The sequence below is a fragment of the Anopheles ziemanni genome, chromosome 3 (genome assembly GCF_943734765.1).
Source record: "Anopheles ziemanni chromosome 3, idAnoZiCoDA_A2_x.2, whole genome shotgun sequence".
NCBI classification, from domain to species: domain Eukaryota; kingdom Metazoa; phylum Arthropoda; class Insecta; order Diptera; family Culicidae; genus Anopheles; species Anopheles ziemanni.
The window spans coordinates 56,668,258-56,777,961 of record NC_080706.1 but is presented as its reverse complement, the minus strand read 5'-3'; the positions used below and the strand labels follow the sequence as shown (position 1 = coordinate 56,777,961).

Genomic DNA, 109,704 nt, shown 5'->3' with positions numbered 1-109,704 from the left:
TCTATTTATAAAAATAATATTCTTCAAAACTATTGGTATGTTATCTCACCTTCATATTTTGTTAGATCAATGCTATATCAGCAGATGACGGTGAATTTTCCACTTCTTAGCAATTTGATCACATCATCCCCCATGGCAAAAGTGAAAAACGTTCACACCGGCAGGTTGTGGTCCACCTCAATTTCTATTTAATTATTCCCTTTTCCATAAGGAGTTTGTTCCACATACAACGCTATATAGTCGTTGCCAAAATCAGTGGGCCCCAGGGTGTGGGTTAAACCCCATTAGATCTAGATGCGCCGGGAGTGGTGTAAATTGTCCGATAATTGGCACATTTGGCAGCGTCCAGCGTACGGGCCTAGCACGGGCCACTCCGAAGGCTGTGGAAACTTCCGACCGTAGCGCAATCATCCACCCGTGTGCACTTGGGTGGTGTGTTGGAGTCGAGGGACATCCTTGTTCATGTTGAGTGGCATATGCAACGCGGATCGAATGTTACGCTGGCATCGATTGCGTTAGGTGTGCTACAACATCCAGGGGTGTTGCCGGTGGGAATTGAGCCAGGGAAAAAATGATAAAACTCTAGCCAGGGCACTCATAATATCTGCCTAAAGGACGCAATTGGGATTTGATGACAAAGTGAACATCTGTTGACAGAACAGTGAAACAGTTGAGACAGTTAAAACAATAATGAAATGAATGATAAGCAGGTGTGCGATTTTGCGTACGCTAGAGCTGATTTGAGATTTAAAGTCGCAATTGAAAATTAACATTAGTGAGATGCTTCAAAATGACATCTCGGAAGCGACGACTTTCATTGTAGACAAATCTGCGCAATTATTAAATGCACAATAGTGAGAATAACAATTCTAACAATATAAACTATCGAATTTTAGAATATATTCTATTTCTAGTATGAGCCGAAAATCAACGCGCCTGCACTTTGGTTCGTATGTTCGATTTAGTTTTTTTAAACTCCACGTGCCTCTTAAAATACATGACGGAAATGGCCGAGCCTTGAATCAACCAAATTTATACTCCAAAACTAGTTTTTTACATCTGTACAATGACCTTGTTGGATTGGGATTTTAATGTCATATTTGAAATGTTGGTGATTTTTTATTGTATGGTAACCGATTTGAATTGCACCACGGTTGTTCACGGTGATGATATGAGGAAATTTTGAATTTCTGTACGATGCGGAACATTGCAGTCTTTTCTAATATGAAGCATTGGTGTTGGAGGTATCGTTGAATTAAACTAGTCAGGAAAGACGGATATCATTTGGCACACGATGTACTGTTTTGGGCTATTTAGAAAAAAAAAACATCTTAGGATTCAGGTCAAGAATAACGAAGATTGACATAACGCTCAAAAGGGCGATATAATTCGTTGTTATTTTCAATTAATTCCATGTCAATTTACAATAAAAATCACTGCAGATATCTTGCAAGTAACTCGGTACAATTCGAACAACCACTAACAGATGATCAACATATTATATGTTTATTATATCAGTTGTGAAAGAGTTACGATTATGAGGTTGACTTTGAAGACCAAAGCTCGTTCTTTAGCACAGAATCTAGGAGAGCATGTGGCAATGTAAGTCGTGAATGTTCGTATGGCTGCTGCATAGCAGGTAACTCGATGTAACGGACGATGTTGTTGGAAACCCCCGCCGTTCAATACCACGTGCATGGCTTCCGATCTACATGTTCAGTCACATGTAGGTAGAATGTCTCTGTTCACCCGTGGTGCGAACATGGGCTTGCCAATGATACTGTCGCGCCAGCACTTAGTCCATCGAACCGATGCACGTTCGTAAAAGTGCAAGGACTGCCGCCGCTGGACTGGACATGCAGGATGCAGCTACCAGCCGGTAGAAATGGTCCAACCTTACCATGCTAACTCACTCATTATTGCTTATCGCCCCTCGGTTTGGTCTCTCTGTGCTCAAGGAAACAGCATCTTCTGTGAGAATGCAGCGTGTGGCGTACCCGGGATCCCCGGTTTTTTAAAAAGGGTGTTTTTCGCGCGCTGCGGTTGACGGTTCAAGTGCTCCGAATGGGACCCGAACTTCCTGCTCGGTCCCAACCCGAATTGAGCTTGTGCGGAGCAAGGCTGGCGCGAAACGAAAGCGATACGGAGCGTCGGTTCGAGGGAGGAAAAAAATGATAGCAATACTGCATCGAGCCGGCGGCCTGGTTCAGTTTGGGTTGCTACGGAACATGCCGTTTTGGCTAGCGAGAGCCCGTGAGATAGGCCTTTGGGGAGAGTGTTGAGGTCGCATTGCGACCGGTTGAGTACAGCTGGGCAACCTTGCTAGTAGTAGACGGTTCTTATCTGCCTCATAGTCCTCTTCCCGGGATCGTACGCGTACGGATTTGTTCGGATGTTCGTGCGTTTACTCGCTAGGTGTTCGCTCGAGTGTCCCTCGCTCTTTTTCTTTCAACTCTTCGAACACTCTCCCATTCTCGCAAACACGCACGCGGGTGTGCTGGCGTCCTATGAGGATTCCAGGAGTAGGCATATCCCGTCTCGGTCTCTCGTGTCCGCTGCTAGACGATGCTATAAAAGCTGGCCTCTGTGCGGAACGGTTCCGTATTCGTTCTTTGGCTGGTGACTGGTTCGTACAGTTCAGCTCTTCATCAACTGATTCATAGCGTCGTCGAGTTCCTACTGGACAAACAGTGCCGATCTGGTATAGTACTGTTTTCGGTGCGTTTCGTGTCATACTGGTGTTTGCGTGCTCGTGGTTTCTAGCCCGTGGTGTTACAGTTTGTGCTATTATTTCCGGCTTTTCTTAACGTGTTACCAACTGTCGATCACTTTCCAGATCGTCAATCCATATCTCTTCTGTGATCGGATATTTGGAGCCTCAACAATAGTTGTACTTTTCAAGGTGCGTTACCATCACATTTTCCATTGTTAACCATTTACAAAAAAAAACAAACAGTTACAATAGCGTGAATTACCAACTATTTCTCTGAACGAAATGAAATTGGGATAGGAAAGTGATGAGGACGAGGTATGGTTTGTGGATATTGATGAACGTATTCCTCATGGTTAAAATAAGTTAGTCTATATGACCCCTTTACTTTAACGTGCGTGTTGAACACTCATCGATGGTATAGTCAACTAAAGATTTTTACAATGCCTACAATATGTCCTTAATTCGTTTAGATGAAATTTTATAAGGTGGTCGTGTTAAATAAGCGTATTTCAAAGTTAATTTTTTATTTTTTATTTTAAAAAGGTTGTGTATGCTATACCAAAACTAAAGTAAATGCGAGTGGATTATTCATGTTTTTAGTCATAATTTGCTCGTTGTAACGGGTATGACCTACAAAACAATGGAGCACATCAACACGATAAAGTACCAGGCGCCTCCATATCACTCCTTCGACTGTAATTTTCCTCCCATTGAAGCGTTTTGAGGATTCTTAAAGTTAGTTTCGATATTATTGTATTGTAAATAATGTAATAATAACTAACAATGAAAATTAATGATGGATTTCATTTTATTGTCTATTGATCCAATTAAGTTTTAAAAAACGTATTTGATAATAAAAACCAACCCACAGAAATTGATTGAAAATGATTTATCATAGAACAATTATAAACCCGTATACGGTTCGAAATGAAACAAACGTTAACTAAAAAATTAGTACTGAGAACCATGTTTCCGGTGGCAGGAACTCTTACAACTTGATTATAAAATGTGAACAATAGAAAGCTCTTAAAGTCGAGAATTCCATGGTTCGTAAGGAGCGATAACAGCGGGAACATGAAATGGAGAATATAGTAGAGAAGGTGTACGAAAAAAAGGCACCAACAAGCTAACATTCACGCTGTGATAGGAAAAAGTTGATGAAAATTGGGGAATACTATCTTTAATGCCAAAACCGTGGAATCAAGATGAAAAAAAAAGGTTTCGCGATTTCACAACACGATCACGAGCTACCGGCGATAATTTCTAATCCTTTCAAGCGCCACTGTCTTCGATGTTGCTACAGCTACGTTAAGGTAGGCGTTCGTGACTGAAAGCAGCATTTTTTTGCTATCGTGGTGCTGAAAAAGCAGAAAGATAGTACGAAGGCATTGGCAAGTCCATCGCATGGACCGAGCTTCATAGCCTTTCTGTGAACAGATTCGTTATGGTGAAGATGGAAGGTGAATAAGTTATGAAAGCAAAAAACGATTTATCGAGGGCCAACGGGAATGAGACATCTTTTGGGAGTTTGGTAACACTCTGAGCGTATATAAGACGGGGTGACCAACATGATAATGATGTAGCGAGAAAGATGTAAAATCTTCAACGTGTGACATCGCAAGGGAAATGGTAGTACCGATCAGAAGCCAAATTCTTAGCAGCAATAGCTGCGGGAGATCTCCGTTGGGAGTCTATGTTGTGCAATAGGTATCTGCAGCGAGACGACCCAACGTTTCCGAGATGACGGTGAGTCTAAATGTTATCATCAATCTTCTCTTGCCACTGCATCGTCATTCGTCAGGTCAGTTAGGCTCAGTACGCTCTGGGCCGATTTTCACCCATTAGCCATTGTGAGTAGGGCTGGGTTGTTCCACATTTTCCACGGCTCACCCACCTGATTGACATGAAATTTATTCATGTACACGCGAGGTGTCATCACTATTGTGTGAGTGAATGTATTTTTTCTGCGTTCTGCAAAAACTTTGCGATGGACAAAAAACTATTTTTCTGGGTTTTGGTTCTTTACCGAGCACCACAATCGTTGTCAGTGAATGAATTTGCCTAGGGACAGCATAGAGCAGGCCTTTACCTATCGGTCCTTGAATTCGATTCATATGTGGGCGTTTGATGAAGGTGTCAATCGATAGGTAATCGGCGTTGAAGGCTGGCCCAGGCAAAAGCTAATAGATCGAGCTACTTTAATATGAGATATCGATGAGTGCTCCATGAGTATGGTGCAAGCAACGGACGTGGACTTCAATATAATCAATCCTATTCTTTGCGTGTTGGCGGGATTAATGTACATGAAAAATATAGAAATTGTGCACAACTAATAAATATTAAAATAATACACAACTCACAAGAAAAATCCCTGACGAAGACAAACTAAAACATGAAGTTTTTCATAAAATTAATTTGATATGAAGTTTTTTGTAGACGCATTACTTCTAATCTATGCATTATTTCCAGAAATAAATATTTCACATTTGATGTTTTAATAAATGTTCCACATTATTCCAAAGAGCCACATATGCAAAACAAGTGTGTGCTATACATTAGAAAAACACCAACAATTACAATTTCCGGTAAAAATGTGGAGTAAATATGTTTCTTGATTTATTATTGTAATGAGCCTAAATCAAGCTTTGTGTGTGGTGGCATATTTTAGATTCTCTAAAAGTGTTTAAGGTTGTATGTGCTTTATTTATGAAATAAATAATTGTTTTTTTTTCAACGAATTTGCTACCGGATTTTCCATAATATTTCCTTAATTGGAAAACTATTTGCTTTATTAATATCAATCTTCAAGCGGAAGTATTTTCCTCTTGTATCCGTTGTGTTTTCAGTTCATTGAAGAAAATCGATGCGCATTCTTGAAGCTACACCGAAAGGCGGAACTGTGCAAGCATATACGAAGAAAATAATCGTCAAGATTGAACTGATAGCAGAGTGACGTTAAGTAGCAGCATTAGCGCTGGAAATTGCGAAAACCGTCGTCGTTTGTGCCCGATCCGTGTGGGTAATCTTTGGTTGTTTCTGTTTTGTTGAGAAAGGGAAAATCGTTCTTTAGGTATGTGCAAAGCACCCTTGAGCAAATTTCTATTGGCATGGGTTAACTAGCTTCTTTACGGTTCTGGTTATGTGCCAGTTATATTGTGCATGTTGTCGAAAATGGCTTCGATGGTTCTTGCATTTCGCATCATGTAGATAGAAATCGTGTGTATGTGAACATTAGAACAGTTGCCTTTAGCATATTCCTTCGAGATACCGTTTTTATAGTAATTATACTCACTATCTACCCATCAACTAGTCCGTAGTTCCTTGTGCCGTTCTATCAGGCCAAGCTTCAGAGTTGTCTTGAACAAGCATTAGATAAAGCAGAATGAACTAACAGAAGGCATTTTTAGCGACACTTTGGGATTGGTTGAGCTTATCTTTTCTAACTCGAGTCGAGGATAGGTCACTGTATTTCTTATGAGTGTTGAGGGTGAATTAGACTGGATGCACCTAATGGGAAATAAAACTCATTTAATGGGTTTAATTCTCGTTCCTTTGGCTATATTTGTTGGGGTTTAAATTCAAGTGTAGAAACACATCAGGCAGTTCCAGTTCATAGCTACACGGTTTAGATTTGTGGAAAAGATACTGGAAATTACGTTATGGTGTTTGGTAGGATATAGAGAGAGAGAGTTTAAAGAAAAGCCACATCTGCACGAAAGTGGTATCGTTTTGGATGCTGGTGTATTTTTTCTCTTTCTCTCTTTTTGGTTGAACACGAAAGCGAGGAGCACCTGAACAAGACATTGGTTCAGGTATGGTTTCCACAATAACACGTATGTTTTAGAATTAGGTAGTAGTCTGCCGCCATTAAATGGGCTCTTTAGGCAAGAACAGGATCTAGCACTCGCTTCACTAGCTTTGTAACAGACTTTCAAAGTACAAACAGATGTTGGAAGACATTTAAAACACAAAAATCGTTGATGTTGTGCATAGTTTAGCATTTTAACCCATTTTTATACTCAATCAATCAGCTGAAAATGTGTATTATTAACCTCAAGAGAAATATGAAGAAGGTTAAATTTGTTTTTCATGCGCAAATGAGTATTTATTTAGAATATAACAAAGTACGCCAAACAGAAAACAAGGGTGAACCCAGAAGCTTATATTCATACACCGGTTCACCTACGCACAGTGTAGCCCACTGATTATTGAATTGCCGTTGTGCGGGTTATTTGTTTTCGATTAGTTTTATTGGCAGTGGTTAAATAGCAATAAAATGGTTGTTTTATGATAGTTTGCAAAGGCGGACGTTCCGAAACCGATCATCATCTACAGTGTAGTGCACGTTTTCGCATAACAATCCATTGAAAAGCAGCGAGTTTTGAAGAGAAAGAGAAGAAGCGTAGGATCAACAGAAAGTATTAAAAACAAAAGTCGGTTGGAAGGCCAGCACGCTGTTGAAGTCTTACTCACCCATATTTGGTCTTGCGAAAGGACTTCTACTATTCCTCTACTGTTGGCTTTAGTCATGGTATAGGAGCGTTGCGATCCATGTAAAATTGTTTTCGTTAGGGTGAAACATTTTGCAAATCTGGTCGCCAATAGGAAAGGGCTTCAAAAGATGTCTATAGATAAAGGTTTGTCTAGTGGGTAGGTGGAACTAAAGAGTGGTAGTAGGTTGAGACTGACTCGACCACTGCATGTTAGTTTGTTCAGTAGGTACCGTAACTTCAAAGTATCTAAGAAGAAGGAAGTAGTTCAAGCTGCTTTTATGATTTAAAAAAAATAATAACGGTAGGCAGCGGCGACCAGAGAGGATGTTGTTCAAATGGCCACGCTTTGACAACGATGGGTCATACTTGAATTATGTCAGCGAATACAAACAGCAAGTATTTACGTTTACATAACTACATATGCTTTCGTCTGATTCAAAACGTTCATGTGGGTAGGGACATGAGAATTTATTACATTTTAAGGCGTAAGGTGTCTAGGAGAAAAAGCTACATCCGGGCCATATAAACCTACTCAATGTAAGCGTTACCAACATGCTTAATATGTTTTCTGTACTCTTTTTAACAGTGTCACGAAACTATAGCATGTGCTGCATGTTGCACTGAATTGCATGTAAATTTGTCAATAAATTATTGCTTGTTTCGTTTAATGATCAAATCCATTTTGTTAATAATCAAAAACGCTCGGCCCATGAGCGCCGGGGCCCATCACCCCGACGGCGTGGGTTCGAATCCCAAACGAGAATGGACCCTCTCCTGTACGAGAGAACTGACAATCCATGAACACAAAGGGAAAAAGTCTTGTAAGCCCTTAACGGGGCAGATATTACAAACAGTCGCTATGCCAAGAAGGAAAAGAATATCCAAAGTATATAGTCCCAATTGCAGGAGTCAATAACTTAGTTCTTAAGAGAAAGGTGAATGTGTAACTTTCGATTGAGAGTAGATCTATTTTGCAGCCAAGGGGCGAGAAATTTTTTTTTTAATGATATTTATGATGCCCCATTTTCCTTTACTTGCCCCGAATACGCGATAGGAAATGCGAGGATTCAAATAAATTCATACGATTTACAATTAGCAGACAGCGGTTGAATATTTGAATATGTTTCCCCTCGCTCAACCGAAACCACCAAAGTTTCGTAACTGGGTTGCGTTGAGCTGTGAATTTGGTATGCGTTAAAACACAATACTAAACCACAAATACGTTTTGTTAACGGTCTCACTACTGCACCTGTGTGGGTGAGAGACGATACGAGGGGTTAATATTTGAAATAAATTTTGCGGTGAAATGTAACCTATCTAGAAACTTTACTTGAAAACTGATTTAGAAATTAGGTGACCTTTAAATTATGGTGGAGTTGACTACAATACTACTACATTTCAAATAAGCATTAATTTTTTGTTTTTTCAATAATCTAAACTATTTGATCATAAAACGAGCTTATACAAATGCCATCTCATATTATTGCGGTTATTATTGATAGATCATTTGGTATAATTGCAAGCATGCACTTTCACTGGCTATTTGAATCTTTATGCTTGATAATATTATTTGTATTACGAGGAATTGGATAACCAGACATTCTTTCGGCTTTGTTGCTCTGAGATACCAAACAAGACAAGTTTGATTTTAAAATATACTCAGTGAATAATGCTGAAAAAACAACCCCTCCCTTTTCAGAAACAAAACCTTGATGATATTACGACTCAAATGAGGTTCCCCCAAACAACAATCAGCAAATGAAGTGTGTCAAAGGATGACTTTGATAAACATACAATTCAGGTTTCCCACTTCGTTATTGTACACTTATGACATCGTTGTCATGTGCTGAATATTTTGCTGTCGCTGTTTTTGGCTTTTGGCGAAGATTCGTTTATTCACACATTTATCGAAACATTCCTACTGCGACATTTCCACGAGTGGTATGGTGGATGGGGTTGATATGGTGGTTTGTTCTTTTTTCCAACTAGGCATGAATCTTCCAAATGGAACGATTTTTTGGGCGTCGAATCGTTTTCAGTGTGCTTAAATGGTATTCCAATGTAGAACATATTCTGCAAAATCTTGTGCCAGGCCAAAGATAACCGAGAAATGTACGAGGTCCCGAGTGTTTCGTAGAGGAAGTTTTTATTTGTCGTTGGAAATAAACAGACCGTGTGACTCCCAAAAATGCCAAGCCCTTACAGTCACAAGATAGATCATTGGCTGAAGTTGTTTGTTTTCGATTTTCTAAGTCCTTCGCTCTCTATTCTCTTTCTCAACTTCCCACGGGCAGAAGTAGTATCTCAATTTGTTTGTTTCGATATTGCTGCACCTACATCCAACATTCACCCAAGGTTCAGTTTATTGGATGGAAGGACTGACCTTCACGTGCCGCGTCCTGAACCGATGAGGATTGCAGCATTGAAATGGTACCACTAAGCATTGAAATAGTGGCACTAAGAGACACACTGAAGAAGTGAATAAATTTGCACTACTAACCACAGCCGTCCGTATCTTCCTAATCATTGTATAGCACAGCCTATATTATCAGCTGGGCATGATAATCAACGTTGCCGTCCCCAAGGGCACTGCTCCAATTAGACCATTTATGAAGGTCCTGATCATGGAATACATACAGCAGATTATCGGATTCATGCTTGGGGATGCAGTTTATGGATTCTGTAAACAGGGCGTCCAGCGCATGTACTGGCTTAGAATAATGTTTCATCCAGTAGAGAATCAACGCTTTGCGTGCGGCACGTTTTTGTCGTCTTGAAAGATGGATAGATTGATACGTGACCTTACGTTATAGGCCTTTGTCAAGTGCTTCAATGTCGTTTCACTCTTTCCAGGGAAAATTTATTCATCATCACTGAATGGACCAAGGCTAATCAGCGCACAAAAGGATTTTATCAAACTACTTTCTACTTCACAGTACGATTGGCACAAGAGAAAATAAGTACTTGCATGAAATTGGAGGTAGTTTGTACATCATCCAATTACCAACGTTGTATTTAAAAGAAACTTAAATAGTCGATTATGTGTTCTACTATGATGTTTTGGTCTACGAGTTGTTGGTATGTTCATGAAGAATGCTAGTATTTCAATAAAGCTAAATGGAGCTCAAAAGGTGTCAATAAAATTGGGTCAGGCTTCGAATTTCGCATTGAAGTTTTGCTCGCTAATGTATTTTAAATTCGTTTCTATTTTTAAATCGTTATGTTACCCTATCTTTAAAATGTTGGCATTCTGCCCGGGATGCTTAAAAGTACGCTGTTTGCATCACACTGTTATAATTATTCTAACATGTTTGGCGTCAACATTTGATTATTAAATCAGTGGTTTTCCCATCTTAGGAAAAGGAGAATAATATCGTAAAAAATAGCAAGTAAAACAATATTTAATGCTTATTTTCTTCTCCATTATGTCCGCATCAATTTTAAGATCCTCTAAGATCCTGTATAACGATGGTTCAATTATGAAACGTACAAACAAAGAAATTATTGCCTATTTCATCAACAAAATCAATTTCATATGATTTTATATTGCGGTGTCCATGGTTTTATTAAATTAATTTATGTTTGGTTAATAAACTAAAAAAACAGTTCAAAGGAAAAGAAAAGAAAAAGAAGACTTAAATTTCGTTTCAAAAAAGGCTTTTATGATTTGACAAGCTGACCCAACGAACTTCGCCTCGTCCCATACTAACGATACGCTAATATTGGAATAACAAAGTATTGAAACTCAAGGGAAGCCCCATAGATTCGGTTCATGAAGATGTCGACACATAACAATAACAGATCCATTCATATCGTCGCGGCATATCAGACAAAAATCCAAAGAATGTTTTAAAATTCCAGTGAACGGTTCACGGCTTCGTTTTCATTTTCAATACGATTAATCAATTTCGATCATATACGAATTTATATGAGCGCAATGGTCCAGCTGGAGTCATTAGCATAGGTTGTTTAAGCAGCTAAAATTGTACGTGCACTCAACCAATATTAGTTTCGATGCTATGGGACATCGTCATTTCATCAATCATTTTTAGTTAAAGCGAATTGTCAAATAGCGGGTTGCAAGCTCATGTTAATATTCACGAAACAGAACATTTTTAATTCGACGATTGGTGCTGGCATTTAAATTTTAGTCTTTAGAATGCTACTCATAAACAAACTCACATTTTCAAACAACACCAATGCTTAATGCACCAATGCAGATCATTAATTTTTTTGTTCAAAATTTCCCTTTCAAAAGCGATGTGGAATATCTTCGGCGATGTCATTTTTATACGTATTTCACAATCAACGGGACTTTTTATGGCTTCATCGAAATAATCTTTATGTTAAGTATAGGCACTTTAGTTATTGCAGTTCATTCATAGATTCCAGTGATTATTATGTTTCAGCAAGTGTAATTGTGTTCTCACAAAGTTGCACACCATACTCATTACTGTCCGCTATACCTCAAACAAATCGAAGGTATTCGTTTTCGATGGATTGTGTAGATTTGTTCTAAAGCGAAATGAAAACACACCGGTATCCATGTACCTGGCACCCTTGCTTTTGCATAATCATTTCTCCGATGCATTTAATTTATATGCAAAGTAACTGCGAATCAAGCAATAATCTCGGAATAGTATCGCTGCTGCAAGTTGGAATCTTGTTTCTTGTGTTTTTGTTTTTGCTTGCTGTACTCCTAACTCAAGAGTTCTTGGTGAATTTTTTAACCATTCTTCAACTTGTTTGATAGATTTCCCTGAACTTAAATACCCAACATCTATATGTGTTTAGCAACAAAACTCTTTTCTGCCACTAAACAAAATACATTCAACGCCTTTCAGAACCAAGTACACGTGATCTAGGCGATCGCTTGTTGATTAATCGAGATGAAATTATTCGATGATTTGTGAATTCGGACTCATGATTTGTCACAATTTTAATCGGCATAGGTATGAAGGAAAACAATCATCCCAGAACTTCGTTAAGATTGGCCAAGCGGTTTCGTAGTTTAAGTTATACATCGTATATTTGATTTGATTGAATGGAAAATGCAATTTTCACAAATCTTTCCTTTCTACGGCTTTTCTTTAGAAAATATTAAAGTTGTCTTTTCTTTAAACCTTCCATGAATAAAATTTGACAAATAATTTGATTACATCGTCAAGATTGACTCAGCCGATTTTGAGTTTTGGCGTTGAAAACAAACAAACACTCATTTTTATAAGTTTCAATTTTTTATGGAAAAAAGCATTTATCGAGTTTTCTGGGTTTCTGGTTTTTCCTAAGGATCTTTCTAAATTGCATTGTTTTTATTGGGCCAAAAGAAACAAAGCATCAGAAGACTTTGTTGGGATAAGTCCAACCGTTTTCTGTCTAGAATCTAAATTTTATTTTTTTATACGGAAAAAGCCGTTTTTACCGAATTTTCCCATTTTCCGGCTTTTCCTTTGGAATTTTCAAATTCTCGTTTTTCCTAAACCTTCCTTGGGTAAAAAGGAACAAATCATACGAAGACATCATCAAGATTGGTCCAGCCGACTTTGAGTTTTAGCATCACGAACATACACACATTCTTTTTTATAGATATAGAGAAGAAGAAGAAAAGAGATTGGCATTTGAATAAATTACAATTACCATGATTAATTAGTTTTGCTGAAAAACTTGCAAAACACACATGATACACAGTATATAACTGCTCAGATCACATGCGTGCCGCCTAATAGCCTTATGTTCGGCGGAGCTTCATTACTATCGTTGATACTTTAATTCGAAACCTGCTAGTTGCCCGATACTCTACTGCAGTGATGTCAAACTCGTTTGGCCTCGCGGGCCACATTTCGCCCAAAAATTGGCTCGCGGACCAAACGTAAAATTGATTGGATTGATGAAAATAAAAATTGGATTGATGAAAAAAAAGATTGATGAAAATATGTTCTTATCAGCGTGGTTTGATCCAACCAGTCAATCGTTTTTAACACCTTCAATTTTTTTAAATATTATGTTACTTTTTACAAAATTTACAATTTTCAGTAAAAGATAAACTTTCTTTAACACTATTGTGCATTTTGGTAAAGATTTAAAATAAGTAAATGTGCATTATTACTACAGCTAACTTATTGCTCCAAATCTGTTATTTTATTAAAAATGCTCTTGTAGTTCATGACGTTTGTTTTGTATGAACACTATTTATTCGCTTGTCTCGAAAATCTGTGTGAAATCTTTGCTCTTGTCAACCGCAATATATCGGCGTGATGTGGATCAAAGTTTTATATCACTTTCTTAAAGACATTCGTTCGTTCAGTTCTCTTGCAATTCATTCAATTCAACAAAAAACATTTTGCTATTCAAACAATAGCTAATACTCAAAGATCGAAACTTTTGATGTATTGCTTCAAAGGGGCCGGATTCGATGTGCTTGCGGGCCGCATGTGGCCCGCGGGCCGTATGTTTGACATCCCTGCTCTACTGGTTCAGAGAAAGAATAAGAGTTGTTCATAGCCTCGTTATTACGAGTCCGTCTTATCCATCTCTAGCCGCCTAGAATGCTCATACACATGTGAGCATCTCACAAATATGGAACAAAAGCTGGCGCTTAAACGTATGGTATTGGAAATATTATGTGGCACTTTACGGGAACGTTGTTTCAATGTAGGTAGACAAGGAAAACCCTTAGTGGTCCGCACCTTTTCATTAAGCAAAGTGCATCGTGTTAGCAAACTTCTCGAATGTGAAGAAAAACAAGGTATCAGATAATAGTTTTAATGAAACGTCGGATTTATTCATTCCTCTAGTAGTCACCTCCGTTCTATTAAAGCATGGAATGCATTGGAAGTCATGTCCATCTACTCACGTATTCTCTGAGTGTGATTGCTTTGTCAGGTAGAGCTATCTGGCCGAGTTGGCCATTTTGATTGTGACAAGCATAGACTCGTATGAAAATATGAAAGAAACAGATAGACGTGCGTGCTAAAGGCCCAAGTGACCTTCCAACACTAGTGCAAACATTGACAAATTTGAGAAACTGAAGATATATTTTAGTTAATTCAATCATCCTTTCAACATTACTGTATTTGAGTGAAGTAGATTTGAGCAACTTGTTATGGAACACGTAACAATCAGACAATGAGTTTAAGTTTTAATAAAACCATATTTATTCGCTATTTTCAATTTTTCATTCTATTTCATTTCACACGTTTCATTTAGGTTTTGAATGACCTTGATTATTTAATTCCTTTTGTTCATGTATGAAAACTTTTGAATGAAAAGAATTAAAAAAAATTATAACTCTATTTCCGACACGAAATCTACGCCATGTGGATATATTTGACTTGCGAGGCGACAACTGGTTTTCGCTTCTTAAGTTAAGAATACAATTAAAACTTTTTCCTGGTTTTTGGCAGCGATGCTTGTACCGAAGGCATCTCGCTGGACGTTGCGGAAATTTCAGAGATTGTATAGAAGTCTCGAGTGGATATGTCCGAAAGGAAATGGGTTTGAATCATTTGAGTCGTGCAAGCTTACGGGATGCTTAAAACTAGGCATGGACAATGACAAATAGCTATTCCTTCGTTATTTGCTGTGGCATGAATTTGGGTTCGCTTAATTAGCGCTGAAATAACCACCCCATTCTATACCACGAATGCTGTAAGGCTGGAGGCGCCTTCGGCACGCGACGTTGTGCATGGTGTTCCATGTTGTTGTATTGGGTCGCGGTTAGTCTAGTCAGGTAACACAGCGTGTATAGCTTGGACTACAGTTAATTATGATAGCCAGATACGCACACGAGCTTTAGTAGGGTAGTCTGGCACTCGTTCACTTTGCATTACATTTGCATCGGACCGAACCAGCTGCCTCAGCTGATGATGATGATGATGAAGTGCAATGGAGCGCAGCATATGCTCGCAAATCACACAGCTTGGGCTGATATTTTTGGGGTCGGCCGGAGGACGGCAAGTAGCAAAAAACAATAATTAAAACTGTTACTGCACCTGTTCTCGAAGCATCAAGGTGCAATGACGAACCAACACGTTCAGGCTGGCTCAGAAGTCTTATGAGCTTAAAATACGGGTTGTGGGGAACAAGCCACGTAACCTCTAGAAACGGTTGTCCAGCCACAGTAAAAAACGGACAAAAATATTCCTTGCTACCCATGCTCACCTTTGTTTCAATATGCTGTATCACGATACGTTTATGCAAATTACTGTAGCTCATTTTTGCATCCTTATATTTTTAACGATTACGCTTTAGTGAACTTAATGAGAAAAAGGGCAAAACCCATGAAAGCAGATAAATAATAGCCTTGAAAAACTTCCCTATGTATATTGGAGATTATAACAACCTGATATGTACAATGATTTGTGACATTGATCATTTGTAGTTGGCATAAAATTGTCGAAAATATATTAATTTTGATGAACGGTCAAATTTCAGACAGTGAAAACATATATGCATACCAGCCTGGGTTATGCCTCTTTTTACAAATTACAGTTTCTTCCAAATAATAATTATAATTTTAAATAATAGACCACATTAACGTGGTAGAATTTGTGCTACCACATTTTGACATCCTTAATTTTTTAGCCAACCCGTTTATCGGTTTTAAATTGTCAGAATAAAAAGTTGATTAAACAAGGAATTTATCCGGAGGATGCTACCATTCGGGGAAACCGATTCAATATTTTTGGTACAATCATGCGTATCAGCCAGAACGGCTCGGCTTTACCGTTTTTGGTACGTAATCTATCCCTGCCAAATTGGAAATAATGGTTTAACTGTACTGCCGATACTGCATTTAAACCCAAGGCTTCACACAAAAAGTTTTTAACACGATGTGTCATAGCATTGACCATTTTCATGGTTTGATTATGCTGTTGAGTTCTCCCATCAACTGCTTCGTCTGATGGCATTGTTTCAAATTTTTCTTGCGCATGTATATATGTGAACAAACCGAAGCAAAGTGTTAAATGTGTTCGATACACATAAATCAATTAAGCTTTAATCAGTCCGAGAATATGAATGCCGAATGAGAGCAAAAGTAGCAAACTGTATCTTTTTCCCTCTAGGGTTGCACATTATGATGACATTATGCATCAAGTGCTAACCAGTTGAGTAACGCATTGGATATTTCATTGAAGGCTTGCTTTATTGAAGTAATTAAAATTGGAAATTGAATTGCAGCCAATTAGCGTTGGTAGCCACCAACGGTTTGCTGTGCAAATGCGATGCTACGATGTACGATAGATGAACATATCTTTGAATAAACGATTGCATAATTTTGTATCAACAATAAATTTATAGTTGCTTCACTTGATAAATATTTTTTAAAATGACGATTTCATGTTGACCTGCAATATTCTCACTAGAATAGATCGAACGTTTAATTTATATAACATTATTTGTTGGCTAAGGAAGCACTTAAATAATCAGTCCTGGTTTTTTATGCTAGAGAGTCTGCTAGATTTTTAAAAATTCTAGGTTAAAATCAAAATTATGAATCCGTTTAGTTCGAGGTAAAGCTTAAACGAGTTTTACTCAATATTCTACGACTGCGAAAATTGAGCAAAGCAATATGTAGGAGGTTTTTTCTAGCTTTATTTCTAGAACATGCTGACACAATCGAATATTTCGTAAGCAGTAATGTCAGAAAATTGGATCGGAAGTGCGATGCAATGCAAAAATAAAAAAATCTGCCATGCCAACTACTAACACTAGCCAGCGACTTTCATAATCCCGTTTTTCGTATAATTTTTCTACACAGTTGTAGCACAAGCCAAAAATAGCTAATTTGAAGTTCTCGGAAAAAGGGCTGTATCTCGATATTTGTTTGGATGCTGTACAACCGATAACATCAGTATATGATACATTTTTTCTTTCAAGCAAATGTCTGATTATTAATTTTCCTACACTTCAAATGGTTTTAAATACTTTTTTAAATTTAATTAATTCTGTCAGATTTTAAACAGTCAAGAATAGCTATTAAGCGTAACGCTAAACGGTAAAGGATATCACAGCAATTTCACGTTTATCGTTCTCTGCCTGCAAGGATGCTACTGTCAATAGAAAATCAGTTCACGCTTCACTACCACCGGCTAAAGCATCAAATATCAGAGATTGGGTCAGGTCAACGAGTTTGCTCCTAAATAATCCTCCAAGAGGCCACGTTTTACCGGGCGTTTTTACCACGCTTGTTAAACAAGTGATGCTCGGTACCTGGCTTTGAACTGTTGGGCGGCGAAGTAGAGATACAATCCGTCGGGAAAATCAGTAAAGCAAAATTTTCCCTCCTCGGGCCGTGCGGCCATTCGTAATAAAATATTTATGACTCGAGGGAGACTTTTGGGAGGTGCGTGTATGTGCTTTGCGATGTGTATGTGTGTCAGGGTGTGCAGCATCAGGCCAAAACGTGCCTTCCAGAAAGAGGGAAAGTTACGACAACTTTGCTGTTGCTGCCAAGAACGCATGTGGACGAAGACGGGAAGCGTCGCCGGTGGCCAAATTGGGCAGGAGAATGTAAACGAACTGGAATAAAATATTTGTTCCGTACAAGTTGCGCGGCGTTGCGAACAGTGTGGATTTTGTATTTCTCATTTTTGCTCCTTTGTTTTGAAACTACCACTGCCCGGTCAAGAGCCTGGAGGTTTTATAAAAAGGGCAAATAAATTAACGTAAATTAAACCATTTTACTCGGCCGTTCCGCAGAATGGACTGCTTTCTTGCCGTGGGAGTAAACCTGGCAGGCTTATAAGGTTGATAATTTGTGACTGTTTTTGTTGTGTTCCGGAATAGGGAGCATTATATTTTTTGTCTGTGTATTTTGCGATCAGGTTCGTTGAAGAATGAAATAGTCCAAAGATATAAAAAACGGCACAAGGGTCAATTCGACAATTGTTGCTTTTTTATTTGGCTAAATGATGGACTGAAATCATCTTTGCTTTATTGTTATTTGGCCTTCATCAATATTTTTTTAGCTCTACGGCTAGATAGTTCGTACTAAAATACATAAATAAATTTACGTTATCGAAATAAGCAGCTATTATTTAAATTACTTTTCACTTGCCAATGAATAAAAGAGCCGACTATGATTTCGACTATAACATGCAAAAGTAGTAATTTTTTCATTTCCGTCAACTCCACCGCCATCGATTCGCTGATACCAGATTTCCAAAGGTCTAATGACAGATCAAATTTATAGCTTTTACTTTTATGAACCTTGCCAACGACCGGCACTCCAAATGAATTTAACGAGGATACGGAACCACCGGAAGTCGAAGGTAATTATCTAATGCCTCGAGGAATAATGTACACTTCGCCAGCTGCTCTAACGATTAGGATATCGCATGCAATGGAGAAGATTGTTGGGGTGTAAAATGTTCCGATGACCAGACGTTCTTATAGAGGCAATTATTGGATATGGTCAGTTTCGTAGTTGGTGGTGATTATTTAATTGTTATTACCAATGAAAATCACTATACCGACATGAGGGTGCGTCTTTTGGCGACCGATAAATTCAGCAATAATCAGCTAAACTTGATCAATTATGGTATGGAGAGTATGGTTTTCTACAGCCAGTATATTAAAGAAGGTTTTTTTTTTTGGTTTAGGTTTTACATTAGGTTTTGCCAAATGTAACCGTTCAGAGAAGTAGAAATCATTTGGAGTGAAGCATGAAAAATGTGCATGGTCAACAGTATCTTAAACCTTCCAACAGACCACATCGTTTCAATTTCGTACTCGTTGCGGTACACATGTATCTGCAGTACGGATTTACAACGGGACCGAGATTTACAAATAGAATAACGGTTCGTACAAAATGCTTGCCAAGACGAACTAACTATATTCCTGTTCTGAGAAAACGTTTGTCACGGCAGTAAATCTTATGGCGTTTTTGCAAATGGCGAATGTACGAATGATACAACTTGTGCAGCATTATATGCTTATAATTTGTTCAGCTGCGCTCGAATGTTCAGGAAGAAAAGAGAACTACATTTTGTAATAACAAAATTTGAAATATCTTCAAAAATTTTAGGATGTAATTTTTTAATTTATTCTAAAGGGATATGTTTGTCAATGTTTTTAGGCATGTAAGTCTTCGAATGAGTTGCCATTTGAGGCCATTATAGTCTCCATGCGCTTTCGCAATGCACTGCAGGTCCTGAACATGTAAGTTAGATGTAATTTTCTCCAAAAACTGGACAATGTTTTCCGGATGCCTTTCATACTTAGGTGGCGTTTAGAGTAAGCCTTGACCTTCATAATGCGCCATATTGATAGACCCGGAATCCAGCATGGTGGCCACATATCTTTCGACCAGAACGTAAGATGTTCCTGTCTCTAATTTTGGGTGCGTTACGAGAGATGGGACGGAGCCCAGTAGATACCTTCGAGGAAAGTTACCCAACCTTATCCCTGTTCAAGACCTTTTCCACGGTCCACCGGGATATTTCTATGGCATCGGCAATATGATTTTGTAATCTACTGCTTCTTAGTCATGGTAAAAGTGCTAAACTAAGTAAAACGTGGTTTTTCGTTCACAACCAATTTTGGTTGTATAGTTAAGGATTAAGTGGATGCAAAGAAAGCAAAGGATTTGTATGCCCAGAGAAAACTGGAACCATGTTAGTACGATGGTGCAAACATTATCACGCATACACGCATTTAAACATTCTTAATCTTTTTGTTATTCGTACCACTCTTTGAGTGATTTTAATCTATGATAACGTCAAAGGTCATCACTCACAACGATGGATTTATCAACAAAGAAGTCTCTCGCCAGATGTCTTGTATGTTTTTTGTTTTGTGTTATACCGTTCGAATTCGTGATATTCAATAAAAACAAGCAATAACAATTTTTACAATTTGAAGAATTCGTTTACTCTACCGGTACCTCTATCAACCACGTGGCTAACAAAATGTCACCGTTTATGTTCACCAAATGTCTTTCGTCACCCGCTTTGTCACGCTTGTGTGCAATGGTCGCTGTGATACTAGGGGTTGGCTTTAGATGGAACAAAATTAAGCAGCCTGGGTGATAGTCAGGACGATCTTCACTTTTGTCTTTTTTCGCCTCATAAAGCACTGCTATGCTTTCATTCATATTGGCATAGGATATTTGTCGTAATTTTACATCGTTCGCTCTATGTATTTTGGACATTGTGTGTATCTACTACATATTTTAGCTTTTTTTATGTATGGAGTTCTATGTACACTAAAAACTCAACCAATACTGACCCGACGCTTCTGAAACTTTTCACACATTAAGTTTAAGTACTGCAGATGTTGTTGAAGGTTTGTTTGATCACAATTTTGTAATAAAATCATCTAAATTTTACAATTGAAACTCAGTTTTACTAACACAGACAAAACAAGCATGTAAACAAATGTCAAGGTGTATCCAACATAGTTACCCTAAGGTTTATACATCAAGGGGAATTTGATGAAATATCAAACATTTTAAATATGTCGTTATTGTAACTATTAAACTCAAACATATCTTTCAAGTAATAGTCAAAACCATAATACTTTTCTCAATCCCTTCGTCACCGATCAACACCGGGGCGTCAAGCTAGTAGAACCTATTCTAGTGTAGCTTCAAGTGTAGCTGAGGCAGCCAAGAGAAAGTTTGAGTAAGTGATAAATTATTTCATTTGCATATAAATCGCTTTATTGTGGGTTACTCTCCATGTCTTCATGTTTTAAATGAATGGGATGGAATGAAGGGGATGTATGAATGAAATTAGAAGGCGGTTTTACACTTTGAATGTGCAAAGCAAGATTGTTAAACGACATTCAGCATATTTTTTCAAGCTGAAAAGACACAAAATAGATGTAGCCTCGGCTGGGCAAGGCATACTTAGTTTTTCTGCGACCAGTTTTTACCATAAAAAGTCAGGTTGATTGTCCGTATCCTGCGAACCTGAACCCAGTAATATTGTTTCACCATATTCAAGACACTTCAATAAGTGCAACACCGATTTTTTAAAGTGACCTTCCATAGATTTATGATGTGTCCGCGTCACTATGGGAATTAAGCAAAGTGATTATTGCTATTCATCGGTGGCAACATTTGAGGTTGCGTCAGATCCCGTGAGTCAAAGGTTTATTTGAAGTGGGGTTCTTGGCTCAAACTCCTTGTCATCGATGGTTTCCATTTTCCTGCTTCGAATTACGAGCTACCCCTCCAAATCGTTATTTTCGCAAAAGTACCTACTAAACGACCGTGACTTATTATTTTCCGCTTTGCGTTACTAAGTCCAAGTCACAAGCTCATTTAGAACGATTGGAAAGCCGTTCTTCGTTCGCTACGTGGTGTCTGGGAACGAGTCAAACAGCACATAGCAAGGGTGTAATAAGTTGGTTCGTTGGTCTATAGCTTTTTTGTGGAAGTCAACTAAGAGGATTGTGTTTTGAATTTTACATGCCATAATGTTTTCATGTTTAGCTTAAAAATATGATCATTAAACAAAATGGTGTTGTTGAACTTGTTTGAGGGAAACGAAATAAATTGTCGCAGCATGTCGTGAATTAAAATCTTCAGTGAAAATGTACAACATTGGGATATGGTAACTTATAGAACTCATTTGGATACATAAAAACAAATTAAATTTGAGTTTTATGGAAAATACAAAGAACTTATGTTGATGTAAGACTTCTCGTTTTGTTTCAGATATCTTCCGTCGTCAGCAGCAGTTTTAGTTAAATCAACATGTCGGCTATTTCGGAATTCCGCAAAAAGAAGCTACTATACGTTTTCAACGTATTCTTCGGTAAGTTTACAATTGGTTTGGTCGAAACGCTGACTATTTTCAAGGAAATTGATTCAACTATGCGAAGAATGGAAAGAATTCAAGCCAAAAAAAGGTGCATAATTCTAATGCAAGAAGTACTTTTTGTGTGAATCATTAATGCTCACTTAATGAGATTGAGAAACATGCTGCTTGGGAAAAAATGGCGTTTGAGAATTTACTCAAATTACATTTAATCATGTTTTGAAAACATAAACATTATTTAGTGAAGAATTTAGATCAAACATAAATTATATATATTTAATTATTAAGCAACTATCCAAAGTGGAGATAGAAAAACTTAGCAAAAGGAAAATAATCCCCAACAGAGAAAATATGTGAAATTTAAAATTCTTTTCAAATATTATTATTGAAAAGTATTCGAATTACAATGATTATAGAAGAAACTAGATGAGAAAATGTGGTATAAAAAGAGGAAATTGAAGAAACGAAATATAATATTATATTGAAATATAATTGTGCAAACCAGACAATTGGATCATTTCGTGGAAACTCGTCTTATCTACTACTGATCCACAATAATATGAATCTCTTCTTCTGTAGATAACGTTGACATGGACGATTGTTTGAAACGTTTTGGCCTATATTTTTCACGCTTGTCATTTCAAACGTCATTCAAGGCTTTTTTAAGCAGACAGGTAAAGCAAACAACAAGACACATGGTCTGCCTATGATGAATAAAAACAAAGAATTTGCATTGTTTTCAAATTGACTTTGATTTGAGCTTTGTCGTGAGGCAACAGCTACAATTAAAATCCTGAGATACGCATGACATCTGAAACCATAACGTAATGTTACAATGGTACAAGTGAAAATCTAGAACATAACAAAGCATTCTAGAGTAAAAAACAATGTTTCGATGTGTATAGTATTTGAAAGACGAAATCCATGTTGAATTTGATATTGGTTGTTTTATTAGATAACTAATAAAAGAATAAAGTATAAGATACAGAGTCTAGCAAAACAAGTTCGATCAGTACAATAGAGGTAGGGTATAGAACTCATTTCATACAGTTGATAATCTAGCTATAACTTGAACTGAACATTTAACATCGGAAAAGCCAAATAGCATCTTTCATCCTCATCCAATCTGAACGAAAAGTAAATGACAAATAAACATTGTCAGACCCGAGAGTCCACGAGATCGTAAATTTCGCGACGATAGAAAAAATAAACCAGTTTCATCACACTGGTTTCTGTCGAAGGACCACTGCATAGCTGTTTTGGATTCTCCAAGCTGATGTGATTGGCATGAGTGGGGTTGAAGAAGCAGTGTTCCATGACAAATTCGTTAGTAACCTGAATCCCCGTTGACATTTAAATCAAAGTGTTTAATACTTATCGATCGATGGTCTTGGGTGCAGAGAACAGAAACTGTAAACGAAGAAATAAAACCAAACCTATTTCAACCATCCTCTTTTGAGTTTGATTGCGCTTTGCAACACGAACGCAATTCGTTCCGGTGTAAGTTTGCTTTAAGCCGTTTTAGAATAAAGACTAAGGGTGAGTTATTTCATATACGACGCTCATTGCATTCGAGGCTTTCGAAGAGCAAATCTATAACGGCGATGGGTTGGGATAACGAATAGACGAATAAGAGCGGATGAAATGACACCAAAACAACAGACACTTGGTTCGCTTCACCGAGGTTACTGGGACGACTTATGCAGATTTATTGTCTTATCCCTGCAAACTTAAAGAAAACTGGGTGCAGTAGACAGAAATATTTCCCATTTATTGGTGAACATGTTGAAAAGATTTGGTAAATGAATCAAGATCTAAAATGCTAGTGTCTGTGATGCTTAAGCAAGTCAATAAAAATATATTGTGTTTGTATTTTTTTTTGTTTATCTATTGATCTGTCAGTCATAATTTTTTAAATTGTTGAGTAATTTTCCTCTTCTTCTTCTTCTTTTTCTTGGCGTAATAACCGTGTTGGTTATACCTCCCCGTTAAGAGCCGAGACGTTTTTTCCCTTTGAGTACGTGGATAGTCAGTCCTCTCGTACAGGAGAGGGTATGGTCTCGGTTGGCATTCGAACCCACGCCGTCGAGGTAGTGGGCCTCGGCGCTCATGAGCCGATTTTCTAACGGGCGCTACCGTTCGGCTGTCGTGGACTCCCGTGAATTTGGATAACCTAAGAAGACTAATTTTATTGCACACGTTAATATACAATATAGTATATTGAATATTACAATATATTTGGACTAAGCGACGGGGGCCAGATAAAATACAAACATAACGCTGCTCCCCTTTTTCTTCTTGGCGTAACGACCTCTTGGTCATGCCTGCCCGTTAAGGGCTTAGATGACTTTTCCATTTGAGTACGTGGATAGTCAGTCCTCTCGTACAGGAGAGGGTCCGGTCTCGGTTGGGATTCGAACCCACGCCGTCGAGGTGGTGTGCCCCGGCGCTCACGGGCCGTTTTTCTAACCGGCGCTACCGCTCGGCTGTCGCGGACCCCACTCTGCTCCCCTCTGGTTCCTTATTAAGATGTATGAAATGTCTTTGTATTCCTTCCCACCGCCACATTGAACGGTGTACTCAAAAAGCATCATCTATTCCTAACGTTCTGCTGAAAATGCATGCTGCAATTTATATTTGATTTGAGTAGATATGCTGAAAGAATAATTATACAGAATGTTAATTTTGGGAATTATGTGAACTAGTGTTTCTCTAATGAGCTATGACTATCTTTAGAGATTTCTGTATCTTAAACCTTTATCTCAGTTACGACAGGAAGAAATGCCACAAAATCTCAGTATGAAAGTCAGCTAAAAGAAGCTATTTTGCAGCTGTGGATGCGCAACTACACTTGAGAGAACAATGAAGATGGTGCTAAATTGATTGAAAAATGCTCCGTGGCAGTATACGAGCAGTGAAGCTTTGTCTAGGATACATATTGTGGTTTAGTTGCAGACAGTTTTTCAGCAAAGCAGGCACATGTGGATTCCAGATCGACAGTCGAATGGTTTAAGCATGACTAGTAAAGAATAAATCACCTAAAGCTCTACCGATACAACTGTTCAGAAATGTAGGGAGTTGTGCCGAAGACGAATTGAGCCGTTTACCGACGTGGGGCTTAGTTTTTTTTAATAGAACAGTTTCGTTCCACATTCACTCATGTTATCAATTTTTTTAACCTTTTCTCTGATAATCTTGTGCTAGGGAATCTTAGCATTGAAAATGGAAACGAATAATTAAATTTGTTTCAAGTATGTACTTATTGAAATGATGTGCAGTGTTAGTTTTAATTGGATATTTACTATAACTATATTTTTACTTTGGTTGTTTTCCCATAGATGTTAACCAGAGTGGTGAAATCGATCTCAAGGACTTCGAGTTGGCTATCGAGGTTAGTATTTTGAATAATATTTTAGAAATAAAATAAGTTAATCGTTAAATTGGTCTTAAGAAGAAGGCATTTGGATATGAAGCCGAGAAGAAACAAGTTGCACGATCTGAATTTTAAGGAGTGTTTAAATTGATTATTTTAAAATTGTTACTTTACATTTTACCAGAAAATTTGCGAACTTCGTGGATGGCCTGCAGGTAATCCAAAAAATGTCGAAACGCACGACTGCATGTTAAAAATCTGGGAGGGTCTTCGCTCCAAGGCGGACAAGGACAACGATGGCCAGGTAAGCAAAAAGTTTTATTCTGAAATGGAATGTCAAATGGGGTATTTTTTTAAAGCTGGTATTTTCCTTTACCTTCTATGCAGATTTGAAATCACTTTAGCCATGAATGAAAAGAGCATTTTAGTTAAGATTGTCTTTTGTTGAGTCCTGCACGCTAAGTCGGAATCACAGATCGAAAATTCAGGTAACCAAAAGGCAGCGAATAAATGTGTTAGAGAAGTTTAACGAGCCATACTTTAGGGGCTGGAAATGAACCCCGTATTATGGTAGAAGAATGAAAGAATTGTTTCGGTGGCTTTCGGTCTTCCAGGTTGCTGTCATAAAGCTGCACCAACCCAGGTTTGAGCAGCACATCGAACGGTCTTGACGGTGTGGTTACTTTACTGAACAGTCCTCGTAGTTGACCAGGAAAAGCCCTACGAATCGACGAGGGGAAAAAAGACAGAGTTGTAAAGAACCTTCAATTTGAATTGCTGGGAAAAAATAAAAACTCTTCATGGTGTATCTACGGGTGTGAGAGAATAAGTGTTCACCATGCTTGAAGGACTTACTCAGAGGAAACAATAACTTAGTTGCTCAACTTGTTTCGTGGTTGGGTCTAAATTCTCGAACAAACTTATTTCCCGCATGATTGCGTTTTGTTGAGACGTTCGGTTGTGTTACGTTGTCGTGACTGTCAAATCACGGATTAGTTAGACTGTTTAGTTGTTGGGGGTCCGCGACAGCCGAGCGGTAGCGCCGGTTAGAAAATCGGCACATGAGCCCCGGGATTCACCACCTCGACGGCGTGGCTTCGAATCCCAACCGAGACCGGACCCTCCCCTGTACGAGAGGACTGACTATCCACGTACACATAGAGTAAAAGGTCATCTAAGCCCTTAACGGGCAGGCATGACCAAGAGGTCGTTACGCCAAGAAGAAGAAGAGTTGTTGAACATATCTAACATTTGCCATTTTCTCCTTCCAACTTGCGCATTTATCCATCGTAGTTGGGGAAAATGAAATTAGTTGAGTGTTTAAGCCTCGCTTGATAAATCACGATCAGTAATCTTGATGGTTGAACAAAGATTCTAAATCAATAAACTCAAAATACAAGGGATATGTTTTGGAAGGAACGATGAGCTATTGCAGTCACGTTTACAGCAAAAAATGGACATTGAAAAGATTTCTTTTGTCAGTTACCTGTTGGCAGTCATGGGGTGTGCTCCTTTTAGCCTCTTTCACGTGTCGGTAGGGTGAGTATTGTACTTCCTTCCAGCTTAGTTTATGGGAGAAAACCCCGGAAATGGTACTATGATTGTGCACAATTCTTTTCTTGCCTTGCAAACGCGTCTTTGCATCACGTTGCTATTATGGGAACGATCATAAATATTTCCCATCCACGTCCAACTCAGGGGACACAGGACATGCGACCGCTCACTCGAAGAGAACATTCGCGAGCTCGGAGATTCTACGGGTTTCCTTTTTTGGTGGAATGTTTTGTGAAGGTAAATAGTGTCGGCATCCGTTTATGAGTTCCCGGGGATGCTTGTGGATGAGCAAAGGGCATGCACATTGCTACCATTAAGCCATTTTTACCCCGAACCGCTATCCCTCGAAGACAAGTGAAGATTAATGGTTGTGTGCCGGTGTGGCATCATACTTGGAATCACAGGGGAGAAGGTTCGTGTTGTTGTAAAGTGCAAAAATGTTTCAACACATTCTAATACAGGACCCGTTTTCACCCTTTCTAGCTAAAGGCACGTAGCGCATTTTCGATGACGAATGCCGTTCGGTGCTTGCGAGCCATAGATGCGCGCGGACTCATCATGATGATACTATTTCATGCCTGATTGAAACGTGATTAGGAAATTTTGTTTACAATGTTGCGAATAGGCTGGTAACAATTATTCCCCATCAACTGGTGTTTTACGGATTGTGGAAGTACAGGTAACAACATTTGGCAGATGAGGTGATGTAATGGATAAACTAAACCTTACTTCAGTTCACGCATCTGCATCTGTGGTATACATTTAATTTTTTAAATCCGTTAAGGATTAGCATTTTTTTATGCCGAAAGCATCAAACATCATTGTGCCTTTCAAGTATCTGGTTAAAATGTTTCGGTATTTATTGTATTACTTTAAGTACTGTTCAAATTTCTCCATTCTGTTGCTTTCCCCGTTACCATCTACTTCTATGTGATGGAACATGTATTAAATGATCTATGCTAACATAAACGTACAGCAATCTTTCTCTTTCAGTGTGCTACAAGGTATAAATGAATCCTAGATAATGCTTGAGATTTGAATGAAAACCGCATATCTCTCCTAGTCAAGTATTTCTTACCTTGTTTGAGCAAGACCTCTGATGAGATGTTCTGTTCTTTATTAAACCACTTCAACGTGGTCTACCAAACCAAAAGTAAAGGGTAAACTATGGATAAGTTTTTTGTTTCTTGAGATGTTATGAAATTGTAAAATGTATTTGCTAACTGACGAACGAGCTAACTGACGGACGAGAAATTGTGTAACTTGCTTGAAAGTGAATAACATTTCTAAACAAACAAAATCGTTCAAGGGAATAAGGAGTAAAAAATAATTCATAAATTCACAATGAAGTTGGGAATTTCACAAGCGACTATCCTACGCCTGCTAACCAAAATGTGTTCAAAAAGATTTGAATGTTCTTCCGAGTGCAATAAAGACTATCTGTTTATGCTTGGTTTTCATACAACAATTTCTCCCTTCTTGTACGGAGACAAACCGTATAATAAATGTCTTAAATTGTGTCCGACAAGGGAAACGATACGGGATAAAGGCAAGACTACCCATGGTGAAGAATTGTAAAGTAGGTAACAGGGTTAAAAAGTATGATTTTTTCGACTTTTTCACTGTGATAATAAACACCCTACGTTTTTCCTTTTAACCTGTATTTTGAGCGGCAGTGAAAGTTTGTGAACCCGGTTCTGTCCGGTGGAACACCGAGGATCCGCCCGTTGTCAGATGTGGTTTTCGGTCCGGATGCCTCAATGCAGGTTTATGAAGCAGATCAAGCGTACTGGAGCGGAAAGTGGATACACAAAAAGAACAGTAGAAACTGCTCGGGACGTTTCTGTAAGTTGGCGTTCCGTTCGTGACCCATTCACAAGAGGTCGAAGAAACCACTACGGTAGTGCTTTAGTCAAAAGGCGAAAAACTGCTGATGGATTCGAAGGTGGAATGGGAATGAGCGTTCCGAGTTTCAACCAAACCAAGCGCGAGTTCTCAGCAGGATGTTTACGATTATTAAGCACTTCAGACCGAAACTCCAACATCCCTAATGCCGTTGCATCGCGAATCTACAGCGGAAGCATTTCCGTCCATCTCGAGTGGACATCCTATTTCTGAGAGCTGGCAACAATGCTTGGCTTGGGAAAGAAATGACCCTTTGTCTGTGAATTGCATCAGGAAAGGAGATCGAAACGGTTTGATGCTAGGTGGGCGTGTTCCTCTCCACTGCAAGTTTCATTACCGTAAACACAGTAGATGCAGTCTGATGCGGTGGGCCAAACAACCCTGAAAATCCTTCTAGGATGGTTGAATAGTCTGACGCTTTCTACATGTTCAATCATGCTGGAAGGTTCGAATGTGGGATGCTTCGAGAAATGTTCATTGGATGAATGATTCATATTTATTTTTATTCATGCGCATAAAAACGTTTCTCGAAGCATGCGGATAGCATGACTTCAGTACGTCTCTCAAGATGTGCTTCAATTTTATAACGAGTCTTTAAAAGCGGAATTACGCGGACCTCATCCGTTTCGCCATATCGTCATGCGGAAGGACAAATTTGCTAGCCGATAGAATTGTAGCATAGTGTTTCTATTCCAGATTTGCTATGGTTAGCAATAATTATCAGCACGATTTATTGGACGATGCCACCGTTCCGCTCTTCGTGCTGCTGAAAGTTGTTTTCCCGGGATATTTTAATCGACTTGCCAGGTCAGGCCAGTCTACCTGACAAAACGTTACACTACCCCCCATACTTTGCCGGTGGTTGTATAACTTACCTTTTGCATACAGCTTATCATGCGAGATGCATTGGAAAAAGGACGGTGAATGCCGTTGTTGGTTCTTTGGCTGCGATGGAGTTGGCTGTCAGCAATTTTCGCCAATTTTTTGCACAATCGACAAGTTGCGACCGATGAATCCAATACAGAAAGGAATGATTTTAAAGGTAGATTGCATCACCTCGCAAGTTTCTTGGTCAGGTATTCTGTTTTTGTGTGCTGTTTTGTGTATTGTGTTGCACTTTCTAGCAACACACGACTTACCTTGAGGCATGCAAACTCATCACCTGATCGAATTCTTTCGGAGCCAGCGTTAACTGTTTTTGTGCTTGGTTTTCGACATTGAACGTAGCCTCTGTACGTCTAACGGATTGATGGGTATTGCGTGGAGGCACTAGCAAAGTGATAGTCATAGACTGACGCGAACGCTCTAAGCGGATTTCGTAGGAACATTTGATCAGATGGCCTGTAATTAGTTTTAGTTTTAGATTTCGATCTATTTTAAAGGATTTTTTGATGGTCCATATTTGAGGTTTATGATTTTATTCGATCTATGTTCATCGGTTTTGGTTACGTTTTTGAAGATTTATTTCAAATAGATTAGAGCATGTATGTCTTCCAGTGGGCATTGCCTGAAGGTCAAAGGATTTAATAGGCTCCGGATTGTAAGTTTGTTTTTTTAAATTGTATTTCATCACCATCATAGTACCTCCGTTGTTTCTAAGAAATGAAACTGTAGTTGTGAGTTTGAGAGTATCTGTATTTGTTCGAATCCAAGTTGATATAAATTAGAATGATACAATGATCAAAAACTATAGAAAACTTCATACATTGTGAAAATCTTGAAATTTTGAAAACTTTCTCCCTATGTGCGGAAATTTTGCTTCCGTAAGGAATGCGAGCTTTTCTATCCAGCAACGAGCAACAGAAAAACGTCATGAAACTGGTTATTTTTGGGACTATGTCCGACCCGTGTTGAAAGAATTCTGTGGCTTTTGTGTGGCTGGCTTTCAGGGAGGTATGCTTTTGGTCTGGTGACGATTAATGGAATCACCATCGATGGAGGTACATGTTTTTTTTCAGAGCGACCGAGAACATGGGGAGCAGAGCAGTCTCTTGAGCTTGAAATCCAAAATGCTACCGGACAATCAAAAATGGCCCATTGCCAGGAAATATATTAAATTAATGGTTGTTCAAATCTGGACCGGTCGCATACTGTGGGTCAAGGATACAAATAGGTTCGCATAGCTACGTGTTCTGCTTGCGAACGAGAACGATGCGTCAGTGCACCATTGCCAGGATGACACGCATATTCAGCACACAAACATTACAATTGACCATAGGATGAGCGTGACATTTAACGAGAGTTAGCGCCAGACTCAACGATTTTTATAGTGTGTTTGGCGCATTGCGAGAGCTATAAATATAGCGATTCAATAGTAGACGGCATCTTAGAATGAGCTATTCTGTTGTTTTTAACTAAACTCATGAACTAAATCAGCAATAAAACACACACACTCTTATCATATGTGCACTTGGAGCATGTGGAGTAATGTATTCGGAATACTAAACTTATCCGAGCAGGTAATAATCACCGTGCTTTAGTACCTATCTAACTGATGTCGCAAATGAATAATATGATATAATGATGAGTCATTATGTGAAGCGTTGATTAACAGACATTCAAACGAGAATATTCAATATTGCGTTGAAATGAAAACTTTTCTTCACCCATCTGTGGTTGAATGTGGTGTATGTTTTAAAAAGTAAATAAGCTCTATTTACTCATTTGATGCGGATTTTACGATTTGAATGTGGTGCCTACCTTACCTTTGCTTATCAAGGAATGAAGAAAATATGGGCAGAACGGTACAATATACTCACGGATGGGCAAAATAAAAGTTTGGGAAAGATTTTGCTTTGAAATTTGAAAAAGGAAAGACTACCCAGTTGGTTCATGTGATGGAAGTTTTTCAATTAAACCTTTGACAGAAAATCTTAACAGCCAATAAAAAAACTAATGGTTATTATGGAAGGAGATTAAAATGGAACAACAAAGCTTCGTTCATGAGCCGGATTTTCTCAAGAGCGAGTCAGTAAAAAGTTGTTATGATATATTAATGATTCAATTAACTTGAGTAACTTATCGATAGGATTTTTCTAACTGCGCTTTTACAATGTGTTTTTGTGAGATATCGAGATGAAAGTCTTCGTAACTCTCGCACTAGTGTGCGTTTTCATTGATGTTAACTCCATAGTTGTAAGGAGTTAACCTTAGAATCCTCATTCAGAGCGTGTTGAGATATGATTTCGTCTGAGTCCATATTTTGTCACATTTCTACTAGTCAGTACAGCAGACCAAATTGATGTTTACATTTGCGGTGGATAACTCAATGAGTAGAATGCATAAAACCAACGGAGTTGCGTCTCGTAAACGATTAACGTTCAAGTAGGAAGTGTGCATACGGCACATCGATTTAAAAGTAAGTAAAAGGAAAAGTTGGCTTCGTTGTGTTAACCAACAGGGTGCCATCTTTTACCGTATTTTTCCAACGTTCACAGCTCTCTGTCAGTAATGCGATATTTCCCACCGACGCTTTGAATAATGACCCACAAACACATCCTTTGCATCCGTTTTTGTCGACAATTCAATATCCTGCCCTCATAAATACCTCGTGCTCTAATTTATCCATCAATTGCCTCAACAGGTATGCCAGCATAACTAGGTTTCCTATTTTATAAGACGCATCCGGGCTGGCTTGCGTAGTACAGGGTCTAGAAACAAGAGGCTTCTTGAAAACGTAGTTGGGAGTGCTTTGTCGACTACAAATAAAGAGATTCATTTCCGTGGTGTCCATAGTAGCCTTGTGATCCGGACGGTATAATGTTTCAGATGAAAGATTTTATGCTTATGTTGGCTTAACACATAGATTCAACGGAAGAGTTTCGATGGCGCTGTGAAGTTTATGGTTATTTTTATTAAAATCCATTCACTTGGAACCCTTGAGACGGATTGTACGCGAGCTTCAAACGTCGGTCCACCATGAAACACAATAGTCCGATGGCTCAAGGGAGTAGGCTGCACGGGACGTGGCTCGGACACGATCGGCACATAATCAAACTCTGCAGACGGAAGTAGTCACCGGATGAAGCTCGTAAAGTTTTGAAACGGTCGGTAGACACCTCCCGGTCGTACCAGACTGTTTCATGGATGCCTGTGGCTGGAGTTGCCGGAAGTATAGTATATGGGCCAAAATACTCATGAAAACATTTATGACGTGCGCATCGTAAGACGAGTTTTCGAGTTGTAGTGGTCTCGTCAGTACGCATCATCGTATCATCCTCACATATTTTTATGTCCGTCCTGGGCTGACGTATACTTGATGATGATACGTACGATCAGTAGATGATGTTCCTAATGTACGTAACTACCGGTACTATTCTAGCAGTGTCGCTAATTGTTGATTTCGTGTTTCGTTCCAGGTTTCGGTTGATGAATGGTGCAACATGTGGGATGCCTACGCTAAGGATCCAAGTACTGCCATGGACTGGCAGTTGAGGTAAGATAGTTTGGAATGTATGAAAACTAGATATGAAACATCGGAGATTTATTTCAATAGTAAATTATACTAGCACTAAAATATAGGTTACACTTGATAGAATGGTACGCAGGAAGTTTCATTTCTTAACTGAAAAGCAGTGTTTGTCCGTAAATGTTTGATTCGTAATATTCCTCAAACAAGATAATCGAAAATCAACTTCTTTTCAATTTTTTTGCAGCAACGTGTCGTACAGAGTATGCATTATTTGTTCGTTATGCGTCAAACGGCAAAAAACACCTGAGATAGTTTAGTTAGTTTTCGCTAGTAGTGGATTGATAACGATATTGACACATCTGTTGTTCGGAAATCAACAATGAAACTTTCTAACATCGCGCAAGGAGTAGAAATCCTCTTATTTGCATCTTATTTGCTGCAGGGGAGAAAGAAGGATGCCTCACAACGACATATTTTTTCTGTTATCAATCACGGTTTCGTTTGCATTATTCATGCACAAGCCTCGTCAGGTACTGAATGTCTGAAAAAGTGATTTAAGCCCTCAAGGGAAACGTATACAACCTTATGCAGTCCTCCAGATTGTGATAGACGGAAATACGATAAGAGGATGTGTCTATTTGGCGATAGTCTGCGCCAAAGAATAACGCAAAGATATAATTTTTCTCGCATGAATACCAAATCATCCACAAGCCGTTTGACGAAATATTTAAATCATTTGCACTATCTCACCGGTGATATATTTCAACCGAGAAAAAGTCCTTCTGTGCGGATGTTGAAGCGCAGCAGTGGACTCTTCATTGTAGATGCCATACTCAAGTTGGACTGAAAATAATTCTGAATGAATCTTTTAAGCCTCGTTTATCGCTTATTTTATGTTCGGGATTACGCTGCGAATTGAGGAAAATTAAGTAAAAAGGCATTGTTCCCTTATGTTCAAATAAACCATCTTCCAATAGTCGTCATAATACACACATACACACTTTAAGTCGAGATACGTAAATTTTGTAAATCTAATTTATTATCCCAAACGAAAACTGTTTTGTAATTGAATCCACCCAAACTACTCGAGACATCATCAAAGCTGCGTTGGTAATTTGAAACCAGGAAAATAATCTCGTATCCAACTAGGGTATCGATGGCGATGATTCCATTTAGGTTATAATATTTATTTATTCGCCATTGAATCTTTACTTTCTGACCGTAAAAAAGCTGTTCAGTAGGCATAACTTCGTGCTTTTATTGGAGAGTTTCACCATAAATCAGCTAGCTAAGGTTTCGTCGGACAGGTTCGAGAAGGCCGATCGGAAAAGTAGTACAAACCACATTCCCAAAAGCTTCCTTTGTCGCCAATTTTAGGACGATTTAGAATTGATTTGATGTCGGAGAGCTGCCCTTAAACCAATACAACCCTCTCACCTCACCGACATTTCGTGTGGCTTCCGAGTGGAAGCTCCGCTTACTATAGAATTGATGAAAATATGGTCACAGCGACCAAACGCAAGCGGTCTCGTTTATTTTACTTTGATTTAAATACTGTCATCGATTCGTTTATTCGCCGTATACGATAACCGAAAGAGAAGGCAATGTGTAAGGGTAGCCGGAAAAGGGATTCGATTTGGTTTGAGCTACAATAGGGATTTATGTTTTGGAATTTACGTCCGTTCCTGCGAACCACGATACCTACCTATGAACATGGCTGAGAAAGTTTTCCCTTGTCTGTTGATGTTTGCCCTCGAAAAAGCTGTGCCCTCACTCCGACGTACGGAATAAGAACGATTCCCTTATAGCACCGACCCTACAATCGCCCGTGATCGTTGTTGGCAAAGTTTATTCACTACCTTCCTAACGTGAAACGAGCTTAAGGCAGCTTCCGACGAAATCGCCCGTGTTTCAAATTGTACAGGCAAAACTTTTGCTTCTTGACTGCTGCACGAATGGCTTTTTACCGATAACACCCAACACGGCAGGAGGGCTGTATTGAACATCGGTTTGCCTTCCAATGGCAAATTAAACAGCAATTAACAATGTTGTTTGACGAAAAATCAAAAATACCCGCTCGCCACCCCTTCGCAATGAGGAAGCTGGGTAGGAAAAGAGATTAAGCAAAATACACACATTTTCCGGAAGGACATGGCGCAAAAAATACATTATTTTATTCTATAGCTGTGGAGCGAAATTTATAGTCCCATTTCCAATCGATAAATCTTTTCGCACTGCTTGATTTGAATTGGTACCTGGGGCAACAAGATTTATGGGTTGAACACTGAGGCTTGTTTTACAATAAATGTCACAACTTGCGATGTTCTTGGCAAAACCCGCGGTTCATTTCAATATACGTAAGGTTAACATGACCTTTTGCTCTGAAAGAAAACAAGTACAGACATAATTGTGTCGTCATCGAAATAAATGAACCATATTGTCAATAAAGGAAACATATCCAACGATGGAGCAGTGTTAGCCTCTGTAGAAGCTTGGTTTGATCCTTCGCGCACTGAAATTGTATGCAATAAACAAACGTGCCTAAGAACATCTGGTTCGAAAATACGTTTTTGATCTCTGTTCTCATAACAATATTATCGTTAAAAGGTGTTATACACTAATCGTTCCACCCACGCAACGCCTGCGTCGATTAGCACTGCTAGGACCTAAGGAGATATCTCTATTCCGGAGCATAAGACAGTGTTCGGGAATACGATGGGGTGACATAAAGTGCGAATCTTCAGACACCGGGTATCCGTCGTTGAGGATCTGGCGGAAAAGGAGTATAAATTAAATTCTGTGGCTGCATTGGCCGTATTGCCAGCAGTGAGGTTTGCGGATTGGAACATGATTTATGTTTCTATCCAGCAATAACAGACGAAAAACGTAGTAGGTGACACGTAGACCAAGTGCTACCCGTTTTGATGGAACAGCGGAAGCAGGAGCGTTTTCCGTTTTATTGTTTTTCTTGTAAATGTCGGAAGAGTGGGGAAATAAATTTAATCTCACTTCAACCACTACCACAGTTACCATTCCGGGTCTTATCTTCGGACTGTCATTTCATAAAGTCCACAAACTCAAACTCTGCGTGTATGACCTGCTCGTAGAACCTCATATTTGCAAGAAAATGAGGACAGATCTTTAGTTTGCTGAGCGGCATACTCAGCTTTAAAATGGTTCCTTCATTGAAAAGCTTGTGCATTCTTTTCTATTCGTCATGTTTCCACTGTCCCACATGTTCCATAATGTAATATTCTCTCTTTCTAACGCGTTACAGATACATGAACTTCATGTTCGACCTGGAAGATGCCTCGCACGACGGAACCATCGATGCCGATGAGTTCTCCATCGTTTGCTCGAGCTATGGCGTTGACAAGAATGAATGCCAGGAAGCATTCAAGAAGATGTCGAAGGTTAGTATGGTCGGATTGGGTCAGTGGTGCGGATAAAGAAAATTGATATTTTAATCGCTTCCACATTGGACTTCAGACAATTGTTCAATCGAGACGGGTAATTGACTGTAGCATGATGCTCAACATGGGAAGCGGGGTATTTCGTTATATCGATAACACCTTTGGCCAGCGGAAGAAATTCGCGTAACGAGCACAAAACCTAAACCTTTATGACGCACCGGTGACCGATTTTGATTAAGGTTTTATAGACATAGTTACTTGGTAAAATGCCAGTTTTCTATAGAATCTAGAAGCTTTCGGCTAGAGCTAATAAAAATAAAGAAATCACCCGGAATATCTTAACGAATAATGAAAATTGGACTAAGATAGCAAACCAAACTTGATATATTTATGGTGGTATATTTAAAATAAATGCGAGTGTACTTTATGAACTGTCTTTAAGTGGATTTGGTAGTTCTTCGTTTTTTTAGTTTTTTAAAATACAACGTTAGGAGCAATTGTAAATAAAATTAAAATATTGAAAATCATTGGATACGCAAACCCCAAAACTATCATTGCGCTTCAAAGCAATTTAGGTGTCGAATGGATATCTTTCACCTGAAAAATTTGAATCTTGATTTTAAACTGTTTTTGCTTTACGTTTATCCTTGGTAAGGACATTTCGCATGTTTTTATGCTGGAAGTTTGTCGTCCCGGGTAATGTTTAGCTATGATGAATAAAAAAAAATGGATTTAGGTCAATCCAGTAGTGGCAATGTGCCAACTGCTGTTGTGCAAAAATTGTCGGTCTGCCAATTTTGCAGAGTTGCTGGTTAAAGGTAGATTTAATTAATATTACCCATCTGGTCGACGCTGGGATTTGAATTGATTTTTTATGGACATGCAAATATCCAATATTATGACCAAACAGATCCTTCTGATGATATCAGTAGAAATATTCCATACAGCCGGTAATAAAATTATAATATTTCATCCTTTGTTTTATCATCTTTGCTCTTGCCTCTACTAACATCCTCAGGGAGCTGTTGAGGTGGATCGCGAACAGTTCGCCGAGTTATGGCGCGAATACTTCTCATCCGATGAACCGTCCTCTCCCGGAAACTTCATTTTTGGCAAAACATCATTTTAACGGAGTTGCAGTTTGTAAGCGCGTCATCAACGGCCGGAGGATCGACCACCAATTCGAAAATGCTACGATTAAGCAGCCAACAGAGAAAATGATCAAAATTACAACGAGAACGAAAAGGATGGTAATGGTGGTGGTGATTGCAGTTATCAATAGAGAAACTAACGGATGCAAGCAACCAGAATCGTAGCACAGGAAGAGGATTTCATAGGTTCGTTTCAAATTGGGTTTTAGAATCAAACGAAGCAATTCTATTTGGGTACATGCACAAACACGAACATGGGGTTGAAATTTCATTATCTTGGTTTTAAAAATCGGTCCCATGCCCTCTAAGGGAACTGTTGGTTAATGTCCTAAGCAGAAATAGTGAAAATAAAAACGGCACCTTTCTGGTACATATTTCGTTAGAAGATGCACGCAATTCAGTGTTTTATTTAGTTAATTGTATATGTTACTCCTTTTTAATGGTCTTACATTTATACTAACTATTTCAATGTAGATTTATGTATGGATTTATTTACGTTATTTTCATTCATACATCCTAAAGCTGTTGATCGTCATTTTCATCTTTTTTTATGTGCAGACGACATCCCCTAGTAAGACAAGGCCGCCCTCCGAAGAAAATTTCTGTGACCGAAAGACGGTATATTATAGCCGTCAGGCGTTGGTAATACTGGAGGGTGCCAGATTAGAGCTGCGACCTGTGGCGTGGTATTTCCTTGAACTGCCGCTATGGGCACCCTCATGTCATTTTCATACCTTTACTAATTTTTTTGTTTCAGTTTTTGTACTTAATTACGTAAAAATGACTTCGATTCGAGTTTTGTTTCACTTTTGCTCAGCAAATGCATAACAGGTACACATAATGATAAACTTACTGGTGGTATTTTTGCATTTGCCAAGAAGTTTGATTTAGCCACTGTATGTGTTCACAATGATGAAACGATAAGATATAGTTTTATGCTTTTTGAAAAATGAATTTATTAGAAAAAAGTATTCCTTGAAAAAAGTGTTTATCATGTAAGATACGTAGAATAGCATCTTACGAACATGTGCCAAATCATACAAAAGTGAAGTTGAATTGAAAATTTGATGTAAAACAATGAAGGAGAGGGAGACAAAACAGGAAACACATTTTCAAATCCTTAATTTTATTTTGCTTTTATTATTTCGTCAACACGAGAAAAGAAGTCTTAATTTTTTTTTCCTACACGATGATGTTGTCCATTCAGGATATCCGTGTATTCTAGAAAGCTTGTGCTGAACATAATGCATTTTGGACGAGCGAAGTAGTATCTCTCACTTGGTCTTTTTTGACTACAAGTTTTATACGAGGATGCTAAATTTGAAAAGACAACAAATTGACAAGATTTTAAAGAAATATGGCAAAACAATTGATAACGTGATAGGAGACCACGACGACATTCTTTTTTTTCCTCCTATATGGAGTTGCTTCATCTCGTTGAGTAAACTGGTGCAAACGATTATGATAAATCTAATAAAATGTGCTTCAACGGTGAACAGCAATGTCTGGATTTTTCACACGATCCGCTTAAATGAAGTGGTGATATGTCCTCCAGCATTCTTGAGAAGAATAGATTTTGGTTCATTCAGAATCCAGTGTCCATTTTTAACACCATAGGGTTACGTTTTTGCACATGTTACCAGCAAATGCGACTATTTAAATCGTACAAAGTTTTTGAGCGTCAATTGCATTTAGAGAGAGTGCTTCCATCGATTGTTCTTTAAGAGCGTTTGCCTTGCATAAATCATAATGTAAATAGGGATCGAGCCTCTTTGGAGTTCTGAAAAAATAGTATATTTGCTTACAGTTTAATACCGTGATATTACGTTTTACAAAACATTAAGCAATTTGTTTAAAGCAAAGTAGCAAATTTATTGTAATGTGTTAGAATTTTTTCTTACAATCTAGCGTTTGAATTTCATGCTCTTTTTTTTTTGTATGCATAGATTATTTCAGCAAGCAGCACGGGATGTTGGATACCTTGGAGCGATGCAAGGAGAGAAGCGGTTGGTGGTGCCAATATAATGATGAACACATAAAAAAACAAAGCGTGTCACTGGATTAATTTGGTTTTTGGTACAATGATATAACGGAACGAAAAACAAAATTTGCAGCTGATTAAATGGCAAAATAGTGTCGTTTCTTCCAAAAACACTGCAAAACTGAACCATCATTGTGCTAGTCAAACCATATGATTGTTGTAGTAATAAATGGGGCGTGCTGATTTTATTACACTGCACTCGATAATGATGATATCAACAATAGAGATGTATGTTTGAGTAGATCGTGTGTAATAGGATGGAATGAAAATCAATGTATACCACCTTCTTCTACAGCATGTGCGTGTTAAACTATCTGAGTGTTTAACGGAACTATGCAACAACTCTCACAGATCACCTATCAATATCACTCGTGGTCAATCTGTATCAATTTCCTTGCTGTGATTATGCTAATGCGGATAACATTTATTGAAAACGAATTATTACGTTCTTGTTCAATTTGCAAAGTTAATCTTATTGCAAACATCTTTCAGAAAGTCCTCGAAAGACAATGAAGAGTAGAGCGTACGTCAAGTTAATATTGTTAAAACAAGTTGACCGACTTCGCACGAACTAACAGTTTTACCAACATAAACAATGTTAAAGTTACGGTGTGTGAAATTTCTTTACCATTTTTGATACTTGTTCCTTCAGTAAATTCCTTATCTTAACAGTTAAACTCTTGGCACTTTCAACTCTATTCTATACGTTTCTGGTCTTTACTTCCGAGCTAACGTTGCATAACACACAAACTTCTCAGGAGCTGCCTAGCGCGGTCCATCAACTACAATTTTAACTGAAAACCTAACATACTTTGATGGTTCACTCCTTAGATAAATGAAATACAAATTTAGATAACATGACAATTTTTATCGTTCCAATTCCACAAGTAAACTCTCAACTAACAGTTTAAAATTGAACAGTAGTCAATTGCCCAGGGTTCTTTTATAGAACATCACTACCGTACGATAAGCTAAGGTGATAGGCGGTATCGAAGGTAAAAAAGTTGAACTATCAGCTGGTGAATCGTGATTCTTTTACTTTCCTACCAGAAATGATGAATTATGTCTAGAGTGGGATGCAAAAAAAAGTCTTGTCATGGATGCATTCAGAACAATTCAATACGGATGGTACATAAGCCCTCTACACATGGAAAGGCTGCAATCAACAATAAACTCAATGATATTTCACATGAAATATATGTGAAAACTTTTATTAAACACCATTACAATGTCAATTCATTCCCCTAAAGAACTCCAGCATTATCGAGCTGTTTATAATATGTTTTAGGGGATATGTGCTTGCAAGGCAAATCGACAGTTACGGGCAATGTTAGGATATTTTTCACTTGCCAAACACCATTCGACTGTTTAGTGATGAGAGTAACAAGAATTGGAACAAACACGTAGCAAAAACAATAAAATAATGCGATCAAACATATATTAATGTTGAATGTTATCAAAGATAATAAAAAAAAACAACTGATCTTCTGTCAAATCAAAACAACAAAAGCATGGCGTTTGTAGGCAATATGCAAGAAAAATAAAAGAATGTCGTGTGCATAGGGTCAACGAAGAAGTTTACATTTTCATGTTATCCGAAAAAGGCATTTTCCTTATTGTAACAGAATGTGATTCATCGTTTAATTTCATACAGTTTAAAATATTTCACTCAAAACTAATACATATGAACACACTTTTTCAGCTTATTTTTTATCAAGTGTACTTTAATTGTACCTAATTTATCACAATCAAGATTAGCTAGTCGTGGTTCTATTAACAATTTAATGAATGTGTTCTTCATTATAATATTTTGAATTATTGACAATACAAGTTTATTTTCTCTCTATTGCCTGCCGCATTCTGTGATAGATGGTGGAGGTGGTGGACTTGCCGCGTCGTGTACTTTAAACGTTCACGGACCCTGCTGACTGGACAGCATGGAAACACTTAAAGTGTTTCCCGAATACACGGTACGGAACGATGGGAAGCGTCGGGGCTTACCTTGGGTAGGGGGACTTCGACGTTCCGGGAGAAATAAATAAATAGACACGAGGTTTAATTTACCATTATCTCCGAAGAACTGACTTTCTTGTCCAACTATCGGTTCTTTAGTTAGATTAACTTTTGAATGGGCTTACACGGTTTTTAGGAAATTATGTGTGCCAGTTGCCGAAATAGTTGAATCGACTAGTTGACGTCAACCTATGTTAAAATTGGTCAAAGTGGTAAAGAGTGGCTTTGCGGAGCTATGCTTGTATATAACGCTACACTTTGAATGCACTTACCTCTTTACCATCACATTGTTTACCAACTAGCTTGTCGATAAACAATGCGTATGCTGACCAATTGGTTAGCGCCTGTTGTTTGTGCAATAAGTTGAGGTGATTCTATCACAAACATTTCGTTGTTGTTTTCGATGTCGACAGGCAGTGAAAGTGGCTGACTTAAAGATGACTTTCTTCTCGATTAGACCACGAAAAACTGCTCTTTGTATTCGTTTTTTCAATCAAGTTTTGCAATAACCTTATGACCTCAGCTTCCACGTTGGGACCAATTTCCATATATGTGCAACTATCACCACGACCAGCTTAATTTATGCACTTCGACATACGATAGCACGGGCAAAACAAAAGGTTTCGTGAGAGCCTCGTACGACGAAGATGCCATTCATTATCGTTTTCGTACCATTCCGGTCACTTTGGTTTTCCGAATGGCCAGAGGGCAACCATTGTTGGTTCAAACGTAGGTAGACTTTTCTTGGACAGTTTTCTGATTGCATGAAGCTTAATTTGCCATTGAGAAATTTATCTTGCATCGAAAATATATGCTACATTTTTCGGTTATAAGGTTTATATTAGTGAGAAATGTTTTTTACACTATTCTCTTCACATTTCACATATTCCGTCAAGGGACAAAAGCTCACGAATAATACCAATATTTTAGACCAGGGGTCGCCATAGTCCGGACCGCCAACTGATTTTATCCGGCCCGTAAGAAAACTTTAGTGCTTCATACAAAAAGTGTTTGTTTGTTTACTTGCCAAAAAAGGAGACTAAAATTGTTGAACGAGGTGTTTAAAACGACTAAAATTCTGTAAGCATGCATTTTGGATTATGGAGAATAGTATCAGTAATGTGCTCACTCGCTGGTGGCCAATGAATAAAAAACCAAATGTGCTCATGCACTCGAACATTTAAAGAAGAATTTGATGAAAGTTCAATGTAAAGAAGTACTCAAAGTACTAAATAGAACTCACATGATTATTAGTTAATTACTAGCTCAAAAACCACATTTCGAAGCACGAAAAGTCTAAACAATACGTCACTGCATTCCTAAAAACATACATCCCGTTCTCTTTTGTTGAAACATTGCTAGAGGCGCTTTTAGAGAGTGAAGTAACGCTTTGTTTTTCAAGTATTTCCTTGAGGGTAAGAAAGCGCTGTTAACCGAAAACCTTCCCACACACAGCACAATAGTACGAAATCTACCGTTTATGTGACTGGGCATAACTGAAACCAGAGTATGCAAGTAAAAATCCATTGACAAAAGAATTGAACATGTTAAATAGAATACTTTATCAAACCATGCTGAGAGAATCACGTTAAGCCAAAAATGTAGTGCCGGTGCTGGAAAAGTCCTTTAGTAGTGCGGTAGAAGTCGTTAAAGAGAGATTTCACTACTGTATTGTTACGTACATGTTATGTTAAACTAAAAAAAAATACAAATCAGTTATTTTGAAGAATTTCTTTCACTTTCATTGTAGTGGTTGATAGCGAGGCCGTTCTTTCTGAAACTAAAGCTGGGGATAGACGGATGCAATATTTCACTGCAATGAAATAAAGTTTGACATTGCTACCAAAACTGACAGTGAATGCAATATTTCGATGCTTAACCATCTCGTTTGGATCTTTGCAATATTGCAATGAAATACGCATAGCAATATTGCAATGACTGTCATTTTAGGTAGAAATGTCAAATTTTATTTCATTGCATTGAAATATTGCATCCGTCTATCCGCAGCTTAAGAAACTTAGTGATTGATATAATTTAAGTACAAAGTGACCTGCCTAGGTTCGGAGAATACTTTTCTTGCTACAAACTGGTATACGTGTATGGGCAACGCGGTGAAATAGTAGGACATGTAAAACGGTCTGTAAAATTTTACAGAGATATTGTTTATTAGTAATTTTATTAGTTCTTGTTTAATTATAATCGACTTATCCTGTCTTAATGTACTGTATAACGTCAAAGGTATAAAAAGGTCGTCTAATTATTTTATAACAACAAATAAAGCCTCAACGGGTTTTTTTAAACACCAATTTTATGATTATTTCAATCAACGCAAGCAAAACCAGACCTTGTGTAACCCGATCTTTCCCCTTTCTGTTACTCTGTCTCTCTAGTCTTACATGTTCACTCTCTATAGCGCATTGTAGTGCCCATTCCACAATTCCTCCACCATGTAGCTGGTATCCGACTGCATGCTTCCCCGGAAACAATTTTACATCGCATCATTAGACCTCTTGTATGCGCTTTTCCCCGAACGCAGCATAGCACGGGGCGAGGAATCACGTTTTGCACGTACCTTAGCATCCCATTTGCACTATTCGTTTATGCTACTGCTTCCGAAGCTATCATTCCGATTCGTTCAAGCCGCTGCGTGGCCGTGATGATCATGATCGCCTATTACCGTAAAGCCCACGCTTATAATAACATTAGGTTTTGCATTGGGTTTTTCATTTTGCTACACTTTGCGTCACTCGTCGTGCTTTGCCAGCCAAAGCAGTTACTATATACGGCTATATCCGATGTTTCGATGCTACAGCAAACCATCCCGAAACATGCTCCTTTCGCTTTCATTACCAGTTGGTGTTGCATTAACCGATGTTAGCTGGTGCGAGTTAGTTTGGTTATATTTCTTTACTTCTTTCGTGCTCATTTTCCTTTTCTTTTGTTTGCGACATGTTGTAACAGCATACTAAATGCATCGAACGCGTTGATCATGTCGATGAAGTCGACGTAAATGTCGGATAACCATTAAATGGGCTGCAAGGTTCAGGTGATCAAGCAAAACTGGAAATTCGGTATGCTTGCGATGTCGTTTGCATGCGTGAATACTGTTTGACTAAATCACTCTAGCATTAGACTCTGGTAATCTCGCATTAGACTCTGGAATAATTAGATTTATATAAAACAGTAACACTACTAGACAACCAATTCAATGAAATTTACTTACTGTTTCTATTCAGATAATAGCCTATATTTTTATTGAGAGTTAATCCTTATCAAGACACGCAGTCGGTTGAGGAAGCACTATTCCATCAAAGTTAAGCTACTTTAAGCGAATCATGTGCGTTTCCTGTGTTTGTTGCATCGACAGATTGACTCAACTTTATAGAGAAGCGATCAAAAGTATGTTGATCTGCTGAGACAAATTTCCTTCTTATGTCGAATATGCCAATCGGAACTGCATTCGTGTACACTTCAAAAATCAAAAATCGATCATTCGGTTTGTCGTCCAAGCAAACTTATGTGAGCAAATTCAAATAGAAAAAAATTCGTAGTTGTTTTCCAAAATACGTGAATGGTTTAACTTTCATAATTGTCATAAGAAATAAATCTTCAACAAGATCTGTAGATATACAGAACTTTGGCAGTATTACAATTATGTACCTCCCTGTACGTCGATCGTAGGAATGAAAGCCTCGGCGAATCGCAATGGATCCCAACGCCAGCAGCCCAACAACCCCTCCAGCTAAGACACCTTGGACGATGCTTCCGATTACGGCTGAAAGGCTGTAGAAAGGCAAACTAGCCGATTGCATGCAACTTCCTCGCTCTTGCTTCGATCGCGCACCGCCGCAGAAACGTCTTGTGATCTGATCACCCAGCAGAGGGAAGAGACAAATAAACAGACAGAGAGCGAGTCCGCGAATGGTAAGAGCAGCGCGCACTCGACTTGTAGACAGTTGGATGTCGTACGCCACCGCACGTTGGTGGCGGAACCGGCGTTAGGAGTTGGATTCGCTCGGGAGGCTCGTCGACCGACCCGTCAGTCAGTTCGCGCCCGTCAACAGCAAAACAAACAGAAAACATATGCTCCGATCGAGCCCGCGGTGTGTTGCCGTTGGAAGGTAGTTTAGCCCTCACGTGTCGTATGATGGAATCGAGACGATCGTCGATCGAACATGTGGTGAAGCGCACGTGTTTTAGAAAACTTGCGTCGCGAGATTGAACTGTGTTTCCAGTGAACTAACAAAAGCCCAAACTTCTCGAATGTGCTGTGTCTAATGTTGGTTGTCGAGTAAACCCTTCGATTCAAGCTGATGACCGAACGTGTTTGTGCATACGGGAAATAGTCTTAAGTGTGTAAGAAGGCATCGGTTAGCAAAAACTATGCACTTTCCTCGTTTTACGTGAGCATAATCCGATGATCCCGTTCAAAGTCGCGGATTTCAGAAGGGCTGAAAACGGCAAAAGGCTTCCCTTTCATTTCTCACCTTGCTTGCAGAGTAATCGTCGAGATCTGTTTCACTTTTGTTTCATTTTTACCTTTATCGGATGCCAGTGATCGTTAATGGTTTTAAATTAAGGAAGTGGAAATTAAGTAGTACCGGCTGAACGGAATCGCAATCGAGAAACAAGTCTCGATGAAGCGTTCGCCGACCATTTCTTTTGCTTTCCTTTGATTTTTTCCTTATTTTTCCTACGACCGACGTTGCAGACCTGAATGTTCTTTATCCCAATCAAATGCTGAACTTCCTTTTGAATGAGCCAGGAAGTTACTTACGTTGCGCGTGGTGAAAGTGTGACAGTTAACTGTAGACCGTAAATAAGCATACTCTTGTCATATTGATTAAGATGCTTTGTTAAGTAGAGCTACTTTACGATTGAAGGTATATGCTCGATTTATGTATTAAAACTTTGTGTACCAGAGGAGAAGACATAAGTTCATTGTAGTATGATGAAACAGTTCGTTGTAAGCCAGACATGTATTTTAAGTGTTTTGTTTATTTATTTTTTCTGACACAAGTAAAAATAACGCTTATTTTATGTTGTATTTTATATGTTTTTATTTAAGATACCTTAAACAGTTATCACATTGATTTTTAATGGTTATCAACGCTAGGCCGCCATCTCCTTTGCGACATGACTTCTAATCCCCTTGTTAAGAGGGCTGACTATCCAAAGGGGGGGTGCCCATGGCGCAGCGGTAGCGCGAGGAAACACCACACCACAGGTGTGGGATCGAATCTCGAGTCTGGCACCCTCCGGTATTACGAACGGCTGACCACCGATCTATAATATACCGTCTTTCGGTCACACAAACTCTCTTCGGAGAGAGGCCTTGTCCCACTAGGGGATGTCGTGCCACATAAAAAAAAAGACTATCCAAAGGAAATAAAAGTCTAGAAAGCCTTAAATGGACAGTGTTGACCGTTAAGTAGTATATTAAATACGGTATCTATAAAATACATGCTTTTGTTGGACATATAAGAACATTACCAAAATGTTTAAACACAATATTAACAAATTAAAATTTATAAACCTCCCAATCAATGTTCAAACATTCCAGAAAATCCTTGTTTGAATTAAAAGAAAACTAATGCATCTCAATCAAATCGTGGGAATAGTAAGAAAATTATGCAAAAAAGTCAAAGCCAAAAACTGATCTCTCGAAAGCGAAAAAAAGTTTCCAAAACGGATATGATTTCTTACGTACGATTTTTTTCCACATAGCTATATATGAGCATTGATACCCGGATCAACCTGTACCACTTCCTATTGAATAACAGCAACATCCTCATCGTCAATACTACTATAATTATTATCTCAACCATTGTGCTAGTCGTAATCGTGATGATCAGCATCCCAGTAGCAATGGCTGTAGGATTCCATCGGCGTAGGCATCCACGAGGCTCGCAAGAGCCCCAGACATTCATTTCACTTTCAATTTTCATCGAACTTCTCATGTACCTTCTACACACACCGTTTGCCCTTTTTTAGTCTCTTTCGCTTTGCAGGGGTTCGTTCGGCAACAATTTTTTTATTTTGTATTCTGTCTTCCACTTTGAAGTCACTTGGTGGCCTCCGCATCCTGCTGCGACCGGCCGTATGAGTTGGCAAATTGGGAAAACAATAGCCATCATCAGCTCCGTCCGGATGGTGCCGATTGGCACAATAGATAGTTGCTTCCGAATGAGACTCAGTTCCCGAAGTCGTGGGTCATAAATTTTAGTATAATTGAATGATGGATGAATAAAAAAATATGCACAGCTCGATTGATGTTTTACATACAGTTTTGGTCACAATCTATCATTTATCGATAAATGGATGCCATATGCAGAGCTAATATTAAAATCGATCGTGAGTCTTTTACGTGATCGACGATATTTATGTTGAGTGACGGGATGAATGAACGCATGGATGAGAGATAGTTTGTTTATTCGATTAGTGGCTGGAAGTGGCTAAAAAAACAGATTGAAAAATCTTTGCTAAAATTATTTTTATTTAAAAAATAGACATAAATTATATTTCGGCAAATAAATAAATTATTGTTTTTGTGTACAACGGAGTGACCTATAAACAACAGTTTCTAACAACCATCACCAATTTGGTTACTCTAAGGTTAATCAGTTACAATAGGTTTTCTGAGACACCGTTTTGAAATAGTTGACACTGAACTAATGTTGTGCCCACCGTAGCTTCATTCATTTCGGCCTCAATATAAGAAGTAGCATTCCCAGACAAAAATTAAGGCCGTAACGATAAATTTAGGTCGATAGTCTATTGAGTTAACTTACAAGCATTTGAATTGAGCCCGTTTCGAAAGTCTTCATATATTTCTTAGTTAAACATTGTATTTGACGTAGCTCATAATTTTATGAGCTATGAGGAAAGACACGTTGTCTACGAATGATGAACACCAATTTAAAGTAATGTGCAATTGAATGAAAGTAGTCGCTGTCGACACGCCACGGACATCTACCAAAATACAATAGTAAAATAACATTCATAGACCCCACACGACGTAGTTTGTTAAACAGACTGTTAAAATTATGAATCACACTATAGAACACAATGTAATGGTGTATATATGAAAAACTTGAGTTTGTTAAAAAGGACTTTGGTAGTGCTATATCTTCCCCGATGGTTACTGCCGTTAGGTCCGAACAATAATAATTTACAAAGGTAGTAAGCCAAATAAACGTTAGTTGATTATTTCCTCGAGGAGGTGGAAAAGCGTAGGTCCATGCCCGCCAATAGCTCCACCCGATGGAATTCGAGTAGATTGAAACCAAAATGAACCCCTGAAAAGGCGCGAACCACTCGTGCGCCAAGAAGCATGATGATTATGATGTTTGGGATGATGTGTGAATTAATCGAAATGGAAATTGTACGCTTGCAGGCCTCCTTCACCCGCACGAATGGGTGAATGTTTTTAGGGTGGTCAGGAGCTGGTTGATGTAGTGAGATGAATAACTCTGGCGATGTATCACAGCCCTCGTGGGTGGACAGACGGCTGAGAAGAAAAAGACAGAACTGTGGAAAACGAAAGTGTGATGCTGGGCCATGATGCCTGATCGTGACCGCATGCATGAGTAGGTGATCATGAGATGGATAGATGAACAAAAAGTCGGTGTATGAAGCGGTGGGAGATAAGAAAAACGAAAGAACCGTAACTAACGGAAGCTGGTGCTGGAAGATGGCCTGTTGGGCCGTCGACATCGGCGTATGTGTTACGGGGCGCACTGGGCGGGTGTGGGAGCTGTGCCGATGCAGATCGTCAAGTGTAACGGCTTCCAATGAAGCGTCGCCGTAACTTTCGCTTTCACTATCAGATCGATTCCGTTCGCAGGATTGGGTATGGGAAACTTTTGCGATGGTTGTGTAGCCTAAACACAACGACCAACTGCGATGATTCTTTGCTGCCGGTGGACAAACACTTTTAATTTTTGTCGTGTGTGATCAGCTTGACTTTTATCGTTGCGAGTCAGACGCGATGAAATGTCAAGGTATGTCTGGTTGATTGGACGCGACAACCCGTCGACATTTTAGTTTCCTATATTGATTGTGAAGAAAGTTTATAGCTTTTACATTCTACCAATCCATTTGGCGATTATTATACAATACTAGACAGTAATAGAACATTAATAAATTACATAACATTATACTAGATAAAAGGCTTACATTAGATAAAAGTAATTCAGGAATTAATTTCACTCGTCTTAAAAGCAAAAAGTAATTTCTAGGTTAGAATTTCAAAAGATAATTCCCGCTGGTATGTGTGTTCATGAGTCGTGATAATAATAATTCATCAGGATTTTCTCGAGACATCCAAACTTCCTGACAGCCACAGTCAATCACGTAATTCAATTGGTTCATATTCCCATGGAGCTTCAGAATCGTCAACTGTTTTACATAAGATGCATAACATTATCTGAACTTGAATCATAGCTTCTCGCTGCACGTATTATAACAGTGCGCCAAATTGGATTATCCAAAACGACCTTCGTGCTATTGCGGATTCGTTTAGGTTCCCAACAAATCATATACTATGGTATCTCACGCAACCATCAGTAGGTCTGAAGATAAAATTCCCCAAACGGCCACCGTGGCATGCGAAAGCAAAGGGTAATTATTATCATAAAACGGTCGATTTCAGTGATACCGTGGGTGGCAGATTCCAAAGCTGAAACCGCGGCACGTCCGCCATTGTCGCTTATCGTAAGCATTGTTGGGGTTGCAAATCCACCGATCTTCGGACAAGGGCGCGCAATGAAGCCCGGTGGGGCAACTCGAAGGTGGCAGCGAAATAACTCCTGGTTCGTAATTCATTAGGACAATTATTTCACGTTCCTTGAACACTTCCGACTAATGATAGGGTGCTTCAACAGGCTGAAGGTGCTAGGTGTGATTCTATCTACTCGTCTGATCATCTTAAATCATTTCAGCTACAGCTACCGTGCTATTTGAAGACTGTTCTGTTATCGTGGTGCGATTGTTGGTTGTAGATTTCTGAGCTATGCAGTGATGGGGCTGCTGGCGCTAGTAGCCAGCACATCGTTTCCACTAACCGCTGGTGTTGCGACTCGTACCTTGACGATTATTTCCTTTTCAATTGCAGAACCACACCAAACTCTCAGCTTCAGTGAAGAATCTATCCTTTTGAGAAACACACCTACCGCTACATGTGACTGTGATATTAAAGTGAATTACTCCAATAAAGAGGTAAATCTAAGCGAATCTGGGTGAAGTACGCTTTTCTACCCGACAAAGATACAATTTCCTTCTCGCTGTAAGTGAAATGATGATGTGAACAAAACGCGGAAGTACGAAGGCCACTTTGGAAGACTACACAAGTCTGTTACGAACGGCTTCATCACGCGACTTTCAGAGAGCCAGGTCAGCCAGGGCAAGGAGGTTTTCCCAAATGAAACATAGACTGCATTTCGGCTGCTCACGACACCGTGCTTAAATGCTATCGAAAAATCGCTTTAAGTTATGTAAATTTTATGTTAACCAGCGTACACCAGCCCGTCTCGCCCGTGGCGCCCTTTGGCACTTCAACTCGCGTACATCCGACGTAGTGAAACATCGGACGATGGAAGTGAAATTCGCGACACCAAATATGAGGTGAAATGAAAACAATAACAATTTAAGACACGAACACGTGAACGCAAACGACAGAAGTGCCATGCGAGCTGGCGAGGCCCGCGCAACGTTGAGCGAAGACGCTGGTGGTTTGGGTGGCCGAAGCAAAGAACATCGCGGAAGAAATATCCTCAGCTTAGGCACTGTCGTCGTTGGCCCGTCGTGCCATGTGCCCGTTAGCCCCTTGTGCCGGCTAGTATTGCTCGCCAGTGCGACCAGAAAGTGAAACAATCAAACAAACGAATCGTTCCGGAGGAGAAAGTGATTCGCCAACAGCTTGTACCGCTACGAGGGACACGGAATCGATTTTGAATTTGGCGTACGGAAAGCAGAGAATATCATCAGTTTCGCACCCCTCGGTCGTCATTAGCTGGCACTGGCCATTCTCGCTAGTTCCGCGTCGCGTGCTTATTAGAGACAGTAGACGATCTTGCTGGGAAATATTCGCCGAAGGTTAAAATGGGGCCTCTACCCTACTGTCATCCCGGACTGTAGGCATCTGGCGGCAGCTAACATTAGCCGTATCCCCAAAAATTTCCTTCGTGCTGCAACAAAAATCCTGCCATCGAGTGCCACTCGTAACCCAACAAACACAGCAGCGACGGTAAGCACTCGAGAAGCGACCCGAAATCCCCGAGGAAAGAATCATGCAAAATGCACGAACCATGTGTATGGCCGTTTTGCTGCTAATCGTTGGATTCGTCGGTGCCGAAAACTTGCTCTTTTCAGGTAAGATCTTGATAACCGTTTTGTTAGTTTACCATCCTTTCGCGAGCTTCTTCACTCCTATGCAGTGGAGGACTTAAGTCCCAAAAGAAATCGGCAGAACGCCCCCATTCTTATGAACGGTTTTCTCTAAAACCGCCACCACCGGAATTCATTTTTCGTTCCGAAGCGGCCGACCCCGTGGTGCCGTGTGAATTATGAAATAATTTAAAGATAATTTGCATAGCGCAGGAAGCTCAGATTCTCTTGCGAGTGTTTGTTGTCGTTTATGGCGGATATCGCTTCATTTGGGTCCCGTTTGCGCCGAGTGCCGCGTGCTCCAAATCCGTTTTCCTTAATCCTAACTAAACTGGTGGCGAGATGTTTGCATTTATGCTTCCGTGCTATCCCTGTTTGCCTACGACCTCGTGTTCACCACCCGATGCCGCGTTGCTCGTACACATTAATCTGCATCACAAATGCCGACGCACGGATGTTTGATAAACGTGGTGCCGATCTAGCGTCAATGCGCCACACGAGGAGCGTTTTATGCATGTATGTGTGTGCAAATTCCAGCTGTGTGTTAGCATCTTTCCGGAGCAGCATCCTGTCGGTGAGGTTCTCAAAAATATAGCTGCAATTTGATTGCAGCAGAAGCAGAACACCTACGCGGAGGCATTGAACAGAAAACACAAAAAAGTAAAACCCAGATACGTCCAAACACTAATAAATTGTGCAACTTTGCCAGGTAGGAGAAAACTGTGTAAACTAAAAACTGTACAAACATGCAAGTTCCATCGAAAAATAATACGAAAGAACTTGTGCAACTGGAAGAGAGTTTTATTTCAAGCACAAGAAATATGTGAACGATTTGTATTCAGCGAGCATTTGTTTTACTTGCCTTCGACATGGAAGAACTTGCTTTTTTCTTCCCCAACTTACATGCACGTACTACCTGCACAAGAACTTTATGAAATCAAACATTTTTACCATTTGGGGTGTTGGTCGAACTTTCTAATGCTTCGTGTTGCCGCACCTCGTCAGCTGTACCCTTGTTCGGTAGTTTCGGCGATGTATTCATGATCGTCAAGGAAAAAATTCGGTAAACCGGAAGGTGAGGCATAAATAATTTCCATACTCGGGCGCAACCGCCGCGTAACTCGTGCACCATAGTAAACACTCAATTACACTGAAAGTTAATAACAGTCCTGTGGTCGAGCGGGAATTTGCGGGTAAAATGGACGCAGTCAGCGGTTAGCGTGGAACATCGGCCACATCAGCATCTTTGTATGGCGTTTGTGTAACGACCTCGCTTACCCATCGAGCAAGGAGCGAAACCGTTTCCCGAACTGGTCACCGACTCCAGCGAGACGCATAATTAATTAAGTCATTATGCATTCGAAAGCCTCCCGACGTGCCCTTCGGCGGACCAGTTCGGGATGGCTGGGGACCGTGAGTGTGTGCGGAAGACCGGCAGATCGCGCCGATTGATCGACGAGGCTGAAACGGAAGACGAGGGGCACCAAAATCGATCAAACTCGCTGAAAATCGCTGAACTGCGTGCGCACCCCGGGTTCCGGTATCGCGAATGTGCCCCCACTCGGCCGGCCATGGGAGTCACGTGTGCCCCTGGAACGCATGGGCAGCATATTAATTAAAATAAATTACCCAAACCCACCAACGTGTTCGACACGCCGAGAGCGTCAACAGCTTGCGCTTGGGCTTCAGCCGAGGGATGATGTTTTTTTTGTCGCCCTCAAGCGGATCGGATTGAACCGATCCGAGGTGGATGATCACGATCACCCGGGATTGTTTCGTTAGGTGGGAAAGAGGGGGGAGATGTAAGAGGATATAAAATAATACGTATGGAGCTCCTTCCGCTCCGGAATGAAGCGGCCCGGTTCGATTCACTGTGAACGATTATGTAAACGGGGCTGCTCCATAAAAGAGGGACCCCGTGGAGGAAACTTTCACTGGTTCATCGTCTCCTTGCGTGGAACATGGCCGTTCTATTGGTAGGGCCCTAGCAGCTTCGGCCTGGGCTTAGCCCCTTAGCGCTCTGGTTTGGCGGAAGTGATATGCGGAATTTTGCGTGACTTTAAAAAATGGGCTAAGCTGAAAGGCCATAATGGGGAACGGGAGTAGTCTTGTAATACTTCTTCAGAGAAATGCTCCTTTTCCTCCAAGGGTCGGATGTTAGATAAAGCATCCGTTGCTGTGCGTATTGTGCGCCGGTAGTCACGAACAGTTTCGTCGGACGTGTCACCGGGGAGCTACCTAATAGTAAACCCATTCACGTCGAAAGCAAAAGTGTTGACGCAGGAAGTAGTTTGTATACAGCAATCGGCATCCAAATCACCAAATGTTAATGGCGGGTCGAACAACTCGCGGGTAAACCTTCCGCTCGTTCGATGACATAGTCTTTCGCACCTATCCTATCACTCCGGTGCGATGTACATATGGGGTAACGAAAGTGAAAACCATTTCTTCAGTAACGGGAATTTGTTCGCGTTAGAAAAGCCCCTTTCGATCACCCGAATGAGTTACTGCTGAATAACCGCATGCGGGATGCTGTAATAACACAAGGGGCATCGCGAGATCTGACCAATCGGTTCACTTGAGGATAACGAAAAGCAAAAACCGTGAAAACAAGGTCTACCAAACAGCTTCGCCTAGAGAGGCAGCAGGGGGTGATTGTCGATCGCCGGAATCTTCAAAAGCCTCTTGCTGAGCCATTTTCCTAGCGATGAATCGATACAATCAATCGCTCGGTTGATTTTCCTAATTGAGCGAATGATGAACTGCGATGAAGATACATTATGTTTCAAAGAGATGATCGATTTGGTTGAACGATCAACACCTTCCATGGCTTAAAGTGGTATTTAGTGAAATGATTCCATAGTATGAATGACCGCCTCAGTTTTTGGTTTCAATCGATCAATGAACGATTCATTAATTCAAGTTGATTGATTGACACGTGGCACTCACGTTAAGGGTATTTAGAAACGATTTTTCTATTTATGAAAAGAGTTACGAATTATACTTAAAACAAAAGGTCTCGGTGGAGTCAGCTGATCGCTTTCCGTTGCTGCTGCTTTTGTTGCTTCTTAAGTGGGATCAACTCAACCAAGAGGATTTCGTAGTCTTCAAAAACGTATTTGGTGCTAAAAAACAAGCTGTTGCTGCCAAACCGCTGAAGGCGTCTTTCTGTTACAGCGTTCGTTCTCCAATCCACGAAACAGCGTTCCGACTCTGCAGGGCTTTACAATTCGTTCAGACATAAACAAGATTCCGATTACTGGCGACGAACGGCAATGCAGCGGAGCGACGGCGCTGAACAACCAACAAGTTAACGAACTGTCCAAAAAGAAAATCACACGATGAACGGCTAGAGAAGCAAAGCCGCGGCACGAGGACAGAAATACGATTAAATTTGTAATTTTCTCTCTCCAGAGCCAAACACGGGGCGGCTCGCAGATTTGTTCGCTTCGACCGTATCGGTCGTGCCGCTAGTGACAACCGAATCCGGAGTGTTAATAAATCGATTTAACTATGAATAATACAGCAATTTATTTCGAATCAATCTGCTCCGATTGAGTGAAAGACCACCATCGAATCGGGAATCGAGCGGCCAGTTTTCCCGCCGAAATGCGGCTTCCAAACGAGCCATGAGAAGTTGGAAAAGTGAAAAACGTCTCAATACTTGTCCATTTGTTTGGAGGCGATTAAGATTGCTAAATCTTGCATATCGGCTATGTAGCAGGAAGTATGTGAGACGAATATTGTTTTAAACAACAAGTGTCATTATAGTGCTGCCTCTGGTCCTAGGTAAGATCTTCCATGCACTTTAACTGTACACCGTTCACTACAGTTTACGGTTACGTTGATTGCGTTTCATGTCCTAGCAGAACTTATGACACAGTAATTTTGCTACACGCTTGCGTTCTTATGTTTTTTTGCGATCTTTCTTCATATATCCTGTTTATGTCCCGCATGCCGTTACTCACTCAAACGGTTGTATAATCTTGCTAGAAATCACCACATGAGAAGTAAAAGTTTAGCAAAAGAATAGAAGCAAAAAGCGTCATTTCACCCACCAATGCGGAAATGACCATCGCAATGGTCGTCATTTGGATGCCATTGGCTCAGTGATGGTAACTTTTACTTTAAATAGAAAAAAGCAGTCACGAAGCATCTCACAAACTAAACGCTCCTTTCGATGCTGCTTGATTTGGAACGGTTGGCCTCTCTCCATCGGCGTTGTTTTGTTTTTTTGCTCGATTATTTTATGCTTCCGAATACGAGGTTGATGTAAAAATCACTACTTTGCCCATCGGGTGGAATAGTAAAGCTTAACCACAACACTAACCATTACCGCCGATGGCCTGTTGTGCACTGGCCTTTTTTGCGCTATCGTTTCTAGCCTGTCATTATCATCGACCAGAGTTCGATTGCATAATAATTTTCGACGTAACGCGGGTAGAAAAGCAAGGACTTTGGTGGATGATGAAGAAATACGAGCACCTTTTGAGCCGAAGAGTAACAAGTTGGTAGAGAGACAAAGGACGAAAACAAGAAGCGAGCGAAAAATCGAACATAAATGCTATGTAACGACAAGTAATAAAACATTCCCAAATGAGCTGCAAGTATTTGCAGAGAGATGCCGGGTGGTTGAAAAGCTAACGTAATGACATTGGAAGAAAGTAGTAAAGCGGAAATTGCAACACACAGAGAAGCAGCGTAGTGCAACGAAAGTCATGCGGAACGAACTGGGAAGGACCGGGAAGCTGAATCAATGCCCGGGCCAACATCACTTTTCCTTTCATCCGATGGTGCACGCGGCGCAGGGTTGGCATATCATGTCGATTACAGCATACAGGTACTGGTTTTGTTTGGTTCGGCTCGCAATTGCCCTTTCTTTCCTACCTTCTACACCGGCTTGCAGGTGTACCCAGTGGCTAACGAGCGTATGCGACCCTACCTCGCGAGTCTTGATTGCACTCGAGCCACCGTCTTCCTGGCCATGGCCACCTATCAGTCGGTAGGCTACTGCATTTCGCCTCGCCTCCGTTGGAGAAGAAACCACGTGGGTAAGGCCGAGTGTGCTTCGTCGCTTGGAAGGCACTACTACGCGGAACTAACCAGGAACTGGTAGGAAATAAGATTGAAATTCCCATCGATAGCTTCGCAGGCTCCATCCAAACGTCGCTGCAACGAGTTATTTAATTCTCCATGATAAAATAAAAAATAAACCTTCGTCACTGCCGCTTAGGTGTAGTCACTGGTTTCTCCCTCCGAAACTCGTTCATTGTCGAATGATTACCGTACGATTACGTACTAAGATAGTCCAGCAAGGCTAGAGGCGCTTTCGGGATCAGTGAATCGTGTAATGGCAAGCTACGGCCAGATCTCTAGCGTTTTCGTAGCGATAATACCTTTCTCTTGAAGTTTCGTTTGATGACGCCCCGCCCGTGTTCATGAAGTGTTTCCAATCATTGGTACCATTATTGATTGTTTCCGATGCGGGGAAAGTTTATCTAAATCCATACCACCCCCTATTTCGCTTGGCGAGCTGCAATCGTTGTCCTTACCAATATGGTAATTTTATTACGCTACCACATAATATAATTAACTCGAGATGCACGGAAGCTGGGATTTGTTGGTAACCTTGCGAACCATATAAACATTTAAGGACAATGGAAAGAGGGGGGAGGGAGGGAATGCACCCGATGGGTAGTCACAACCTTGGCAGCGGTGCAATTTAACAATTAATCAAAACTTTGCCAAGTATCCTAGAAGGGGGCATCTGTACAATACTGTGAAGTACTCTTTCTTTAGATAACTTGGCGAGTAGAACAACAAAAAAAGAAGCTTATTGGAGTGACGGGAATCTAATTACAATTTAATGCAATAAATGCTGGTAGAAAAAAGAAAACGTGCTAAAACATTCTAGAAGTAAAGTCCACTTTGATTGCCTTCCGATTGTTGTGTTTTAATCTCGTCTATGCGCAATCCTTTAATATATTTTAACAAATTACAAAGAAGGAATCGAAACAGTTTTGTTTGAGAAATCAATGCTTTTGAATAAATTCATTGACAAATTTGGTTTATTCATGCAGGATTGATACAATCCAAACGGTGTAAGACAACTTTGAAATTCTTATATATCCTTGACTGGTACGATGTTGTATTTGCCAATGAAGCCACGAAATGGTGTATTCTGCTTTCCATTAACGTTTTCTGTTAAAATTTGATAACGAAAATTTCCATTCAGACGATGCAATTACTATTGACTTTTTCTTCATTCGCAGATTGCGGAGTTCGAACCTCCCGTCGACAGCCTCGCAGTTACTTTCCCGGTGCGCAGCACAACTTTTCCACCCGCACGGAGCCGACCGTAATGCGAAGTCCGAAGATTATGCACGGAACACCGACCGTCGAAGGCCAGTATCCGTGGCAGGTGTCCTTGGAGCTGCTGCATCCGTCGTACGGCTTTATCGGTCACTGGTGCGGTGGCGTGCTAATAGACCGAAATTGGGTTCTGTCCGCAGCACACTGCATTCACAAGTACGTATTCCTTTCCGAAATCTAGTTTCCCAATCCTAGCAGGGCCTACGCTGAGGGTGCGGTTCGTTCGATTATCGGTGCGCACTGGGTCCACATGGCCGGAATGCTGCCAAAACTGGCATCTATGTGCGTCCGGCATCCCGCATCGGTGCTATGTCAATATTTTTCCACCAACCAAACGAAAAAATCCAATAAACCTCCGTCATCTGTCCGACCCGACGCTGGCGGTGGGCTAGTTTTTGGGAAATTTGCATAAACACTAACCTTACCCCCAAAAAGAAACACCAACGTGACCCACTCACCATCACGCGGAAAACGAAATCATTCATTTCAATTTGTTCCGACCCATTTTCTCGAATCCGGTCCATGCGATGCAAAGAACACTCATACACAACCATACAAACACACACACACACACACACTTATTTTCCCGTGCACAAAACTGCCGATTTGAACCATTCTAGAGCAGTATGCACAAAACAAATTCAATATACTCACCACAGGAAGTGCACTGTGCACCTATGCACCTAAGAAAAGGTCTTCGAGCGCACCGTCGGGCAATCGCGTCGGAAGTATTTCCGGTAGTAATAAATAGCATCTTTCCGTTTTCAATATTGGTACTACTATATCGATTAAACTCTTCTTGTTTCCTTTTGTCGACAGTGATTTGTTCAATCTGCCTCTTCCCGCCTTGTGGACCGTGGTTCTCGGTGAATACGACCGTCGGACGGAGTCCGGCTTTGAGCAGCGCATACCGGTGGACAAGATCATTTTGCATGAGAAATACCACAATTTCAAGCACGATCTAGGTGAGTTTAAACAGGCGTTTCATTGACAATGAACGCACGAAAAACGCAATCGATCTAACATATTTTCTAAATGTTTGAATTTCAGTGCTCCTTAAGCTGTCCAGGCCCGCCAACACCGCACCAAACTCCAGGGTACGGAAAATATGTCTTCCTTTCGCTGACTTCAAGGTAAACAGTATGACGTACGACCCACGACCGGATCAACAGTCGAGACCGAATCCCAGCGACAAACCTGCTTATTTCTTCGACCGAGATTCGAACCTTGGCATGGAACATCCGTCCACACCATCAAACCAGAACATTCCTGACGACCAAGAGGCTTTTCCAGAATCGATTCCCTTTCGAGACGATAATTTTCTGCGTCGTTTGAAGCAAGCATTTGAATCCGAGACCAACGATAAACGCGGTTCACGTACGAGAACGGCAAGATATCTAGTAAACCATTTGGTCACGGGGCAAGTTCTATCGCCCAGAACTAATCATACAAAACTACCTTCTTCCAATGGTAATAAATCGACCAGTTGGGCCACGCGGCGGTTCTTTGCCACGGGGATGCTTAGTACAAAGCCTCACCAGAGAAAAAGCAGTCAGGATGGAAAACGATGGAATCATCGGTCACAGATGGACAGCGGCAAGGTGGATCCTAGCAGTAGCCACCGGCAAACCCATCGTGCCATCCTGAACAGCAAGTTCGGCAATAGCCGACGCCGGAATGACAAGTTTTCTCATGCTCCCGTATATTACCGGAACGAGCCGAACTACCGGACCGAGGACACTAACGATCGCGCACCAATCGATGACGAAGACGCGATCGAAACCGACCCTGGTATGTCGGCGGGAGCAATGCCCGATACGTCGCAGTATGTCGACTGCCTTGCAACTGGATGGGGCAAATCGACAATCGATGACGAACTGACGGACGTTTTGCTGCAAACGCGTGCACCAATACAGAGCAGTAAAAAGTAATTACCTGGAACAGAATCACATCTCCGATTCGGTCACTCATAGAGTCGCTTTTGTTTTACAGATGCGAAGAGGCGTACGGAGATTTCATCAAACTGCATCGTGGCCATCTTTGCGCCGGAAACCTGGATGGCACCGGGGGTACATGCGTGGTATGTTAGTTCACGTCAAATCTACTTAACTCTACCGGTCCATGAACGTCGCATGGCTTTCGAACTTATTAGTAAATGGCATGTGTTTCCCTACTATTGCGTTACGGTTTCCAATAGACCAAATCATATACATTTCCATATTCTGTTCACCTATGCTTGACAATAGCGCGCCCCTGGTGCGCCCAACTAACAATTGAAAACTCAATTCTTTTACACTTTATTTTCAGGGCGACTCCGGAGGACCACTACAGTGTAGGATCAGTAAGCGTGGACCGTGGATATTGGTCGGAATCACTTCCTTTGGATCTGGATGTGCGTTTAAAAACTATCCAGACGTGTATACGAAAATATCCTTTTACCGTCAATGGATAGTGGAAACCATCCAGAATAACTGACAACCTAACCAGCGTGGCCAACGGAGTTACAAGCTGCGAAAGAGAACAAAAAATGCTCTCCAGTTTTTGTGATGCAACCGTAGCGAAGCTGAACATTGTGATATTACTTAAGTAATGTAGATAGACGGAATTGCGGTCGAGTAACATGTCATGGTTATAATACTATCGTTGAAAACAATAATTCAACCATAGATGAAAAAAAGATTACCGTAGGGTTTCCTTTTGCAACAAAGTTGAGGTACAGTAGTGTCTACACAAGATAAGTGTAGATAAGTAGTTTGTTTAACGTTTTTCCGTGTTTATTATGTTTTTGTTTATTGTTACTCATTGTTTCATAACTATCAATTGTCGAATCCTTACGCTCCTATGTGGGTGTTGAAAATGTGCTAATATTAGAAAATAAAACATATGTTGCATACAAACGTCCAACTATTGTTCACTAACTTTGAAGATTATTGTACGATACGCTACGATATTGTGTGTGAACCTAGATCATAAGAAAAAAACAGTAGCGTGAACATCGGTGTTATGTTGCCGATAGATAAAGTAGTCTTTCGTTCAGTTATAATGATGAGTTTTGAAAAAAATGGATTAATGTAACCAATGAAAAAGCTTCGCAATAAAATGAATGAATAGTTTAGTCATTTGAAAGCACATGCACCCAAAAGTATTTTTATTCATTCAATTTACAGGTACCATACCTGTCGGTAGTGCAATTGAATCCGTTTAATGATCTATTATTCCATCTGCCCGTACTAACAATTATGCTCTGCGTTAAATCTATTCCACTGCTACAACACCGCGTTTGACGAAATACCTGTTTTTCAATCAACTGACTAAACGTTATTTTTTCCTGCAGCACTGCAGGAAAACTGCTATGGAACGATAAACACTAACAGTAAACGAGAAAATTAATTCAACAATAGGTTAATAGAGACGAAAAGTAGTGAAAATCATCCCTCAAGTACATTCGGTCTTACAACTAATTAAATCGTAAAAGTATATCACAATTGCTTTTAAAAATAATGAGTGAGTTTGTGACGTGCCGCTTGACGGAAACAGGAGTAGGAGTGTGTTTGTTTGTGGCTGTTTGTCGATGTATAATTTTTTTCCGTGTAATCTATTATTCTATTCTATAAGAATAAATCTCAGTTCGAATATTCCGAGCAGGAGAACCGACAGACCAGTGACAAGTTTTCACCAGCAACGGCTCCAAACCGTAAAGCATTCGCTGCTCGTGGCCCGCTTCATGCACAGTTTTCTATCAGCAAGGGCTCTCGTCGTACTTCGCTCTCTCCATACTTTTCCAGCTCCTTCCGTAATGGGTACGGTATCATGTTGACGGTGGAATACCGGATCGACTTGCGTGGGTCGTACTCGAACGTCGTGGCTTCGGTCGAGCAGAGCAGCACCAGGCCTGCGGTGGCGAGTAGTGAAGCTCCCAGTAGCGCTAGCAAGCATACAAGTCCGGTTTGAAGGTACGGTGCAACTCCAAATAGGATGTTCAGCAGGAGAATCAATTCCGGCGTAAGCTTTTCCAGCGACTGTTACCAGATGCACAAAAAAAGATGTTAGCAAACTTTCGGGAAGCTTTTATATCTTCATGCAATGTTTTTCAATTTTCGAAAAAATAGTATTTCAACGGATTTCGTGGGCCACAGAGAGCAGCAAAGCCAAATGTAAACTTATTCATTTTGAATGAAACGCTTGCAAATACTTACCATTTCGGCCCAAATCAGTGGAATAACAGAGTTGTGGAACGGCTTCAGCTCAGAGTTGAAGCTAATGTTCGTAAGCAGACTGATTTGCACACGAATGTTGGCTTGCATTGGGATGCCTAGTTGCTGCGGGATGAAAGGTACACGTACGTTGAATGTTAGAAAACTGCTCAATTGCATCATCGCGGTACGGTTATCGCTTACCGGTTGCATAATGATAACGGCATCGTGCTTTTCCTTGTTTGGACTCAAGCCATCAATCGCCTGTGAAAGCCGTGGATCACCTTTATAGTAGTGTGGAAGCGAAACAGCTACGGGTATGTCTGGAAAAATCAATCACATGTTTACTGGCTACAGTTACAGTTTTGCTTTCCTTCAAACTCGTCAAAATACTCACTGTACCAACAAGGACTCAGATCCCCGAGACCCTTGGGAAGACATTGGTTGTTTCTACAATAGCATGATGTGTACGGATCGTCTACGGAGCTCTCAAATGCATTTTCTTGTATAGAAAACCAATACGCTTTTATTCCATCCACTTCGCCTTCCCGCTCGAAGGCGATTGGGAGCGTGCGGCAAAAAGCCTTTCGGTAGACTTTAAACACCTCCGTTTTGGAGATGTTGCGAGGGAAAACGGAACCATCGTATGCTCCTTGCAGCGTGTTGCACGGAGTATTTCTAATGAAATGAAACCAACAATTAATATCTAAGTATTTTCAAGCACCCACTCATCGTACAACTAGCCTCACCTTCTATCAGCATCCCAGTGATCCTTTGCCACGTAGCCCCAATGCGCCAGTCCCGGAGATCCATTCCATAAGTCGATCGAGTAATCTCTGATCGGTTCCTCATCGGCAGGCCGGGGCGAAACTATTTCGTGATAGTAGTCATCGTGCAGGCTCTCCACCAATTCGTCCGACAATTCGTCGTCTAAGGTGCCATCCTCGCCGCTACGGTGCTGGTTACGTACCGATTCGGGCAGATTAATGGTAACCGTATCAAAGCCATCGTCAAACATCTACGATCAGGAGTCGGAAGAGCGTTAGCTTACTCGGAGTACATATTATGTATCGTCTGTGATGGTTGCGGCCGATCACGCGATGCAAGCAAAGTGATAGAAAAATATGAGGCGGATAAACATGAGAGAACAAGTTGAGAAAGTTTTTCAAACATAGGAACGCGACGAGCTGATCATGAATTGGTGATGGTTACGGTCAACTTACCCGATCTAAAACGCCTATTTTTTGGAAGTGAATTATATCCGGAAGCAGCGACGAAGCGATCCGCACCAGCGGGTCATCGTACCCCCAGAGCAGATCGTGCGTGGTAATATTCAGGATGGGGGACATGCCGAGTGGCTTCAGTGCGGCTGCCACAGCGAAAGCCGCAAACGATGACATTCGATAGGCGGCACTGGATACACCTAGCAGCGCTATGTTAGGTATCATGATGCGGTCCTCCTGAGGATCACCGACCGACCGTTCAGGAACGAAAACCTGCCGCCTGATGGGCACAAAACTGAGCGTGCCGTTCGGGTTGAAGGTTGAGTTGCGGTGCTCCAAAAACTCCTGGTACACGTACGGACCGACTTCCTGCACACGTAGTCGCTCGTTACCGCTCATAAACTCCTCCGGGTTGGTAATGTTAAACACGTAAATGCTGATGAATACCTCTAGGGGCGGTTTCTTCCATAGGCGGTGCAGGTAGGAGCCCTCGAACATGGATAATTTCTGCATAAATCATAATAAACCATGAGGGGTAAATAGAGGTAGATCCTCAAGGTCGCTAAGCCCAGATTTGATCTGCCAGCGCAAATACCGTTATTGATCGCTAGGTGCGGATTCATGCAATACTCACATTTTCGACAATGACTTCGGTGGGATCAATCACAATGATCGCGTAAGCTAGTGTAATGAATAGAACTCCTAGGCAGCACAGCTTAATCACACCTGTAAACAAAAAAATAGACATACGGTTAAATTAGAGTTGTCAATCATAAACGAAAACATCAAACTAGACATTCGAATTCCATCCTACAAACGCCTTGCCACAATACACCGGTTCAATGTCACCTCGTCACAAATTATCCACGTTACCACGAGGGGTTGGTTTAAGGTTATTACTCCCGGGGCGGCAACACTGACATCAAGATGGCACACGCTCCACCCGAAGTGTGCCACGCTGATCTTGGAATGGCTACCCGGCGAACGCAACGCTCCATGTGCATGTGTCGATGTTGACACCACGGAAGGAGAGCATTGAAGGAGCAGAGAAGTTCACGCACTCGTAACCTCGAGACCGAGTAAACCAAATAAATAAACCTGTACCGGTAAGTTGTGATGGTAAGCATGGCACGTGAACGGAAGACCAGTCGCACGTATGAAGAAACACCATTGCGTACATCCATCAGTCGAACCGCACAGGACCCGTTACGTTACTTGCTTTCTTCACTTCTCTTTTCCACTAGAACAACACCTCGGCTTGATAATGTTACTTGCGATTTCATTTGTTTGTAAACATGCAGCACCCCTCCCCCGTCTAGCTTCAACTTCTTGTGGTGAAGAAGGATGTGGCACGTTGGTGAGCTAGGTAATGAAAGACAAGGAAAGCTAGTGCCGGTATTGAAATTGACAGTAGGGTGCGTCATAAACCTGTTTTTATGATCTTGAGATCTCGGTAAACCCGCAGCCCAGCATGAAAGCAACGCGCGGCCACCTTTAACGATCGTGTGTTTCCGTAGCTGCTTTAGCAATGCAGACCAATGAGGGGGTCGCATCCTTTGAAACCAAGTCTCAATGGAACGGAAATGGATAAACTAGCATTGTACACAATGTCCTCTAACTTTTTCGGTGCGAGGCCTAATGTAGTGGGGGGAAACAATAGCGAAAGTTCAATGTCATCAGCCGTGCATCAACCAATGATGACATTATACGAAAGTAAACATGGGTTCAAAGATGTTTTACCGCGCATATCGTGATGTTGTCTACGATTTTTGGCTGTTTTGCTACAAAAGAAATTACGTCTTTCAATGACCTGCCACCGGAAACTACTAATACGTAGTATCTGATGCTGCTTCCGGTCGATCGATTAAAATATAGTACTCGTGGATCTAATACCCTATTTACGCCTGAGCTCCTTTGTTTACAATTACAATACCCACTTTGCCAGACGACACGCGTACCTTACCGTAGGTATAATGATAGACGACGAACCTCACCTAAAGCGGCACGTTCACCAGGAACCGATTTTGAGAAATTTTTCTGAATGAATAGTGAGTATGGGCGCCGGTACCGGTAATCGGGATCAGCTCGGGGCATTCTGCAGTATCGGTACCGTACACGTTGCCAGGACCGGACTCCGCACGTGAATCCAGCAAAGCAATGCGGCTAACCTAACCCCATAATCGAAGCCTTTTGCAAGCGATTAGACCCTAGTGGGTCATTTAGTGCACTCACGCCACACGGTAGTCGTTCTGTCCGAGCAGGTAGCGGGCAGGCGGGCGGCACTCAGGTCAGCCCTTATGACAAACGACGAAGAAATCGACAAACCGGTTACTTTCACACTGTAGCGGGAAGTTCTTAGTTCGCCACGTCCTAGAATATTGGACGCCACGGCGCATTCGTAGCAACTCGAATAACAGAACTGATTAGACCATAATCGATGGATTTTAATTGGCGGGTTTAGTAAGCCGCACACAGAGAATGTGTGGGATTAACAATATATTCACCGCAATATCGTTATGGTGACACTGTACGATTGGGTGATCGCCGACTCGTGAAGTCCGAGCAACGAGAATAAAGAAGCAATTACTATGTGCGAAACGCTAGACAGCACTGTTCCACTAGTTGTGAAAGAATCACGGAAGCACAAATCTACTTCAGTTCGTATCCGACAAAGAGACACAGGAGAAAGAAAGCATACGGCAAGAAAATCGATTCAACTGCGCATCAATAGGACGTTAGCCAAACAATACACATTTCAATCGACTCATTCCTCAGATAGCACTACAAGTTCCATCTCCGCGATAAGCCGGAGAACCCCATGGCGTCGCCACCTTACACCTTTTGTTGAGCATTTGGTTTCCCATACACAACCATAATCAATAGTAGGCCAATCCGTTATAATAGTGTTATAACTTGGTGCATGTGCAGGAATTCTAAATGCAGCGTCTCTTCAGAAATGATAGATGCAATATTTACCAATTGGAAATTCGCTCATATTACAAAAACGATTGTTAACTGTAATCTTTCGAAAAGTGATTTATGTGTTTAAAATTGATCAAGTTAATGAAAGTTAGCTTTAGGGGATCAAATGCAAGCGACAATTGTTTTTGGTAGCATTTTGTTATTTCAATTAAAACTAATAAATGTATAATAATAAATGTAACATTTTTTAAATAGGTAAAATACCATGCAACAGGCGCAATTCATTAAGAACTCAAACAGGATTTTTGCTCAACTCAACTCAACGAAAATGAGAAAAATATTGTAGTTAATTATATTTACAGGCTAAGTAAAAACTTAGATCACGTAAGTTGGCTTCAGTAAACTTGCTAAAATCTTTCTAATTGCTGTCATTTAACAACCAATTGCATGTTACATAATAAGAGACACAAGTTGTTGATGCAATTTACGAATTCGTAACTCTTTCTCCCTCATTACCAGTTAATAGTTGCTTAGCTGACATTTTACAGTCGTCAAAGCCGGTGAAGGTAAAATGCAGACGAAGAGCAGAGTCCGCTGCGTCTCGCCGATACTAGTCGAAGCCACATAAACTGACGCTCGTTGGTTCACTAACTGCCCGCCAGGGATAACGTTAAGTACGACGCACGCCAGCACAGCCTCGGCTGAGTGCAACATTACACGTGAGGTGCAAGGACGTGAACCGGAATCTCAAGGACTTCATTGCTAACAAGTTGCTATAGATGTGTGTTGCCGTGACCGGATCAAGCTACGCCCGCTTGTCACTGTTCGTGCAGCAAATGTAGCGAGAGCGGCTTAGTACAGTGGTTTTAAATCAGTTTACAACCCGTGGGAAGACTAATCATACGATTCGGTCCTCGCGCTAGCCCAGCACAACAACTAGCAGATAGGAAGTAGTTAAATATCTCCAGGGCGCCTATGATCTCGACCGATGACCGATTGGAGAGGTCTACTAATAAGCAATAACACACACGCTTTTAAATTGCAAACCACAAAAGCCTAGTGCCACAGCACGGGCGTACACATCTTCGTCCTTTCCTGATGGGTCAACTATCATAAAATTAATTTCATTTTCTTCATCGCTGATTGCTGAGATAAACGAAGGGAGGGCCAGTGTGGAGGGTAGATTATTAGCATGTGTTATTATAGGTCACTTTCTGGCTTATTCATCCGACACAACAGGTACTATTTTGTGTGGTTGAGCTTTGCATTCACTTAACTTTTGACCGGCGCCATTATTGTTTCGTGAGCGATCCACGTGGATGAATTGACCAGAACTGTCGTACACACGGTTTTTGCAGAAAGATTCGAACGGCTCGCTATACTGATCGAACCGCAAGTAGGAAAACACGTCATACCTATAGAAGAGGGCAGGTCAAGCTTTAAACGGCAGTGATAAATCTGTGCGACTAACATCCGGATCGTCTCACATGGCACATAGGTCATTACCATAAAAAAGATCTTTCCTTGCCACGCTTTAATCTAACACTAACAAAGTTCAACTAGTTGTACTGTAACTACTATTCTTCTCATGTGTTTTATCTCGTCTATGAGATGCGGCTTTCTAGACGGAAATGGACCATTAAACAAACATAACAGAATCAATCTGTTTGCTCACAAAAACTTCTTTGCTGGCAGGAACTCTCATTTTTAAGTGATCCATAAATCATGTGTATCGTGTGAAGAATTAAATACCTGCTAATCACCCAAACACTTAAGTGGAGTAAACAACATCTCTACTTACGTTTCCTTTTGGAGGCCAACGGAAAAGCTGGGGTAGTTGTCATTTTTGGTGATACTGCTGCTGATGTGTGGAGTGGAGTTATAATAGCTGGACGAATACGAGCGAGAGGTAACAAGCTTTACACACTAAAAATCCGCCTTGTACTTAAGCAAATGACAAGATTTTTTTCTCCCTGGTTCTCCGATCCGTTACTACTAAAACTTGTAAAAACTTTGTATCATGGTGCCGGGTTTCTGTGTTTTCAAATATATAAATAAAAACAAGAAAAGTACTATAATTCAACCGGTACGATTAACAAATGCTAAAACTACGTTTGAGTTAACTAACAGGTAAATATAGAAAAATAAACACTCCTGTCAATGCGTTTGTGTGCATCAATGCACATCTCCAAAAGCACACGAGTGTTCACAGCAGCGTTATATTTTTTGTATTACCATCTCAAATGCATATTGAAGTAGGTTTGCACACATAACAGAATACTATTCACGCTAACAAGAAGAAAACAATTAATATTAGTAAGCTACTGACAAAAGCTGACCTTCAAATATGCGAATATCATAATGCTATTTAAGTAACTCTGAAGTGAGTAGATATTTTGAATATGAATTCCATGGAACGATTGATTTAAATGTGACATAAAATAAAGCGAAAGTTAAGTAAAATTTATGAATAAAAAAAATCAATTCAATATTAAATTTTAACGTTTGACAAGGCAAACATGATATGCTGTCACATATGAAATTAAAACGGTATAAATTAACTTTTTGTTAACGCACTTCATTTTATAATACACTTCAAACACTTACCAACTACTCGATTTCGTGCAACTTTTGTACGGTGGTAATCCTTGGTGATAATATCCACTTATTGAAAACAGGATTAAAATCCACAGTCAACAGTTGTATAGCACACTGTATTATTTTTAACTTTTTTAACTGTTTTCCTAATAATTCACAACGGCAGAAACCACGAATCTTTACACGGTGTATATTAGTTCTGATTGCTTGTAACAATTCAACACTCACAATTAATAATATTGCACAATTCGGTAGCGAAGATTTGGTAGGATTTTTGCACAACTAAGCTACTCCGCCCAGAAAACTCGGCTGAATAATCTGTAATATGGGCAGCGTAAGATCTTGCACGCTGGAGAGTAAAAGTGCAAATAGGAGTAGCGCAGCGTATGTTCTGTTCTTTATATAAGCTACAGCCGTGGCACAAAGACTTCTGCGAGCAGTACAGCATCCTCTCGCTTGCAGGTTGTTACTGACGATTGCGATCTTGTATTCATTCGTGTGCGCGTTCGTTCACGAGATCGGTTCTCATGGAGCGAAGCATGGAATCGAAAGATCAGCATGATGTTGCCGGTTATGAGCGAGAGCGGGGCGAGCGATAAATGTCGTGAGTGGAAGGATCGCACCTAAGCGTTCGGTTGAATTGAAACAAATGATGTCTAAACGCGTTAAATGTTATAAAAACCAGATAATAAATGCCATATATTATCAGAACATAAATGTCTTAGAGTAAATAAAAATTGACTCAAAATCATCGGCTTTGTATGGAATATAAAATTGAACAATTTCTCCAGCATGTTCGTTTACATACTCGTGACAAATCCAGTACTCAATCAATGTTTACCTGCTATCAGAACCCGTTGGTTTAACTTATAAGATTCTGGACACTGGTGTTATTAGAAGTCTTCAGGAATGCGATCAACCCGTCGTATGAACAAGAAGTGTAAACATCCGTATACTTTGAAGCTTACTTTTCTGTCTGGGTGGGTGTTAAACGAAAAAGTATGCAATTCATCTCCATCCACAATGTCATCCATTTCATCGACATTTTGGCATTTCAAATCTACTTACGCAATATAGTTTGAGCTTCATTCTTTTCTAATCTAATATCTAATAATCTAATAAATTGATATCGCGCGAAAGCAGTCGCTTCTGTGTAAGACCCGGAAGTATAAGTACAACTAAAAATTAGACAAGAAAATAAAACCTGTTCCAGAAACTGAATGTTTATTTGGTAAACTGTGTGTGTGTGTTGTGTTCTAGACTATTTTCGAAAACAAAAATTTACAAAAATTTTATCATATGCTAATGACCACAGTTTCGACCTGACGCCTCCAATCAGGTTCAGCACAAACTTGTTCCGACCGTTTTTCGACTCTTTCTTCCAGTCTTTTCAAAAACTGTCTGTCTCCCGGATGCAGGTATCGGTCCTCATCGTCTCCGTTGTCACAAACGGTTCGAACATCAACCTGCAGTCGCAAATTCAGCTTGCCACAAAATCGCCTTTTTCCGAATTTTTCGAGAAATATGGATTTGTCGGCTGCATCGGCATCCTGGCTATCAGGCACGGTGTGGTATCAACTACCAGGACGCGTCACACAGGACGACATACAACTCATAGTCCATCGCAGCTTGTCGTACAGCGTCCGACCCCGATATTTAACGCCATGTGGCCTGCTTTGTACTCCGTTTCGGTTTATTTTGTTTTTGTTGTACGTTTTTAAATTCAATGTTGCCTTGGCACGTTGGAACTTTCCTTCTTTTGCTAGAACGCTTCTGCTATTATCTGGTCCAACTGTTGATTGACAGGACCAGGTTTTCGACCACTTTTCGGCGCATCATCGGCGCACCGATTTTCCCTAAATGCCTTAGCGAAATGTTAGGAGTCGAGCACCATTTGTGCACAATTCGTTTGCGCATTTCGTCGGAAATGCCTCGCACTTTAACAGAAACGGTTGAACAAAATAGTTTCGATGCTTTAACTAGTAGCTTTGAGTAGCAAACGAAGAATCAGCTGTTTAGCGTCATCCGTTTACTAAAAACGTAATTTAGAAATCGTGCTTATACTTTCGGGAGCACCGTTTAATATAACACATAATGGCGTTATACAAAAATATTTACAACTTAATGCTCTTCAGATACTCATTACATTATAATAAACAATAAACAATAAAAAATAAATTTAAAATGAACACATACTGACACACACACACACACACCGACATTTTTATCGCCCAAATCGATCGTGGTCTTCACTTCTCATGGTCAGGGTCCATTGATCATTAGAGAACTAAAAACGTGTTTTTCAAATTTCGGTTTTTTCAAAAAAAAATTTTCTTCTGGTGACTTTTACCCGCCTATACAAGTTTTGGACCAAAAATGGGCCAAGGGGTTGCAGCAAGAAGCAAAAATGCGTTTTCAAAAAATGTGGAGAGAGGAGCAGAAACCCCTGTAGAGTATTGGCAACGCATTAGTGTCACTAACCAGTCGACAGCTGTGTGCTGGAGCACAATCTCCGCTGGGCAACGAAGCCTATGGACAGCATATCTGCGCATATGCGCAGATTCCCAGGGTATGTGGTACGAGGAAAGGTTTAAGTGGGTAAAAACTCTAAACTACCCTGTGTGTGTGGGGAGTCTTCTTAAAGATTTTCCTTCCACGGCTAAATCTAAAAAACACACACACAAATGTACAAATGGTAACGATTGATTGCGTTCAGGCTTTTTCGTTCAATATTAGTTCCTTTCTAATCTTCCATAACCTACAAGCTGGGCGTCCTTACGATCATTAAATGTCCGGCAACCCGTCAGAGGGGTAGGAGAGAAGTGATTCCTCTATAGTCGGATGTTTGTGAAAATTAATACTCTTCTAAATTTCATAATTTCCAAATTCTTTCCAGTGGCCCAAGGAAAGAAAATCCCAAAGAAAGAAGATCAACTATTATCCTACAGTCTGTAGATGCAGCCCTACGGTAGTGGCACATGGTGGAAACTATTTCTTTTTCGTTTAATGATTCATAATGCACGTGGATAAATAATTCATCAACATTGAAGTTACCTCTTGGCTCGGACTCCGATCATCCGACCTCCATTGGCCCTGCTATCATAAGTCGCGTGTATTTGCGCGTGTACATGCCCCCTAGACCACTTGTTGCCCACAATGTAAAACGTCTAACACCGTCATCATACCATCTCACCGATCATGAACGCCAACGTTCACCCCGAACCGACGGACGCCGGTGGACGGCGCTAAAATGATTTACTGAGTGCTACCCTCGGCGCAATGTAGTTCGATGCAATCAATGAAGCCGATTGGTGCAGCACACAAGTACACACGCGCAGAGTCATGCCTGGGGGAATGGTGCGGATGGCGCGACGACCGCCAGGTAGCACTTGGCCGATAGCACACGGACACATATGCCCATTGCATAATTGCTCGTAGGTCTCCTTACTCTCAATTCACAAGCAGCTGAGACCGTGAAAATAGCGAATGAAGATCAAAGTCGTCCAGTTACCGGCCTGAACGTGGGATCAAGTTCGTCGCTTGGCGGTTGCGGTTGGGAAAGGATAGCGTCATGCTGTGGTCTGGCCATTGCGCCCTTACCGACCCTGCGCACTTGACACTGAGCAGGTCTTGACAACGACGACGGCAAACACACTGAATTCCCAGCGCCTCAGGAATGCGGATGACGACACACGGTAGAACACCTCGAGGTCCTTACGGTGATCGATTCTAATCCGTTACGCATACCATAGCTTCCGTTCCAACTCAATCGAGGACTTCTTGACGATAAAAAGCTTCATGCATATCGAATCTTAGGCCCAAATGACGCTCATAATACACAACTTTCGCCCAGCTCTCCCGGGATGTCCATTGCTGTTGGTCACTCGAAGGGTGTGCTTCCCCGAGCTTAACCTTTTCGGTCCCGTGACCCATGACAGTTTACGTCACTGACCGCTTTAACACGTCAGAAGGACAGTAAACATCGTTGGCGAGATTGACGCGCTTACCGCAAATTTATGAATGTGTAATTAAACTACTTTTCCTTTTTTTTATCACCCATCTGGTGGTTATACCTCCCGCACTCTAATTATATACGACATGAAGAGTGGTTAAGCCGTCGAGGCCACAAGGCCCAGTCAGTCAAGAGCTGAAGAACCAAAGAAGGTTTTCTCTACATTGATTGTTACTTACATTTTCCCATATAGCTATGATATAACTTATTCTTTTACATTTTAAATAAATGTTTATTACTACCGCCATCCCAATACGGTGCTATTCAATATCAGAGGTTCAAAATGTTGACAGATTCGTCAACAAATAATCGTAAGGATCGTTCGCGTGGCTAGCCACAACACAGTTTTACATAAAGCAACAGAAGTTATACATAAAGGGTCACAAACGTGGGTATCAATAATTGTCCCTTGATTGCCGGGCGCACGCGGAAGAATTGGTTGCGCCAACGTGCGGAGTCCAAGCTCCACCCAAAAGGTCAGCGATGGTGAGCAAAATTACGAAAGCAAGTACACGCAGACTCTCTATCTCTATCCACCAGCTATAGTTCTAGCTGATGCCGACAATGACACACTGCACTAGTGATGGCGTACTCGATCCAAACCCCACAATCAGCATGCGTCGAAAGTGTGGATACGCGATCGTTACGATGTTTGGTTTGATTTCACCATCTTGACCTGACCTTGGGCACCTGTGCGCTTTTGTGCGCTGTTCCGGTCGTCAGTGATCGCCGACCGCTGCAACGCGTGCTTAAAACGAGTTCTGTAATATCCGGGGTGCGTTGTAATTTCCGTGACCTAAGGAATCCCCTTTGGACTGGGCTTTTATTTCCCAGCGACAAAGGGTGGCGTTTTCCATTGCTTACAAACGCACACATGCCCCTTCCCATCTCTCAGCTTGGGTATCCTCGTAATATTCCTTTGTAAAGAAAATTCTGCGAAACTTGCGTCGCTGAGGGCAGGGGGTTTCCGATTGTTAGTCTAGCGCCACGAGGTATCTAATTAATGCCTACACACTTCATTAACTATTGCTCAAGTTTCCTACAATAATATCAACATCAACAAGCAGTAACTAAGGTGCAGTAAATGTTGTAGGTTTTTTAAAAATATGTTTTGTTTGTCGTACGGTTACGCAACATTCCACGCTGTTGATACATAAATCCAAAATTTAAAATCAATGTGAAATATATTTAGCGTCATGAATATAGCAATTAGATGCAAAAAACAAAAAAAAAAAATTAGCCAATAACAAGCACACCAGAGAACCGATTCTATATGAAATAACAGCTTTCAGAACACTCTTTATGTTTGGTATTTTCGTTTCATAGTCTTCAATTCAAATTCTCTAATCACCTAATTATGACAATTACAATTACAGAATTACCAAAAACGAGCGTTCAGAAATCATTTCCGTCTGGTGAATGATGTGTTAAAACAATATCCCGGAATAAAAAGAGAAAATAATAGGAAAATATGTTTTGTATTATTTCTGCCTAACAAACATTGACAAAAAAAAAAAGTATGCCCAGAAGAAACGCACAATGATAAAGCACAGCAACACAATTCAATGAACTTAAAAACTTTCAACTGGTCACCTTCTCTCAACCGTACTCCCAAAAAAGATGATGAAATACTTTTGGACCATATGTGATGTAAGGCTTCGGTCATAAAAAGACAAAAGACCTGTTTGACAAAGCTTTCCTCCGGACAGCGAATTAGACTCGTTAACCATGGCCTTGTCATGCGAATATAATTTCTGTGACGTTTGTAACTCGAATTTAGAGTCTTTATGAGCTGTACCAGACGTTTGAGATCATTTCGAGCATTGCTTTATGAGGTGTCTCAAAGAAACAAGCGCTTGTATAAAATTTTGTAATTGCCCTGATAATGGAGAGAAAAGAAAAACATAATCACGTAAAGATGTAACGTGTGAACAAGCAGGGTCCTAAGAGAGATGAACTCACAAGATCATTGTGTCAACCATATTGAAATGGACGTTGACAATTGGTCTGAGTTTTTATAGTGATAAAATTATGATCATAATAGCAGGTTCTACTGCTACTTTGAAACGGTCACCCTAGGAATATTCTGCGTTGCCCCTACCGACTAACGAACAGCTCAATGACAAAAAATAAAAAAACAAAAATCGGCATACAATAAACCTGAGCTAAAGCTAAGATCGATTGTCAAAAATATAATTTATATTCTAAATGAATCAATGCGATTTGTTCGGAATGAGGTCACCTTTCTTAGGACCCACTTTAATTTGGGAACGAAGTAAATATAAATGATTGAGAGAAACCCAAAAACATGTCATTAAGCATTGTTTGAACTGTTTAAAGTATAATAGTACTAAGACCCAACTGAGTTTTAACTACTAATTTTACTACATCTGAAAATGTGTATAGTAAGTCAAGTAGTTTTTAGGAATTTGTTTAGTAATTTGTTTTTGTTTGAAAACAGTTCCGAATGTTTTGCATTTTTATAAACTGCCTAACTGTAATCAGTTTAGGTACTTGATCCATACGCTTAATTTCAATGCACAGTTTACGAAACCCTCGAAACGTGTGGAAGTTTTACTGCCATAACATTGAACGGAACGGAAACGCGTCCCGATAGCAGGTGATTGCTGATTACGTAAATTTATTTACAACCTCCGTGATACGTGGGCTAAGCAAACATCCGAGAATAATATCAGTCAAATACTAACCACTTCTACGACCTACATTCCATCGCTCCTATCATGCAGACGAGTTTGAACGAATAATTGGAAACATGGTTCCGCACATTACGCTAATCGGTAGTCTGAAAGATAAGATTCAGCTCCAATCGAACACAGGACATACACAGGGAAGTTTGTTTTCCCTACCTCCTTGTTCGCCGATCAACAACATGATGCGGCACATAGGCTATTGCTCGACGAAGTTCACCTTCGTTAACCTCGGACAGCTCAATATTAGCTAGAGGAAATCATAATTGCATTCATAGCCAGCTCAGTTTACATCACATTCAATCGTAAGCAGCTATTCAAATTACGGTAAATCCGCCACAATGGAAAACATTGTTGCATTAAAAATGAATGAATGAATTTTGCATGCGTCGGAGAGTAACAAAACACCCCATCAGCTATCTTTTATTAATGAAAACGACTGTTGAAATGTTTAAAAGGTCAATTTAAAACCTCGCATACAGTGTCCATCGACGGAAATTACATTTAAGATTACTACTCCAGCTCTCGCAATGATTTGCTTTTGCCCAGAAGCAGGACCTTCAATTTGACGTCGTCCACAAGTAGCTGTATCAGACCGTTGAGATCGTTGATAACGCAGCGTTCGTCTTTTCACGAATTAATTAATTTTCCTAATCGATGCAAGTGCGCCAAGAAATCCGATAGCACGCGGTCGATCAACAAGTTGCGCTACAAATGTTGGGTGCTAGTTTGAATCCGAAAAGGAAAGGTATCTCTTTCTTTCCCATGCAGCTTGTTACTGCTACTTCCAGCAAAGGCCTCATCCTTAAGTACCATCCATCCCTTTCGTCCTCCACCGAAGGGCGTCGGTTTGGTTCGTCACAGTAAACGGAAAGGAAAAATGTATATATCAGCGCACAGAACGCTGCGCGGAGCTACGGTGTAATCGCTGAATTCATATCTGACTCACAACAACAAAAACCCGTACCAAAGCTCTGCAAAGGGCTGTTTTGCGAGAGAAAGTTCTCTCGGAAGCTTCGTCACAGGAATGGATTGAACCAAACGATGTTTTCCGTAAAAGGTTTGGTGGAGAGTGCAGTCCCGTATCTTCACAGCGAACCCATTCCTGTGACGCCTGTTCCCCTTTCCGGGTAGGATAAAATTTTGTATAAAAAGGCAAACCGTTGGCACTTCCGGCGTTAGACCGTACCAGCCGTTGGGTTATGCCATAGGTGCAACAAGTGAAAGTTTCTTCAAATTATTAAAAATTTCAAATAAAATTTTAAAATCGTGAACAGTGTAAAGTGTTGATAACTTGTAGTCGACTATAAGGTGATAATTTTGCATGTGCAGTTTGATATGTTTAAAAAGATTTTTTTAACCAAGTGTAATTTCGCACGTTTTCAGTGATACTTAGGAACGATTTTATTAATAGTAACACTAATTGTGCATTGGACGGAACAATTGAAAGTATTTCGATTCTAAGTATTTCAAAGCTTATTCGTTGAACAAAACTTAAGATACAAGAAGATTTTTATAAGCGATAAGAGATGATGTATTCAATAGAAAACATGCTTTTTCGGAAGATAGAATCTATCGCGAATCTTGATTATAATATCATCTCTAGAGAAGGGTGTCCGCATATATTTAGATATTACGCTTTACGACAACTATTTACAACCAGCTGTTCATACACAATATTCGAGTATCATCTGGTTGTTAGCACTGTGACTGATCAAATATTGATTATCATATCGAACAGGTCGACTGCACCAACAAGATAAACCATATGACAGCCAAACATTCATCCGAACTAACATTAATAAAACTTTAAGTACTTTGTGAATCACTAATGGGTAATCTTGTGTTCGCAAATGTACAAACGGTACGCATCGCTGCCATGCCCTATCACTGAACCAAACATGCTGGCGTAGATTCCTGGATACTCCCAATTTTGTATGGGAAATTATTCAAGCATGTCAGGCATGTTGTACATGCAAGAAGAGTAGTGCCAATAAACTTCACTTACGCACCAATATTTGGTACGCTCTATGTAAGAAAGGTGCTAATAACGGGTTAATTTTGAGCACAAATAAATTCCATTGGTACGTCATGGGGCCATCCCCTCAGTAAATGGAAGAAATCTACATCGTTTTCAAAACTCGTGGCTCAAAACACCAAAATGACTCACTGCAGTGGGAATTTCTATATGTTTGCTATAGAATTCATGAACAATTCGACAACGCTTCTGATTTACCTCGCCATCCAAAGATGTTGAAAAATACAGGCATCTCCGTTCGTAAGAAGATTGTTTACTGGCCACAAACCGCATCCAAGCACAGCTTCAGTCACCTACGTTGCCAATTTGCCCGGAAAGTCAAACAATTCAATTATATTCCAATCGTGTCAATTGCGATATTTTACGGAAAAATGTCAACAGATAAGTAAACTTCTTCACCGCCGTAAAGTACTGAACGTTAAAACAAAGTTATCGAAGATCGGGAGATTCATTTGTATACTGATTTTTTACCTTTTTTTTTGCACAACTGCCCAACGTCGTTGCATGATCATACCCCGGGAATGACAGATTTTCTAGGTTGATTGATCAGCAAAACTGTGAAGGACAACTTATTGTAGCGTCTACTGCAAACAACCCAGTATTTTTGGTTAATCAAAAAGTTTTAAAAGTGTTTACTCACCCACTTCCGGCGTCTAAAAGGTCTATGAAAATATGTTTTCAAGATAGGGCGAAAAGCGTGGGCAAACTCGAGCGACCTGCTGTAGCCATTTCCGTTGGCATTAATTTTTTACATTTACCAATCTACGGCATCTCCTTCCGGCACCGAAAGAGCACATGTCTACAAAAGGTTAAAATCCACAACTTCAAATCAGTGATAAGCCACGTTGTGTTGGTCAAACATAAACGCTTGCCGGGCAAAAAGACGGGTGTTCCGGGAGATTCCGGAACTACGGTCATTACTTTTCCTCGTCCCTGCTTCTGATCATAACTGGACGACTAATTTATGTCATTCATTATTCTTTCGCCAGTAGCTTTGTTCCTTCACAACGGCCAGTAATAACAATTTAACCAAACAGGAAAGTTTTTAAAAGCAATATTTGAAAGGCTCATGCTTTAGGACAATAATCAAAAAGCGCTACGTACAATAATGATCGCGAAATGCAAACTATCTATATTTCAATAGCCAAAGTTCTTGTTCTTATCGTAACGACTGTCTTCGGCCATGCCTGCCCCATGATGGAGTTTTCCAATAAATTGAGAGAGGAATGTGAATTTGTACCTTATTTGTAGTATATTGTTCTCATGTTCTTGTTCTGTGTTCTTTTCCGCTTCATCATTTCGATTGCTAGAATGGAAAATGAAAACTAAAAGGTCCAATCAATGAAAGTTACTTTCTCATTCGCTGCTGTTCACGGTCCTTTCTGCACACACACCCCACTCCACCTAATTTGTTTGAATATTTCTTTTCATTTTTCAATATCACTTCATGTCGCGGGGAAACTGCAAATCGCTTGTGGGATGCACCCACTCGAAGATACCGAAGCCTCAACGGCATTTACTAAAGACAGCACCACAAGAAAGATGGCTTCCACCACTTTTACTCAGCGTCTGATCGTGGCCCTAATGGTCTGCACCCTGATCGTCGATCTCAGCACACTGACCGCCGCCCGGCCGCAGGACAGCGATGCAGCCTCGGTAGCAGCCGCCATCCGGTACCTGCAGGAACTGGAGACTAAACATGCACAACACGCTAGACCGAGGTAAGTGCCAGGGCGCCTACCAAGGGCTACTGACTTCTTTGAAAAAGGCTTGAGAGGAATTCGACTTGGGACCCCATTACGTTGCTTAACAACCGTCACCAACGTCGTCGTCGTCGTCGTCGTCGTCAGTTGATCGTGGGGCGTTGTCTCGAACAACAACATCAGTATCGAAACCGATCGAATAAGCCTTGGTCCTGGTCAAGGCCGTTCGGCCGTAAATCAGCTCAGTATGCATTAATAACGATGACAGGTCAGAGTGTGTATGCTTCACGGGTATTCCCCACCGTTACGAAGGAAATTACATTTCCCTGCAAAGCTTCGCACACTGTACTGCCTGCGGGTCCTTCTGCCCTTCTGTGCTGGCTAGAACTCCAGCTGGGCTAGGCCGCCACAAACTTCTCGTGATTACGAAGGATGCATTCAATTGTCCAGTGAAGTTTCACTAGGGTTTTGGAATAGCAAGCAGAGGCTCTAAGAGTTGGAGGTTCGCCTACGAACTGAACGCATCGTTTTGGAATACTTGTTTTACCGGTTTTTGAAATTCTTACAATTTCGTTGAACTTTCCTCTAGGTATCGACTCCCTACCACTAGAGCTGTTCCATGGATGGTCTTTCAGTACCTACGATAAAGTGAGGAAAATAATAAATAAGTTGGTCAGTGAAATAAGAAAGGAAGGAGAGAGCACATTTTTCTCATCTACCTAAGAATCTTTGATTACTTTCCAATTTCGCCCGACCTACCTTACGCAGAAACAATCACAGGTGGTCCTGCAATGAAAAAAATATCGCAATCGTTTCCCAACCAATACCAACCTGTATGTTAGCAGGAGATGGAATTGCGTTGCTGAAGTAACCCACTAAAAGGTCATCGCCCATCGGTTATTACAACCACAGGTTTACACTACCTTCACAGCCAAGATTACGTGGACTGACCCAGTCTATCCTTAGTTGCACTACCTCTTGCAACCCATCATGCCTGCGCTGAATGTTGTGAAGATGATATGTCGATCATTGTCATGTTATTGGTACATGTGCGAGTTTAAATTCACCATTCACTCCAACACCAACGCGTCATTAATTTATAATACTCTACCAATCAACGCTCTCAGACATCGTTGTGAATCGTTTCTTTTTCCTTATCGCCGGGACCGTATCAATTCGAAGCCTTAAGGCCTTTCATGATACTAAACGGTGTCCCAGAAAGTATAAGCACGATTTCAAAATTAGGTAAAAAAGAAAACCTGTTCCAGAAACTGAATTTTTGTTTCATAAATTGTGTTTGGGTTCTGTTCTGGACTATTTGCGAAAAACAAAAATTTTAAAAATTTAATCGTATGCTAATGACCGCACTTTTGATCTGTCGCCTCCGATATGGCTCAGCACAGACTTGTCATGAACGGTTTTCGACACTTTTGAACGGTTTTACAGTTTTTTTTTAAAACTGTCGATGTTTTTCGAAGCTTTAAAATGTTTTCTCAAGTGTGCCTTCGTTAGCGCCCAAAATATCTCAATTGGTCTGGTCTTGGTCGACTCTTCGTCGAACTGATGCATGAGGGTTGACCACACAGCAGCTTGTCGTACAGCTTCCGGGCCCGATGTTTAATGCATGCAGCCTAATTTGCACTCCGTTTCGATTTCTTTTGGATTTTGTACGATTTTAAATTCAATCTTGCCTTGGACGTTACTTTTTGACGTACCCATTTGTTGAGCCACATCGCGAATGGAACTTTCCTATTTTTGCTTGAATGCTTTTGCTCTTTCCCGGTTCAACTGTTGGTCGATGGGACCAGGTTTTTGACCACTTTTCGGCGTATCCTCGAAGCTGGACTCCTCCCGAAACTTTTGGATGGCGGTTCGTACGGCTCTGATACTCACACCTACCGATTTCGCCAATTTCCTTAGCGAAATGTAAGGAGTCGAACACCATTTGTGCAGAACGCTTTTGCGCTTTTTGACGGAAATGCCTCGCATTTTAACAGAAACGGTTGAAAAAATAGTTTCGATGCACTATCTAGTAGGTTTGAATGTAAACAATCAAACACCCGAAGAATCAACTGTTTGGCGTCATCCGTTTTCCAGAAACATAATTTAGAAATCGTGCTTATACTTTCTGGGACACCCTTTAAGCAATGTTTGATTTGGAACTAGATTAAAATAGTTTAATATATTTATAGCACTGTTTCCTATCTTAACACGATCTCAACCGAATATAATCGTCCTCTACATCACAGTATTCTACAAAACATTCGAAGAAATAGTTCCTTGTACTAGATCTGAATGCTGCCGAAAAAATAATTAGGCTTAGGGGTTCCCTTTTATCTGAATAACCTTGAAGAATAACACAGTTTGGCCGGCAGGCGGACCAACGGAGAATAAGATGATAATACTACACAACACACACTTCATCCTTTTCAAGGAGTTCTTTGTAAATAAGCAATGTTCAGTTTGTAACAAGTAAACACCAAAATCTGTTTTTCAATTCTACTATTTAGAAGAATTGTGCTTTTTTGTAGCAATTGTTAACATTTTCAATTATTACTCGATGTTGAATTCCTTTTACTGAAATTATTTTATATTTTTCATTGAGTGTTTTAAACAAAGGATTACGCATTCAATAAACGATGGATCAATAGTGCAATTTTGCCTCCGATAGGATTGCAGCTAACCATCGTATCCAGGTTTTAAATAAATAACTTTTTTATTGCTCTGAAGAAAGTTTCGTAGCTTGTGTGAGTTATGCAATAATGACATTTTTTACCAAACAGGATGGAGTTCTATCAAGTGATTTTCAAGCACGTCAGTGGAAAAGGCATTCCAAACAGAAAAATGCTAAAAAACACGTTTTCCGCTCGCATGTGGAGGAACTGTAGGATGTGCTGCCGTCAATGTTATTTGATACCGGCGTAAACCGCCACAAGAACAAAAGGAGAGTCAACTGTACAAAACGGAGAAAAATCCCGAGACAGTAAAAAAAAGACAAACAAATCCAAAACAATTTTACCCGTTCTTTTGTTTGATCTATTTGTCGTGTGTTTGAAAGTACCCAGCACTCACGCTAGTTGAGGAAATCATGGCGTCATCCAAAATGACATCGAAACGAATATTTCGCTGTATTAGGCTAATGCCGTCGTGATATGATACCTATCACTTAAATTTCAATTCCACTGGGTGCTGGCGATGGAATGAATTCAATCGATTTACGAATTGCGGAATACGGATAAAACATAAGATGTTTCTAGCATATTAAAGGAGTTACCTCAAACCGACTTTGTCAAAGGCAATAAGCAAAGTTCAAGCCACCTGAGAGATAAAAGAAAAGCCACTGAGGAAGTGATCGTGGTAAACTGGTCACCTGCAGCTTCTTTACCAGTTTGGGTAACGAGAGGAGATGAGAAGAGAATGGAAAAGTCTACACAATCTTGCAAAAATACTTCTAACAGCATTACTCCTTCCTTCGAAGAACAAAGACCATAGCAACAGACCAGAGTAGGAGACATATAAACATTACAAACTAATTAATGACTGATAGTTGTCATGCGAAAACACATTGAGTATTTGAACATGTTACTGACTGATAACTAATGATATACATTTGGTCAACAATTACATTAGAAATCGGGTTTACTAAATTTTATTTTAAGCCATTAGACAATTTCTTTTCTATTAGACCTTTTCTTATCCATACTGAGTATGTTAAATCGATAAATGATGGCAGTAAATCCAGCATTTCACTAATATTTATTTCATTCGGCTCCAATATTAGTCGATACAGAACAAATTATGTGTTCTAAATCTTACCACCATTTTTCTTCCTACTCCAAAGTAAAATGCAGTGGAATAGTTTAATTTCACACGCCCTTCTGACATCGCAAACAGCCATCATTTTCTTTAAAAATAAACTTACATGGAAACATTATTACGGCTACTGAAACCGACTGAGTTTCGAGTTTCAGATGCTTCAGCATGTTTCTTTTATTACAAATTCTTTTCACGGTTAAAGGTTTTCAGCTAGAAGAATAGAGTTTACAACCATGCTTATGTCGGATCATTTTGGATCGAAATTGGTGTTCAAATATCGCTTCTACATTCATCTAAACCAGTGGCGGGTTTAACTGTGCGCGGACTGAGCGACCGCAGGAGGCTCCGAGCTTTTTTTCCAAATTCACTCCAACACCAACGCGTCATGACATCGAAACGATGGATAAGAAAAGGTCCAAATTTTCTACAGTATTCATAAATCTTTTTTAATGATCGACAGTTAATAGATTGGAACGGGGTCAGTCTTATAATAGTGGATAACTTACTGTTAATAATATAACATAAAAATCAATTATAAAAACCATAACGAACTAATGAAAGGAAAGTCCAGTATATAATCAGAGTCGAAGAGTAACAAAAGAAAAATGTTTTATAGTCAGTTATTTGATAAGTCAGCTGCTGGCGTTAGGAACGAAAAGTGTTTCTATAACCTTCTAAAACGAGTTACTTGTTTAAACGAATGCTAAACAATGGGGAAAGTATTTTGTATTTTGAGACAAAATTAATATAACCAAACTTTGAGGAATTCGCCAGAAAACTTATTAATTGAAAGATAAAAGTAATAGCTAACGTTGATTTTGTTGAAAAGTATGTAAACAAGATGAAAATTTATTTCTTAACGACGTTTCGTTACGTTAATTTCGAAACATTCAGGAAAACGTTTTCTTCTTCATCGAAATTAGTGGTCTGAATACTGCGAAACACTGTTGTGATCCAACAAAACATAAATAAAAAGAAAGCCGTTTATGAGCAGGTGTTACAGGAAGATGTATGTATGTTTCCAGAGTAAATCTAAGCTTATGTTTTGAAAGGAATAACTAAACTAGTTTTAAAATATTCTTTATTGTTTTATTTTGAAAGTATATGGAATCTTTGCGAATATTAATCATCAAAAGAATGTTGCTGTACTTCTGAACACAGACAACAAAAGATAGAAAATTCTCTTACTGATGTCAAACAATCAATTAACGGTAGAGTGGCGATACTTATTTAGTTTGGAGCCGGTTTGAACCAAAATGTCTTACTCAGCGGTCGGATCCAAATATTCGGTTTCTTACGATAATACTAAATATTGAAACGAGCGTCGACAATCGGCAAAAGTTTGTTTTTATTTATAAAAGAAATTTGATACCATCCAACATGTGCGAATAGTTTTTGTTACTGTTTTCATTAGCTATAATGACCCGGAAAAGCTAAGACGAATGATCATCACATTGTATTTTGTTCGTTCATATACTTTTGAGAGGGAAATGAATACGAATAATATGTTTTGTGGTAGCTTGTGGAGAATAGACTAGAATGTTCGAATCGATTTTCCTTTGTAATTTTTCGATAGCATAAGCTGGATAAGAAATCAACAGATGCAAACAAAACTGTATTATTGGATTGGATCAAGATTTAAACTATGGTTTATTAGAGAGTATCCGCTAACTGGGTAAAAAGAGAGTAAGAATAGCGCAGATAATAGATCCACTGGCAAAGAACAGAAACGTGAAAGTGCAGTTTTGCTCCATAATAAGTCCTACAAGATTACTCCCAAAGACACTTCCTAACCGTCCCATCATGAGACTGAGGCACACGGCCATCGCACGTACGTTTGTGGGAAAGATTGAAACGGTTGTTCCGTTGAGAACAGAGATCGATGTTCCGGCGAACACAAGGAAGGCGCAGAATAGCGCCACCATCGCAACCGGATTGTCCACGAATTGAAGGGCGATTCCGGAAAACCCAGATAAGAACAGGTTGGACGCTACCAAACACTTACGCCCCACTTTGCGCATCAGAACCGACATTGCAAGGTACAATGCCGTGTATAGTCCGCCGAGTGTGATGGCGTAGATGAAGACCTGTTCGTTGACATTATCATTGCATGTGGCGGCGACAGTTATGCGTTCATCTTCCAAGAACGCAGCTGCATCACTCATTAATGATGCATCTAAGGCTTCGCAGACGGTCACATCAGTTGCATTGGAAGTGGTCAGTCGGTTGATAATGTCCGGGAACCACAGTCCCATACCAGCGGACCTGTATGAAATGAGATGAAATCATCCGGTAAAGAACACAATATCATGTATCTCTCATTCACACTTACACCACAAACAGCCCAAACTGCACAGCGCAACAGATGATAAAATTTCCTAAGTTAGGTCGTTTAAATAGAGGTACTGTTTGATTCCAAACACTACTCGCTATATGATAGAATCCCCCGGAGCTACTCGAGGGGACGCTACGATCCTTCTGCCCCGGTTCAGGTGTGATATATTTGACAGGAAAGTCGTTCGCTGTGGTGTTGGGGTGGTTTTCCAGATACAGCCGCACCAGAATGGCGAACGCTTCGGACTCTCGACCTCGGGATAGATAGAACTTCGGGCTTTCCGGGAGTGCCATCAACCAAAAGGCGCCGATTAGCGTCGGTAATGTGTAGACGAAAAAAAGAAAACGCCAAGGCCTAAGCATCAGGTCAGTGAAGGGAAGTGCCAGCGACCATTCGAAGGAAAGCAAGTACCACCCAGTCGCTGAACCAGAGCAAACGCGTCAGGAAAGAAAAATATAGTACATGAACCGGGTTCAAAATGTCAACGAACCAACAGCACCACCATTATTTCGAATTAAAATGGAAACGTAAACTTAAAAGCTCCTGTTTCAGATACTTACTTGCTGTAAAAACAGCTGATAATCCCACAGCCACGCTGGCGTACGTTATCACCATCGTGCGGTTCACGGTCTTAAAAAATTCTCCCAGGTACGCAAAGACTGTAGCTGAAGGTGCAGAAATGCTATAAGAACAGATGAAAAATCGCAAAAATTCCTGTTAATAATGACAAGTCACAACCACGGGGGTGGGTCGCACTCTACTTACAACACTCCGACTAGGAAACGCGTTACGGCCATCATGGTGAAGTTTATCGATAAACCTGACACCAGCGCACATAGGGCGGTCAGAAGCAACGACACAATGAGTGTACTCCGGCGACCTTTTGTATCCGCCATATAGCCCCAGAAGTGTGACGAAACGATGATTCCTGGAATGGATATTCACAAAAATGGGTAATGAAAAGAAAACTTCCACGTGTACCATCCATCGTCCGATACTCTGTGCTCGATTTTCAAATCCACCTTCTGACTTCTATATTAAGTCACTGCCCTAATTAATGAGCCGTGAAATGAGTTCCTTCTGACCGTACTTCTTGCTGCGACTACAAACACGATGAGCAAAGAAAGATTCCTTTTACACTGATAACTTATCCCGCAGTGTTCATGATAAATTATCTATACTTATATTATATCATGAATAAACTGATGGAGACGTTTCATTTTTTTGTTCTTGACAAAACTACGAAATTTTCCTACGCAACACAATTTTACGATTCTGTTTACGGACCTGTAGTCGGAAAAATAAAACGGCAAATTAATCCTGCTTATCAAACTAGATAAAAATAAGTCTTTTGAGATAAAAATAGACTGCAACGCACGATCAGCAACTGCACAAGTTCAATCTTGTATATTCTAGAGTTCACTTAGTAACACTTCTGCAGATTTTATTACAACGGTCGTAACTCATCACGACTCTTTTATCTTCATCTGAACCTACTCGGTAGTTTGGGTAAACAACGCTATAAATTGATGTCGCGTGGCTCACAAAATAATCCGTGACGACAACAATCATCTCTGAAGGTTTGTTGTTATCAAATAAACAGTCATAAGCAGTGCTCGCCAATTCCACGTCAGCAAAGCTGTATCCAAATCATGGAGTTTGCTTCACATGGAAAGTGCTTAGAAAACATTGTGTGAATTTATAGGATACATGTCACTCTTTCTACAATTAGATTTTCTCTACACAATTTTTTTCCAAATTTATCATAACCGATTCATAAAACCGTTTAAATGTTTAAACAATATACAGAGAGATATTTATGTATTCTTATTTCATTCATTATTTCAACCTTATGTACTCATTTTACCTGCAAAGCTCACTCCGGTCAAAATGCCTTTGTCGGTTGATGATAGACTTAAGTCACACTGTGATGCAGGAATAATTATAGAAATACCCATGGTTTCGTTCAGAACTGCCATCATAACCATAGAGGAAGCTATAAATATGTGCAGTGTGGTCCTTCCAAAACCTGTTTAGCCGGAATCAACTTAATTAAAGCTGGTGATTTAACCCATGATCGATCAAACATTACCAACAATATCCAGCACTTCATCAAAACTATAACTCTTGGATTCGAGATCTATGGGCAGGCCGTTGGTCAGTGTTTTACTGCCTTCTACAGTGAAAACCGGAGTTCGATTCACTTCGGAACGCATGTTATCAAACTTTTTCGTAGTAAACTGTCTGCTAGCTACATTGGAGAAAACCAAAATGCCCTGAATTGCAAAGCACTAAACAAAGCAGTTTTATTCAACAACACACGGTATCACTGTAAGGCTACTGCCGCATTAAAGTCTACGGCACGTACTGAGATTTAAATTCTCTGCCACAGTGGCTTAAATTACTTTCTTTGCTCGCAAACAGCCAAGAGATTTGTACATTGCTTGTTGCTGTTTGCTTTGATAAGAGATCCACCGGTACAAAATTGTTGAAAGTACGTTGGTTAGAACAATTATAATCAGTACGATTAAGGCTCCTGTCAAAAGAAACCCAGTTTTTCAAGCTTCCCGTTCCTTTCATTACGATTAATAAAACATATTTTGAAATTAAAGTATAGCCATTAAGGCATAGCCCAAGCAGAGCATATGCTATGAACAATGTATGCCAAGCTTCTATTATTGAAAAATTATTGTTTGTTTCATTTATATTATCTAAAATCACAGCTCGATATTATATCAAAATTATCTTCATAAAGCATCCCTCTTTGAAAGAAAATCTTCGTCACGATAAAATGTTTCGTTCATCCCTCTTTTATCCGACTCTAGATCATTTATTTCAGTTAATGGAATTTATTTGCACAGCGGCGAAATGTTTAGAACCACTCGGAAATTTGAGTTACTACATAATTCAAATTGTTCATGTGACGCATAGTCACATGTTTGTGAAAAGAGCATGTTCGTACACGTTCAATAGTAAATAATCCACTCGGAAGTGTGATAGTCACCCCTAGGTTACAAGGTACGGATGTAGATAAATCACTCATGTGAGGAAGGATTAAAACGGTGAATATGGTGCCTACATATAGTTTTCTAATCATTGTTTTCCACAAATAGTAGTGTTTTATAGTAGAGGTAAATGATATACGTGGGAAGTGTGAACTATTAGTAATGTTAGGTCCATTGTCCATATAAAACAGACAAGTTCTCAACATTAAATCTAGGCACAAAAGAAAATACTTGGTTGGTTGAACATAAAAATATTATGTTGTTTTAAGTGCAAGAAGTACGATTATATTAGTTTTAAAGGTTTCCTAGATTTAGTACAAACCACTCGGTTTCCAGGAATATTTGTTTAAACTTTCGATTTTAAGTTCAACATTTGTTCTCTTCCCAAAATTTTATCTTCTATTTTATATTTTAGTTTTTATTTGTATGTACACTAAAAACTCGACGAATACTTAACTGTCGCCTCTGAAACTTTAAACCCATCAAATTTAAGCACCGAGAATGTTGTTGAATATTTGTTTGATTCCTGTTTTTTAACAAAATCATCTAAATTTTACATTTGAAACTATGTTTTACAAACATAAACAAAACAAGCATGTACGATCGCTACACATCTTGGCAAACAAACAGCACATCATAAAATGCACAAAATCTTTATTTATGTAGCACAAACCAATAATAATACGTTTTACGTTTTACGTGAAACAATAATAATTAGTAGCAATTTCGGGATTATCATTAATACAACCACAAATTTGGACTCATACACGGTACTAATAAAAAGAACCGAAAAGAACCTGAATACGAAAATGTGTGCACCGCTGACCACTACTGTATCCTAATGACACAGCCATATGTTCAGATGTATCCATTCATGTTGTACAGCAGGGTTTATAAGGCACGGAGGGAAACGATGAATTTTCAATTGTTTTAAGTATACATTAATTGTAACTGTTACATTAGACTTCACAAAACAACTAAATATCATAAAATAGAAAGTTTTGTCCAGACATGAATTTGAACCGATGCTTCCTGGAAGTGTTTCAAATAAGGTTTTGAGGAAGGGGTCAAAGCATAACTTTTTAACAAGTGTAAAACCATAACTCTCAAGTGAAGAGTAAAAAATAACTCTTTTCTGGCCCTCTTCTTAGCCGATCATCACCGGGGCGTCAAACTCCCAGCTCCTGGGTCATTACATAAATGTTAAATTTACTATAAGCGACTACTTTTGATAGGCATAGTCGAATGCTTTTTATTGCCATTTTAATACGAATTTTGTAATGCATCGAGTGTTATAGAAGATAAACTTTCTTTTTAAAACATAGTTTTACTGCACCTACTTTCTTTACTACAGATTTGCTTGAACTAGCTCTTAGGAGCTAGGGTGAGTAATTATGGGTATACACTTTTCCTTTTATAGTCCAGCCATCTTGCTGGTCTCTTTTTTCTATCTCATCTATCTGTGTGTGTCTCTGTGTTTTCTTGTAGGTTGGTACGAAGTGAACTTCCCCCCAATATAAACGGTATTCATTCGGGACTTGACAAAATTATTGGATATTTCATCCTAGAAGCTATCGACAGAGCACACTCGACTGACGCTAGACCCAGGTGAGCCGCTATCACCGAATCCGTACCGCAAATCCTTCTCAATCGATCCCCTCTTCCCTTATCCGTTGTGTGATCTCACAAAATCCTATGCATTTCCATGCGGCCAGTTAGAAAAAGAGGACGACAACTGACGACTAAGGACGTATTATGTCTTACCAAGCATGCAATATAACCCCTGGTGTATCGTTTATACGCGCAATTTGAATGGTTACCTTTGATCATGTTTCCTTTTCATGCATTATCTTTTGCAGATTTGGAAAACGTGGTGGCTTCCTGAATCCAGCAGTGTTTGGCCAAGACGAACAAGAGGTAATACCGGAAATCGCTGACACATCGTCACGCTAATCTATCGTTGGTGTGATGTTATCTGTTTGAATAAAAACAGCGGAACTTTTACAGGCTGATTGGCAGGATTCAACATTTTCGAGATGAACAACTTCCATCTAATGTCTAAATGATGTCTAAAGATCGGCTCTACCCGGCCAAATATATCGTAACACAACCATCCAGCCCTCAACAGTCCCATCGCAGCTTACGATCGCTATGAACACCTTTTTATTTAGCACTACCGATAGTTGCTCGAAGTCTATGAGACATTCGATCATATTTTACACGCTACAAACAACATCTGCACCTACATTATCGTACTCCTTGGATATCCATAACACGCCATTCCTAGCCTTTTGATCTTCCCTTATTGACACCCATCAAAATGGTGTATGAACCTTCGCCTATCATAATTGTAAAGATTATTCCACTAGAGTATTGAAAGCACTCTTCAATTCTCCACGAACTTAAAATATTGGACTTGAAGATCAGAGCAATGTGGGTAAAAGCGAAATAAAATATACCAAAACAAAATGATAAAATACACATTTTCATCGGTGCAGTTATTTACATGTACATTCTAAAATATGCGTTTGTGTACCAATGTAAAAATCATGCAACGGATATTTACTGTTTGACTTTACGTTCAGGCAGAAGACAGAAAACAAAATAAATCCTTCATGCTTAGTATGAATGTTCAACCCAGCACCACTGTGTACTAATTATTCTAATTAATTGCGTTGTCAAGCGAAAAAAGTTTTCCAGTAACATATGCAGCGTATTAATGAAGTGTAATCAAAACCTTAAAAAAAATTAAACTTCATACGCCGTATTTTTTTAAATTGATACTTGAGAAATATTATTTGAATTTGGAAATCTATTGAAATACTATGTTTTCCTATTTGTTTAAGGCTCAACCAAAGATTGATAAATATGGAACTTCTACTCACAAAACGTGACTTGGTCCTCCGAAATAATCTCTGTTGTAAACAATCAATCGTAAATTTTTTGCTAATATTTCTCTCTTTCCATTGAAACTAAAACACATGTTTGTTTCGTAAACAAGTGTATTCCATTCATATTATTCTATCAAAGTGGATAACTCAAATTTACACCGATCAGGAGGGTCTAACACCTGGTGGCGTAGGTTTGAATCTCAAACGAATGCCATGATAGAGAGAATTGTTTATCCACGGATGATGTGTAGAATATACGTAGGTTGCCTTCTAAGTTTCGGGATTTGAAAAAACTGGTGATGCAATCTACCAACTAACAATTTTATCGTAAAGTTTGACGTTTACAGAACGTTTTGACATACGTACACAGAACGTTTTGACATACGAGTGCTATTTGTGTTGTTAAAAAAAAGTTTAAAGTTTCAATGTCCGCCAAATTGTGGAATTGGGTCGTGGACATTTTCGTGCGATTATTTGTTGCAACTTTCGACGTGAATTGACACAGCAGTAGTGCATGAATGAACTTAATTCAACTGTTGGTGATGAAGCTTCATCAATGATCAGTATTTATCGATGATTTGGAGAATTACCCAACCAGCAAGAACCGTTTCGATCGCGAACCGGTCACGCATCCACCATGGATCAGAGAGTGACGCATACACCAATCGAATTTGCCGTCGCACTCGCACCGCCGGCGTTCAAAATTTCCGGTTGGAAAAGATGTAACCGATTCGATTTTGTACCGAGCGCTCGTTAAAAATTGCATACCTGCAGGGACTCTGCCTGGAAATCGTATGGGAAACGGTATCACCGATTCGAATTGTATATGAAAGCGAAGAATGGAGAACGTAAAATGTATGTATGTTCGGTGTGTTCGCGCATCTGCCGTACGTTTTTTTCATACATTTGTTTTGTTTATGTTCCGTTTTATCATTCTATGCAACGAGCAGTCGGAAAGAAATCTACACGCAGTTTTATAAATGCATGATATAAATTCCAAAATATCTCTTTTGGGGTTTATCGTAGCTAAACACAATCTGAAGACATAATGTTAACCTGAAAAGGATCTTTTCTACTCAGGTCATAACTCCTAAATCGCTTTACAACTGATGGAGTTTTGAACGATCAAAGATTAATGATTTTGAATGCCATTCAACATTGCCATATGTTTCCTACCAAACAACAACTGGTAGAAAGATGTCTTCTTGGACAAAGATGGTACCTGCGTGCAGATACCATGCGTTTGACACGTTGTTTGAAAAAATCGGTCACAGTTCAACATCAATGAAAATAACAAGCGCAAACGCCGTGGTGTAAAACATACGCATTTGTAACAAGAGCAAAGTTCAACAAATACACAATCGAGTCATTTATAATATTTATAAGTTAGCAAGAAAGTAATGTTGATGAATTTAAAATTCCGACGACCGCGTTGAATTTTTAATCCAACCACGCACTTTCTCGTGTTCAATCAGCAAACAAACAAATCACAACTTTTCCATTTTCGAACGAAACAGAAGAGTTAGGCAAGGCAAAAACCGACATGGAGAAAGCGCGAGAACTTATTTTGCCGTTTTGTGCGTGCCCTTTGCATCACCATTACCCGGGACAAAACGGGGTTTCTCAGCTCCTATAAATATGCAACGCGGTGTAATTGGTATCTCGGATCGAATGAATTCAGCCGTTTTTACTGGACGACCGTACCGAGAACCGTACAGAAAACCGGCTTCCATTTTGTATGGAGAAAAGATCATTTTGTGTTACCAGGGCGTTGTCAATCTCTCAAAAAAAAACTCGTGTCGATTGGTCGGAAGAAATGCTCGAAAAATACGATTGCGGTGCTTCAAAAACTCGTCGTTAATATCGTGACAGGTGAGGAGTCGTGGATTTACGCGAATGAGCCAGAAACTAAAGTGGGTAAAAGAGTAAATGAGGCCCCGGCCGCCATGTTTTCGATCGTGGCTACACCTCTTGTGGACGTTTAAACTGAATGTATGCAATTGGTGATACATTAATTCGTTAAATTCAACTTAAGAGTATTTGAACCGTAGTGTGTACCGTTAATTTCGGCTACGCAATCAACCTAGTGGTGCGGTATGAGGGGGGCCCACGGGCCCCCCTTATTTCTCAAAACTATAACAAACTCTCTTTTTCGGTAGACCTAGCGCAGTCCGCTCGCTTCGCTCGCTGCGGGCGCGCCGCCGTTTCCAAATCATTTCTTCGGCTAAACTCATTGTTTCATGCTGTCCATCATGTGTGGTATAGTTTAGTTACTAGTAACTTACAGTAACTTAACATGTAAAAGTGTATTGACCCGCATTCACCCTCCACTGCGTGATTAGTTTAAACCGTTATGTTCTTTTAAGCGAACCGTTAGCGATCAAATATTTGAAAAGTATGCATGCGTCGCGCTTTGCATAGCTTCAGGCGCTTAATGTGAACCAGTAGGAAGAGGAGAATCTAGCCCGGGGCCTCATTTACTCTTTTACCCTAAAGTGCAATCGACTGTATGGATGATGATGATTTAATAATTTATAGAGGTTTTGAGCCGGGAGGCTTCTTTCACCTCTTTCGACTGTATGGGTGTTTCATTCGGCTCATAATCCAACCAAAGTTGTTCACGCACGAAGTACTTCAAAGCAAATGGTCGCATGTTGTTCAAAGCATGGTCGCAACAGTCTATTCTGAGTGGTACACAACAATTAAGTGTTTACAACAAATTAGTTTGACAGTTGTTTTCCAAGAAATCAGGAAATTCAACCGCCGTCGACGGATCACCCGTCACCACGACAATGCGAGCTCTCACAGATCGGCTCAAATAACTGCATTTTTGAGTACTTAAAGCATCGATTAGATAAGTCATCCACCATATAGTCCTGGATCTAGCACCAAATGACTTCTTTTAATTCCCGTACGTAAAAAATAAACTAAGAGGTTGTAACGTCCGGATCGAGTGCCAGCCGTCACGTATTGTAAGAACCTTGTGAATCTATACAAACCTTGTTAAAATCGCGTATCCGGTCAACTGACATGTGTCAGTTGACCGCATGTTCACCAATTGACACTGTAATAAAGCTCTCTTCATCATTGACCGCCGACGAGGTCGGACGTGCCCTAGTTGTTCGTTTTAACTGTTGGCTTTGCCGTTGTGATGTGCTTATAATCTCCATACGTGGAGCCTTATTACTTTCTTTACTTATAATCTCCGTACGTGGAGCCTTATTGCTTAATCGTGCTTAATCTCCCCGTGTGGAGCCTTACTTATTGTGCTTAACCTCCGTACGTGGAGTCTTTTATTGATTTGCCTTTTCTTTATCTCCGTACGTGGAGCCTTTATTTGATTTATATTTCTCATCTCCGTGCGTGGAGCCTTAATTATTACATCTCTACCGTTAATGGCCGTTAGCCTTCCGGCCATTAAAGCTCAGAAGTGGGATACCCATCCAAGTGTTTTTGGACATACATCAACCCGTTAGTGCGCGTGTGTGTATGTGCTGAGGCTGCCCTGCTGCCACGATGCTGGGCAAGGAGGATCTTCTACGCGCCCTCGAAGAGGCCGGCATCGACGTTTCCGATACTGCAACGATTTCGCAGATCCGACAAATATATTCCTCTTTGGTGCCTGCCGGCCCTGCCTCCGAGTCACCGCTGGAAATCATCGCCGCGGAGCCCGACGATGACGCCAACCCTAACCTCACCATCGACACGAGGTCGCAGCAAAATGGCGATGACGCCATCTTATTACGTGACGTGAACGCATGTGTTCCCCTTACTTCATTGGAAGGCGATGCTGGTGCCAGCCTAATTATTGAACCTGACGCTACCAGCCGCCCTGTTGAGGACCATTATAAAGATGTACCGCCCTCCGGCAGCCCCGCTGTTCCGCGATCGGTCGTCGACGCTGTTCCTGATCGTCCTCCTTCCGTTCGCCTCCCCGGCCCCTCTGATATGGACGCCCGCATTGACGCGTTACGCCAGCAGCTTCAATGTGCGGAACTTCAACAAAAAATCCTTCAATTGGGGACGACATCTACACTTTCCTCCTCTGTAAAGGACTTCACTTCGCTCATCGAACCTTTGGACGCTGACCAGAACCGCGATGTTAAAAACTGGTTCCACGACCTGGAGTATCTCTTCTTGCTGCATCACATCCGTGACCGAGACAGGTTTCTTCTAACCCTCCGGCTCCTTACAGGCACCGCTGCCTCTGTTGCTAAGTCGTTCCGGTTCACCAATTATCCTGAGTTGAAGGATGCCTTGATTAATCATCTTCACATGGCCCCAACCCCAGAGACCGTGTACCGCCAGTTACGTGAACGTCGGCTTCAGCCTCAGGAGTCTGCCATGCATTACCTGATGGATATGCAACGCATCGCCCGCCAGGCTGCCGTTTCGGAACCCGAACTCATCTCCATTGTCATCGACGGTTTGGGAAACCCATCCCTCACTGCCGGGTTGCGCTATCTGGTCCACACTATGGCTGACCTGCGCGAGAAGCTGAAGTGCTTCGAGGCCAGCCGCCTCTTCCGGGCTGTCAAGCCCCCCTCTGCCGAGGTCCGAGCCTCCTCATCACGACTTCAGGAAACACCTCGCACCTCTTCGGAGTCCGTACGCTGCGTCAACTGTTCGCGCTTTGGACATCAGCAGAGCGAGTGCAAGGAGCCGAAACGCCCACCCGGAGGATGCTTCCACTGCTTCAAAGTGGGCCACCACTACCGTAATTGCCCTGAGCGTCTTACTCATGCTGTTCATCCGGTTGACCCCCAACCGCTTACCAACTCTGCTGATCGATGCGAGGATCTCGATGTAAATCAGGAGGTGAGTCTGGCTATTCTATACCCTTCTTCCGAACGTACCCGTTTTACTTCCGTCCGATCACTGTTAGATACAGGCAGCCCTGTAAGTTTCATTAGCGATGCCATTATACCAGCCGAGCTGTTAGGAACACCTTCCGTCTCAACTTACAGCACTGTGGTAAAAGGACCACTTTACTCGCGAGGCACCGTTAAGTGTGCGATTAAGTTTAGGAGCCATTCCGTTACTCACCACTTCATCGCACTCTCTAACCTTTCATGTCCGCTTATTATTGGTCGGGATTTATTAAACTCACTTAGTCTTTCATTGGTGTACTCACCACCCTTACTTTCTTGCACTCCTGGGCAACCCTTGTTGCAACAAAAAGAATTAAAAGTTAGCCCGGTTCCGCCCCCTTCGGAAAAACTAGAAGATGCTCTCAGGAGCCTTTGCGCGTTGGAAACTGTGATGGATGGTGACAACGAACTTGATATAGGGGAAACCCTTTCCCCGGAACAATCCTCCAAGGTGAATTCTATTATAAAACACTCTTATCTTGAACATACTAGTGATGTAATACCACTCAAACCCTCTATGAAGGTCGGCCTCACTCATGATACTCCGATTGTTGAAAAGCTATTGGACGAAAAAGTTATTCGACCCAGCAACTCTCCCTACGCTTCCGCACTCGTTAGAAAGAAGAGGGGCGAAGTCCCCGACGAGTTGACTGAGTATCTAAGTGAGAGGGTTGACCCCATAGCTAGGGATTTCGAGGCCATGCGGGCCAGAGCGTTAGAAAACATAGAGGACTCCCAATTGCGTAACGAAGAATACTTCCATAGGAAACACAAGTCACCATGTAGCTATGAAGAAGGTGACCTTGTCGCCGTCCGTTATGTTGATACTACCGATAGCGGTAATAAGAAGCTTCAACCTAAGTACAGGGGACCCTATGTGGTCCATAAAATCTTGCCTCATGATCGGTACGTGATACGGGACGTGGAAGGGTGCCAGCTCACCCAGCTACCCTACGACGGGGTATTAGAAGTTAATAAGCTAAGGCCCTGGGCTAGCTAAATTGAGGGCAATTTATGATCAGGATAGCCGAGCTGTAACGTCCGGATCGAGTGCCGGCCGTCACGTATTGTAAGAACCTTGTGAATCTATACAAACCTTGTTAAAATCGCGTATCCGGTCAACTGACATGTGTCAGTTGACCGCATGTTCACCAATTGACACTGTAATAAAGCTCTCTTCATCATTGACCGCCGACGAGGTCGGACGTGCCCTAGTTGTTCGTTTTAACTGTTGGCTTTGCCGTTGTGATGTGCTTATAATCTCCATACGTGGAGCCTTATTACTTTCTTTACTTATAATCTCCGTACGTGGAGCCTTATTGCTTAATCGTGCTTAATCTCCCCGTGTGGAGCCTTACTTATTGTGCTTAACCTCCGTACGTGGAGTCTTTTATTGATTTGCCTTTTCTTTATCTCCGTACGTGGAGCCTTTATTTGATTTATATTTCTCATCTCCGTGCGTGGAGCCTTAATTATTACATCTCTACCGTTAATGGCCGTTAGCCTTCCGGCCATTAAAAGGTCAACGTTTTTCAACACCTGAAGAAGCGAAGATCTCTCAAAAAAGACTCGTGTCGATGGAAACATTAAACATTTTTTAACAACACAAATAGCGTTCGCATGTCAAAACGTTCTGAGAACGAATAACCTAAAAAACGTCAAAATTTACGATAAAATTATTAATCAACAGATTGCATCACCAGTTTTTCCAAATCCCGAAACTTAAAAGGCAACCCTCGTAACTGGTAAACCCTTCAAACTGGTATATCTTCTTCTTCTTCTTGGCGTAACGACCTTGTTGGTCATGCGTTAAGGGCTTACGAGACTTGTTTCCCTCTGGTACGTCCGGTCTTGTAGGGTCCGGTCTCGGTTGCGATTCGAACCCACGCCGTCGAGGTGGTGAGCCCTGGCTCTCATGGGTCGATTTTCTAACCGGCGCTACCGCTCGGCTGTCGCGGACCCCCAAACTGGTATATCCCCAGCGTAAATCTGAGTATCATCTAAAAAGGAAAATGATTTACGTATAGAAATACGTAAGTATAGAAATAAAAGCGTCCAGGCGCTCGCTCAAAGACGTGGGCTCGAATCCCAATCGAGACCGGACCCTCCCCAGTAGGAAAGGACTGACTATCCACGTACGCACGGGAAAAAGTCTAGTAAGCCCTATCTGCGACAGCCAAAACGGTCGGTAGACGAGTTAGCAATAGTTGTCAATTGTCAATTGCAACTATAGTTATATATATTGCAATATAACTCGGTGTCCACACTACAGCGTGACGTCGCCTGACAGGAGCTGAACTCCATGTAAAAAAAACCTTGCGCGATCTCGCGCGAGTCGCGCTAGATTTTTTTTGCATGGAGTTCAGCGCCTGTCAAGCGACGTCGCGCTGTAGTGTGGACCCCGAGTAAGGGGTGTTCGAGATAAATTTGACAGTTTCTGAGGGAATAGGAAAGGAATTTTTATCAAATTTATGTTAAATATTTTTAAAAAAAAATTTCTACAAAGTTTAGCTTACCATGTTTGCCGCATTTTTTATTCGAAGTATCCCCCCTCCGCGTCGATGGCCGCCTGCACCCGCTTCCGGAACCGCGCGCAAGCCCGGACAACCATGTCTCTGGGGATGGCCGCAAACACGAACTTTATTCTGGCCACCATCTCCGCTTTGGTATTGCAGGACGCCCTGTTGGTGTCCCGCTCAACTGTGCCCCACACAAAGTAATCCATAGGATTAAGGTCAGGGGAGCTGGGTGGCCAAACGTCGGCCATTAGGATCGAACAGTGCGTGCAAAGAGGTGAAAATGCAAATTTGCGGGAGGAAGCAAGGGTCGGAGGGGAAAATGTCCCTTGACCAAAAAGCCTTATCTCATCGAGATCTACTACATTGCCGAAGACCGCAAAGCGCTAGCTCGCAATTGAAAAATCGAGATTTTGAAAATTGTCGTATGGCCGGCACGAACCATCATAACACACGTTACGCGCTTGTACAATTCGGACGGGATCCACATATTTACGGAGCTAGACATTTTTTAGACTTGTTCGCACAACTTTTAGCAATCGAATGACATATCAATCATTTAGATACGTCAACTCAACCCTGAGATATAAACCCAAAGGCCCGCACACCCTGTATATATTTCCATAGCCTGGTCTTAGACCATTTTTGATTCAATTGTTGACTTGGCAATACCATTTTTGATTCAATTATTATTGCGAGACATCGATGACAAAGCAGTTTCAAAAACTGCCTGTGTTCATTTAAAGATAGGTCAGTAAGATTCTACAATTCACTCATTCTTACACAGTTGGCACATCACTGCAGTTTATGGTGGTTGGAATAATGTGAAAAATAATTACAGGATAACCTAAACAATCTTTTTTGTCGTCTGATTTGAGTAGACTAGATTGTTGGCTTAGTGGCCTTGGTTTCCAGATTGCTATGTTTATTTGGAGCTAGCCATATACTCGTCCATCTCACTAAATTTGACAGTTATTCTAAACAAACAATCGCCACAGTTTCATCGAAAAAATGAGAAAATGCCGCAACGGCGCAGTTGGAAACCACCAAAACAGGATCACAGTGTCTACGTGCAGCAGCTTTTCAAAGATTTCCTCAAACGAAACCATGGCAAACCGACAAATGTCGTCCCGATGGACACCCGTACCAATTTCGTGCAGACCGAAACAACCGTGCGGCAGCGAAAGCAACCAGGCATATTTGATAGAGCCGTTTACGCTCGTTTCGAACGCGATGCCAACGGTGCTGGCTTCAAGAGGCAAGACTCAACGACTGGATTCAAAACAGGGCTTATGAAATGGATCGATCAACAGCGCAATCACCGACAACAGCAACATACGGTTTTACCGAAAACGACGCGCTCGGATGACTATCTCAATTTGCCGGATAATTTTTTTTCCGGGGTGGAGCAAATGAAAATGCCCATCGAAGTGGCGGATAGAACGCTCGGAAATGTTACGAATAATTTCGTGCCTCCAGCAACGTCCACGCCATTTGAACGGTTAGCATCATTCGGCATTTCGGGAGTGCTTTCCGACCCGGACGAATTTCAACCGAATCACCAAGCCACTGCTCCTGTCGGCAGCGTACAATGTGAGTGGCAATGCTTTTTGAAAAGTGTCGATAAATATTTGATCAACGTGACCCAAGACGACCAAGAAACATCCTTGGTGGATAAACAGAGAATAGAATTGTTCGATCTACTGCAAGATAGCAGCAATAATGCTCAGCATACATCCCAAGGCCACCCAGCAAAACAGCCAACGCTTAGCACACAGAGAGCCAATGATATACCCAAGACACAGGGTATTGAAAATGATCAATTTGGTCGGCCGAGCTGGAGAGACCATTCATTGATAAGTAATCAACATTATCGTGCCCATCGAAGCCGCGATCTAGACATCACTATCTCTCCGCTAGCTACCCGTCACCGACCAATACCGAATATACCCGACGGTTCTCGTGAAAAAAATATACAAAAAAATATCGAGTCATTTGATCGAACCAACGTTACCTTTCTTATAGAACCGTTCGCCGAATCTCCTTGTTCGCTGCACACTTCACCAGATGATGTCCTCTTGGTAGGTACGATGGGAGCCGAATGTTCCTATGCAAGATGGTTAACCAACCGTATCTAATTTCAACCCTTTAAAAAATCAATTCTGTATACCCTTTTTCGTTTTTGCTTTTTGCTTTTCAGTCCGCTTCTCCGCCATCACCAACATTACCTTCCAGTCCTCGGGAAGCGCTGTTCGATGGACAAACGTTTTTACTAGATCAAACAAGAGCGGAAGATACGCTGATGGCAAAACTAGATGCACTACTCGAAGAGGACAACTTCAGCAATGACGATGATGGGCTGATAAACTTTGATTTTAACTTTGCATCTCAACGGAACCTAACAGCAATGAACATTACGTTCCCTAACCATTCTCGCCTAGCGGCTGATTTCTTGGACGAATCATTTTCGCATGGGAAGGATATAACCGACACAGACATGTATTTGTCGCAAGAAGTGACGAACTTGTTTTGAGTACATGATTCCTACCGTAAATTCAATTTATTTGTAGTTTAAATTTTCAAATTATTCAACTCTTCGATGATGTCCATATGCTTGAACTTGTCTGGATTTTTGGTGAACGTATCTAGGAGCTGTAGTTTTGTAACATTATTCTGACTGTAATAAAGCTGCAGTTGATTAGCCAAGCATTGGGCTTCCTGGGCGTTTAACACATTCGTATCAAATTCTCCCCGCATCAGTATAATTCCTTTGTCCTGGCACTCGGTGAACATAGTTAAATTCAAACATTCTGGTGCATTTTCTTTGTGAACCTGCAATATAAAATATCGTAAGAAAAACTGTATCAAACACGCAATACAGTATGCACATCACCTGATAACTGAGCAACGGCGTAAAATGAACCGTGTTTCCCGCGAACTGTAGCATGATGAACTCGTAGCCCTGGCTTCGAGGTATCGGAAAAATGAAAATAGGATATTTCAACGCGAGATCCATCATCAGCTTGTATTGATCAGCGGGAATCGCCGCTGTAATGACGTCCTTATGCTTATGATACTCAAACCACAGGTGCTTAATATCATCTGCCGATTTATCTTCAACCAATTCCAGCCTCATAATATCACTTAGCTTTCGATGCGCTCCATCGCGAGTTGCTTCTGTACCTAGAGGAGATTTTGGCTTCAGCAGCTCAGAATAGTCACGTTGCACTTCTGTAGGACCGAATTTTGGTTTATTCTTTTGCTTTTCAGCTTTCTGCAGTCGCGATAGAAACTCCTCCGGAGAGCTTTGCTGCACAGAAGCAATCTTATTCGCGTACTTCTCGAAGTACGGATTTTTCTCTTTCATCTCCTCCAGTGCCTTTTCGGAACGCTCGCGAACAGAAGACATTTGAATATTTCGTTTTGTTGTTAACTGATGACCTGCCAATCGACGAGACTGAAGAAGAAATTGTCGAACAGATGCAAATGTAGCCATTAAGGGAAGTTTTTCTCCTTTTCCACCGGCGCGGTTGTTACCGAATCAAAACAATTTTGTCGAGCGTGTTTGACAGCATAAATACCTAGGCATGATTCGTTTATAAGGTAAGGTGGGGCAGGACGCGCCCCTTAAGCGAAAAACATTATTTTCTTCTATTCCTTTCATTAAAAAGTCTCTAATTTTCAAAGTTAGATAAATAAACTTCTTTTTTATGTATGAAAAATATCAAACACTATATCAAACTAATCAATTTCATATTAAATAAGATTTTCGAAGGGCCTTTCAGTTTTTGCTCCATTGACAATAGTGGGGCAAGATGGCCCAGCCGGTGGGGCAGGACGCGCCACTACGTAAACATGGGGCAAGATGGCCTAAAACAGACAGGAGATGGACCAAGGTTGCTTGTTGAAAGGTTAGTCTATGCAGAGGCACTAGTAAACAGTCCGATGCTGAGCCCATGTAACCCACATTGGATTGAATTTTGTGGTGTACCATTCAAAAGACAGTTTGGGTATAAATTCGTTGCTGAATTCCGAACAATTATTGATTTTTGGCCTTTTATACAAAACGCAACCTTAGTACAACCTTTACAATTACATCAACCTTTGCAGGTAGCACTTCTGACAGAGTCAAAATTTGACGTTTTGTAATCCAGATGATCTGTGGTTTGAAAACACAGGTGAACATCCTAAAAAATTAACACATATTTCATACGAAGAACTAAAAACTATTCGTTTCTATGAAACTCACATGACATGTAAAATATAAGACTTATTTAAATCAACAATGCGTGGATAATGGAGGCACCGTGCGACTTGATCTTGTTTTAATGGTGCGTCCTGCCCCATTGTTTACATTTGGAATGCTAGGGCGTCTTGCCCCATCTAGGCCGGCGCTTCTTGCCCCACTCTGAGGATCGTCCGTTTTATGTAATTTATTCAAAATTTTGAGAATTTTAAAACAGTTTCTCTTCGGTATTCGTTAAATACCATTATCAGGTAGTAAAAGAAGGCCTCGGTGTTTAAAAAATATAATATCAAAGCATGCCATACCTTACATAAAAGTGACAAAATATTAGATCATTTAGAGTCAATTTGGTTTTTTCTCGTTTTCTTTTTGAAATAGTTATTTCGTGCAGTGAAATTTACATAGGCTGTAGTAGATACGTTGATGAACATATTCTATTACTTAAATTATTTTTCAATGGCTTAATTCAGCGAAAAACAGGCCGGGGCATCTTGCCCCACTGGCGCGTCTTGCCCCACCTTCCCCTACTATGCGTGATCCAAGGTTTTGCGTGTAAAGCAAGATCAATAAATAAAGAGGTCGCAGCACACCATTCAATGAAATCAATTTCGACACTTCTACCAAAAATGACAGTCAATGCAATATTTCGATGCTTATTCACCACTAGCCGTCCACGTTTGTTCGCGCGTAGGACGAATTTAGGACGATATTTCGAGGAGCTTAGCGGGTTGAAGTTGATTTTTGATAATCGCTCTGAGTTTTGTTTACCAACAAAAGGACAAGCATGTGTTAGCAAGCTGATAGTTCCAGTTTATACGGTTACCGGAAGATTCTACCCTCATTGGCCACAACTTTACTGAGAACATTATCTTCAATATATGTATTGCCAAGCCATCCTGGTTCCATCTACGATATAGTGATTGAGGTTGGACGACATGGGGACGACCTAGACATGCTATTAGATGCAGGTCTGAACAAGCGGTACTGAGGTGAGGTGGTGATTACAGCCGCATACTTGCAAAATAGACTTCCGTCGCTTTCTCTTGGTTCAACCCCGTACGAAAAACGGTTTGGAAGGAAATCTGATTTGGGACACCTGAAGGTATATGGGTGTCCGGCGTACGTGCAAATCCCAGGTGTAAACAGAGGAAAGTTCGAGAGAATGGCTTAGAAATTGATATTTATTGGCTATTCCGACCAACTGTGTTTCAAATTGTAATTGTATTATGCTTAGTTTAGTGTTATACCCTTATTAAAACTCTTGCACACCTGAGCAATGCCTGCCAAGGTAACACCAAAGCAATACTTGACAACCTCTGTTTTTCAGTCAGAATAGCTTATCTTGCATTGCTCATGTGTGAAGTATCAGCGCAAGTTGTCGACAAGTTGGCGACGACAACATTGTTTTAAATTTCATTCTATACTCGTTTTTACATTAAAAATAAACAACACCAGTTGTGTTTGAATGCAAATGGTTGTTTACGCTTGGTATACTGGTTTGTTTACCATTTCTGTACTCGGTAATATTGAATTGTCAAACATTGGCGAGGTTGCAACCAAAATTTTTTGGTTGAGCAAGATTAGGTTGCAAACTTTTCCGACAGATGGCGATACCATAGAATCTGCATATTGGCAGTGAAAGTTGGCGCCAACATTGGCAATGTGTGCAAGACTTTAAGATTTGGACAAAGTGCATGCTCAGGTGTGCAAGAGTTTTTAGAATCTGTCAGATCGGATTCGAATCTTTAGAATCCGTCTAGGGATCGAATCTTCGAATCTTCCGAATCCCAATTCTGCCAACACTAAGCGCGTCCCTATTGCTTCATATTTTGATAATATTGCTGTGTTTTTTCCACAACATCACGTAAGTACAGTAAGTGGTTTTTGTTGGAAATGGGTGAATACCTCTGCATATAAACCTTGGGCAGAAAAGAACTAAAGTTGGCAGCACTGCATTTGGCTGTCAACGTAACTTAAACTGTATGAAATAAATTATTGTTACTGGACTTTCAAAGAGACAACACGTGTTTTCTTGCTGCTTTCCTCTATTGGTGTTTGATCCAAGGGTGGAGTATTTCCACAGAAACCAAAAGACATTACTCAGTATTTTCAAAAGGTTATGGGCCCAGCCCCAGTGCTTCGGAGCGTGTGTTAAAGTTTTTGGTTGAGGACAAGGTTTTCCAGGAAGTGCAATTGTGGTATTCCTGAAGAGAAACGGTGTGCAGAAAAAGTAACAATGGCGGACGGTTGGAAGGCAACATTTGCGAAGCTCGGGAACGGTAATTATCAAACATGGAGGTTCCGCATGCAGTCCTTGCTGGAACGCGAGGAATTGTGGGACATGATAGAATTACCGAAGCCGGAAGAAAATGATGATGATTACGCTGACTGGAAAAAGAAAGACGTCAAAGCGCGAGCGACGATTTCCCTTCTTGTTGAAGATAGTCAACTTCGCTTTATCAAGAAAAGCAAGACGGCTCGTGACATGTGGCGCAACCTGCAGGCTTACCACGAAAAAGCCACCATTGGTAATCAGGTAATGTTGCTTCAAAAGATTTGTTCCAAAAACCTGTGTGAAGGCGGTAACGTGGAGAAGCACCTCGAAGAATTTGAGGACTTGTTTGAGCGCCTCGACAACGCCGGGGTAGAGCTCAGCGAACTGCTGCGCATAATCATGATGCTACGCAGTCTCCCACCGTCTTACAGCAGTTTCGTTACGGCATTAGAGAATCGGCCGCAGGAGGATCTAACCTTAGATCTGGTAACTGCGCGGTTGCGGGACGAGTTCCAGAAACGTTCCAGTTCTAATGACCTCTCAGAAAAAGAAATGGTGTTAAAAGTGACAGAACGGAGCGAGCAAAGGAAGTGCTTCTTTTGCCAGAAACCTGGACACTTAAAGAAAAACTGCCGCAAATTTCTGGCGCAATCCGGCAGTGAAAAGAGTTTCAAGCCGAAAGCGAAACAGGTTCAAATGGAAGGCGAACGCTCGTCGGAGGAGAAGCAGGCGGCGGTTATTGGAGCTGTGTGCTTCATAGCGGGTGACGTCATACCGGGCGCATGGACGATTGACAGTGGTTGTACATGTCACATGACTAATGACCCTGAGTTTTTCGCCGAATTTAAAAGAGAACCTTTGGGTGATGTGACTCTAGCAGATGGAACGAAAACAAAATCGACCGGAATTGGGAGCGGTGTGATTGTAGGCATGAACGCCAATGGTCAACGTGTGGCCATCACACTGGAAAACGTGTTGTTAGTTCCAGCGCTAGAAGGTGGGCTTATATCTGTAAGAAAGCTCGCAGCAAAAGGTTTCTCGGTAGCATTCGGAAGAAAAGGTTGCGAAATAAAAGCACAAAATACTACCGTAGCTGTTGGTATATTAGTCGGCAACCAGTATAAGCTAAAGGTGGTGGAATCGTGTATGACAGCAACGCGTTATCATGGTGTAGACTGCCAACACACGTGGCACCGGCGAATGGGACACCGTGACATGCAGGCTGTGAACACGATGGTGAAGAAAGGGCTAGTTGACGGAGTAAGAATGACAGACTGCCGAGAGCGGATGGTGTGTGAGTGTTGCATGCTGGGAAAGCTGGTGCGGAAGCCCTTTCCGCAGGTTCTAGAGCGGAAATCTAAGCGACCAATGGACATCATACACACGGATCTCTGTAGTCCTATGGAGCGTCCGACGCCAGGCGAATACGGAGACCCCTGCGGGGAACAGGCGGCAACAAAGAACCTAATGAAACAGGAGGAGCGACATGTTTTGAATGATCCTGTATTAGAGAGTGACGAAGATCTTCCGTTTGAATGTGACAACAAGAATGAAGGGACCCTGTCACAACCGAGAGCATCAGAGCAAGAAGATGCAGACAAAAAATATGAAGAGGTGGCCAGAAAACTAGTGCTCATGGAACAGGACCTCAAGCGTTCGGAGGAGAAGGTCGAGATGAACGAAAGCAAGATCGTCGAGCTTGAGGAGGAACTCCGCGTTGTCGGTAACAACCTGAAGTCGCTGGAAGTTTCGGAAGAAAAGGCAACGAAACGGGAGGAATCGTACGGTGGTCAAGTGAGAGTGTTGGATCAGCGTCTCAAGGAGGCTGAAGCTCGCGCTGAATTCGCTGAACGTTCCGTTCAGAAGTTGCAGAAGGAAGTCGACAGACTCGAAGATGAGTTGACTGTCGAACGTGCCAAGAACTCCAATGGATCCAGGGTACACAGCGGAAAATGAAGGAAGCAAACCGTTCGAAGACATAACACTGTACAGGGGACGCAAAGCCAGTCAGCCTAACAACAGTGACTGTAGTGCGAAAAAGCGCGTGTTACAATACTTGCAAAGTAGTAAGGTTGGTACTCACCCAGGAGGAGTGTTGGAAATGGGTGAATACCTCTGCATATAAACCTTGGGCAGAAAAGAACTAAAGTTGGCAGCACTGCATTTGGCTGTCAACGTAACTTAAACTGTATGAAATAAATTATTGTTACTGGACTTTCAAAGAGACAACACGTGTTTTCTTGCTGCTTTCCTCTATTGGTGTTTGATCCAAGGGTGGAGTATTTCCACAGAAACCAAAAGACATTACTCAGTATTTTCAACAGTTTTTGTTCTCTAGTTTCGTCACTACGAATTACCTCTTTTCAGCACGGCAGGTGTACAGGGCATTTGGCATAAGCAGCTGGTCCTAAGAGCAAAAGAGCTTGATATCGACAGATTTGCTTGCAAACGCCCACAAAGCAGGAGTATATCTTGACGAGTAAAAAGAATTACCAAAAGAAGCATGGCAGGCGAAAAAGGTATGTTTGTTGACATCGATCCCGCCGACTACCTGTCTGATGTACCGATAGACGATTCTATTGATTGGGAAGATGGCCTTGCGAACATTAAACGTGAAGTAGAATCTTCAGACGATGGTAGTGACGATACTGCAAGTATTACGTCAAGATCCAGCGATGGTATAGTGTCTGACTCAGAGGATTCAGAAGACGACAGTGCGCCATGGACAGATATTGATTTGCCAAGAAACAACAACGATTTTGTAGGATCTTTCGGCCCGAATTTGTTCCCTACTAAAGAGCAGAGTATCGAGGAAATCGTAGAACTATTCATTGGGAAGGATTTGTTCGAATTAATAAGCATCGAATCGAACAAATACTACAAACAATCTCGCCATTTGAGAAAAATAGATAAGAAAAATGTTAAATTTGTCAAAATAGCAGCAGTCGAACTTAGAAAATGGTTCGGCTTAGTGATCCTGATGGGAATCATTAAAAAGACCCAAATTAATGATTATTGGTCGAGAAATCCCTTGACGGATACGCCAATTTTTCGAAAAATAATGTCACGCAATAGATTTCGACAAATATTATCTTATTTGCACTTTTCCGACAATAGTCAACAGCCTGAAAATGCTGATCGACTGATCAAAGTACAACCACTCATAGAATATTTTTCAAAAAAATTTGCAGAAAATTTTAACGTCGGTCAGAATATTTCTATAGATGAAACAATGATACCATGGCGCGGACGATTGAGCTTTAAAGTTTACAATCCATCAAAAATCATAAAACATGGGATACTTACCCGTATGTTATGTGATTCAAATACTGGATATATTTCTTCGTTCAGCATATCCACCGGCACTGGGCAGGACTTAGATAAAACTGTCATGGAATTGTTGCAAAATTCCTTTGGAAAATGGCACCACTTGTACATGGATAATAATCAGATTAGTGTCAATTTGGCGAATAAATTATTAAAGAAGCAAGTTCGTGTCTGTGGAACGGTGCGACAACAGAGAGAATGTCAAGAAAAATTAAAGATCGCCAAACTAAAAGTGTTTGAAGAATTTCATAAACGAAAAGGCGAAATACTCACACAGTCATGGAGAGCTAGCAAGCAAAAAGTTATAAGCATGATTTCTACGATACACAATGCTACACTGGTTGACACCAGAAGCGGTCAAAATAAGTGTGTCATTAAAAAACCAGCGAGTGTAATAGACTACAATAAGTATATGAAGGGAGCAGAAAGGGC

The 109,704-nt window shown here is 40.7% G+C and overlaps 7 protein-coding genes across 7 annotated transcripts; 4 read left to right on the top strand and 3 right to left on the bottom strand.

The window, feature by feature from the left end:
* The first annotated feature begins 21,910 nt into the window (after nt 1-21,910).
* On the top strand, nt 21,911-38,003 carry LOC131286105 (calexcitin-1). The gene is made up of 6 exons (XM_058314975.1): nt 21,911-21,971; nt 25,313-25,365; nt 25,532-25,651; nt 33,165-33,241; nt 36,495-36,630; nt 37,649-38,003. Exons 1-6 carry the CDS (start codon nt 21,911-21,913, stop codon nt 37,757-37,759), a joined length of 558 nt encoding a protein of 185 aa, XP_058170958.1. The 3' UTR covers nt 37,760-38,003.
* Nucleotides 38,004-52,124: 14,121 nt separating this feature from the next.
* Nucleotides 52,125-61,068, top strand: LOC131288435 (uncharacterized). The gene is made up of 6 exons (XM_058317568.1): nt 52,125-52,206; nt 58,494-58,749; nt 59,413-59,558; nt 59,644-60,520; nt 60,586-60,673; nt 60,901-61,068. The coding sequence occupies exons 1-6, from the start codon at nt 52,125-52,127 to the stop codon at nt 61,066-61,068; spliced, it is 1,617 nt and encodes a 538-aa protein (XP_058173551.1).
* A 1,247-nt stretch (nt 61,069-62,315) lies between these two features.
* Nucleotides 62,316-68,775, bottom strand: LOC131287586 (scavenger receptor class B member 1). The gene is made up of 8 exons (XM_058316649.1): nt 68,733-68,775; nt 64,644-64,735; nt 64,010-64,516; nt 63,536-63,804; nt 63,184-63,464; nt 62,991-63,109; nt 62,790-62,912; nt 62,316-62,612 (listed from the first exon to the last, which is right to left on the bottom strand). The coding sequence occupies exons 1-8, from the start codon at nt 68,773-68,775 to the stop codon at nt 62,316-62,318; spliced, it is 1,731 nt and encodes a 576-aa protein (XP_058172632.1).
* An 11,054-nt stretch (nt 68,776-79,829) lies between these two features.
* LOC131285074 (neuropeptide F-like) lies at nt 79,830-91,208 on the top strand. The gene is made up of 4 exons (XM_058313933.1): nt 79,830-80,008; nt 90,635-90,754; nt 91,006-91,063; nt 91,140-91,208. Exons 1-4 carry the CDS (start codon nt 79,830-79,832, stop codon nt 91,206-91,208), a joined length of 426 nt encoding a protein of 141 aa, XP_058169916.1.
* On the bottom strand, nt 85,474-88,357 carry LOC131287557 (synaptic vesicle glycoprotein 2C). Its single transcript, XM_058316615.1, has 6 exons — nt 88,234-88,357; nt 88,009-88,170; nt 86,907-87,069; nt 86,702-86,823; nt 86,139-86,562; nt 85,474-86,071 (listed from the first exon to the last, which is right to left on the bottom strand). Exons 1-6 carry the CDS (start codon nt 88,355-88,357, stop codon nt 85,474-85,476), a joined length of 1,593 nt encoding a protein of 530 aa, XP_058172598.1.
* Nucleotides 91,209-100,437: 9,229 nt separating the features above from the next.
* Nucleotides 100,438-102,324, top strand: LOC131288357 (uncharacterized). The gene is made up of 2 exons (XM_058317480.1): nt 100,438-101,505; nt 101,625-102,324. Exons 1-2 carry the CDS (start codon nt 100,444-100,446, stop codon nt 101,955-101,957), a joined length of 1,395 nt encoding a protein of 464 aa, XP_058173463.1. The 5' UTR covers nt 100,438-100,443; the 3' UTR covers nt 101,958-102,324.
* On the bottom strand, nt 101,959-102,995 carry LOC131288358 (ATP synthase mitochondrial F1 complex assembly factor 1). Its single transcript, XM_058317481.1, has 2 exons — nt 102,318-102,995; nt 101,959-102,256 (listed from the first exon to the last, which is right to left on the bottom strand). The coding sequence occupies exons 1-2, from the start codon at nt 102,918-102,920 to the stop codon at nt 101,996-101,998; spliced, it is 864 nt and encodes a 287-aa protein (XP_058173464.1). The 5' UTR covers nt 102,921-102,995; the 3' UTR covers nt 101,959-101,995.
* Nucleotides 102,996-109,704: the final 6,709 nt, after the last annotated feature.

Excerpts from the sequence above, each read along its gene's own strand:
- LOC131286105 (XM_058314975.1), top strand. The coding sequence starts at position 21,911 with ATGTCGGCTATTTCGGAATTCCGCAAAAAGAAGCTACTATACGTTTTC. Across the intron at positions 25,366-25,531 it reads ACTTCGAGTTGGCTATCGAG|AAAATTTGCGAACTTCGTGG; the intron begins GTTAGTATTTTG and ends ACATTTTACCAG. Across the intron at positions 33,242-36,494 it reads GCCATGGACTGGCAGTTGAG|ATACATGAACTTCATGTTCG; the intron begins GTAAGATAGTTT and ends AACGCGTTACAG.
- LOC131288435 (XM_058317568.1), top strand. The coding sequence starts at position 52,125 with ATGCAAAATGCACGAACCATGTGTATGGCCGTTTTGCTGCTAATCGTT. Across the intron at positions 58,750-59,412 it reads GCAGCACACTGCATTCACAA|TGATTTGTTCAATCTGCCTC; the intron begins GTACGTATTCCT and ends TTTTGTCGACAG. Across the intron at positions 59,559-59,643 it reads CAATTTCAAGCACGATCTAG|TGCTCCTTAAGCTGTCCAGG; the intron begins GTGAGTTTAAAC and ends TTTGAATTTCAG.
- LOC131287586 (XM_058316649.1), bottom strand. The coding sequence starts at position 68,775 with ATGACAACTACCCCAGCTTTTCCGTTGGCCTCCAAAAGGAAAC. Across the intron at positions 62,913-62,990 it reads CCGTTATCATTATGCAACCG|CAACTAGGCATCCCAATGCA; the intron begins GTAAGCGATAAC and ends TTCATCCCGCAG. Across the intron at positions 62,613-62,789 it reads CACTGATTTGGGCCGAAATG|TCGCTGGAAAAGCTTACGCC; the intron begins GTAAGTATTTGC and ends ATCTGGTAACAG.
- LOC131285074 (XM_058313933.1), top strand. The coding sequence starts at position 79,830 with ATGGCTTCCACCACTTTTACTCAGCGTCTGATCGTGGCCCTAATGGTC. Across the intron at positions 80,009-90,634 it reads GCACAACACGCTAGACCGAG|GTTGGTACGAAGTGAACTTC; the intron begins GTAAGTGCCAGG and ends GTTTTCTTGTAG. Across the intron at positions 91,064-91,139 it reads TTGGCCAAGACGAACAAGAG|CGGAACTTTTACAGGCTGAT; the intron begins GTAATACCGGAA and ends GAATAAAAACAG.
- LOC131287557 (XM_058316615.1), bottom strand. The coding sequence starts at position 88,357 with ATGCGTTCCGAAGTGAATCGAACTCCGGTTTTCACTGTAGAAGGCAGT. Across the intron at positions 86,824-86,906 it reads CGTTTCCTAGTCGGAGTGTT|CATTTCTGCACCTTCAGCTA; the intron begins GTAAGTAGAGTG and ends CTGTTCTTATAG. Across the intron at positions 86,563-86,701 it reads ATCAGCTGTTTTTACAGCAA|CGACTGGGTGGTACTTGCTT; the intron begins GTAAGTATCTGA and ends GCTCTGGTTCAG.
- LOC131288357 (XM_058317480.1), top strand. The coding sequence starts at position 100,444 with ATGCCGCAACGGCGCAGTTGGAAACCACCAAAACAGGATCACAGTGTC. Across the intron at positions 101,506-101,624 it reads CACCAGATGATGTCCTCTTG|TCCGCTTCTCCGCCATCACC; the intron begins GTAGGTACGATG and ends TTTGCTTTTCAG.
- LOC131288358 (XM_058317481.1), bottom strand. The coding sequence starts at position 102,920 with ATGGCTACATTTGCATCTGTTCGACAATTTCTTCTTCAGTCTCGTCGA. Across the intron at positions 102,257-102,317 it reads CGCCGTTGCTCAGTTATCAG|GTTCACAAAGAAAATGCACC; the intron begins GTGATGTGCATA and ends TTTATATTGCAG.